The sequence below is a fragment of the Toxotes jaculatrix genome, chromosome 22 (assembly GCF_017976425.1).
Source record: "Toxotes jaculatrix isolate fToxJac2 chromosome 22, fToxJac2.pri, whole genome shotgun sequence".
Classification (NCBI taxonomy): Eukaryota; Metazoa; Chordata; class Actinopteri; family Toxotidae; genus Toxotes; species Toxotes jaculatrix.
This window is the reverse complement of record NC_054415.1, coordinates 9392557-9536735: the sequence shown is the minus strand read 5'-3', so window position 1 is coordinate 9536735 and position 144179 is coordinate 9392557. Positions and strand designations below refer to the sequence as shown.

The 144179-nt window shown below is 41.4% G+C and overlaps 6 protein-coding genes across 12 annotated transcripts; 2 read left to right on the top strand and 4 right to left on the bottom strand.

Annotated features, from left to right (window-relative positions):
* The first annotated feature begins 14239 nt into the window (after positions 1-14239).
* pdzrn4 (PDZ domain containing ring finger 4) lies at positions 14240-45047 on the top strand. The gene is made up of 9 exons (XM_041030280.1): positions 14240-14308; positions 32377-32648; positions 33740-33842; positions 38140-38238; positions 39920-39982; positions 42527-42628; positions 42819-42935; positions 43315-44373; positions 44475-45047. Exons 1-9 carry the CDS (start codon positions 14240-14242, stop codon positions 45045-45047), a joined length of 2457 nt encoding a protein of 818 aa, XP_040886214.1.
* A 21378-nt stretch (positions 45048-66425) lies between these two features.
* Positions 66426-73939, bottom strand: gxylt1b (glucoside xylosyltransferase 1b). Its single transcript, XM_041030175.1, has 7 exons — positions 73677-73939; positions 72740-72950; positions 72505-72636; positions 72146-72397; positions 71786-71909; positions 71443-71615; positions 66426-67962 (listed from the first exon to the last, which is right to left on the bottom strand). The coding sequence occupies exons 1-7, from the start codon at positions 73877-73879 to the stop codon at positions 67801-67803; spliced, it is 1257 nt and encodes a 418-aa protein (XP_040886109.1). The 5' UTR covers positions 73880-73939; the 3' UTR covers positions 66426-67800.
* A 1162-nt stretch (positions 73940-75101) lies between these two features.
* Positions 75102-87667, bottom strand: yaf2 (YY1 associated factor 2). Its single transcript, XM_041030624.1, has 4 exons — positions 87518-87667; positions 86999-87124; positions 77440-77595; positions 75102-77268 (listed from the first exon to the last, which is right to left on the bottom strand). Exons 1-4 carry the CDS (start codon positions 87541-87543, stop codon positions 77013-77015), a joined length of 564 nt encoding a protein of 187 aa, XP_040886558.1. The 5' UTR covers positions 87544-87667; the 3' UTR covers positions 75102-77012.
* Positions 87668-88608: 941 nt separating this feature from the next.
* zcrb1 (zinc finger CCHC-type and RNA binding motif 1) lies at positions 88609-90930 on the bottom strand. Its single transcript, XM_041029832.1, has 8 exons — positions 90814-90930; positions 90554-90656; positions 90422-90450; positions 90140-90251; positions 89901-90008; positions 89610-89719; positions 89448-89529; positions 88609-89218 (listed from the first exon to the last, which is right to left on the bottom strand). Exons 2-8 carry the CDS (start codon positions 90635-90637, stop codon positions 89066-89068), a joined length of 678 nt encoding a protein of 225 aa, XP_040885766.1. The 5' UTR covers positions 90638-90656; positions 90814-90930; the 3' UTR covers positions 88609-89065.
* Positions 90931-90975: 45 nt separating this feature from the next.
* Positions 90976-106871, top strand: pphln1 (periphilin 1). 6 transcript variants are annotated; one of them, XM_041029827.1, is made up of 12 exons: positions 90976-91017; positions 91588-91632; positions 91986-92050; positions 92430-92645; positions 93475-93536; positions 94589-94705; positions 95318-95490; positions 95675-95761; positions 96870-96905; positions 97766-97821; positions 101220-101357; positions 105909-106871. In XM_041029827.1, coding segments are annotated over exons 2-12 (1224 nt in total). In that variant the 5' UTR covers positions 90976-91017; positions 91588-91631; the 3' UTR covers positions 106182-106871. The 6 variants fall into 6 exon arrangements, with proteins under 6 accessions (XP_040885761.1, XP_040885760.1, XP_040885763.1 ...); XM_041029826.1 differs by having other exon boundaries at positions 95318-95496; XM_041029829.1 differs by lacking the exon at positions 96870-96905.
* A 234-nt stretch (positions 106872-107105) lies between these two features.
* On the bottom strand, positions 107106-135453 carry prickle1b (prickle homolog 1b). Of its 2 annotated transcripts, none has more exons than XM_041029825.1 (8): positions 135221-135453; positions 115870-116067; positions 114179-114292; positions 112884-113021; positions 110621-110824; positions 110318-110504; positions 109147-110145; positions 107106-109046 (listed from the first exon to the last, which is right to left on the bottom strand). In XM_041029825.1, exons 2-8 carry the CDS (start codon positions 116053-116055, stop codon positions 108082-108084), a joined length of 2793 nt encoding a protein of 930 aa, XP_040885759.1. In that variant the 5' UTR covers positions 116056-116067; positions 135221-135453; the 3' UTR covers positions 107106-108081. The 2 variants fall into 2 exon arrangements, with proteins under 2 accessions (XP_040885759.1, XP_040885758.1); XM_041029824.1 differs by lacking the exon at positions 135221-135453 and adding an exon at positions 119735-120036.
* Between the last annotated feature and the right edge of the window lie 8726 nt (positions 135454-144179).

Here is a 144179-nt window from a genome sequence, read left to right as displayed (position 1 = left end):
TAAGGTTATCTCATTCCTGTGGCGTGTCTCTGCATGTACAAGTATGTGTATATGAATGTTTATGTCTGTGTGGGTGCGTGCTGACCTGTGGAAGTTAATGGAGGTTGTTTTATTTTGTCATTGTTTGCGAGATGGAGGTGAAACTAATTCCAGATAATTGGAATCAGTAATTGAAATTTATGTTGCTACTTAAATTCCCTTCTACAAATTTTATTTGGCCAATTAGAGGAATAAATGGGTGCTCTAAGTTTGGAAGTGAAAAACATTAAATCCTATAAAGTGAAGCAGAAAAACATGTTAAATAATACAACAAATCCATTTATTACGCTCCTTTGTTCTTCATTGGGGAAAAAATTCAATATCTCATTTCTTATTCCCTGCAATGTGGCCTTTGAAGCCTATATGCCTTTTTTAAAAAATTATTATTACTGCCAGAGTTTTTCTTTATAATATCACCCATCTGTTTATTAATGCAAATAACTTGCCTTATTAGTCATAAGTGAAAACATTTTCTTTTAAGTTAACTGGGCAACTGAGTAAGGATGTTTTTCAAAAATATTCCTTAGTATTTGAATTCACTCAAACTCATGGGATATGATACGTGTAATTTGTGTAGCGTAGGTGGTTACTGCTGTGGACACAAAAAGGCACATACAGTCCAGGTAATGACCCCTAAAGATGAGTGTTTCATAGGTGGCCTCAGAGTTCATTTGACCTCTTCTGACTCTCAGCTTATGACCTGTGAAGCCACTGAAAGGACACAAAGGCTTCTGACCAGAGACATAAATCCATATTAGGCACTGTGTAGGGGATAATTGGACCAGCCCCATTGTTTATTACTGAATATTGGAGTTTAAAGACCCCAAAAACCTATTTTCTCAATTGGCTTTATACTATGAGCAATTGTGTCCTACACAATATATATATATATCATTTTTGACCAAAGTTGTAACAGTTTTTGTGTTGTAGGCACTAAGAACTGTTGACAGCTTAAGTTTTGTGCAGCAACAATGGCAGGGAGTATCATGAAGCCTTGTTTTTTTTTTTTTTTTTGTCTACACAGTCTGGAGCAGGATAATTGTCATGCATTGGAAGCAGGGGAGCATGACGGTCACAGATAGACAGGGAGACACACCATATATATACTCTACTAGATACTGACAGAGCTACTGCCATTTGTCTCACTCAGAGCGGGGCAAGCCGACCCTGTCCTTTGATCAATGGTGTTTCCATCACTCTGTCTCTCTCACCCTTTACCCCTCACTTTCTGCTGGTCTCTTTCCATCTTTCTTTCCTAACGTCTCTCTCCTTTTTTCATTTTTATACATCACTTTTTTTCTCTTCTTTCCTACCTCTCTCTCTCTCCGCCAAAATATACTTTTCTTCCATACACACCACTGACAGACACAGCATTTGTGCCAGCTATCATGTGAACCATAAGGTCCTGTGTCCATCTAAATCAGGATTTTAAATTGCCACATCATTTGTTATTAAAGTAACCCTTTCAGATATTAGTCATGTAGGGTAGCGCCATACAGAGCACAGGGTGTGATAATTGTACAGTGTTGTTGATAGGAAATGGCATAATTACTTTTCACAGATTTGGAGCCATAAGGTTTAAATACAGATATAGATCGGGCCTGGCAATTCTAAATCTTCTTACTCTTTCTTATCCTATATATGACTATAGGTGATTTGTGTTGCAAGTCACACTATGTGAATATGTTCTATCCTTGGCAAAGCCACAGTAGCAGCATTACATTACTGCATATGAGATGTGATTTGGTTACAGCTCAGGTGCTCATGTCAGAATGACAGTGAAATAATATTTAATCAAAAGCAACGATATTGTCGTCATCGTGTGTTGTGACATATGACATCTCACAGTGCACGTGATATACTGTCACTTTTCATTCACTGGTTTTCAGTTCAGTTCTATTTGTGGCCATTCTTTCTCTCTTTGCATTGTAGGTGTTATGATGCTGTAACAGTTTCCTGAAAATGGTGAGAGCAAGCAATAGCTGGATAGATGGCTGAATGGGCTGACTAACATTCAAAGAGCTAGGAAAATGAGATGTAGCGAGGAAAAAGTAATGGTGGCGGAAGCAAAGAAACTTGACCATAGAAGTGGCCTGTTGAATGCACCTAATATTCTGCCATTAAGACCTATTACATCAAGCTATGACTATGTTTGGCATGATTGGATGCTGGGACCTTTAATAGGGCTCTTCGTATTTTTATCCCTCATGCTCTAAAAGCTTTGAGTGGTCTTGGTTGCCCTTGCAGCACTTGAAGACACTCATGGATGCTGTGAGCCCAAGATGAAATTATCATAAAATCCAAACATGGCCTTGTAGGTCAGGTAACCGCACAAATAACACAGATAATTACTAATGTGGCTGGAATAAGTTTATAACCTTTAACCTAGGTGCTTCAAACTTTTTAAATCTCTTTTTTAATTGCCTGCATCATGTTGCTCATGCAGGTATTGCTATGTATAAGTTTCTCTTATCTGTGTTAAACCTCATGTAAAAAGCATGAGAATCAGAAATCAATCAAAAAGCAATTTCTCCCTGCTGTAATATGTGGTACTATCTGAAATGAAAAGGTGAGAGGGGTCAGAGCTGGTTCAAATATTCATTCACAGACACATACTGTGCTACAGCTGCATTGTGAAAATTCAATGCAATGTCATATATGCCTGGATGTGGTAGCAGCACACTTTTAGAGTTTGTGTACTGGACTGAATTGTATAGAAGGCATGAGGGAAAAGGAAAACTTGCTGCATTGCACCACTGTTCCTACATAACAGAGTTGTGTGAAATGGAAAAACACAGCAATAAAAAGCAAGACTGATGGTTGATGAGAGGTTTGAGTCTGCAGAGAGCTGTGGAACCAGACCTGTGACCAGGAGCTATTTACCATTCTGGTAGCTTTACCCAAGACTCCCATACTGTGTGTGTGTGTCTGTGTGTGTGTGTGTGTGTGTGTGTTGGGGTGAACCTCAGGGCTGAAATCTTAACTTTTTTTTTTTTGAAGCAACAGAACTCCTTTTCTTCTAAAACATTTCATCTGGTGAGATTCTTCTCACATAGTTTAGTAGAAGAAGAAAGAAAGCTGCAAAAGAAAGAATGAAAGGTTGAGTGGTGCCTTTTGAACCCTGACACTTCACTGACCTTGTGGAATTGTGGGTCCACTGAAGACGCTTCCCTCTCATGAGACTAAGCCTCTTAAACATTTTGATCTTTTTGACCGAAGAGGACCCCCACTGGGACACACGGTGACCTGAACATGCCCTTATGCTCCTCTCTGATGAATTGACCACTAAAGATCAACAAAGAAGAAAGTGCTTCTTCATGGCAAGAGAGGTCCAGATTTAACAAACAAATCTGAAAACTTTTGCCAAACACATGATCTGATGCACCTTAATGTCCTGATTTATTTTTGGAGTCATGTACTCTTGTTTTTGGTTCTTGAGTTTTTGTGCAGTATTTCTTGTTTTAGTTGAAGTCCTGTTACTTGTTTGTCTGATCCTGGTTTGGTTTAGCATTTAGTTTTTCATTTTAGTTAGTTTAGTTTTATTTTGAAGCCTCATGCCTTGTTTATTTGTTCATAGTCTTCTTCACGTCTTGTTCCCTGCCTTGCTGATTGTCTGCACTGCCCTAATTTGTTTCACCTGTCACCAATTAACCCCAGGTTACATTGCTCCCCTGTCTCTTTGTCAGTTTGTCTGTGTTGTTACCTGTGTTTGTACCAGAGTTTGTTCCTGGGGTCATGTCTGTACCTGTGAACCTGTTAGTTTAAACCCGTTGTCATACCTGAGTCTGCATCTTTGATGGTGCCTGTGTTTGCCTCTTGGTTTTGTCTCCTGTGTTTGATCCACATGTTTTCTTTTGGACTTTTCTTCTCTGCCTCATTAGCCCAATAGGAATCCCCAGATTTTCCTTTCAGTACTGTTCCTGAGTTTATCTCCTTTGTGGGTTTGGGGTTTTTTCTTTTCCTGAGCTTTTGTTCCTGGCTTCACAGACTTTATGCCAGTGACTTTGTGTTGAATGAAAGGACATTGTCAGTCATCAGTCCATCCAGTGGTGTCTGCGTGTGGGTCCTTCCCTTGTGTTCCTGGCCACAACAGCTCTAAACAGTTCTATTCGTAGTCCAAGTCTCAATAAAAAGTGGCAGTGACACCAGAGGGAATTTGGTTTAATGAATACAACGACATCAACAACATGCAGAGTTTGCCAGTATACAATGAAACTGAGTCTTCAGAAAATGAATGCGCCATGCATTGTGTTCATGTATGTGATGTTCTAACACTAAACACAACCTCCTGTTAAGGTGACTGAAAACTGAAAGAGCTTTTTAAAGATTGTCACTTTTTTAATATATATTATTGTTGCAAGATGTATTCATGCAGGTCACTTTTACTCCTGTGACCCTGACTTTCAGTCAAGTACAACCAAACAGAAAACTTATTTTGTTTCTGTCTACCATCAATACATGACACACTCTCCAAACCCACTTGACATTGCCTCTTTGTCATGTTTGTGGTGAGAGGAGGACTCCCAGGTCAAATCAGACTAAAATGATTTGGCTTTTGTGTGGACACAGCAGAATAAGGAAAAATAATTGTACATCCACGTGTGTGGTGATTCATCTGTGCACCCAGCATAGACTGGCACCCACATACACTTTCTAGTTTTATATACACACACCCACACACACACACCGGTACACACATCGTTATAGTATGGCTCCGCCATTTCAGTGACAGATCTCCGCTTAGTGCTCCTCTGTCATTAGCTCTGTCATATTGCATGGTTGCTATGACAACCGCAGCACGATGTCAAGTCGAGAGAGAGAGGTAAAATATAAGGTCTGGCCTGGCACCCACTATTTTTAAATGAGACTGATTTGATTATGACATAAGGCATGTAGCGTACACAGATGTGGCCTGTGTTAATTCATGAATGTGTGACAAGTTCAGTCATTTCTGAAACGCTACTGTTTCTTTAACAAGCTGTGAAAGTGCTGTAAAATGCTTTTGACAGCAATATGACTTCCACCATTGGTATGTACCAATAAAACCGACACTGTGACCTCCTGTGCTTTTTTCCTGTCCAGGGCGGTTGTAAAAAAATAAATAAGAAAAAATAAAAAAAATAAATAAAGGCTTGATATTGGATCATAAACAACTGACAAGGCTGCTGCTCGATTAGAAAAACAAGTGATTTTATAAGGTAAAAGAGCTGTGAACATCCAGTGGGTGGATGTTCTTGCAGCTCTATTCTTGTGTGAACCAAAGAACATTTTTAAAACATTTCACTGCAAACTCAGTTCATTACACTGAAATCTAATTGAGCATTGGACACAGTAAACCATTGCATATTTCCCATGTCAAGTTCAACTTTGGTGAGCTTTGACTTTGAATTCCCATCTTTGACGAACAGCATGCTGCCTGTCACTGCTGCTAACCTTTGAGGGGACAGAGAGCCAGAGAGTTCAAAGTAAAGATGGTCATTGTAACCATTCCACCAAAGAGCATCAGGTTTAATGTGGGATGGTGAGGGCTAGGAGTCAGGGATGAGTTAGGAGTCGATTAAAGATCCTCATGGAACCAATAATTCAGAAATGGTGTGTATGTTGCCAGACCTGGTACTTATGTAAAGTGGGTCCTTTGCAATACTACTCATTAGCATTGTAAAGAATGAGGCCATCTGATCCTCACATCCCTTTGACCTCTGGGGTCATCATAAAGCTGGTGTCAGAGCTTTGTCTGTTTACTAAATCATCTGTGTTCAGGCTGGTTTGAACCATGTACTGTAGAAGTACTATCTAGTCTAGTCTATAATCTATGAAATGACCTATACGTCAATTAACAGATGGCTGATGTTGTTGCTTAAGAACAACAGGTGTTGCTTATTTGCTGTTATGTCTTTGTGCTTGAAATTGATTTTTAAATCATGCCTCTTACTGTTTTTCTCTTATACATCAAATGAAATCTGGGGGATTTGTCCTAAAATAAAATATTTAAAACATATCACATCTGACAAAATGATCTCAAGCATGTAAATTAAAAATTTCTTTTTGCTATTTCATGTTAGTAATTTTGGATTTTAATATCTGAATGTTTTTTGTTAGAAATATATCCTGTTTACTGCAGAATGAAATGAAACCATTCAATTGGACTGTGATGGGTCATCTTCTCCTCATAAAGTCATTTTTTCTCTGTTGTACAGCTATCGAGGGGACAGTAAATTTTTATTGGTCACTTTGGGCACAGGTTGGGACCAGCAGGGCGCTAAAGGCATGCCCAGTCAATCAAGCAATCAATCACATTTATTTGTGTGTGGATCATTTTGGAGACAGAAAAAAAACATTCTCTCTCAAAATATCTGGCAGTATTTTGAGCACTAAAAGAAAGCACAGCAACAGGGAACATTTGTAGACCCAGAGGCCCTGTGGCTCTGCAGCAGATGCAACCAAATAAAATAAAATGCACTGTGGGATAGATGGGCGAATGACAACAGGTGACATGAAAGAGACTGATGCCTTCCACATTGGATGCCTCAGGAAAATCTGCTGCATCTTCTGGTCAGAGAAGATTTCAAATGAACAGCTACACAAGAGGACTAAGTGCTACAGCGTGGTGCTGGAGATGAAACGCTGTATGCTCTTACAATCTGAAGGAACAGTCGACTTCTGATGATAGTAAATTTAGGGAACACCGTATCAGAAAGGAACACATTATCATGGCATTGTAACAGTTTATAAAGTATTACACAGTGGAAATGTAAAACTGCAGTAATGAACCTACTGTATGCACGTCACTGGGGATAAGTCCCACTGTGATTAAAGAACTCAACCAACAATTAAAGGACTTAGACAGTTATGTTTGTGTAATAGAAATCCCACGCTGACCTGCTGTATAGATTTGCCCAATATAGATCTGTGCTCTGTGGTATTTGCCAAATTACTGTATGTTCTACAATCTGCACTTTATTGAGCATATTGACTGTAAGGCCAAATGTTGCCAGTTAACCAGCCACACCCTAAGCCACAGAGGGTCCCAAATCAATACTGTGTGCTTGTTCACTTCATGGGCTCAGGCCCCTGTTGTCATGGATGCAATGTAGTGCTCACAAAGCATTCATTTGTAGACTCACTATAGGCTTCTCTTGCCATGTAAAGGAATGGATGTCAGCAAAACATTTTTGTGTCTATGGATGAGCAGATGACAGATTTCGCTCCCCTTCTGGTTCATGGTTAGAATTCCTCCTCTAACCAAGAAATGTCTGGTTACAAGAAAAAAAAAAAGAAACTCAAGCTACACTTCTCTGCAGGATCGCACCTCAACATGTGTTCTTTTCGTGCTTTTTTTCTTTCCAGATGGAGCCATTGTTCCGTGCGCCTTCCTGTTCTGACCACACCTCAGGCTGGCACACTGACATGAGAAGCAATATACAGACTTAAGGAGGATCAGGGATACAATGAAAACTTCCTTATCTTCCTGACAGACAGTCGCTCGTCCTGTAGTCGGGATTAGACAGGAAAATGGGAACCAACAGCTGGAAGCAGGAAGTGAGTCGGCACGCGACATTGCGGGCTCCACTTTGGGCTCAGCGGCGTATGACTAATCCTGTGTCCTCTGACCGAACGCGATCTGTCTCTAACACCGCTTTATCACCGTGTGCGGGGCCCCAGATTAAGGCCACATTAATTCACAACGGGGAAGCCCTTTTAAACCCAGCTGGTGCGCTGATAAAAATCAAAAGGCTGTGCGCCACAGAGGGAGGATATGCAAGTGAAAGACAGAAAAGCAGACCCTATGAAATAAAAAGAATTCTATTACTTCCTGGTCATAGAAAAGAAAGAAAGAAGAGAAGGGGTTCATGCATTCATGTGAGAGGATATGACTAGAGCTCACACTGGACATTAGATCACCAATCTGAACTATGGTTTCCTTGATGTGTTCTTAAAGTTACACAAAGTTACACACCTTAACATGGTTTTTAGTGGTTTCTGTAGTCCTGACATCTCATTTCTTCCAGTATGTATATATAGTAGGCTATATATGTTGTATATATAGTCTACAGTATATTGAGCAACTCAATAGCACAGTATCTGTGTGTGTGTGTGTGTGTGTGTGTGTGTGTGTGTGTGTGTGTGTGTGTGTGTGTGTGTGTGTGTGTGTGTGTGTGTGTGTGTGTGTGTGTGTAAGAGACTGGTCCTGTGCCCCTCTGTAATCCTGTTAAGCACCTGGACAATGGAGGAACAGCTAGCTTGGCCTTCCTGAACTCTGCAGCATGCAGTGGAGGAGAGGATGATGTGCACTGCATTCAAGTGAAGAAATGAAAATAGAAAAAGGACAAATCTATTGATCTATTTTTCTATCTACTGTGTCTGTCTATCTATCGCTCCATTTATCTATCTGTCTTATCTTTCCCTGTCTGCCTTCGGTCTTTGGTGGCATTCTCTTGGCCCTGGTGATCCATCTGTCCTCATGGTTCAATACTGGCACAGATGTTATGGAAAGTTTAAGAGGCCCACTTGTGCCATTAGTCCAGCAGCAGGGCCTGGGAGCAGCAGGGGAAGACTTCTCTAATCAGTTTTATTGGAGCTATGCTATTGGGTTAACACAACAGGGTCAGGCCCAGAGCCCAGCGGCACTCCACTGTAAATGTATGTGTATGTGGACGGGGGGTGTCTGTGTATGTTTACACCCTAAGGCTATAGCACAGATAATAATGTCTCTCTACCTCTCTGTCTCTTTTATACACACATACACACACACACTGGTCCGGGGGAAACCTGAGACTCAGCTGTGTGGCAGATGAGCTCCGGTTGGTTTAGATGCTGTGATCAAATAACTGAATGAGATCACAACTCTCTGATATATTTTTTGTTGGAAATGGTGACACCAATATTATGAATGAATGAAAAGCTACAAGACCAACACTGTGTCCACACCAAAGTCAGCAGGAGTCCTGGGAACTGTGAATGTCTGTAAGAGATTCTATGGCAGTCCATCCTAAATATGTTGAGATATTTCAGTCTGCTAGTGTGGCTAAAAGCTACTGAAGGTAAAAATCTAACTTAGACTAGTTAAATTTGAGCAACTGCTTCCTCTTTCAAGACATAAATGTCTTTCAGTGGAACAAAGCTCCTCCATGTTTTCTACAATTATTTTGAGTCAGTTTTGTCAAGTGTATTCAAGCTGCTCTGTAGACAAAATAAAGCTGCTGAGGGAAATCTGAACCTGTGTCCCGGTGCCTGAGGACAAACTCCATCCTTATGGGCTACTTGACCCTGCATGGCCAACGTGGTGTGAGGTCAGCTGGTCAGACGCCAGGTTGGCTGCTGGCTTATCGAGTAAACAGGCTGTCACAGTCTCATATTCCCCCTGGTCATGCTTCTCTGTGGTGGTTAAGTTGCTGTATATATTGAATAGTGAGCTTAACCACAGAAGGGGTACCACAGCCCCTGGCCGTCTGGTCACAGTGGTTCAAAAAGGATCCTAAAATGTTGCCATTTGCTTTTCTAATTAGCCTTGTTCAATGGAGCAGTAAAAAAAAAGAGAAAGTGTTAGCGACTGATTCAACAGTGATTTGACTTGTTTTAATGGCTGCTTCAGTTTGTCCGATGCCAAGCTCTGAATGGCCTCATTAGTGCACACTTTGTCCATTTGTGTATATGTGTAAATTTGTGTGCGTATGCGTCGGCCTTGCTATGCCTGGCTGCTCAAAGGGGACATAACTAAGATTGGACATTAAAACACACTGTTTCTCCAACACTCACTGATTAATGAATGATTTTTAACCAACTGGCAGAATTATGAACAAAAGGTCCCTCTGTGTTTAGTTAAATGGATCCCAGTTTAGCTGTTCTGTCATTTCCTTACTTTTGTGGCCTGACTGCCTTTTGTTCCTCTTATAACTGTGTTCATAATTTGATAATTAAATGACTGGAATCACTCGGGCTCCTTTTTTTTACAGAGTCAGTTATTTTGCTTCAACAATCAGGATCAGGAGACAATGAGTAGAGGAGGGATAGTCATTATGAGGATTGGATCTGAACGTTGGCCTCCTGCAAAGTAATTAGACAGTAATGAATAGTTACAATCTAATTACTAGAACAAAAAACAGAAAAGGACGCCGCTTTTCAATTACCATCATGTACCATCATTTCCCCTCGGCCTTTAGCTCCACGCTGTAAGTAGCACTCTAATCGTGTTTTTACCTAGATGAATGGTTTGCAGTGTTAAATAATGTATGGGTTATGGCTATTGAGAGCCATGTGTGGGTCGCCCTCAGGCTCTTCTCACGCCGTCGGGTTTGAGCTGTCTACGCCAGCAAAAATGCAGCTGTTTGGAATTGATCTTTCCATACATGCCGTGACACCTAAACTTCACATTAAACGCAACCTTCATCACTGAAAATTAGTTAAATCTTTTGGCGAAAGCCATTTCACGTAAACAATTGAAACCAAAACAGCTGGACAAGGTAATACTGTCAGTCACGGATCATCATCTGGTGGCCCATTTTCTGACATCAGAAAATATTAATGTATTTTCTTTGGAGAAATAAATGTGCTGCAAGCGTCGCAGCTCCGCTTCCAGCTTCTCTGAAACTGAATCTGATGCTGTTTTGAACATCACAACTGTCATCCTGAAGACTCCTAAATGACATTGCTTGAAGGACACTCTCAGATCATCATAAAATCAAGATTTATGAGTCCTGGAGGTGTTTCCAGTCTGCCTGCGCTAACATTAAAGGTGTCTGTCACTCCGTCGTGTTCAGGATGTGTCTACCCTGATATGCTTCAGGGCAGCTTTGTGGGAGAAAGAGGGAGAAAAGTTTGCACTGGTAACTTATTTAACAGCAGTTTGTTAGTATTCTGCAGGGCAGGTCTTTTAGCACAGCCTGAATGCGTGATCATCGTTCCTGATTAGATCAGCTCTCTACTGGTGACGCACTGCTCCGTCTGTCGTCAAGGATACTGTGGCTTTTGAACACATCAGTGAAGGATTCACATGGCTGTAATTACTAACTACACCTACACCTGAAAGCTCTTTGTCTGAGAAGTTTCTCTGTAAAAGTTTACACTCAGATTTACTGTAGAGTCAAGACTGAAATGGCTCAAAGCTTACCTAACGTGTCTATTTTCAGAGAGGAACGTGCGAAGTGGCCCATTTTCTTTCAATCACAGCCGTACAGGACATTATGCTAATGTGGCGTTTCAGGCTTCCTTTGAAGTGCAACACTTTCCCCCTGCAGCAAGCTATTTTTGGTTAACCTTTGACTGATTTGCAGATCACAGTGACAGACTTTACCATAAAATATGAAATGACCAGTACAGCTGTTTCAACCCACCTCAGCCCTCCTCACCCTAAAGTTAACTACCTGTCTGAGGTTTTATTGAACATGCAGCCTTACAGGTATGACACCACTGTGCTGCTGTATTGCCAGTCCAGCTCTCAGACATCAAAGACGAAGAGGCACATTTTGTTTGTGCAAATCTGCAATATTCCCTATATAATTCTCATCTCTAGGTTTCAAATCCCACCTCTCTTAAAGTTATACGACTCTCTTCAGTTTTATATGAGAACATGAGCTAGACATCTGCGTCAGTGTCTGATGCACCTTGCGGGCAATAATACAAGATGATGGAACGGAGGGGGAGAGAAATTGCAGAGATGATGGAAAGTGGGTGATGTGAACAATGAAAAGTGTGGTGTTAGGCCATAAACGAACACCATGATGATGTCATCTTATGTAGAAACACTTTTCATCTCAGGTTTATTTTTTCTTTTCAGTGAAAAGTGGAGGAGTAAGATGGAAATTCCAAGCTCTCAAGAACTGTGTACAGTAAATGTGTGTGCGACTGTGTGTAAGTGTGGTCCTGACACATTTAGCTCTATATTTGTGTCCGTCAGCAAATCCGAGCTTATATACCGATCACAGTGACAGTTTAACCAGAGTCTGGTAACATTTCTAATCTCATACCCAGACTGCAAACATCAGCACTGGAAAAGAGTGAGAGGCACTGAAAGAAGAGAAAACAAGTAAGAAAAAGAACGGGAAAATAAATAAAGGGAAGAACCCTAAAGTTCATTAGTTGGTGATGTCACCTTTAGAGGTCAGCACAGACAGCGGTGACCTCATCAGAATGGGACAAAAGTGCTCGGACAAAAAGGGTTAAGTGTTATCTGGGGGGGGCTGTATCTGGATCTGCTCTGACGCCCTTGACTGAACCACGATGGTCCTTGTACCTGCATGACTGGTGATAAGGGGGATGACGCATCTGCGCTCTCTGCTCATAGTCTTAGCAGTGACGGCTATTCGTCATGCAGACGCAGTGTATCTGCCTCCTGACTGGGAGTTCTCTGTTTGCCATAAAAGATTTTATACTCTTAGCCAGTGCAAATGGTTCATTTCATTGTAGAATAAAGTGTTCTCCAGTATGAACTGTACTAGCCTTTTGTAAAGACAGAATGACCCAAAGTCATACTGACAGCACTAACACTTGAGTTCGGAAAATATACATACAATTCATACTCTGTTAATGATTGAATCACTTTCATGCTGCCTGTTGTTAAGCTGAAGGCTGTTCTTATAAAATGTATACTGCACTTCCTTCAGGAAAATGTTAGTTTATGATGTTCCTATTGTCAGCTTCACTTTGATATATGTTTGTTTCTATTGACAGAAAATGGAACACGGACATGTTAGTAGGCTTTACTGAGCTCTAGTCAGTCGCACACCAGCTCCTGTTAATGTTGTTTTGCATCTCAACTCACTGTTGTTTTTTTTATTATTAAATCAAGACCACAATCTTTCCTTAAACTTAACCAAGTGCTGTTAGTGCCTAAACAGAACCATAAAAATATTCTTTGACAACTTTTCCTCATTATGTTGATAAAAAATTAAATCTGGGCTCCATTAAATTGCTGTCAGAACATATTTGCTGTGGCAAATTAGCAGAATTTCTAGCGTGACAGGGTTATAATACCATCACTGCTTTTTCAATTTATCTTAGCAGCATCTCTGAGTCTTCCACCCACTTCTCTCCTCCTTTTTCCATCACCCTCTCTTTCTTTCACTCCCCCTTTGTCCCTCTCCCCCATAGAGTGGGGCCAGTAGGGCTGGAAGCTAATTTGAAGCCAATCAATACTTGTCTGTGTTTCTTCCTGTGTGTCAGCTCAGTCCGGTGCCCTTGTCTAACTGCCGGCAGAGCAAGGGAAGCATCTGTTTGGTGACTATCACTCTCTGACTGTATATCTATGGCAGCCACTAAACACCACTCCTCCAACCATTGTACTGAGGGCAAAAGGCTATCAGATTGAATCCAAATGAGATTGATTTCCATGCCAAATCCAGTTGTCAAATGTGCGCACTGACAAATAGCCCCTCTCAGTAACTTGATTAACTGCGTGGATGGCATTTAAACTCCTGTTAGAGTTTTGTTGTATTGAATTGTTTCGCATTGAAGTGTAGATTTCTGGTGGAATGTGTACACACAGGCAACAAACAGACACACTCATGAGCATACAAATACAGATGGAGCCACTAGTGCAATCTCTCTCTCTCTCTCACACACACAAACACACACACACACACAAAAACACACATGCAGCATGTCCTTCTCTCTCCCTGCATGCAACAACACTGATGTTCAGATACTGTATCTGCCCAAGATAAGACCAGGCCCCTCCCTCCTCTCCCAGCCCCTTCCCTTGAACAGCCAATGAGGATGCTGTCTATTCATGAGCCAGAGTAGGCGCAGGCATGTGTAGACAGCCTGCCACAGGAGGAGGTGTGTCTTCACAAGCCAAAAGTGTGTGCATGCAGGAGTGTGTGCTCACACTGAGAGAGGAGGTGGTGGAGAAAAGATAGTGAAAAGGAGTGTACGAAGGCATGCAAGTGAGAACCAAGGGAAGGAGTGACAGGCAAGAAGGAAAGAGAAGCCAGGTGCTTTTACTCATCTTACCACTGATACACTCCCCACAAACAGACACTGAAGGAACTACACCCACAACCTCTGCTAAAGCAGTGAACTGACACACATGTGCTGTGCTTGGAGCGACAGAGGGGATCTCTGAGGATACACGGATGAGAAAGAGGTGTGGGGGAGCCAAGGAAGAGGAGCCCGAGTGTGCTTCGCCCCAGGGGGAGCTCACACACACCGCAGACAGCGCACACACTCCAGCGGGGCACTCGGCACTGTTTCCCTGACAACTAGAATGGGCTGCAATTTGTGCACCTTGCAGAAACGGGAGGAACACTACAAACTGCTGTATGAGATTGCACAGGTAAGTGAGACTGGAGGGAGTGGAAAGAGGTCTGGTGTGGTTGATGAAGAGCGTAATCACTGTGATAAACTTAATGACAGCAGAAGCAGTGATGATGATAATGACAGGAGTGATTTGGTGTCTGAAAACAAGTGGATTTCCTGACAATGAGTGAGGAAGGTGAGCCTAAGCAAAGTCAGAGTAAATGCAAGAAAGAGTAAGACAGCAGACAGGTTTAGTGGGGAACCAGGAGAAAAAAAATGGGAGAGGTACATGAGAGAAATGTACAAAAATGAGTTACTTCCAAGCAGCCAGGCAGAGCGCCTGTGTGTGTGTGTGTGTATGTATTCCTCTCCATCAAAGTGAGTGGAGCTAGTTATTTCTCCTCAGTAGCAGGAGATGTGAGAACAAGTTCAGCTTTTCTTCCCGCGCTGGCTCCAGGGGAATTCATCACATCTCCTCTGCCTGTGACTGTCTGGAAGCAAAACAGTTCAAAGAACATCCAGTAAATGTGTTCCACAGTTTTTCCCTCTCTGTTGTTTGTCGGAAGTGGACTCTTTCTTTTTTTTCTTGACCAGATATGACAGTTTTCACATCGCTGCTGTCATGTAAAAAATCGCATTCTGCTACTGCGATTGTGATGCTTTCATTGAAAGTGTATATTTTTGTTGATGTGCTGAATGAGTTCATTGACCTTTGACCCTTTTAACTCACCAAATTTCCAATATACATGGACAGAAATTTAAGTATTATTTAGTCTTTAATTGACAAGAGCAGCATATATACCTCCACAAACAAGCATATTGTCACGATGAGCAGTAAAACACTGTGAATGTATAACTTGTCATCTTGTACTGGGCTTGGCTGGAATGTGTAGATTAGATACGAAGTGGCAGAAAGTGTGAATCTGCTGGAAAGAAAAACATATCTCTGAAATATGACTGTTTTAGAACCAGAAGAAAATGATGCGTTTGTTCTCTCTAACCACTTTTCGAAATCTGTCTGTAGCTTTTTAACAACTTTCAGGTGTTCATGTCAACTTTAAATTCACTTAAGGAGAAAGGTTAACATGTGGAGATGTAAAGCGCAGTCACATTGTTTTTACGGCAGCGATATGGTTATGTGTGGGGCTGATTGTGGACGCACACGTGCTCTGGGTTTTCTCTGTTGTTGAGTACAGTACAGGCGAATGGCAGGCCAGCAGCAGCAGCAGAGAGCGTTCATTCATCATTTAGTATCTTACACGGTTACAGACAGCAGGGTAACTGGATATGGCGTCATTAGAATGAGCAGGACCCCTGAATACTTCTCGTTAGTTTTTTATTATTCAAAATTTCCATCCATATCAGGAGGATACCTACCTAGCACTGATGGGAAAAAAAACTTTTATGTGTCCTATGAGCCAAAAGACTATATTGTGTGATTTGTTTCATGTCAGAATGATAGTAAGACCTCTGTTGATGACAATGACTGCTTGTTTTCTTGCTGGGCTCTGTAAAATGTTAGCACTATATTATCACTACCCAAACCTTGCATCGCTGCTTGATGCTGCTTTTATGCATGTTATTCACAGTGCTGCAGTCTTAAGCTCATTACGCTCTCAGACTAAATGCCCCCATGCTCTAATGAGATAGTGGATGTCTGTGTTGTCTGCCTGGGTGGAGCGCAAGAAAATTAGCTGTGACAATTAAAGGAAACTCTAGGAGGTCATGGCTCTGTTTGTATTGTTGAGGTGCACTGAATATACTGGCCATAACAAAGGCATGAGCACAAGATGTGAAGCTGTAACTCAGGCAGTTTTTATTTGGCATGGCAGAGCAGATGTACTGTATCGTAAAGTATGGTGTTTGCATGGAGATTGGCTGGAAGTAACAATAAAATGACCCTTAGGGTTTCATCCTATTTCTGCATCACGCTGTAGGTGTCCTGGCACTGTGGCAGACATCCAGGAATACTGCATGTGAGCGTGTGAGCGAGCACACCCGCTTACTGTTAAACGCTCTGCGGTGTGCAAGTGACAGTCGGCGGACACCTACAGTTCTCATTACCAGTGCGAAAGAAAGAGAGAAAGAAAGAGAGGGAGAAAGAAAGAGAGAGAGAGCCCACCAGGCAGTAAGTGTGTCACTGTGACTTTGTCCCGAAACTCAAAGCTGAGGGGATTCTGTAAATCCAGAGAGACTCCTCAACAATCCCTCTGTCTTTTTTTCCTTTTATCACTCCAGACTCATTTATTCTCCTTCCTTTTTCATACTTTCTCCTTCTCAATAACCTTAATTAGTCCCAATCTCCCTTTGTCTTTCTCCGTCGCGGCATTCTGTTTTTCCTCTCACTCATTTTACTTTTTCTCGCACGCACTACCCGACAGATTCTAAATGTGTTTTTGTTCTGTTGTACTTCCAACGGTGCTACACAATAGGACTCCACCTGCTCATTATACCAGTGGGAAAAAAACCAAAGGATGCTGATACTGTGCTGTAGCTAAAGCGGGGCAGAGCAGGTGCATGATGGTACTGGACTGACTCTCAAGAAGAACAGCAATTCTCTCATTTGTCCCTAAATGCTCTGGTGCTGTATTTTGCTTGTGTGTCTCTCAGTACCCTGTGTCAGTTGGTGAGTCATGACCAACACTGATTCCTGTTAGAGCAATGAGACATTTGAGAATAACAGTTTGATGCTGTTGCCTTTCTGTTAGGACAGAAGTGTGGAGGACTTTCATTTAGATTTTTTTTTTTTTTTTTGAAGGGAGAAACTCAGTAATATTAACTGTTTCCTCGTCCAGCTTGTGGACAAGTTCCAATAAGTGTTGTTTGGTTCAAACCTCGATGCTTTGACTTCCACGTTAGGCAGACGGTGGTCTGTGGTTGCTGATGTATACTTTACTGTCCAAAGTCTTTAGAGCTGCGTATTGTAAATTGTAAACTATAATTGTAAACATTAATTTCACTGTGCCACCTTCAGCTCTGACCAGGCCTTTGGGGTTCTTCTTTTTAAAGATGTTAAATGTCTTTTGTGGATGAAACAATGGAACTACTACAAAATGAATTGCAGCTATTTTGAAATTATATGGAAACGACGATGCCCCCCCGGGATAGATATATAGTTTTACAACCAGGTCTGTTCAGCACCTTTCATTTTTGAAAACGTAACAGAGGCCAGTTCCAGTTTTCAGCCGGTGTCTCCTACATCACAGTGGCTATCTCTGTTCACACAGCTGCACTGCTCTGACAGGACTGCTGGCTGCCTGACCCCAGCTGCCCAGCGGCCACTGAGAGATTTATGATACTCGTCAGACCATTTACATTGAACGTTTCATTTGTGATTTTGTGTGTGTGTGTGTGTATCTCTGTACACTCATCCACCACCTATGGTGCCCAGGGAGTGACCGCAGGCCTCCATGCAAACTGTAGCAATTGCCATTCCTTATTTTGCCTGTGGCTGTGTTAAATTGTCCCACAGCCTCTGGCCTTCAGAGCCTCATAGGACCCATGTGCTTTGTCATTTTGCTTGTATAGAAATCAGCACTTTTGTATCAAACTATACAACAGCCTATATCTATACAACAGCCACTTACTCTCCTGTGTTTTTGTCCTTCTGCTTCTTGCTAAATAATAGGAGATTGTTTTCTGTGGACCTTGTGGTTTTCATTGTTACTAGTGCAGTAAAAGTACTGACTCACCACAGAGGATGGTTAACAAGGGAAGAAAGCAGCATATGTATGTGATACTTCCATATTATTCACTACCTTCTTTTCGTACAATCAGGAGGATATTCCCATTTGCATTGTTAATATACCTTTATTTGTGCCTTTTTTTCCTGTATACATGTGTGGGTGCATACGGTTGTGCACCAGGCCAGTCCTTGGTGTGGGTCTGTCCTCCAGAGACAGATGCTGTGCCACATGTCCAGCCTGTTAGACAGCATGGAAGGGGCTAGACAGACACCCCTTCTTCCCGCCACCACCTATGGTGTCCAGAGAGTGCCACACAGAGCAGGGGAAGCTGTGGTCAGACCCACACAGCCGTCACCTCCATATGGCCACCTCAGACCTGGACCATGACTTCATCCAGATAGGGACATGAAATATTTTGATGCTATCTGTTACATCGGGCTTAGAGGCTGGGGCGTTTTCTCAGCCAGTGGAGAGATGTGTAAAACAGAAAATGAAGTGGAAATGGGAAAAAAAATCACCTTACTGGAGTTGTAATGCAACAACAGGATATTATTCCTGTGATCCAAAAGTGAGCATGAAAGAGAAGGCAGGGGTTCGGAGAGTGATGATGAAAATAATCTTCTGCGCCCAGATATCTCCTCTGAAATGATGTGTTAAGGCTGTAAAATGTGCTGCAGATGACCGACAGAGGATGAAGGGAGGTGATATCACCTGACTCATCAGCTGTCCATTTATCAGTGAAGCACTACACTGGTCCTGAGCTCACTGTTCTCTTTTCTCTGTGTTGGGATTTTGAGCTTTGCTGAAAGTATTGAATGAAGTGACCTTTCCATTTTTTCTTGCATTTTTCGGCCCAACAAGTTGTTCGCCTGTCTGTGTGGGTCAGCGAGTTTGACCTTTTCACCTGTGAGTGTAATTCCACTTGACAAGTCTCTTCCTCTGTCTCTCACACACACTCACTTGCTGTATGTAGTTTTGAATGGCAGTGTATCAAAACATTTTTACTTAAAAATTAATTCCCATTCTTTTCAGTACCAAATAAAAAGTGTTTAAGGGGTCTTAGATATCAAACCCACAACACTTTTAGTGCTTAGAGGTGTTGAATAATCAACTTAGGTAATGATTTTTTCCCCCTAAAAATGTTAATGTAGCATTATGGAGATGAACTCTGGTGTTGAACACAGATCATCTGGTGCCTTCCATCATGGTTATAGTTGCTCGTTGGAGCACAGCATGGTGATAATGCCTCATGATTTAGAGGTACATATGGCCCTGTCACTGCCGCCGTGGGTAGCACATCTTTTGGTCGCCGGCCAAAAAAATAGAAACAGGAAATGGATGATTATTCAGCGTCAGGTTAATGCCAGGTTAATGTGGGGAAACAGAATCCTAATCTTGCTCTGTGTGCGTGTGCGCTAGATATTAAAAATTGTGAAATAGTTTTTGTGTGCACGTTGTGTCCCTGTGCAGTGTGTATTTAAAGGAAGGAATGAAATGGAAAGTGATAGATGATGACAGAAAGCTTGTCAGCCTGTACACTGACGTCTGTGTCGAGCTCTGTCTTTCTTTGTGTGTCTGTCTGCTGGGCTGTAAGTAAACATACTCACCAGTTACTGGTGTGAGTGCATGTGAGGGAGGAATCACAGAGACAGGGGAAGACAGGTCCGGCATGTGGGTGGGGAGGTGGGAGGGGAGGAGAATTGCCATTTCGCTTCACCAGCCAACAATCTCCCCCTGCTTTGGCTCTGATAAGCCCAGGATGAAAGCCCTTTCTGTGGGCAAAGAGACACTCCTCACCCCCACCTCCTGTCTCCCCTGCAAACAAGGCAAAGGATGCACACATGATGCATGTACACACAACTACATGGCAATGTTAAGAGGTAGATATGCCTATTTGTACACACTGTGTACATTCATGTAACACATGGAGGCAAAATCACACAGGGTCCATCCATTCAACAGCTTTACAGCATGTTTTTCCTTTTTTACGAGTGTGTAAAAATGTCATTCAAAGTCTTAGCACCCGACAAGAGGACTTATCAGTTGTTATCAGCCTCTAGCTGATTACCATACTCACCGATTAGCCAAGTGGCCTGGTGAAGATGATAGGACACAGGAGTGGGAGAAAAAGAGGAAAGAAAAAGGTGGGGGTGGAGCTGGATGAGGAAAAATAGAAAGGTAAAGGAGGGAAAAAGAAGGTGTAAGAAAGGAAGAGGTGACAGTATATTAAGTAAAGCACAAGGAGAGGGAACCAGAGTGAGAAGAAATGACACCCAGTCTTTTAAATGCCCCCATTTTCCTGATTTTTTTTTTTTTTTTTTTTTGCCTTCTTAACCTCGCCCTCGCCAAAACACAAAGTCTCGCCCTCCTCCTCCTCCCATCACTTATCAGTCGCCAGACAGTTTAAAGTCTGTTCCGTTCCACTGCCCCTGTCTGTCTTGCTGCCTTTTTGTCACTGTCTGTGTATCCCATTCATTAATACACTTTGGCATAACCCTACCTTCTGAGGTGCCACTGATTTTCTCTATATGTTGGAAAGATCCTGGAATGAAAAAGATAGTGATGGAAGACACAGAGACAGCCCGTCATTCATGTGTGGCAGAGAGAGACACTAATTTTGTCATGTCCCAGTGTGTGTGCCGTCAGCCGGTGAATGTTATAGGGTTTGAAGCCAACCTTGTGCCAGAATAACCCAATAATACACCTTATGGCCACACGCCGCAGGCTATGTTTTGTCAGGTTAGACAGACGTTACAGCGAACCATCTGGAGCTGTTATGGATATGTTGCAGGCATTTGCTGCTACATGGCATTACAAAAATTCGCACGGGGTATGCACAAAAAAATTCCCCTGTTTATTTACGCGTTGCAGGGGGAAAATGCTAAAGCACAACTTCTCAGACATAAAAACCTCTAACACCCTTCACATTAGCATAAAATTCCTCTCAGTCAGATCTTTGGATGAGTTTGTTGGCAGCGAAAGTGCAATTCTCATCTGAGACCAAATGTCTCTGATACTATAAAAGGAAAACCTCCTCTTTTTTCCCCTATCTCTTTTTTCTCTCTGCCAAGAATTTCTCCATCATGCGTAATCATTTGAGGGAGACAGGGGTTATTTGTTACAACAATTTTCAAAGAACAGTTCTTGTAATTCAGTGATGATGTTTTTCTTCGACTGCCACCACGACGCCTGCTCTATAGCATGTTGTCAAAGCTAAATAATTCTTCATACGGTGTGGTTGTTAGCTAAATGCTTAAAAATGCAAATGGACTGTTGTGCCACTGCCAAGTGTGTTTTGAACCCATAGGGTACATCCTGGGTCCAGGTGGTCTAAACAGAGATTAGGTTGCAGCAGGGAGATGGTGTTGAATTCCCACTTAACCAACTTGGGTTTAGGAGTCATTAGGCCCACTCAGAGCCCGAAGTCGAGTCCAGTTACAGATAGAATAACACTAAACCATCTGCATAGTAGGGGGGGATGATTACATTTAGTGCGAGGTGTAACCATAAGCCTTGTGTTGATATGGGAAATGCCCTCAGGATGGAGAGTGGCCAAAACAGTGTGGATGGGTCTTTGTTGTTGTTAGTTTTAAGGAAGTGTATTTGACTGTTTTTCTGTGGTACAGTTTCATTAAATCTTGTTAGCTCTGGAGAATGCATGGATGATCACTGTAAATGCAGAAAACACGGCGTGTTCAGGCAGCTGGTCCAAAACGGTTTAATACAGTCTTGCTCAGAACAATGAACAAAATTGCTAATCAGAGTGTGAACTGCTTAAAAATTAAAATAAATTCAAGAAATACATGCCTTTATATTGTTTGAGAAAATTTAGCCAAGGGATGTCTTCTGCTCATCCTGTCATATTCCAACACCAGTCTCAGGATGGGTGGGTCATGAGTGACATGTCGAAAAATATTCAATTTAGAAATTCAGAAACCATCCAAACATAATTAGGTATTAAGAAACCCAAAAGAACAAACACGGTTTCATTTTTCTACCCAACTGACTGGAATGAGAAATGCATGCTGCATTTGCAACAGAACTAAATCTTCCAAACTTAACAATAAAATACATCTCTTATCGTTGCCTTCCACAAAAAAACAAAACAAAACATATGAGCGTTTTCCAATTTGACACCCCTATTTGCACAAAGATTGATTGTAATTGCCTTTCAAAATCGTAACAAATAACTGTTACCACAGTGGTTCATGAGAATGGCTGCATGTATTTATTTTCTGGAGCTTTCAACCATATCACTTTGTCAGCTGAAAGCCTTTTCTCATTGTCACAGAACTGTAGATGTTCAAGTCTGACATTACTCTGAACACTTTTAAGATTTCTGATCCACGTTGGCTTAAAAGTAAGTAAAAGCAATTAAGCAGAGATTAGAGACAGATTGTGATCTTGATTAGAAGCAAGGTCTCACACCGTGGTCTCTGTGTCAGAGTCAAAGACTTTGCTTGCAAAACCATCCACCTCAACTTCCCTGTGAAGAGGCTTTGTGGTTCTGTGATTTTGAGAAACAATGCTCTAATTTAAGGAGTCAGTCCATGATACAGGCTGAAAATTACCCAAACGCAGTTATTTATCATCATCCGACTGATACGTTGATGGCGGATGTGATTAGCCATTCACTCGGTCATACTGTAGGCTTATACTCGGCTGCCTGAAACCGTGAATACAGCTGCAGTCTTGATTGAGGCGAGTCGAATGATGGGTAAATTGCAGCACAGTGTGTCTCTCACTTAACTAACCAACCATGCTTCGGGATTAAGGTATTTTTCATAGGAGGAAGAGCTCTTCTCACCCGTTCACGGTTAGTAGAGTATGAAGTCGTTTTTCTTCTCCACCAAAGGGCAGACTGACGAAGCTTCATGTTATGAATAATGCTAATGGCTTAGGTGCTTCCAGTGAGCATAAACATACATCACTTTAAAATGAAAAAAGCCAAGGTTTGGTGGGAGGATGGAAAAAAATGTTAAGTTCACACTCAAGACCTAATTTTATGCAAAAAGCATCACATAAATCTTTTATTTTCCTGCTCCCCCAGCAAAATGTTTTCGCTTTCCAGGATTTAGCATGTTTTGCTAATTATGCCCCTGCATCCTGAGCCGGCTCTTTTTGCCCTTAACCAAATTTGTGCTCATGTGAATAACAGATTCTCACAGATTCACAGCAAGACGCAATCCAGTAGGGATTCCTCCTTTCTAAATTTAAGAGCTTTAATTTTAAGATCAAGAATCATTGAGGAAGTCAATCCGAAATTATTTTGAATCCAGTATCCAATCATTTTTTCTCTGTCAATCCCTGCCTTTGTTTAAAGAAAAGATTATGAATTTGGTCATGTTTTTCTGTTCCATAGTTATTAGTATACAAAGTGCTTCAAGCAGTGAGAGGCTATGCTAATTTCCTACTGATATATTCAGTCAACACCACTTGTTTATAAATCAAAATATAAATTAAACACTATTATCACTACTGCCAGATGAACCTCTAAAAATAATAATTATAAATCATAAACCATAGATTGTTCAGTGCTTACTTTATGATACTGCATGCAGTCATTTAGAAGAAGTAATTTGTTGTTTTTTGATAAATATCATAAATATAATTTTGGTTTGAAAATATATGATAATTTCAGAAAATGCTCTTTAAATAAGGCTTGTATTGTTCTATATTTTCCTCATTGTCAACAATCTCAATGAAAAGACCAAAAACAAAAAAAAAATCCATCTCCAAGTACTATTTCCACTCTCTTGGCAAACTGATTGCTATCAAAGGAAATCTTTGATAGGGGTCATATATAGTTTCGCTGTCATAAAAAGCTTAATTATGTCCTAAAACGGCAGGGCACTGCAGAGTTTGGCAAACGTGACTCAGACTAGAGAAAGTAATGCTTTTGTTGGGGACTATTTTCAGGTGGTGAATTAATACACATTTGGTGCCCAAGTGAATATTAACAGCAGCAGGACATTTCATGTGGGACTGGCTTAGAATACACTCCAGCGCTCACATTCATGGTCATGAAGGAATATGTCTGTGTAGCTCATTTGTGTGTATTTAATAGTTTTTGGACAACATTTAAGGTATTTAAGGTGTATAAAGCTTTAGATACTCAGATAACCTGTGAGTGGTATTAATCCATTGTTGATTTTAGACTATCACCAGACTTGTTCTGTGAGCTCAGTAAGTACAAGAATGTCTGACATGCTTGGATGGAGAATGTATGTTGTTCAGCTTTCCCATATACAACACATAACCTCTTTGTGAACCCAGCCGTCTGGATGAATTATGTGGGTCTAATCGGTGACCCCCAAGAGCCTAATTCAAACTCATTGCTAGTATGTGTCGAGGGGCTGGAGGAAGGGCCACTGTATTGTTCAGCCCAGCTCAGTGGCTGTTGTTTTAATGGCAGATGAGAGATTAATGGTGATCTAATGACTGCGGGGAGGACACAGCGCAACAATAGAGTCCCGGTACAGTGCAGGCCAAGTACATTAGTCAGTCAAGACAACTATCTGCATGGATGCACACACACATACACACAAAAACATTCTGCCCTAGACACACAAATACATTCATATGTACAGATGCACGCAGAGTGAAAATGAAAGTGAATTCTATTTGTCAGTAAAGAAGTTTTGCAGTCATCCAGAATCAGTGCACCCCTGTCTCATCACGAGCAAAACAAACTGTGCTAATTCTCAACCCACCAACCCCCCAATGTGACAAAAGAAGGCTAATTTATGCATTGGCGACATGTTGTGCGAGGAATAAGAGTGTGGCAGCGGGGCTGGATGCTCACTCGTGGATTGCGGTAATTGTGATTTGGTTGCTAGGATGTTGAGGGTAATGAATGTCTTGTTGATGCAGTTTGTCATAACCCGTGCCATTCGTGGCTGCTTGAGGACACAGAGCCTATTAGTTAAACACAGACACATTGGCCCTGCCATGATGTATGAGCCCACCAGGAAGAAGGCATTAGTCATTTTGTGAGAGAAAATGAAGAAAACTGCCTGGTTAGAGTAGGCACTGAATAAGATTGTGGATTAGACTAGGTAGTGTAGAGCATGCCTCTTGACTTTTGGCATGGGGTTTTTAGTCTTTCTATCTAACAGCGTACTGAGATTACAAATTGAAGGAAAGAATGTTTTAATTGGAGTTTTATCATCACTGGATTGCCTCAGTGATAATACAGTAGGAGGTTGTTTTTCCCTTGAAAATATCAGTAGCACATACGCTGCTGTTTTTGTGTAATGAAAAAAAGAAAATACTCACATACAAGAATACAAGACAAATCATGTTTCATTCCAAGGCTTTACCACTGGGAAGTATCTGTATTCATGAAGCCTAATTGAAAGGAAGCCCGCCTTGCATATAGAAGTGGTACAAAGAGCAGGAAATGAGATGGTTCTTAATGCGTTCACTGACAGATGATAACCTTTGATTTCCCCCCACTTACATCAGAAATGGCTGCTTGGAATGACAGTCACAAGTCAACAGTCTCTGATGTGTGTATGCGTGTTTCTAGCGCTGGTGGTGTTAACGCCAGGGTGGGGAAAGATAGACATGTGAAGAGCGAGAGGGGAGAAAACCCTTGAGACACGCAGAAAAACAGGTAGAAACAGAAAGTGATGTAGTGTCTGTTTTTAAAGTGCTTTGGCAATGAAGAGGGTCTTTTTTTTACCCACTGAATCGAAATGCAATAGGATGACTTACAGTGACAACGACAGACAAAAGGGGAAAGAAAAAACACCTAGACAGCAAGACAAAGAAAAGAAAACACTCCGCAGAGAAGAGAATGACAGAAATAAAAATACCAATAAGATCAGATCAAAAATAAAATGTTGAAAATAATGATACGCAGCTACAAAACATCAACAGAAAACATTTAGTTTTGTGGCTTGTTTTAACCAATGATGTCAAAAGCAGCATGATATACAGTGATGCATACGTAGTTTTCCACTTGTGATTATAATGGCAAACTGCTGGTAAATTGCACCTGACAATTAAAGCAGAAGATATCCATTATCATCTAAATTGATCGTGTTGACAGCTGCTGAGCAAATGTTGTCATTTAACAGACTGACAGGACAAGCTGCTGCCCCGCTCTGAATGTCCAGAGATCCAAATGAACGTAATTAAAATATTAACGTGATGTATTTACAGTGTAACTGAAGAGTTCCAGCTATTGTTTATCATCTCCTAGTATTAGCTGCTATCTATCTACAGCATACGAAGCTGGAAAAACAATATGTGCAATACTGCAATACTGTAGTAACATCAATACACCAAAATACACTTTACCCATAAATAGGGCATGATACTCTTACAGTTTGTGCAGACACACCCAAATGTTTGAAGATTGTCTGGAAGTGTTCTGGGAAGAGTAGAAGATTTTTTTTTGTTTCACGCAGGGAGGTAACAGCATATGATCAGCTGCAGAACAGCAGAGTCGATCATTCTGAAGGACACTTCAGCTTTTGCAGATGCTTCATTGTGAGGGGCTTGAATGCAGGATAACCAGTTGAAGGACAGTACACCAGTCTGTCGCTTTTAGCAAGTGTTATTGAACGGGGACATGTGGGAAGCACTGGCCTCTGCCATTGTTGCAAGATCATTCAAAGCTCACTACACTTTAGCTAAAAGTTCATACATTTTTAACTTTTAGCTTTCCCTCTGAAGCTTAGATCTAACAGCTTAAAGAAATCAGCACTGTGAAGAGCCATTCCTAGAGGAAACACAGTCTAATCTGCTGCACACAGATGCTGTGTGATGTAGAAGGGATTGACCTGAGCGGGCTACTTAACATCCGTCCCCGACAGCAGCTATTTAATCCACATTTCATGTTGTCATGCGGTCTTCCTCATGCAGAACTAATTGGTTGTTTTCGCCTGTTGTGCAGGAGCCCATGTCTGTGAAAAGCGGTGAAGGACACTCATTACAACTTGTACGCACACTCGCAGGCATGGACATAGATGCAATCACAGGTGCAGACGAGCACATAAACACACATAGTAAGAGCTGAACTCATTTCGGTGAATAAGGGTTCTAATAAGAGCATTGAGCGGGATCTCCTTGAATCCGTTGCACACACACACTCACACTCATAAACAGACTCATAAACACACGCATACGCACACCCTAAGCCACCACTGACACAGTGAACACAAACACACATCTCTTGCCCTCTCTCTCCCACAGTCTCCCCATCTGATTTGCATTTTGGTTAACACTCTAATTGCCTCTCATTAAATACCTTGTCACTTTGATTAATTGGTGCGATACAGAAATGTAAAACAGCAGAGCATTACAATGCATAGTGAACAGTCGCTGATTGGAAAAGACGAAGTCTGGCTAAAAATACAAGATAGAAGTGAAATCTCACCAACTCAACGTGCACTTTTAAAGTTGAGTCAGGGTTTTTCTAATTTGAGTAAAACGCCACATAGAATGATTTGCAGTTATCTGACAAATCTGGTTTCAATTCAGAATCAGTTCCAATTTTTTCCCTCCACAAACAGCTACTAAGGCGTCCATAAGGACCCAAAGGTGTCCTTGAGCTTACCCCCAGCTGCTCCACCAAAGCTGGTCACTTGCCAGCACTACAAGACTGTGGCTGCTCTGGTCAAGTACAAGAGCTCTGAAATAAATCACCAAGATAGGACTCCCATGCTCAGCAAATACTCTCAGGCTAAATATAGTTTAAAATGAATCATATCACAGCATAACAGCAGACATTTACTCCAGGCAGTCATCATACTCAAGCTTGAAATTGGCTATTATTATAGTAAATTATATATCATAGCCACTGTCAGCCACATCTTAAAGATATGGGATTCTCTTTTGAAATGGCAGATATAATTGTACAGTAAGAGAGAATTAATGTGAGAGTTGGACTTTTTTTCAGCTAACTCCAGAGCATTTGGTATTTAGAAAAGTCACAAGGAAACAAAACTTCGCCTAAGTTTCTTCAGATTTACCATTTTGAAAAAGCAGCTTGTTATCTTACAAAACCATAATGTGCATAAGTTCTCCAACTTTAAGAGAAATTTCTCCACTGTAACCTGGAGAACATAGCTGACGGTGATGCTGACATTGCACTCCACCTTTGTTGAGCAGGGTCAGGAGATGCAAACCGCAGAAAGCTTTCCAAATAAGTTTTTCTCTGAGCACAACCAAAAGTAAACAGAAATTAGCCCTTGGATTAGCGACTGTAGCAAACCACATAGAGAACTACTTGTGAGACAGCTTGCTAAGCAGACTTAGCTACATTAATTTGCCTCTAAACCATAACTGCTCAATTTCATTAAATACTATTAAATAGAACTTTAACTGATATTATTGTAAAATGTTTTGGAAACAGACTTTGAAAACAAAGAATGAAAAAAAAATGTTTATTTCAGGCCCATCCATTCAATTTGGCTAGTTTTCCCAGGTTGCTTGTCACGCATGCATCAATAGCATCATGGTATTCTTATCCCACGCAAGGCAAGGGTCAATGTGATTCAGCTGACCGAGCACGGCCCACCAGTTGCACAGCCTGCCACTCAAATTTATGAAACCATCATCTCCTTTGCCTCCGCTGCACTAGGGTGATATTGCGTGTCACAGACTTTTATTATTGAAATGAGACATTTATGACAGTAAGCCCTCGCCACATGAGAGTGGCCTCCTGAATCATCTCAATACAGCTAAAGGAGGAAGAGAAATGAGATTTGGCAGATTATTGGAGCATGCCACCTGCGCTTTCTCACTCATCACAATATGCCAATTTCCATGAATGTAAAAAACAATCATGCTTGTATTGAGCCTAAATTCAGAAAAATCATGATCTGGTTGATAGCGGAAGACAGGTTGCTGGTTGTGTTGAGAGCCATGTCTCCTCAGGGGCGGACGAGGTCGGTGTTGAATAGGAAGGGGCTCTCTTTCCATGGCAGCTTATTATTCTGTGGTATATTGTGAGCCTATTCAGTGTGAGATACTGGCATTATTCAGTCAAACATGGTTAATGGAAACAACCGCATTGTAGAGCTGTTTTAAGTCTGTGGGGAGCTGATGATGTAATGTGTAAGCTGTGTGTGAGTGTGTGTGTGTACGTGTGTGTACATATGCTTTGTGTATATATGTGTATGTGCTTCCATTTGCTCACAATGACACCATATCTGTCAGATTTAGCTCTGAGGTTGAGTGGTTTCCATCACACTCTTATCTCTGAGCAGCAAACACACCCATTCACCCCATGTACAGCCATACACACACACACACACACACACTCTCTCACACAAACACACATCGAAACAAACACTTACTCTAATCTCTGGGCTTTCCTTATCAGTCCTGTTTGTATTCAAAAGCGGAAACAACATTTAGCCATCTTAGTGGCCAACTGATAAAACCCTGCGACACATTTAAAGGTTGACATGAGGGTCCTATTGAGAATATTGAAATCCTCAGGTCTGGCACTTATTGGCTTTCACTGAGCTACTTTCATCCCCCTCTCAACACATGTAACAGCCCTTTCCACACCATGGTCCACTACTAACCCCTCATAATCAGTGATGTGTGTAATTGGTGAAGCACAGGGAGTTAAATGTTACATTAATAGCTGGTAACTGAGACTTGTTGTTTCCTATTCATGGCCTTAAAAGTTTGTGGAGAGTCATGTCAAGTGAAACATCAAGGCATATTCAACAGTCCACAGGACGTTTCTGAGCACAAGAGGTCCAAGTGGACAGAGGAGACATTTGATTAATTGAGGTTGTACTCAAGAACATTATTCTGTCATACAAAGCCAAAGTGCAGTAACTACCTATTTGGGAAAAACTGAGTCCAGAATTGGACACTTTGACATTTGTTTTACAAAAATACCAAAATAGAGATAAATACCAGTCAAAACAGAGTTATTGCACTCTGGTGTCAAACATCTAATGGCTACATAACAATGTCCCAATAACAAGCAAATGACATTTTCACAAAAGGCTGTAGATCAGTGACACACAAAGCAGAAACACACATAAAATACAGTGTTCAGTCCTCCCAAACTGTAGTACACCACTTTGAACCTTGACCTTTAGGAAGGAGCGTTTGGACAGACAAGAAGCTTTGGTTTAGGGCAACTGGGAACCATTTTTATTGGCAATGGTAACCTTTAACTTGAGAGGTATATGAAGGCTGCGCTAGATTGTTGGTTCATTACAGCTGTCCCTACAGACCGCTATGACCTCAGACTATATTTAGTGTTCTTGCGGAGTTTTCAAGGGTTATATCAGATGATCTAGAGAGTTGATATTGTCTTGCTGTCAGCTTGCTCACAGGATTGCAGCTGAGTGATGAGAAAGGGAACTAGTAATAAAAATGGAATTACTGTTAGATATTGATGGAATCTGCCCAACTAAATGGCTCTGTACCGACAGCGACACTTGCATGTATAGCTCCTGTGAATGCTTACACACACATACAGCTGGATAGGAAGACCCACGCTGTGACTAAATTAAATTGCAATCCTTATTGGGAAACAAACTTTATAAGAGTAAACAACAATATAACAAAAATGGGAAATCACAAAGAATAAAGATTATACACAGACCAAAAAAATAAGGATATTTCAATGAAATGTATGGAAACTTTGATTATGGATCACCCTGACCCTTAAGGTTTAATATAGACTGTGTGATAAAAACAGAAAATAGAATGACCAATATAACACAGAAATATGGGACATAAAGAACAGAAATACATAAATGATCATGACCCTAAATCTTCTGCACAGTCAATGTCTCAATTGTCTCAGAGCTTTAAAACCCTCCTCTAACTTGTCTGCTCCTTTTTATCTTCTCATTTGTGGTTTAATTATCCCTAATGCTTCGTAAATTCACTGTAGACGATGTACAGAATGTATGATGCACACAAACACATGAAACCTGTGCATTCTGAGCCATTATCCCCAGTCTTTCTCACATCTGCTGGCTATTAATCAGCCCCCAGTTAGCTCATCAACAGGCAGATTGAATAGAGGAACAACAGCAGGTAAACACGCTGGCAGCTGTACCCGCACAATCACTTCCTGCCTTCCAGAGCTTCCCTCTGATTGGAGATTAATGTGTCCATCTGGACCTCATTACAACTTAAAAATGTTGTCGCACTTTCTCTACACTTTTTCAAAGATGCACAAACAGGACAGCAAATGGATTTAATGTGTGCAGGAGGTGAACTGTTGTGTGGCAGAAGCGTGACAAGAAAGGTCAAGTTTGATGCAGCAATCCATTAATTTCCATCATAGCTGCAGATGGCAGTATAGGGTGGATGGGCCGCAAAAGTTTTTGCAGCACCTTCTGAATTGACACTCTCAGACACCCAAAATCAATCCAATTAATCAGTTTTGGAGTATGACAGACTGAAAATGAACTTCAGCAAATGTGTTGGCGCAGGGAGGACTTGTAATTGGGTCAAGAAAAAAGTGACAGGGTACCAGGGAATGAGCAAATGCACAGGTGTATGAGTGTGTTTTCAGGCTGCCAGCTGTCAGTATGTCATCTTACACACCTTCACTGATTCTCTTGTGGCACAACCTTTTCTAAACTTGTAAATGAAGTAGGTGCTGCTTGTAAAAACTGATGTTCCCAGCGGAGCAAGGTCCACCTCCCGCTGCTCGTCCCTACTTTGCTTCTCATTTGCCTAAATCAGTATTATTATTCTATGTCTAATGGGCTTAATGGTTAGAATGCAATGACAATAATGCATCTGGGTTAGACTGATTTGAAAAAGAATATTGGAACAAAACTGAGTAAGATTAACTGAGCCCATTAAAACATGCTTTTGGGAATTCTGCTCTCCTTCAGCAAAGGCAGTACATTATACAGCTTTCGTAAATTTGGCAGTAGCCTAAATGTTATAGAAGCACATTTGTGAATAGCTGGTCAGCAGTTAAAATGTCTGAACCTGCTGGGAAAGTGTACTGTGTAAGTTAAAAAGAAAGGGAGAATGTGTAATGTGCCCACTCAATCAAAAATTAGTGCCAAAGTTCAGTTGAGAAAAAAAAAAAGCACTTAACTTGTAGTTGCTTCACTGGAAGCTATTCAGCACCTAACTATAGTGACATGGAAAGGTACTGTGTGAATGTGAAACAGATTTTTTTCTAAAAGAAGCATGCATATCTGCCTGGATATATGACTATGATAAACCTGGTGATATACCTTTTCACTGATTTATCTCTGCTTTTAAGAGACAGTATATATTATAATTATTGCCATTGCCACAAGGAAATTCAGAAGTTGGAAAAGAGTATGATTTGCATCCCTCAACCACAGCTTACAACATCAAACAGACAGCATGGGGTCTTCTTGTGATTAGTGAGGTTATTTCCCAGTGAAGCTCAAAATTTCACAGTCAAGCGACTCTTTGCTCTCCGTTTCCCCAGGTGAACGGGCGCGACTTCTCCAAGGTCGACCATGACGAGGCAGTGGTGGAGGCCATCAGGCGAGACCCCATTGTTGTCCAGGTTCTGAGGCGAACCCCCACCAGAGCCACTGCAGCTGTCGCGAACAACCACAGCGGCACGCCACAGGATGTGTGCGTCGTCGACGTTTGCACGCAAACAGACATCACCTTTGAGCACATCATGGCACTGGCCAAGCTTCGGCCTGCTACCCCACCCGTCCCTGACATCTGTCCCTTCCTTTTGTCTGACAGGTGAGAGCAAACACTTAATGTACAATTGTAGCCACTGCACAGAGTTTTAGCCTTTCACCTACCTACTGAAAGGTAACTGGGTGTTAACGGGTACACACTGAAATGACATGGGCAGGTTGTACGTTGTAGTTGTATCACAGTGTGGAAACCCCCAGCAGAGCTAAGTACTCTGTCCTAGTGATATCATTATGCAGAGCCAAAGTCGCATGCAGTAATTGCTTCTGTGTGCTACATCCATTTTCTTTAATGGGAGCTTTTGCTGGGCGATTAAAAGCCAATGGACTGATAGAGCTGGCATTCTGGCGCTACATCCATTCTGTGGCTATTTATAGGGCTTTGCTGGGCAGCAAATGAAATCAATTTGTCCTATAAAACTACAAATCTGCCAGTGTTGGTCAGTGATTATGGAGAGGCAGTTATCATGGCGACAGTTTACAGAGGTCATGGCTTTTATGGCGGGAATGGTTGATGTCTGCATTGCTTGTGAAGAGTTTTGTTGCAGAATGAGATAAACATTATTTAGAAATAAATCACATGCATGTGTAAAACACCCATGGGGGGTCTAGGACATTTTAAATAACAACTTGGAATCTCTAAAAACAAATGCAAATTGGGGTGTCTCAAGAATTAAGCAAATAATGTTCTTTTTATGAGAACTGTAAAGCCATGAACAAGCTGTATATTGGTGATGCAGATATCTGAAAGCCTCATTTATGTCTTTCAAGTCAAATAAACAAAAACAAATCCATATGCAAAATGTCAGTCCTCGTGTATCCAATGCGAAAAGTTCTTAAAGAGGGATTATATCGCCTACACAAATAAAAGAAAGTGCAGCTACCCTTAAGTCCCAGTATATGTCGGAAGATTAAAAATAATCACACTGAACATATTCACTGTATATTCACCAGGATGTTAATTGTATGGTGTTGTTCATCTGCTCGGAACGTATGGCTGATGCAACCCTCACTCCATTTTATATTGCACTGGACCCCATGAATATTACAGGGTATTTCATACACTGGACACAGGCCTATGACAACATGCAGCAATAATCCTTAATGTAACTGACTTTTCCTCTGTTTTCTCTCTAGCTGTCATTCCATCCAGACCATGGAACATGAGTTTTATGAATGTCCAGAGTACCTGTCCAACACCCCAGCAGAGTTGGAGAGGACTGAAGAGTATGAATATGAGGTACGCTTTTGCATCAGTCTGACTTTTTGCTTCTACTGACACAGTACAATATATATTTAGGGGCCTTAAATATAAGTATAAAAATATAGGAAGATACCCATCGTGTTATTTCATAAATTGTAAAATCAATCTTCCACTGCATGGTAGCTTAATAGTGACATGCAAAACTGTTCAGTTTTCTTGTGAAGGATCAAGCTGTTACAAGGCTGGATCAAACTCATAGGAGGCCCAGGATAGACATGGCACAACAATTGACTGGCAACAGAATGCTCATTGGATTGTTTGTGGGTTTTCAAGCTTTTGTAACCAAACTGTAAAGGCTTTTTTTTTTTTTTTTATTACAGTGATGCTGTGGGATATGAGACCACCTTTGTGTCGGCAATACAAATTCCCAAAAGATAATCCAGGGCTAGGCCTGATGTATGATGCTGAAAAGTCCCATAACAATACAAGAAAAATTGCCTACCACAAAAAAAATACAAGAAAATTGGCTGCCCTTTGTCAAAGCAGCATAGTCTCTGTAGATTGTGTTGTGTAGTATAGCACAGTCCCTGGGTTTAAGGATGGAAGGTCACTCTTTATGTAATGGTTCCAAAAGAAATGCCTCTTAACAGTGTGCTTCACTCACAAGGCAGTTTGTTCCCCTTTCATCATGAACTGTCCTTCACAGATATTTGTGTTCCTTCCACAACCACTTCGAGCTGAACAAAAATTGTTTACATGTTATGTGGCAAATAACAAGTACTCACTATATGGGTGGAAAAACTAGTCACAAACAATAGATGACAGTGATTATGATTATGATTATGATGATGATGATATCAGAATGGCTTTGCTGGGAATCCTCAGCAGGTTTAGATTTGTTAAAGTCATATAAAGTTCATATAAAACAGGACAAAACTGTTCATATATATATTTGTTTATCTCTAAAATCCTGTGATCAGAAGAGTGCTTTCTGTTACGTGCCTTACAGTCAATGATGTGCAACCACAAGTGTCTCCAGTATAACAGATGCATCATGCAACTCAGACAGTGGACCTCGAGTTCGTGCTAGGTGACAATGATGGGTGACGTTTGCTACTGTCAGTGGTCGGACCTGGTTTAATAGACACTCCCTGGTTCAGTGAACTGCACTGTGGGTCATTAGGATTCCTCTGCTGCCAGCTGTGGCCTTACCTCGTCTGGAGTCTCCTGTGTGGGGGGGTGGGGGCTTGCGTACGGTAATAGCAGTAGTATCTGAACAAGGTCGGTGTTACAACATGGACACACACACACACACACACACAGTTTAAAAAAACTCCCACCCCCACCTGCCAGGCGTACACACACCAAATCAGCCGTCTTCACTTACCTCTGTTCATCCATGTGTATCTAACTGAAACATGAATGGCTTTCCTCTTGGATGAAACAGAATAGGGCTGCCATTCCCAGGAACATTACTTCTGACTGACAGGTTTAGCTTCACTTCAGACTGATTGTCCACATGGGTACTCCTGCTGTCATAATACTCCTGTTACTTCTGCCAAATCTACCGTGCTGTAATACTGCCAAGTAGCAGCCCATGTAGAAACTGAGTGTCAGAGCAGCCAGTTTTATATACGGATCCTTTGTTTGTTACAGTAAACAATGCCAAAAAATGACTAAAAATATTGTTATGAAATGGGAGTTAGAAAATATTTTCAACTGTTTCTACCCCTTTTGGATATTTACTACCCACATCTACTTTCCAGGCAAAGTAACACTGAATAATAGCAGGTTTTAATGAAAGCTCTGTTTGGTCACCAGGTTATGCTGAACAAGATAATGAAGTGGCAGCAGCCTGCCATACAGCAGCCAGTTTGCCAAATTGGTCAAAATAAACATGTCTTAATTATGGATCATCAGCGGGTGCCAGACTTCAAATGCTGGACTTTTTTTTCTGTTTTTAATCCCCAAAAGAAAAAAAAATGGTATGCAAAAGATGGTACAAGAACAAAGAGCCTTACAGAGTTATTTGTCTGTACAAGTATAAAATGAGATGAAGTAGAACTTTATCACTGATTGTAAGTGCCTCTGCCATTAAAAGGGGAACTCCCATGAGAACCTGTAACCATATGACCATAACATAACCATAGAGTTTAAAAAGTAAAAAAAAAAGAAAGAAAACAGCACAGTATCAATGGGGAAACCTCTCACTTGAAATATTTTTCAGTCTTTTTCCAACTGACTGAACTGTCATGACTGGCTATAAAATAGTGACAGATGTGAAGAGAGGATGTCGTCATCTGCAATATGGAAGCTATGAACTAATCAACATTAGGTTCAGCAATAATTTCTCGTGAATGAAACATGAAATAACAGTTAAGTGCATATTAGAGTGAAATGTTGCTAACAGATGTTTGATGCGGCTGTTAAAGACAGGAAGCCACCTACTGTCAATATGTCTATATTCCTCATATATGTTAGTAACGTGGTAAATGTGGACTTTTCAATTTAATATTGGTTAGCACCTTCTGTAAATTAAAAATTGTCACAATGAATTATAAGTCATGTGAAATTAGTGTAGACGTCACCGCTGTGTCATAATGTAAACTCCACAGTGACACAGATTATGACCCAATCATCACTAATTGAGCCTTTCCACAGTTTTAGCACCCACAGCCCCACCCATTTGGAGAGCTTTCAGTAGTTAGCTTCACACCACGATAACTGACTCCAGTAAGCCACTAAAACACAGCATACCACCCAATGTGTGCTGACATTAAGGCATTAGTGCTGTCTGATCTCACTGCTGCTGTTATTTCACTGTCGGGGTTTGTACAAATCAGCCAGTGGAGGAGTGTGGGTAGTCAAGACCAGTGCACTGTGTTACAATATTATAAACTCCTAACACACCCCAACCTTTGAAGGTCAGGGCTGTCTGCACAGGGGGTTAAATGCCACAGAAATTAATTACTTCCCCTGTCAATCTCTGCTATCGTGGTTTCCCATGACAGGGAAAAAAAGGAGGTTGGGGCTTAATTCCCCCCCCCCCCCCCCCAACATCACCCCCCCCCCCTTTTTTTTTTTTTTTTACCCCACGCTGTATCCCACACCCCACCGTTCACAACTTCACAGCGCTGAAATGAATTTGGCAGCATGGGGTTAAAAAAGATTACCCCCGGAGTTATCTTTATGTGATTACCTTTATACACAGCAGAGATCAAAAGAAGCCAGTTGCACTTTGGGGTAAATTTAAAGAAATTTCCTGTGGGAGGGGAACAGTTAATGAAATACCATCACTATAGCCATCAAAGGCCTGCCCTCTGTGTTGTCACATGCTGGGTTCAGTGTGATACTGACAGGCTTTTATTTCTTTGACGTACAGAGCACATGGTGCGGCTATGCTTTTGTGTGTGTTTGTGTGTCTATATTTTGTTTACCTTGCATTGCAGTGCACTGTTACATTGCAGGTTATAAAAGCCAATGAAGCGTACTCTCTCTACATCATTTACTTTACCTTGCGCTGTGTTGTCCTCTGTTCTGAGAGCGCGCATTCATTCTGCTCGCTTGAGTTGAAATGTGGTGAATGCTGTGGCTCAGTCTGGGTGAAGATAGAGTAGAGCAGCAGAGTGTGTGTCTGTCTGGAAGTGAATGCTTCCTCAGAGTGTAGAGCTTGTTGTGCTGCCCCTAAGTGATAAGAAAAAACAGTTAATGCTGTTTTAATGCCTTTTCTCTCACAAAAGTGTTACTAAAAGCAGCAACATGATAAAAACAATAATACTGCTCTAATTAGATTTTTAATCAACACAAAGTAGGAACGTTTATTTTGAATGTATCTGCTAAAAAGTTCTTTTCCTTTCTTCTCCAGTATCCGCTCTTAGCAAGTATAGCTCGATAAACAAACTTTTATAATTGCATTTGTTGGTCAGACATGTAGTTGTTATGTCAAGGTAAGGGTTAGGGGCTTGGGAATGCATTATGCAACAGTCCTCATAAGTATACAACTGCAAACGTGTGTGTGTGTGTACGTGTAAAAAAAAGAGGTCGTCTGCATATTGTACATCAGTAGAAAAATAACATAGATCCTCTTTGCCTAAAGCAATTTCACCCACTTATGACTCAGGGGCAACACAACACTCCCAAAGTGATTAGTAACGGTAATGTCGAGTATAAAAATTAAGGTGGACCTGGTCTCTTATGGCTCGTATCATTTCATCTGCCATACAGAAATGAACTCCATACTTCAAATGATATGGTTTTGGAATCCAACCAATCCACTGGGAAAAACGGAGGCTCATAACAGGCGTAACATTATTGGTTTGTGTGTCCGTAACAGGAGGTGGAGCTGTGTAGGCAGAACAGCCAGGAGAAGCTTGGCCTGACGCTGTGCTACAGGACCGATGATGAGGAGGACACGGGCATCTATGTCAGCCAGGTGGGCACTGAGAAAATAATTGCACCTTGTCAGCACATTTAAATGTTTTCTTTTAAGAAACCGATGTTAATTAGTTCCTCCTGTCACATAATCACCGTTCTGTAAAATAAAATGCTATGGCCTCGAGAAGCCCTGAAGTATAAACAAGCTCTCCCCGATTAAGTCTGATAGAGCTCACGATCAGTTTCCTTTGGAGCAGGAAGTTATTAAAAGATGGCATGAAATCCCATTTGAATTCCAATCTTTACAAACTGAAGTGGAGAGCAAGTCGAGCTGAATTAGGGAGGAAGGAGAGGAAAATGTTTGCCAGCCAAACATCAAATGAGAACGAGCCACGCATGGCCAAGGAGGAAGTCGGGTTTGAAATGTGATTCCCGTCCTGCCATTCTCATTCCTCCTCCTTTAACGTGTTTTAATTGAAGGTTTTAATTAGCTTTGAGTGACAACCTTCTCTCCCCACCCCCCACCCCCCCACCACAGTTTGTTAAATGACACACTCTCCCATTTAGTGTACCCCCTCTGAATACCAAACACACAGCGAACGCACTGCAGTGAGATTCTTTTTAAAATTCAAAGAATTTGTGGCTTGGAAGTACTTCCTCTTGCAAAATTTTTGATAAAGTGAAAACAATTTATTGCACTTTTTCAGACAATACTGAATGAATGGTGGAATTATGAAGGCTTAAAGCACTACAAACTGAATTAGAAAAATGTTTAGTCTGACTGCAGGTGCAGTTTCAATCCCATTACCAACACAAAGGCGAGGGCGTGAAAAGTAAGAGCTGCAATGAGGATTAGTATGCAGCCATAATGATATAAATGACTGAATTGCCCAGACCTACAGGGTATTTGGCTCCTTTTAAACCTTTATAAAAAAATGACTTGTTTATAAATCTGTGAAATCTGCAAGCGATTCCTCTGGTTTCTCACCTGTTCTTCTTGAACCATACGAAGACTCTGAATGCAAAAGCACAAACAACACCAGCACCTTCTGAACCTCAGCAGGCTGTGAAAGTAGTCTCCCTCCGAGAGAGGACTTCTATTTTTGTAGTTTACTGTTTGATAAAAGGATAAAAATGCTAATTTCCCTCATTAAAATGTATGTATGGATGGTATTGGCTGCGACTTCGGGAAGTGTGTGTTTTATTTTTTCTCCTTTTCCACTACGCCCCCCCCCCTACGTTGGTGTCTCTCTTGATCCTCAGCGAATAAACAACAAAGTTTTGGCTTGTATAGTTGTTGTGGCTTACATGCATATGCACTGGGATGCACTTTTTAACATATGAGGTGTTGATTCATTCAACTACAACCGAATCATGTCTGCATCATCAACACTTGTGCCTTTTTGTGTTTTTCACTCATGCTTCCTATATGACAAACATGCTCTTTCATATAATGTCAAGGACTTGCATGTTACCTCAGTCAGTGTCAGTCACCAGCTACTAAACTCAGGATAAATGAGGAGCATTGGTACGCGTCAGCGCCGCCAAACAAACAACCTGTATCACATGAAAAATGCGAGGTTGTCAGTGAGAAAATAAGTGTCTTCTCTTTGTAAAACAAAAAATAAAAAGACTGTTTTTTTTCAGTGAGAGAGTGGTACATCAGTGGTCTTGTTTGGAGAATGCAGAGCTACACAATGACCAGGTGCCAACATCGATTTCCATGTTCTTTTGTGCAGGTGGAGCCAAACAGTATAGCAGCGAGAGATGGGCGCATCAAGGAAGGAGATCGTATTTTACAGGTGTGTAGTTTCATCTCGGTGACCAAAGTAAATTCACACCACGTTAAATAATGAACTCACATGGATTCTAACATCTAGCAGCTAAGGCTAATGCTAACCTGGCTCTTAACCAACAGCTGGAATAAATTAACAGATAAAGACTTTCAGAACTTACTTGGCAGTCCGTTGATTTTTCTCTAAGCCCTCTCCTTCTTTATTTTGTTTGTAAATTACAGAGGGATTCCCACAGATGGTGACAATATGTTTGTCCTCTATTTCCGATTGTAACGTCAGGGGAATCTCAACACTGATCGGCTTTTGAAACACAGCGTTTCACAATGTCTTCTCTCCAGCTGAAATATTTTCAGCTCTTGCAGATGCGTATTCACGTCCACTCGTTTCTCTTTGTGACTTTGTATGTAATCACACAGTGGGAAAAATTTGCTTTGTGTTTGGTGTGAACACACCTTTAGCGTTCTCCACATCGCTGACAGAATGTTATCTTTGATATCAGCCTTTTATTACCAGAACAAACAAACCAAAAAAATAGAAAAAAGCGAGAAATTCCTGCCTTTTTTTTTCTGTGTGGAAAAAAAACGTGCCCATGTAGATCCTCCAAGCTGCTTTCTAGAGAACATTCTCTTTGAGAATATCCAAGTTAGAATAGCCTTTATTGTCATTGAACAATGTCCAATGAAATTACAGGTTGCTGCTGTCTCCAGTCCAGGCAAGCATATGTATATTTAATCACCTCGTTTTACCAGGGAAATTAAAGTTCTTAGTCGCAGTTATAGCCAGCACTACATCATCTCCAGCGGTGCTCTCTGTCTCCGTCTTGCTCTGTCTCATTATGAAACAGAGGCTGAGGTCAGAGATTATGGATAGCTCTTTTTCTAACAAACAGAACTCTTTTACATGTTTTAGCTGTAACACTGCCTACATTATAAAGATCAGAAAACTGGCTGTGCATAGAAGGTTATGGTAGAGGAGACAAGAAGGTGTGGCACCAAGAAATACTGCTTTCTTACGTACACATATTTTTAGTCTATTTTAGTATTTTTTAGTCTATTACAGATACTCCACAACATAGTTTCAGTGTCCATTGTTTTCCCACTGGAACACTGGATTAACAAAGGGTTAAAGTTTGCATGCTTGACTCCAAGCTTACCAACACACCAGGTGTGTGCAATCAAGGTGAACAGTCCCTCATTAAGACTCAGTGAAGAATTTTCTTTTCCTTGGTTTTTATATCTTCTACACAGAATCTAATATGAAAATAACTCATCTTTGTGAGAGTAGTTTTAGTAGTAGTTTAGTAGTTTTATATTATTTCATTATTTCCTATGACCAATGTTTAAGATATTCATGTTATCTAGCCCATTAAAATGTTTGTTGATTTGTTGTTTTTACAGATTGATGTGTCTATACACAGAAGGATACATACATATGTGGAAACACGTGTGCATGTATACACATCTTTGGTCTGTATTTTTATTCAGATAACCATATAAACCTGCCCTCACTCAGCTAATTAATGAGCTGACTGAAAACACCTTGTGCCTCTTACTCCCTTCATCCTGATTGGCTGAAAGCCTATTTAAGCCTCTAGAGCCACACTGTCTGTAAGCTGCACCAGAACAGTCTCTCTCAGTCCTTTGTTAACATGGAAGCATTGTTTTCCTCCCTATAACTTAACACTTCTAGCCCTAAGAATTGATTGGGAACAAATTCTAATCAAAAATGAAAATAATATAGTGTGAGCATGACATGCACACAAAAAGTTCACTTCTTACTTTTGTTAGTTCATATAAATTATATTATCTGAGATATTAACAAAATGTAAGCATGTTGGATCATAAAAAAATACACAACTGAAACATAGTTTCAAGTACTCACTAAGCGACACCTCAACTTGCTTCCAGACTGAACAACAGTGTACCAACATTACCTCTCCAACCATATATTGTATATAGCACTTTGAGAACCTCCATTCTCTCAAAGTAGTGTTTCTGTTTCCCTAGTAGTGTAAATGATTGTGGGGAGCAAGGCCTGCTGTACTCCTGGCCCTATTATCTTCCTCTGACAGCCCCATTACTCTAGTGAGGAAAAGATGAACGCCACCTGTCAAAGAACAGTTAATTGTGTGTCTGGATGTGTGGTGAGAGCAGATTCTTGTGAGGTTGGACTATACGCACACGCAATTGACTCCCCTCGCCGAGCATGCAGCCTACCTATTCCTTTCCTACGTGTGCTTAGAGTTGGAAAAAGTGATGGGAGAAAGGAGGTATGAGAGACAGAAGAGCAGACCAGGGAAGACATGGAGAGGAAAAGTGTGAAAAACAAACAAACTGAGGGAAAAATTTGTCAGAAAAAGAGAGACAGGAAAGAGAAAAGGTGCCTTGCAAAAATAGGAACAACGATTAGTTGTACTATGCTCATCTTTTCATTCATGTCAGTTACATGGATGATAAAATAACAGACTGTCCTCTCTTGAGAACGCAGTTGGGACTCTCTGCAAGTTCTTTCTTCTTAACTTGACCATCTATACTTGTCTTTGATGTGCAGATAAATGGCTGTGAGGTGCAAGACAGAGAGAAAGCTGTTGCCTTGTTGTCAAGTGAAGAGGCAAGGAGCATTATACTACTGGTGACAAGACCAGAAATCCAAGTAAGCACACAAGCACGCCTACACAGGCTATCTGCCCTCTCTTGACAACCTATGTCATGTCAAGTAACAACAGCTGCCTGCTAAGTGCCTCTTGCTTTCTTCCCAACTGTCAGTGTGATTGTCTGGAGTTGCTGCACACATTCATATACAGAGAGAGAGACAGGTTTCTGACAAAATGTTGTGATTTCAGCTGGAGGAGGAGGTATGGCTGGATGATGAGCAACAGGAGCTCGTGGAAGAGCTGAAGATGGAGATTCTGGAGGAGAGGAAAAAACAGAGGGAACATAACTTTGATAGGGGTGATGAGGTGAGCTAAAAATGTCTAAAAAGAGGCTTTGAGACAACACAAGAAACTTTCTACAATATCTTTGCAATATCACAATCTGCAACTATTGTACGGTTAAGGCTACAAAAAGATTGTAGCTTTGGCAAGTAAAATATGCTTAAGGTTTCGTTCGGGTTAGGCAACCAAAGGACTTGGTTAACGTTATGGTTATGGTAAAAATCTATGACTACATTTAATTCTTGCATTGGCCATGAATGCTGGAATTGGACATACATTTTGAGGTGCAGAACTGTCCGGCATGGACAATTTTTTATTATTTTTTTTTTTTTGCTGGTCTTTGTATGGAATAATGTATGGAATAAAGTGAATATATCTGTTTTTATCTTTCTTCATAATCCAGCATCAAGCTGAAGAAGAGATGACAACAGACACTGCTACCTGTTCCTCCAATAATCAAGACAGTGGGTTTGGACGCAGTACAGACAGTCCAGAGCACCAACCCCTACTAGCCAAACTTCACAGGAGGAGTCCAGCCCACTGCCTTAGAGACCGATGGCGGGCGGAGCATCCACACACAAGACGAGGGACCGTAGTGCCACAGGACACCCAGAGTCAAAGGACGGTGTCCAAAGGTCATGAAGGGGTGGTCAGTATTCGCAATGGTGGTGGTGGGATCCTAGGTTTAGAGAATCGCTTCCAGCAACTTCTGGAGCTCAAGTGTCAAATCCGAAATGGAGGGGAGTGTGGAGTGTACTCCATTCGACACAGCATAGAGTGTAGCCTCACTGAGCAGGGAGGAGGGGATGGAGATGGCGTGGATAGTGTAGGAGGAGGTGGAGGGGTGGAGCAAGAGTTGAGGATGCTCAATGAGGAACTGCGCAGCATTGAGCTGGAGTGTCAGAGCATCATGCAGGCCCATCAGCTCCGCCAGGCCCACCAGCTGGACCCATCACAGCCTGCACCTTGCTCACCAGGACGAAGCCCCAAAGATGGACACAAGCGGCACGGCAGGCTGGCCGACATCCACGAACACCCAGAGCGGTCGGACAGTGATAAGGTCAGAGAGAAGGACAGCTCCAGTGCCTACAACACAGCGGAGAGTGCACGGTCGACGCCACTTGGTATGGAGAGATCTCCTGACCACTCTCTGCAGAGACACATCAGCATTACCAACCAGAAAAACCTCAGACTGGCCACTTCCACACCCTCCAGTCCCATCCCTATCCCCAAACCCCAGGGTACACCCACTCGAAGTAGACCAGCAGACCCAGGTCCCGTAATTTCCAGCAGCCCAGACCAGAGCAATCCCTCCAGGTCTGAGTCAGACCCTGCCCTGCCTGCAGACGATGAGAGGTGTGAGAAGAAAGGGAGGGGCAGAGATTCCAGGAGAGGGCTTCCCTATGGTTGTTCATATCAAACAACCCCCTATCAAGGCCAGGGAGGATCCAGGCAGCTTCAGGTATGTATCATCAAGAAGAGACATCTCAACCAAACATTTTTTTGCCAATGAGTAAGGCTCTTCTGATTACAGTTGGTCTAATAGTGTTCTCCATGTTGCAGAGCTACATGCAGCTGCTACAACAGCATTCATCCCTGGAGTATTCCCAGAGTCAGCTGAGTCTGCTCAGTGTCTGTCGAGATCCCGTGCACCGGAACGGACGCCCTGGGGAACCCCGTCTAGAGTGGAAGGTCAAAGTCCGTGCTGACGGCACTCGCTACGTGGCCCGGAGGCCTGCTCGCGACCGCATCCTGAGGGAGCGGGCGCTGAGGATCCGAGAGGAGAGGAGCGGAGGCATGACCACAGATGATGATGCCATGAGCGAGATGAAGATGGGCCGCTACTGGAGCAAAGAGGAGAGGAAGCAGCACTTGGCTCGGGCCAGGGAGCAGAGGAAGAGGAGGGAGTTCATGCAAAAGAGCCGTCTCGAGTGTTTAAGGGAGGGACCAGCTAGCGGCGCTGAGGGCAGGAAGGAGATCAATATCTTAGAGCTCAGTCACAAAAAGATGATGAAGAAACGAAACAAAAAGATCCTTGACAACTGGATGACCATCCAGGAGTTGATGAGCCATGGGGCCAGAGTCCCTGAAGGCTCTAAAGTACACAACGCCTTCCTATCTGTCACAACAGTCTAACGGACACATACTGTACTGCTTATTAAGTACTGTACACTTTATTATCAGGTAGCCTGCAGTTCAGGAACTACTGCTTTGTTTAAAAAAAGAATCAGTTTGTGAACTTAAGTGAAAATGTCACTGCTGAGGATTTCTGTAGCATTCCTGAAGCAACTTTTTAACTGTATCTTGTAAGAATGTTAGAACAGACGCCAGCCATTCAAAACATGACTTTTAACTGTTTTTACACTGGCTTTTTGGTAATTCACTGGCTTCTGATAGCACATGAGTTTGGTAGCATGTTGGTTCAAAGAGATTAACACAAAAAAAGAACCAACACATTAACTTCATGTAGACTATGTATCGTGTCGTCTTACTCTCCATTCTTCTGTTTCATTGCATATGAAGCGACTTCACTTGCCTCGTTCCAGGTGGCGTTTTTTTTATAATGGGGAAAATACAATATTTTTCACACTTTGTAAACTCAGTAGCTTTTTGTAAGGAAATTTTTTTACACTGAATGTCAATGTACTGTAAACATTTTATTGTAATTCCTTATTTATGTTTGTATCTCCAAACCACCAAGGTCGGAGATGACACAATTTGATTGTACTGTAGCTCGCACTGTATGCCCGTCGAACACGGGGAGAAATGAGAAACTTTGTGAAATCTCTGAAGGACAACAAATCCTCATTGTAAAACACAGCTTTCATTGTGTTGATAATGTCACTCGGGTCAGAGTTGTTTGAAAATTTTGGAGCACTCAATTTAAAGCACTGAAAATATCAATGTCCCCTCTCAAAGGCTTCTGTTAGTCATGGGCCAGGAGGATTTTATGAAGGTTTTACCTCAACGTACAGTTAAAACTCTGATCTGACAAGTGTCTCTGAATACTTGGGTAATTGAATCACTGACTTAAGGAACCCTTGAGTCAACCTTCAGCCCTTACTATGTATGTGAATTATGTTAAAAATGTTAAATATATTCATATTTATATTGTTTAATGTTATTTGTATTTATTGTAAATTAATTTTTATGGTCCATCTGATAAATGTTTCACATTAAGTGGCTAGCCTTGAAAGGCCAACACTTTTCAAGGTGCTGTCAAGAAGCTGTATCAAGTTGCAGCCTTTCAACCCAAATCTGCTGCTTTTCACTGTAAAGTTCATTGAAGAGGCCTTGACTTCAGTATTTGTTGATGGTGATATTTGTAATAAAACAACAATAAAATGATAAAGATTTCTCCCTTAGGAATTACCCTCATATGCTTTGTGATTTGTATTACGCATCTCTCCCCCCCCACACACACACTGTCTGCTGACCTTCTAGTTAGAAAACTGAAAAACTACCAAATAAAATCTGTATCTGTATATATGCAGAAACACATTTGATCCTGAGTACTTGTGTATATGATGTCAGCAGCCAGGAAGCAGCCAGGCTGCATGGGTCAGATACATAACGTGGGAAAATCCTTGTGTAAAGTGCTGCTACCAATCAATACTGTGCAATCACCTACAGCTCCAGAAAATGATTGTTAATTGAACACATGGGAGAATTAAATGGAATCTGCAATGATTGCGGCACCTGGAAAACTACCACACCTGCCTCCTGGCTGCACCAAACCAAGCCTCCTGATCTCCATATCCACACTCACAGGAAGTCATAAAGCATTCTGATGTTTTGTGGCTTGATAGCTCACATGGTAATTTACCCTGTCGCTACAGTTTTACAGTTTTCATGTATTTACACTGGGAGTACTGAGTGACAGTGTGTGTGGGGGTGGGGTGAGGGATATGGGTGCAGCAAGGGTGTGTGTGTGGAAGGGGGTGCATGTCCATTTAGCGATAGGAGGCATCAAAGCTTAACTATACTCCCATATCAAAGCATTAAGGAGATGCTGGTGAAGTCTCCTCATCCCCTGTCAATCTGATGTGTCTGTCCACAGCCCACTGAACTGAAGAATTAATGAGAGACATCAGGCTGGCATCCCCATCGCCAGGACCTTTATGCATAATATTAAATCAGGTATGCACTGCACCCATTTTTCTCAAAGCTACCCATCTCCCTGTATAATATCCAAACAGTTCTATCTGTGTGACAGAAGTGGCACAGGAACTGAGGAATAATTTGCTGCAGTCAACCTAGTATTATAAATGATTAATCCCTGTATGCACAGCAAACATAATTTAATGTATTTTAAATGATGGTCTGTTGCACACCAGTGATACAGTAAACTCGGATTTCCATGCATGTATGAACCACAATGGCATGACCAAAATACATAGCTTAATGCTAAGGCGTTGAGACTTAAGCTGCTTTCAAGCCACAGGACATAATATAAAAAGAGAATATCATGGTAACTATTGAATATGGAATAAGCTTGTTCAAAGGAGCACTGCCTTGGCTTCAGTGTTTCATAACTATAAAGTCTCTCTCAAGAAGGAAAAGTTTAAAAAGACTTTATTTTAGATTCAGCATGGTATTATAAATTAAATGCTGTACTGATACATACTGGATGGATAGTGTCTGCTGTTAATTGACTGAGATTTGCTGCCATGTGTTAGGTGAGAAGGTTAATACATATATTATTATATAATAATATAAATAAGTTAAATCCAGGTAACATTCCTGATAAAAAGACAAGTGGGGAGAAAACCTTATAGCTGTTTATTCCATCAAATCTTGATCTATCCACACAGCAGGATGCGCCCCAAACACATAAATACAAATGTGTGAATTCCATATATTCTGACTCCTCTTCAACCATTCCTCTCATCTAGATCTGTCTCATTCAAATTCCAACAGCTGATGTGAGCAGAGCAGGCCTGGTGCTGCACTGATGAAAAAGCAAAGGTATCCTGGCTCTCTTTAATCTAATGATGCCTTTGAAGCGGCAGCAAGTGAACGGGACTAGAACAAAGTCAGGTGTTCTTTACTGAGACGCCGGTTTAGATGCTGTGATGGGAAGAGCGTGACACTTTCTGTATGTGCGGATGTTGACTGTGTGTCCTTGTGTGTGAATATACAGCATTATAAAATAAAATAACAACACATGGGGGATCCTCAGCTGAGGCTTGATTAGAAGAAGAAAACAATGTGGAAAAGCAGTGTGTATGTGGCTTAACTGATTAAACATTTTATCTTGGCCAAGAAATTGTTTTTCACTTTCTTAGTATCTCACCTTATAGTTCTTCACTTTTACTTTTTTTTTTTCTATCAGACTGTAAGAGAAAAATACAGAACTTTTCTGTACTACATAACTTTCTTAATCTTGCTTTAGGTGTCTTAAAGATTAGAGTATGGGTGGGACCCTGCATTCATTTAATTTATACGCCCTGTAGAAGTGAATGTAGCCTAAAGGTTGGTGAAGTGTGCCTCTGTGTGGAAGTCTCCCAGTTTGAATCTCTACAGCTTGTGGGAAAACCTCAGTGCTGAATGAGTAATGGTCCCTCCTACCTCAGCAGCTACCACTCAGGTGCCCTTGAGCATGGCAATTAACCTCCAATTGCTCCAGTGAAGTTGGTAAGTGGTAAACAGTGTAAGCCTGTGGTTACATTGGGTTGCTCCCAGGTATGAATTTGTCTCACCATATTAATCTGAGGAGCAGGAGGGGGGGTGGGGGACTAGGGAAAATGCAAAATAAAGTGGGTTAAAAACAGTCCCTGATGCAAACTCCCTTTCCGCCATTCCTCTGTGTGCTGTGTGTATTGTAGAATTAACGTCCTGCAGATGTAGATTTGATCAATCAGTGTTGTTTGTCATGCCAACAACAGCTAAGTCTGTCATATATTATACTATGCAGCACAATCAAGACTTGTGTCTTATTACGGAATAAATGAGTGATTAGGGTGGGGTAATGACTGATAATTTTCCGTTCATTAAACTTCTATTCATGGCCTCAATTACGTGCTAATGGCTTATTCAGACTTCTATTTAACAAAACTGATATTTTTTCACTGTCTTTTCCCCTTGAAGGACAACTAACTGAACTATTGTGGAACCTCCATCAGTTTCAAACAGAAATTTCACCATTGTTGCTACACAATTTCTTTTTTCTTTGATGGCACAATTAAATTTACTCTTCTCTTTGTATTGCTTTTTGTCATGTTGATTGTAAGATTTAGCACACAAAGCCTGTCCTGTCTGAATAACTGGTACTTATGCCTTATACAAATTGACCTTTTGTAACTTTTGTACTCTGTCTTACTCAATTGGATGATATTAAACACATAAAGCCTGCCATCACGAAATACCAAAATAAGTGATACAGTATGCAGTCACATATTCACTGAAGACAGGAAAACATGCATTCATGGAAATACTCTGCATAACTAAAAGTTATATTTCTTTCAGTGTGTGGATCAGTGGTTAGTTTGACTCCTCCTTTAGCAGTGCCTCTTAAAGTGTCTGTTAAACGCCTGCATTCAAGGACCATGCAGCATAAAGAGCTGATATTTCAGAATGAAAACTCATGCTGAGCTGAAGCAGCAACAGTAACGGTGGCTCAACTCGTGCTTAATGAGCGATATGAAATATTCAGAGCGCCAGCCCCAGTGCCGATTTAACACTGGAGATAATTGGAACAGAATACGTAGAGAAGAGGTGGGGTGGTCGGGAACAAAAAGGCTGCAACTATTCCTCTGTGGGATGGTGGAGGGAGAAGAAGATGTTAAATGAATGAGAGGTGCCAACTGCTGTCTAGGATTTTGTTGAGCGTGGCACAGTAGGTGTCTGTGTGTGGGTTTTGGACAATATTGCATGACTCATGGTTCCCTTTTTTTTTTTTTTTCACCTGAATTATTACATGTTCCTCTACTGCAGACTGATGAACCTCTAAACAGTCTTTAAAGGTTTGCCCCAAACATTCCAAGACAAGAGAAAAACTAAAAGAAACCTACAAAATGACTGATTTCACTTTTTTTTTTTGGAGCCACAGCATGTAGAGAACATGTTATATCTGCGTAGTGCTTTGAAACAGTCCTTTTCAAGCAGCTTTTTTCTGTCTCAGCAGTGACAATAGCGGTGGGTTGCAGCTGGTTTCATAATCCAGCCGATCTGACACCTGGTTTATCCTGAGAGACAAACATATTCTGTTTCAGGCTCTCCTGTGGGGTGAAGGCTTTGATTAGCCAGTGATGTGCTCAACTATTGATCTGGCTGACTGCTCCTTATCTTGCTCAGTTATTACTGGTTTAGTGCAGGCGGGCTCAGTGGTTTAGAGTGTTGTGCTGGGAATACCATCTCTGCTCTGCTCAGGGAATGGGGGGGGGGGGGGGGCATGCTGTTTCTCCACTGTCCTCTGTTTTTCCTTTAATCTGGAACCCAACTGTAACTGACTATACTTTTACATTAGCTTGACTGTAATATGTTCATATGATGCACAGCACAGTTTTTATGAGCATTCTTACAAATATTTAATCATGCAGTTGGCTGAATCTCTGAACAGTTCTTTTGAAATTGAGCGAAAATGGCTAATGTGCCTGTTGTCGCAGCTGCATTGTAGAGAATACACAAATTGGTTTTTGGAGCATAAAGGACCATGAACAAGTCAGATTAATGAATAAAAGCATAAGCAAATAAATAAATGTGCCACTTAAGTAAAAGCTATATAATTTTTACATTGCAAAGCCAGCAGAGATACAATTAGGGTGTGCTCTTCTTTTGATCCTTTTAGCAAAGTTTATTGATCATACAGATGATTGGATACTGAAGTGTTTTCGCCAAGTTACTTCATCCTCCACGAATAGATCCCTGAATGGCATCCTTGGAAATGAATCCTAACCAAGTGTCATTTGGCTTAATGAAAGCAAATTGATTTCAGTGGCAAGAGGATTTCCAGAAGAACAAGTGCCTCCATGAGATTATCTTAAACACAGAGAGGACGTATTTTCTTTTTTCTGTTCAGGCAAAGGTGCACAGATGGTGCTCCCTGTTTATACAGTCCCTGTGAAGCTGTGACAAATGAACACAGGAAATGAGACAAAAATCAGGTCCCACTCTGAGTAATTGATCGGGCTTTATGAGAAGCTGTGCTGTGCTGTTTTAGTTAAGCCACTGGGGGGGCAGTGGCACAATAATGTTAAGAATCATTAGGCTGCTTAAAACTTCACAATTCAAGTCGACATTGTACATGTGCACTTTACAATAGAGGCAAATTTACCACTTGAAATTCAAAGTAATTTTTTAAATATATGGTTTTTGGTCTTTGATTTCACACAAAAGTGAATTTTTTTGACTGAAATAACTTCTCTAAAGCTACATGAGGCTAAAGCCGAACATCTGAGGTATGAGGTTATGACTGGGCAACCCCTGGGGTGTGTCTAGCAAACGGTCAGTTTAAAAAAAAAAAAAAAAAAAAAAACCCGACACAAACTTTTTTAAGTCTAACTGAAAGAGAAAATCTAAGATGCCCCACAGAACATAGATCTTTCTCAGGAGAGAGGAAAAATCTAATTTTCCATTGTTCCTTTCCATCATTCATCCATTTAATTATTCATTTATGAAGTCATCCGAGAAGATCTTTAAAATGTTTCCCATCTCTCCTCCATTAAACTGCCCTCAGGCAATCCCATGAAAGACTTAAAGGACATGTACTGTAGAACATCTATGTCTGTGTCTTCTGAGTGTGACTTATTTAGTCATTAAGGTTGAAAGCAGCATCTAACTTTTCAGAATGAAGTACACCTCTAGACTTTCAAAGCAAAAGGAAGACGGTGTTTTGAAGGTTCGAATCAATAAAAGATTCATTTGAGCGAGAAAAGTAAGTTGGCACGAAAAAAGAAAGCAAGAAACATTGAGGGATATCAATAAAAACAGCTTCAGACCTAAGCTTCTTATTTGACAGCATGACAGAGAAGCGTATGCCTTGGGATCGATTACGCTAATTAGCTGTTTCACACAGCAAAGCTCTGTAAATATCAACTGAAAAACCAGTTAATAAAGACAAACTCAGTGCATTCTGTGTGTTGCATTTGTCTCCCCCGCTGGCTTAAACTTACGTTTGCTTCACGCACTGATCGATTGACTGGTTTTATGAGAAAATTTGTCACGCAAGTCATCACCACTCAGCCGAGTCGACACATTTCGCTTATTGCTGGAGCAGGCCCTCTCGTGAACTGATGGAGTAATAGTCACATAAGTAATTGCTGTTTGCCAAAGTGAGACGGATTGGGAAAAAGTTTAGGTCTCCGCAGCTGCACATGAGCTGCAGAAATGGGCAAGGCAGTGTAGCAAACACGGGTTGCAAATATATGTATGTATTTCCAGACAGTAAATTGCTCTTCTAGGTCTTGGAAAACCTCAGGCATTCTAAAGTCAAAAGACTTAAACTCACACTTGAGTCAAAACACTTTACTTGAGTAACTGGAAGCTTCTTGCAATATTCAGGACAGCACTTGATTTTGGGGTAACTGAAATAATTATGACGGTTCAGAGATTCTACGACCTGAGGACTTAAAATTGCATGAATGGAATTTGAGATAAGTAAAGTCCACAGTGGGGCACTGTAATATAGTGAGTATAATTACCTTAACCTGGATATTGTCCATTGGTTTATGTATAATGATATTATTAGGATAACACATGACTCTTTGCTGAGATATGGGGACACAGCTTCAGACAACTTGATAACACTGTTTTCAAAAACCACTTACTGGGAAATGAAAAATTAAAATGAGCTCATCCACAATGCCATCCATTGCTACGCAAAGCTGCAAGAACACAGAGCTGTGGTGAGAATGGCAGGCCAAAGCTGAACCAGGAAGAGGCTCTGCAGGATCTAATGCACAATGTGGTTTACTCAGAAAATTATCACTCAACTATGAATGGTCTATGAAGCATTTTAGCATCTTTCAGTTCATTGTTTTGGTTTTGCTACCCTGTTCTCATCTACCTTGTTTCCAGCCTAAACAGGCAGCTGTGAATAAAGCTGATTACGCCTCTGTACCTGCAGGAAACGACAAACAGACAAAATTTGCAATTAGCTGGAGAACACAGTGGAACATTTATTGTAAAAGCACAAATTTCATTTAACTATCCTAATACCTAGCAATAGCACCAACTCTGCCTGGAGCATAGTACCAATAACCCTTCAGTACAGTGCAATAACAGTGACTCTTACAGTATGTACCAACAGAAAGTTTCTTTTACATCACTGCTCATTCAAGGTGTCCTCCTATTTTCCCTGCTCTGCTTACTATATTTTCATGTTTGCCAGCTGGTTGCCTCTGCAAACACTGAGGCCTCCCTGCAGGGCTTTTCATAATCATGTAATCCACCCATTCACTAGATGGAACCTCTTTAAATTCCCCTTATATTTACCTCCATGTTCTCCTCAGGGTGTTGAAGCCTCCTAATAAGCAATAGGCTACAGCGCAGCTAATACTATGAATCCTGCAATCCTTCATCACTGATTGGGGAAAGACCTCAGGAAAGCCATGGGGGAGAGAGATAGACATGGCTATTAACACTGGACCACCTCAACCATGAGCACGTACAAACATCCATATGTGCAAACACACACACACACACACACACACAAACATACTAAGGACCCCCATAGACAACTTCTATCTCTGGGGCCCTTTCTGTCTGCCTCTGCTTTCCCCTTCCTATGTCTGAATCACAGGGCCATATGTCTATATTGTGTGTCAACACATAATCTAAATGCAAATGGTTAATCGTCTCTTCTGTAGCCCACAGCCTCCCAGGAATCAACACACAGCCCCAGCAGACATTCATGCCATTATTAGGTTAGTAGGGAAGCGATCACAGGTACGATCAAATAATTAAACCTGCATTTTTAAAACCCTCTATTGCTGCACCTTGCCTCTAAGTGGCCAAGGAACGCTTTCTCTGCATTTCTGAGTAAACCTCGACTCCCGCAAGGGATGCAAGTAGCATTATTTTTAAAAGCCTATCACATACTAGTGTCCAAAGACATGCTGTGTTTGTGACTATTTAGCAATTTCAGTCTCTATGACTACTTCATTATTATGTAAGAGGGAAGTGGGCTGTAGAATATTTAAAGTATATTTAAAAATGTATAAATATTTGAGCTTTTTGTATTTATTGTGCAATATCTGTATTATAGTCTGTATTAAGTCTGCACTCGCTCCCACAGAGAAGTGAGAGGAGAGAGAGTCCCTCATACTGGAGCTTACATGGTAATTATGAGGCAAGAATGCTACAGCAGAGGATGCTTTTTGTGGGGTTTTTTTTTTTATCAAGACACAACTGATATTAAAAGCAAAATTTTTCTCATCTCAATCCCAAACACCCTCTACTTCATGCTTAAATTACTTTCAATCACACCGGACTGTAGCACAATGAATCCAGCTCTAATAAATCTTTTATATCCTCAGTACTTTAGATATGTTTTTACAATGATGGATCATACATTGTGGTTTACCCTGGCCTGTGACAAGATGACTAACTGAATAATTCTGTGTGTTTTCTCTCACTGAAATCCCTTTAGAGAAGATCTGTGAATATCACAGGCATCTGCAGTACTTCTGCATGTCCTTCAGTCGACTTACCAAATAAACTTTTTTTGTTGAGTGCACATCAGGCCGATGATTTTTGGCTAGTTTAAGGGTGGCAATGTGGTTTAGTGTGCAATTATGTAGAAAAAAAATCAATTCTGTAACAATCCCTAGTGAGCACTAAACTCAAACTAAAGGCTACAGCATTCGACTTGTGGCTTGCAGCCTTTTCGTTTTGAATAATTCCTCACTTCTTGCATTCGTGCATTAATTATTTCCTTCATGGGCTTGCTAGAAAAAAAAAATCTATTGTGTGACCCCCCCGAGAAAATGTACAGATCTCAGTGCTTTGGGCGTTTGACTAGTGATGATGGGAAACTGTTTTTGACGCTGTATCAGGCCTTATCAGAAATGCAGGGCAGGACTGCTCCCTCCTGTGATAGTGTTTTCTTGCATTTTGGCATGAATCCCTAAAGACTGTGAAAAGTGCTGGCTTAGTAAACCAGCTACCAGAGGGCAAGAGAGAAGTACTGTAGAGAGAAAGAGAGAGTTTAATGTACTTTGAAGCATAAGAAAAACAAACCAGATTGCTGCTGTAAAATTGCTGAGACGCCTCACCATTAAGCTCCCCACTGCTTTGTTTAAACAACTCAACGCATCACAAAGACGACTAATTCGCCTCAAGGCGCCAAAAGCGTCTTCTACTCTAGGCCCCGCCCTTTTTAGTGTACGGTACACATTCTCATGCAGAGCATCTGTCAAAATACATATTCTCCCCGAAGCATTCCCAGACACCTCCATTCCAAGGACAAATCAATTAGCAGTGAAAGACAGGCAGATGGTTTTGAAGGACGTCGGTGCCTCCGCCTCAGGTGAGAGGCATCGGATGGCAGCGAGCAACTGTCAAGTTGGATGCTCGTCTGAGTGATTCCCGGATGTCATCCTTACACACATACATCTCCCTAAGAGCCTCTGCCAATATCAGACACATGCCTCAACAAAGAGGCAGCTCCCAGCTTTCTGTAGGATGCAAAAATCAACGCTAAGAGAGAGAGAGGGAGGGAGAGAAGTGTGAATATTTCATATACATATTATCAAACTGAATCCTAGATTAGCATTCCCTCAAAATTACCCCAGGTGATGCTAAAGAGGCTCTGTGGAAAGGGTGCCTGAATTTTTGTGCACCTAGAGAGCAAAAAATGGGAGATCAGAATGTGAATAATTCAAAAAGAAAAAGATTACAAAGATGCAGAAATCAAAAGCGTATTGTTAATCCTGTATGTCAGCAGCAAAGTAACCAAGCTAATCTTTTTGCTGATCGTATACTTACAAAGGGACAATACATCTAAGTGGCTAATTAGGTGATTTCCCAGCGTCTTTCATTTTACCATCTGACTGATGAGATAACAAGCTAACTGAATTAGCCTAGCTGCTTATCTGCAGGTAACCAGGACTACCGCTTGGTTTCTTAATAATTGAGGCATGGAGGACGCAGGTACAAAGGCAGCCATTTTGAGAACCTGTGGCGGAGAATGATAGAGAACCTGTAAGCTGAGAGAAAGGCCTATCAATTAAAAGGCCCATTGTCTCCTATTCAGCAATAATTAAGGCAGACAAAGACATGAGGATACTGTACACAGTGGCTAGCATGGACAGACAAAAGGATACGGACAATGCAGCAAAGATAGGAAATCATTCATTATAAGACAAAAAGACAAAAACAGCAGCACCAGCTAAGAAAAAAAAAACACGTCTTCAACAGAGAAAGTGAAAGCAAGGCCTGATTTAGAATAAATTCAGTCCACAGCCTATAGATCTACAGATTATTGTATAAGAAGGGGAAATCTTGCAGTTAGCAATTGCTGCTAAACATTTTGCTCAAGTGAAATTAAATGATAATGCCATGAAAATGCTACTCTTTTAAGATGTGTCAGACTCTCAGTGAAAAACTCATGGCTCATACCTTGTATTTCCCTTGCTGATTTTTCAAAAATATTTCCATCATTTCAGTAAATTAACTCTGGCTGACATGCAGGCAGCATCCAATCATGGAAATGGACTCCATGAGATCCTAATGCTTGCTAATTGTGATTCATGGCTTCAAATACCAATCAGATAAAGTGATTAAGTCTTGGTTTGTCCAGATCTTTAAATCATAGCTTCCCCTCCCAGCGCATCAATTTGTGATAGTCCATGTCTCATCATTTCATTATTAATCTTTCTTTGTTTTGTAGCAGTGTTGTTCCCTTGAGATCTCGGACTTGGCGCAATTAGAAGATGTAATTATTTCTCTGCAGAGCTGTAAATCTAAACAATCTATACCTGTCCTTGTCTTCAATTAGCTTGAAGCATCTGTGTGAGTTCCATACCATACAGTGTTTTAGGTTTGTAGATTACAATCAAAAACATGCCACTGTGCATACTCACAGTTAACCGATCAATTCTGAGTGTTATGTTTGACTATTGTCTTTTACAAATCCATTGATACAACTCAGCAAACTTAATTGCGGAGATTTGACTGACAGTCCCAGAACAGCTACCCAATGGACCTCGTGATGAGATTTTTCCAGTATCAAGAATGACAGACTAAAGACCATGAAAAAATGATGACTGCTTTGTTCAGTAAATAAGAAACTGGTTATTGAGATGAATCAGAAATAACTGTTTAGCTTCAATAAACAAGATCTATTAGAACTCTGCTCTGATGTGAGGAAGAAAAAAATAAAACTGTAATGACCTGTTCAAATCCAAAATGTACAGTTTATAATTTCAGAAGACCATTTGAAGTAGTTCGCCCTGTGGTCCAGCTGACAGCCTTTGTAAAATACCGAAATTTCTGCAAATGAAAAGCGGGCTGTATCATTCCCAGGAAGCGGAAATGACCTTGCCCTGCTGTGACAGCTTAATCACTGTTGACCGAGCCTGAATCACCAATAATCAAAATTTAAAGCTTTAATTACCATTGGCCAATATAAGGCTGAAAGTAAGCCTGTAGCTGGCCTGACAATTGAAATACTGTTCACTTCCACAAAGAGTGTGTCTTTTTACGATGACACTAAATCAAAAAGAAATTAACCACTTTGCAAACACAACATTACTGTGATGAGCATGGTGTAAATTATGACTAGAAATTGTCATCGTACTGCATACATGGATCATTTTAGTTGCCATCTGTTTTTATTACTCCCCCGTGAACAAAGAAATGGAGGGGTGTTTTTTTTTTTTAGTTAACCGTACAGTGACAGTAAGTAAGTCTTCCACCAGCTGTCAAATGTGAGTTCATATATGTGGCTCCATCAAATAAGATAATAATCTCTAAGTCAAAATCTCTGTGCTTTTTCATTTTCAATTCACTATATCCATCAATACATCTCAGACCAGCTGTGCTATTGAAGACATGACTGTCTTTTTGGCACCAAAATGTTAATTAAACCATAAATTGAATCTGGCTGTGAAAAAAGCAACAGCCCTTATCTATGATTGGTAGAGAAGAAATTGAGTTCACTGAAGAAGGGAGGGTCCATTCATCTTGACTTTGAAGAACATTAGGCCGATAGCTGAGTACAGTCCATCCCTCTTAACACACACTTACAGGGAATGTTCCATTGGACATTAAATTAATTTCAAATTTCGTGTCATTAACCTCTTAATGAATGAACCCTTAGAAATTGGAATCATTCCACCGGACAGTTAGAGTATTCATGGTGTCAGTTTCACTTGTATTTCACCATCGGAGCAGTGGCATTCCAAGACTGGGAGCTCATCACTCTGTGTATGACCTTGACTGCAGTGTGACTGTTGTATTATGTTTGAAATGCCCCAGACCTCTCCACCATGCCTCTTTAATTGAAACATTCCAGTTTCAAAACTTGCATGTGTCAGTATCTTTTCATTTTGCTTTGTTACCCCACCCCCAGTCTTTCTCCCAGCATGTCTCCATGTCTGTACACTCGAAAGCACGAGCCGTTTCTTTCTCCAAAGTGGCAGTGATCTGAGCAACAGGCTGGGTTCTGCTGCTTACATAAGCTGTCACTTCTGAGGACTCTTGTGTATTCCCCGATCAAAGTGAGGCCTGTCTGAGCCGCTGAAGTGTCCTTAATATGTTTGTCTCAGCAGGAGGATCCAGAGGCTGGTTCTGTCTGCCTCACTGCTGCCGGTTCGTGACTTGGAGGGGAAAAAAAAAAAAAAGAGATGTTTTTTAAAGTCTCAGAAGGGACAGATTAAAGTGGTGGACTGACAGACAGACGCTGCCATCCCTACATCAATGCTGTCCTGCACTTTTCTCCTTGCCTTGCACAATCATATTATACCTTGAACTTTCTTTTGGGAATCTGGGGAAGTAAGGAGGACTTTACAATTTAACAATCAATTATGCATGGTTAGTTAAATAGAAAAAATATACCTAAAATGAGAATTTGTACCACTGTGTAGGGAAATTATAATTATATAAATATAAACAATGAAATGAATATATATATGTTAAGAATACAGATGTTTTTTGAGGGGTTGAGGTTGTGTTAGAGGACTTTGGCCATGTTTAATGGGTATATAAATTTTATTTTTATGCGTATATGAGTATATATATTTAAGCTGTATTTATTTATCTATGCAAGTCACAAAAGTTCAGGTAGGATATAATTTATCTCTCAGGAGTTCACTGACAGGAGACCTAATTGCTGATGGACAAACTGCTGTAAAGCTTTAGTCTTTCACTTCATTACCTTGCACTGGTTTGGTACTGACCTTTCATTTCACTTCTCCGTTTCTCCCCCCTCTCATGTCTCCCCAGACAGTATGAATCCATCTCTGAGGTAAATAATCATGAGTTTTCCCAATTACATCCTTTTTATCTTTGTATCCTTCCGTGTTCTTTCGTTAGTACACCTCGTTAGTCCCGTGTGATGCTATCAGTGATTGATCACAATCATCAGCCTCATATCCTGCCACACATCCTCCACCCGGATCATCAAGAGCTCTAAGCTTGATAAACGTCACTGATAAATTCTGAATGCATTTGATTATGGAGACTTGGAACTCTGCCAAGATGCCGAACCATTAGTTGCTATGTGTTTTACTCACTCACATCATTTAAGATCCACAAAGCAGCCTTTTAAAGAACGTATATGACAGCGAATCGTGTGCATGCATCACTGCTTTTACATGGGGAAACAACAGAGTTGTAAACAGACTGACAGACAAGTAAACATTTAGTCTTCACTTAACAGGTCACATTAGTAAATCATGGTATACAGTATATGTTTTGTTATTTTTGTGCAAGCCCTCATGGCAATATTCACACTTTAACCTGTCCATCACATAACATAACAGGGAAGTAAAAGGGCTTTAATTAACGGAATAGATCCTCATCGTCATGGGAACAGATGTGATAGGGTGTTACTGACGTGTTTTGCCACCTTGAGAGGTTTGAGAATTATACAGTGTGAAACACTGCATGAACAAACACCCATGTACACACACACACACACACACACGCACGCACACACACACACACACACACACATACATTATGCTCTCATCAATTTGTAGCAGACATTTTGCTTTGTCTTAACAAAGCTTTGGAGCTTCACATGTGTGTCCAGGCAGATCAATAGGTGCTCACTATAACACGGACGCAGGCGTAAATTAATACAGCGGGGAGCTGCCAGAACAAGACACCGGCAAGATTCCAGGGTGTAATTTGGACAAATGCACTTTTCCTGCCTGAATGAACAACAAGTTGTTGGGGGTGCTGTTGTCTTTTCATATTAAAGACGCAAAGTGAGCCTTTTTAATGTGATGTACAAACACTGCATAATTACCAGAGTCAACCTCATAAGTGAGTGCAGCCTTTAAAAGAGCAAAAACTTTTCCTCTTTTCCTGGCACAGTTTTTCTTTGCCTTCATCTATTATACATAAAAACAGTTATTCACTGGTTGTCAAAATATTTAATACCTAGTAAATTTTCCAGGGTGCTGTAGTGCTGAGTCTCCATTCTACTGGCAAAATGTAATTATGGTAATTTAATGTGTTGTCATCTACACTTTACTTCCACTTGTTATATACTACTTTAGATAAAATCTCTAAAATCCTTTTAGTGTATATTTGAAAAAGCTCTAACTACATGGAGGTTTGTTCAAAACAAAGCTAACACAGTTAAAGTGACACATTTCACACCAGATTTGTGTTTTGTTGTACTGACGTCATCAACACAAAACCAGTAGGGTCACATTTCACAAGCTTTCATGTCTTCCAGTTAAATTAAACACAGCAGGATGTAACATACTGAAGAACATACTGACATACTTTTATAGATGCAGCCCTGCATGTTGTCAGTTTATTTTCAGTGTCATTTACAGTTTTTTTTTCTTTTAAGAATAAAACTGATTTATAAAACTTTTCAGGTTGTATCTGAGGGCAGGTGTCAACAGTGTTTTTAAATCTACCGTAAATTTCATAATACTGGCTATTTTTATTAAACCATGATCGCTGCTTATCTTCTGTGGTATACAGCTCGCCATAGTTATTTGAAGCAATTTGAAGTCTAAATTGTGCGTGATGTTGCATGAAGTTCATTAAATCTCCTTTATCCTTGTGGGCAGATATGTATGCAAATTTCAGTTGCAACTATTTCTGTGCCCCGCTCAAAGCATTCTGTAATCACTCCAACTTTTCTCTCTGCAGTTTTCCACTTACTCTCTGCTCACGCTGAGAGAAAACCAAAGCAGGCCCTAAAATGTTAACAAAGTGCTTAACAACATGGTGAACGTGCTGCTTGTAGGCGGCAGCAGCATCTGAGTTGCTACACCCTCCAGGCAAAACCATGATGCTCTGCTCCCAGTGCACGCTGCTCACATACCACTGTTGTCTCACTGGCATAACATATATACAATCACAGTGGAAAACAGGTCGGTGTTGTAATGGTAAACATGAATTCAAATAAAAATAGATTTTATGAAACTCCTTCCATCACTGTCACTGAATTTGATTAAGTGCAACCTCTTCCTCTATGATGTTCACTATGACACACACACACACACACACACAAACACATACACATACACACAATGGACTCTTTAGAGCCACAATGTGTGTGCACACAAACACACCTTCTTAGATGCACATACATTACATACACAGGCTCAGCAGACACATACAGACACAGTCACTGATTCTCTCTCTCTCTCTCACACACACACACACACACACACACACACACACACACACACACACACACACACACACACACACACACACACACACAAATATATATGCATTCAGACAATAGCCTGCAACTCCCCTCCAGCCTGGCAGGTAATTGCTGTCTGTGGGGGGACAGGTGCTTCTACAATAGAGCGCCAGTGTCCAGGCAGACTCTATTCTCTACCATTGTAATTACCTAATTGAAAAGCTCACATGGGAAAGAGTGAGTGAGTGAGAGAGTGGGGTAAAAAGAGGAGAAAGGAAAACATAAGCTCTGGGCTTTTGGAATATAATAAAGGTATACACTAAACACTAGACACACACACACTCACATATTCATACACACACACACACACACACACACACACACACACACACACACACACACACACACACACACACACACACACACGTGCTTCCATAACAGTTTTTGCATCCGTGTGCAAATATTCACACAACCATTTCTAGGACCACACACATGCACTAAGGGTTTTTTATTTTGAGAATCAGATCACTCTAGCGGCAAATATTGTTGAGCTGTGATTGAGGGATGGAGTGAAAAAGAGAGCAGTAATGGGAAATCTATTGTTGCGCGATGAGGATGCGGCACAGAAAAGATAAGGAGGGTCAGGGTATGTTAGGATATAAAAGTGGCAGGGTCACTCTCATTTCTGATGTCAGAGCCCCCTCGGCTTCATCTTCAAGTTTCACATTGGATCTATAGACGGGGGAGAGCAGATGGGGTCTATGTGTGAGTGGGATGTGTGTGTACTTATTACCTTCCTGTGTGAATCTATATTATGCACATGTGCATATAAATATGGAGCTTTGTGTTCCCATCAGGCTAACATTTCCTGAAGAAAATGAACTAGTAATATTTTTATTATAAATAATTCTGCATTTGCTGCAGCTTGTTATCGTATATCATATCTGAATAAAGAGTCAAACACATTAAAGAAACATTTTGGGCAATATGTGTACTTGCTTGAGAGTTAGATACGATTGATACCACCCTCATGTTTCAGCTAAGTTCAGCTAAATTGCTAAGCCAGCTGCCAGCAGTAGCCTCATATTTGATGAGAGAGGTATTTTCTCATCTCACTCCCAGCAAGAATATTTCCCAAAATGCTCAACTTTTCCTTTAAAACAGAAGTGACTGATACTCTGGAGATTCATGGAGCAGCCATTGCTAGCTTTTATATTTAGCAAATCCAGGTGCTCGAACCACTTCAAAACCCCACTGAACATCCCATTTTGTTGCAAGCGGGAACTCGACGACCTCACATGCTCGAAAAGACAATAACATCTACTTATTGTCCTTGGAAGCGCTCATCTTGCTGCTGCTCTAGCAGCCTTGTTTTGGCTCTTGTGTGTGCCTGTGGTCTAGTACAAAGGGAAGGAGCTCATATCCCCAAGGCTAGCATTTCTAAGTATGCGCAGGCTCACACTGGCACTCTTGAAATGTTTGGAGGTGAGAACTTCTGCAACACAATCTGTCTTTGAAAACATCCTGTTGCCATTTCTTGAACAGCAAAAAATAAATAAATAAATAAATAAATAAAATGCATGTTTGATGAGCACATTGGGTATTTTTGTATTCACAGTGTGGTTTGTCTTTGGAAGTTTGCGTGCCCTCTCATGGGTGCAGAAAAAAGAAATAAGGCATGAGAAAGTGGGTCAGACACTGAGGTGGGTTTCAAAGGTGGAGTCTTGTAGAAATAATGTGAGAAGGAGAATTTAGAGTTACAAGAAGAAGGCAGGATAGGGGATAAAAGGGTAAAATGTAAAGATGAAAAGGGAGTAAGAAAGGAAATATGCATAAAAAGCGATAAGGACAAAAACAAGGCCGGGGACCACATTGGCAGAAAGCCTAATAATGGTGGGAGATTCCTGAGAGCTGGCTCCCCGTGAGATTTCACAGAGAGCTGGACAGACTTTTTTTTTTTTTGCTATGTCGAATCTGACAAACACGCGCACACTCACAGAAAACAAGCTGTGAAGTAAATAAACCAATCTGCTAAAATATATATAACATCATCACTCTCTCTTTATATGAAGTAGCGAGTCAATCACTGAAGCAAATTCGGTATCGGTGTGAGCAAAGATGTTATATTCCATCTCACTGGGCATCAAACGTACCCTGGAGTCGCACACATGTAAATAAGAAGAGCCAAACATGACATTCTGTTTGTGGGGAACATTCAGGCTTGTATGCCTCTGTCTCTCATCTCCTACAGCAGTGATATGTAGACCCTATTACAACATGTAAATGACCTCCTGCTGTGCAATGTAGGAGTATGGTATGACATACATGCTCGAATGTGCAGAGCAGAAGTCATGTATAGTATAGGAGTGTGTGTGGGAGTGTGGGCGTGTGTGGGGTGCCATTCCACCTAATTCCTCTCCTGGCTGTAGGTTTGTGTTTGAACATGTGTACATTATGCATCCATATACTATGAGTGTGTGTGTGTGTTAGATTCAAGCTGTCAACATTAGATGCTGTCTTCTCGATCTACATTGCAAACCTTATGAATAAGAGGAACTTTAGATCAAAGTGTACTCAGTATAAATGACAAATATTCATAATCTCAGCCAAAGCTGAGTCCATGTTGAAATAGTTACCACTTTCTAATAAGCCATACTTAATAAAAAGGGATTTTTAGTTTCATTGATTTGTTATTGCTTTATAGACCAGCATTAAGCCATTAATAACAACCACATTTGGGCTCCAATGGACAGTTTGACAAGTTACAGGGCTGCGGAGCATCTGGAGGACAGTCCATTTTTTAAAGCTCCACTAATCAATATATTTATATGAACGATTGGGTAATGTGAAGGGTGTTGCTCACAGTGATGAACCCACAGAGAATTACTACCCAGCTGCAGTTTCACTCAGCTCTATGGACAGTTTTAGTGTCTCTAAGCTTATTGTTTTGGTGTTATGGCCCACAGCTTTACTGTTTAGGTTCCCCCCCATGGCTATAAAAAAGGAACTTTTAGTAAATAATTTACTTGCAAATTTTAAAACCTTGTGCCTAATTAGAAAGTGATACTGACATAGGTAGAGCATAATTCAGAATCGGGGGTATGTGGCCGTGTATAGGTAGGTATACTTGTTTTTAGTGTTCACCAATCTGTATGCCTCTGCATTTAGAGTCACAGTGTCTCAGCCTCCTTGATGAGTGGATATACACACACACACACAGTTATTACTTCCTCAAGTTCTTCTAGAGGTTCTCCCTAGTTCTCCGCAGTTTTTCTTCTATATTAGTGCTTGTTTACCTCGTTTGATTAATGAATACAGTTCATAATTAGCCCACTATTCATTCAGTGCTACAGTGTACTTCCACCAAATGGTGCACGAACCCGGAATGTTTGTTTCTTTAGAAATGTTTCTGTTTTCTTTTGGTGACACAATTCTGAGGTCCATCTCTGTTTTCAGGCAAACAATATCCAAAAGATAGCGCTCTGAAGCAGAAAAGTGCCCTAATTGCTATATTGGCTATGACAGCCTTGTTCTTTTCTTTCATCACGAACACACTCCATCAGCCTTTTCTCTGTCCTCCCACTATGCACTCATCTCTCCTCTTCAACATTTTGTCCTGTTACAATGGGGAGAAAATGGCCAACCTTACCTGGATTTTTTTTTCTTTTTAATTTATTTATTTCACCTTTTGTCCATCAAAAATACAGATGCTCATGCAGACATACGTTTAATTATTCTGTGATGTCCCCATTTTCCCTCATCTTCCATTCTGAACGCTGGAGGTCACAGATATTTCAATAGTTTCTCTTTCCAGCCGTGATGGCACAAAAGAAATAAAAATAAGAGTTATTTATTACAACATAAAACATGTAGTTTCAGGAAAATGAAACCATGGGAGGATGGACGATATTGAATTTTTCAGCATGGTGCTCAATTCAAGCCATTGTCTCTCTGCCCCTGGGGACCTGGCCTGTTACATGTTGCATTTAAGCACACAGGTCAATAAAGGTAATTGATAAGCTCTCATAACGATATATAGTGATGAATGAAAGATATTTCTGGTGCAATAAATCAAACAAGCTCCGGAACCATAAACAGATGGTTGTATCCCCCACCTAATGGGAATAAGCATAAACTCATCCCCCCAGTCAGTGCCATACACTGTCACAGACAGGCATCTATACTGCTGCGTTATTGGTCCATCACTTACACTTTATGAGCACCAAGGGCCGAAGCAGAGATGGTGATGTATCTCGGGTGGCCTGGTCATAGATTATTGGCAAGTCCATTGATCTGCCCGAGGAGGTGATAGAAACATAGCATCCATCTTCTACAAGTTAGATTCTACTACAAGATGCCTTATACTGGTAAAAAGAGAAAAATCAAATGAGATTTGTCTGATCCACAACCATGAAAGTCCTGTTACTAAGTCTCAAAAGTAAATAATGTGAAAACTGAAGACAGAAGTAGTATTAATTCCAAACTTATAATTTGCCTAGTTTTTGGTTTATCTGAATTACTTCTCCCTATAATTCTTCATTCATGATAAATTAAACTGATAAATGATAAATTCGCTTCCTCAAAACAAATACTCATATTAATTTAAAAAAAAGCAGCAGTGGACATATGAAAAAATGCTACCCTCTGGTGGTTAAATATAACACAGCCATATACAAATTCTACAAAACTGAAATGATCTTTAATGTAAAAGAAAAAAAAAGACACTGCAATTTCATCTTTAACAGTGACATATAAACAAGTAAACATAGTAATGCCACAAAGAATGTCCTTACTTTACAATCCTTTACAATCTTACCAACATACTGTAAGCACTGACAGTTATCACATTTATAACATTTCAACCCTTAGTGTCCAAAATACATTCAGTGGTGCAAAAACCGTAATCATGGTAATAAAACACTTTGGCATCAGGAAAGAACTTGTAGCTTATTCACATATTCAATAGCATTTTGTATGCAAATGTATGCCAGCTATACTGTGTATCAGGCAAATGGTACTCTGATAGGCTCCTCCCCTGTCTCTGTAGAAATAAATGAAGAACAATTCCAGAATTCTTTTGCATGATCTCTATGCACTGTTTTCATTCTCATTCTCTTAAATGACTGTCCTTCCATGTTAGTGAGTGGTATCTGAAAGCTGAAAAACGGTCCAATGCATACATCTCTCAAACGTAGGCCCTGCAGAAAGCCTTTAGTCCAGTTCTGATATGTCTCTTTTAATAAGAGTGTTTCACGTGGTTTAATAAATTCTCCAATATGGAAAGTCAAGAGCTTCTCTTCCAAACTTATATGGATCTTTCACACCTTCAGTCAGTAGTCAAACATACTCGAAGAAGAAAATTATTATGAGGAAGAGAATAGATGTTTGCTGGTTTAAAAAAACCCAGCTGTCAGTAAACATGAAAAATGTTGTCATAAAAACACCTGGGAAAAAAAATCCATGTACATGTTTCAAGGTCAGTAAGACTGCTAAATGTAGTATTTTGCTACAGCTGGCCTACATTTACAGCAGATTTCAGGCATTTACATCACACTCTTATCCAACTCACAAGAGGTGAAGAGTTACTGGTCTCAGACAATTCCAACTGTCTCATATGGTGGGTTTCCATCCACCTGTTTTTATGCACATTTTTAATTTGCACATGAAAAACGCTTCTGTGTTTTTCTGCTTGAATGAGGTGGAAAATTTGTTGTATTGCTAAAAACAAAGTCAGACAAAGTGCAATGAAAACAATCTTAGCAAATAAATCACGACATACATAAAGCTTGTGGCTTAAACGTTCAGTGAAGTTGCTGCTGCACTGAAGAGATGAAAAATGGTGGAGGACGAGAAGATCACATCTATGTGGAGCCATGAGAGGACTGTAACTTTCCTCAAGTTAAAACATGACACAAATGACTGGAGAATTAGTGCCACCAGCTGTTTATACTGACGAATCAACTCATTGCTCTCAATAGGAGAGCAATGTCTTACTGAAGACCAGCGACTATGAACGGTTAGACACAATAAGCAGTGTTCCTTGTCTTGGTTGAGGAGCTTGTAAGAATCCTTTTGGCCTCCATCCCATCTTGTATTTCACTTTTGTCACCGTCCACGTGGAGCCTTCCTGTTGATATTTGCCAGGCTGTGTGCCAGTCTCTTTGTGAAGAGCAGGTGGGATTTACCACAGTAAGTGTGTGTTGTCTTCAACAGTTCCTCTTCGAGAGGATCCAACAAAGAAGTCACTGGGTCTGCGCCAAACGAGTACTGCAACAACAAAACAATTCATTGGTTAGTCTTGATGTTATGTGCTGTTTCAAAATTGCTCAGATGGTTGCAGCTAGTCTAAAGCTAAATGATGAGAGCACACAGCATTTGTGAAATTACAACATTAAAGTCACTGTGGGTCAAACACAGCAGCTGTGTTTTGCCTCCAACAGTCTGATAATATATTGTTTTACATATGTAATATTTTTTATTTCATGAAGGAATTATGTGTATGTATTCTGATAATAAGGATATTTTGAAAGCACAGAAAATACACCTTTTTACATACTGAGTTTTACTGAATATAAGTATTCATTAAGTATGAGAGGGACTTTTGTTTATCCATCTGGTTCCACACTGCCAAATAAGATGACTTGTGCTCTCCTTCTTAGGAAAGCTGGAAAATGTGAGTAGGCCTGGAAACTTAAAATGAGCAGCTGAAATCCCAGACTAGTGTCAAAAGTCCCCTGAGGACGGCTCTCAACTCCCTATTGTTCCAGTGGAATTGATCAGATTCCCTCAGCAAGTAAGCAAAGTGGTGCTCTGGGCAGCATTTAGGATTGGAAGATATCTTTCCCTGGATAAATTAAAAACTGAATCCGCAAGGCATACTGAACTCAGATGGGGCTCAAAATCTTATCTGATCGGTCAGTCGGGAAAAACACAAAAGCCGTCCACGTTGTTGTTGGAGTCAGTTTTATGCTATAGGCTTACTGTCCAGTGATAACCAGGGATTAGAGAAGAAATTTCATGTCTCCCCAATAATGAAGGAGCCTTTACAATGCTCAGAGGAAATCAAAGGGGAATTACCATTTTTTATGCCAGCTCATTTGCTTGCAGTTGGGTCCCTGATATTGGGTCACAAAGAGAATGGTGTTTTTATGAGCACGTACTTGCACACACACACACGCACTCGCCGGTCATAAAGTTGCATTTACAGTTGGTGTATTGATTTTGTGTGGCTGATGGGGCGCTGTTGGCGTGCACACACCAACTCTAAATGTACCATTGGCTGTAAAATTTAACTGCTGCTTCCTGGGCTCAGCTTTTTGCAGTGGGAGGGAGGGAGGAGATGCTTTATGATGGACAGACTGCTGTGGTCTGTTTGAGACACAGACAGGCAGACAGACAGGGAGGAGCACTGCTGTTCCTATTCCAATTTCTTTGTGTGTGCGTGTCCAGGGCACAGATTCTGATTTACATTAGTCACCACTTTACTGAGGATACTGTCTGCTCGACATAAACTGCTTAATTTTACGGCTGCAATTTATCATTTGTTTACCACAGAATACATATTGTAAGTGTAGCACAGAAACAGTTGGTAAATTGATTACTCAAACAGAAAATTAACTGATTAATTGTCTGTAAAAATGCTTAATGACTTAAACATTTGCTACCAAAGCAGACAGTATGATCTCAAACTAACAGCCAGCAGATTAACATCAGGTGTGCAGGGATAGATGTTATTAGTAACACCTGTGCTTTTCCTGCTCTGACAAGACAAAATGTCTGCTGTGAAAAGGGCATTTTTACGACCCTGTAGTTCCTCACCTGTGCTCTAGCTGTCCTCAGAGTGTTCCCTGCCTCAAACCCCTCCCCTGACTGGTCACTTGACTGCACACCTGCTCCACATTAACCAGTCTCAGTATATAGGAACTCTCCACGCAGTAGTCTCACTTTTGCCAGATTGTCGCTGCTGCCTGAGCTTCTTGCTTCAGCATACTTTTCTCCATGACCTTTTCTTTTTGTCTGCTTTCTTTGGAAGTGTTTAGCTTATGCAAACGTTCATATTAGATTAAGAATAGTTTAAGAAAGCCAAGTAAAAGAGTACAAATAAACTCATTTGCTCTTTTTCTTCTGCCTTGTGGCTCAGCAGTGGAGTTCCCTTTGTCAGTTTTCTGAACCCTCACACTTTTACTGAGCTGCCAATGTAGTACTGCCCTGTTAGTTGCTGACTCAATAACACAGGTAGCCTGAGGTTCAGCTGCAGATGAACAAGCTGAAACAGATGAAATTGCCTGTCCACTGAGAATGAACATACACAGGATCAATCTATACGCCTCCATCCTCCTGGCAAACCAAACCTAATCAAATGTCTTTGAAAGTATCAATACAAACATAAGCTCTTAGGAAGAAATGTGTGTTTTCATGCATGCCATGGCCCATGTATTGTGGTTTTAGGCTCACTTGCGCCAGCGTATTCAGGACAGGTACATATGTGTCGACTGCCACAATTGATCCTGTCGTATAAAGCCACAGTCTTAACTGCAGGCTATAGATAGGGTATGGATCAGCCATCACCCTGATCTATGTTCAATAGTTTAATAGGAAAGCAATGAGACAGTGAGCGTTGATGGCTTCATTAAGCAAATGCCACCCCTATCGTCAATATCATTACACTGCTGGTAAACAACACATAAACATCCTCATGGGGGAAATTAGCGCTCACTCCAACCTCCTGCCAGAGGAGGAGATTTGTGTCTTTCACTGTAGACAGACTGATGTCCACCAGCACTAAAGTTCTTCAGGGTCAGAACCAATCCAAAATCTCATCTAGGAGGGTAAAGAAACAGGGCAGTGGAGGAGACCAGGTGTGTCACTGGGGTTATAAAAGGTCGTCTCCCATCAGATGTTGCCCTAAATTACAACTACAACACTTTGAAAAGGCTCAACAAACCTTATTTAACCTCCATGTACCTGACAGACATTTAGCAGGGTGCACTCACTTCTCTCGCTGCCACTGTTTTTGTGAGAAGGCAGTTACATGGAAAATATAAAGGAAACACACCAAGCTCACTTTTAAGGACAATTAAAGTGGCGTCAGAACAAGAAAGCAAAGAGTTAACATTGAAATAGTAAGCTTCCTCTGCTCTACACCTTCTACCGTCAATATCTGCTGGTGTAATTGCTGTGGGTTTTTGAAGCCTTAAATTCAGAGACACTAAAACCCGACTCCCCCGCCCTTAATATTTTAGATTATTGACGTTTTTGGTTGTTAAATTTGATTAGACACACTGCACATATCTTGATTTAATGTCTTTTCTTCATTTAGTTTCAGTAATAACAAAAATTGATCGACAAACTGCAGAGAAATGCAAGAACATCAAAAGCTTTTTTTCTTTCCAAGGGTGTGACAAAAAGTGAACTATAAAAAGTCATTAGTGGAAGTGCAGTGCAGTTTTATGCACCAAGGGAAACATTAGATAACATTAAAGCAGATAAATCTAACAGCAATATAACCTGTTTTAATGTTTTTCCCTCTTTCATGCAGTGAGTTCTGTACTTCACTGCTATATTTTCAAGTTTGAACCTAGCATTAATCACTCTGTGCCCAATCCATGTCTTGGCTGAACATGGAAGAATGTGTGGATGAGAATAAGATGAGGCCTACAGCATAGTGAATATACTAAATTCACAGGGCCTACATGCAGAATAACACAATGAAGCTTCAGTAACACAAGCACCTCATGGCATGCCCACCTTTCGTATGGCTTCGTAAACAGCTCTGAAGGCAGGCTGCTTATGGTCGTGGTAAACTCCTCTGTTTCCATGCAGTATGTAAATGCCATCCTCCTCAGCTGAAGCACAGTTACTGCCGTAGATACAATGATCTGGACGATAATTCCACTGGCAAGGAAACTCCAGCAACGTCTCTGGGAATGAAAATGCACATAACATTTATGTTGACAAATCAGTGCAACAAAGCAGGCAGCATGTAGACTTTTAAATATCTGATTTGCTGATGACTAACGTATTGAAAGACAATCAGGACTAATTAATCTTTAATTTTTCAATAATGCAGCTAAGTGTCTGTGCTCCTTACCAGGGTTGTTGTGGAAAATTATATTGAGAAGATCCTGGTCCCCCCAGGTTATGTTGAGTTTGTATTTCTGGAGAAGAGGCATCAGCAGCTCCTCCCAACGCAGCCCCACAGACGTCATGTCATTCTGTCAATGCACACAAGTATTAACAATCAAACTGGACTGTCTCTTTACAGCATGCAGGTATTTTATCATTTAAGTGTTGGGAGCATCACTTTGCAAAAGAATCTAACTGAATCCTTGGTGCACAACAACTGCAGTAGGATGAGGACATCTTGTGGTCAATCATGGTGGCACATTAATATACTAAACCAAACAACTAAACAAATTACTGAAAATGTGTCTCCACTGCTCAGCCCTACCCTAAAGAATGTGTTCCTCATCCTCGTCATGTTCATGAGCATGACCCCGGAGTTGATGCCCGTCCTGCCGTAGAAGGGGTGACGGGCAAAACGGTTGTACCATGCGATGCGGGGCTCCTCGTGCTCAGGGGCCATGGCCGCCAGCTGAGAGGAATTAAACCGGGACAGGAATGCCCACAATCGGTCTACAGGTTGCAGGAACAGGATGTCGGAGTCGACATACACAATCGAGTCGATGTCCTTTAGAATGAGCTGTGTAGATTGAAAATGACACACAGACATTTGTCACTTAGGATATGGAAAAAATAAGGACTTAATCATGTCATATGTAGTTTTGCTTTGGCCTACGTGAAACTCACAGGTAAAAAGAGCCTCTGAGAAGCGCAGGGTTTGAAGAGTTTCTTCCACTCGGCTGCGTTCTCACTGGGGAAGCTGATGGAGTAGACTGTGTAGTTGAACCTGGAGCGAATAAAGTCAGGCCACGACTCCAACTGAAGAACATGATCAACACACACAAGCTCATGGTCATTCATAGTCCACAGCAAATAATTTCAGTTTTCAGGCTTTAATACTCTACATCTGTTTCTTACTCACAGCTTCCATGAAGCTAGCATGTAGCTGATCTTCAGCGAAGATGTGCAGGTAGAGGTGTTTGATGCTGAAAAGCACAGCAGACTTGATCATGGTGAGAGTCTCCTCCAGCCTGTCCCCACAGGCCACCACAGCCAGGTGCATGGGTGGCTCAGGTCTGCTCTGGACACTGCCAGCACCAGGCTCCACCTGACCCCGCTGACGCATGATGTACCTGAGTGAGAGGTTGGAGAGTTGTACAGACAGATAAAATAAAAGAAACACCTTGAACACTTTAGATTCTAAGAATTTCTCTTTACCTTTTCATAAACCAAACAATGAATGGGGAACACGATAACCTGATTATTATATAGTAGTATACCCAATGGATTTAATCTTTTCTCACTGCAGCCAGCCTGGTCTACATCTGTGATAGCAGTGATCTGTGTCTCCTCCCACCTACTTTCATATCCTCAAATCCTTTACTCTGACATAGGCTGTAAACAGTCAGGTGTGAAAACAAACAGCTGCATCATACTTTTAACACTTATGTTCAAGTCAGCCCATGTTGAAATGTCCCATTTAACATCACGTTTTGTTTATTTTTTTGCCAAATTGTAGGAGTAGTTTGGCCCGTGGGAGACATAATGTGAAATGTGTTGTGTATGATAATTGTACACTTTAGTTACGCATTAATTACTCCCAAAACCAATAGGAGGGATGCACGTGAAGCCACACACCTGTCCAAACCTCACGTTATTAAGGTTTTCAACCATAGGAAGTTATATATAAATGAAGCGTAGTTCGTCAGTGTGGGGGTAGCTCAGTCACATTCCTATACATCACTGGTATCGTCCAAAGTGGATATTTACATCTGTACCCACGCTTATCATGTGAAATGTTAATATATTTCCAGTTGTACACAGTAAAAAGCAGTAAAGACCCATAAATCCAGTCTTACCTATTGTACCAGTGCGGGTTTTGGGGCCCAGTTTTATCCGCGGCCCCTCGGCCGGCTCCGGGCACTCTGGGTGGGATGAAAAACCTCCTCGGTCCGTTTCCTCCGCCCGATACATCCGAGTAAAACAGCTTACTGTAAACATACAGGCCCGAAAACACGGCAAACACCGTGCACAGCATTAGTGCACGAATGTAACGCCGCATTATGGAGTTTGAAAACGCAACTCGGAGCTAAAGTCATGACACAGAAACTGGTGTATAATAATAACCGTGGGGCTACAGGCAATGCTAACGCATTTCCGGTCAAAGTTTAGAAAATAAAAGTCACTCAGGATTAGTAGGCGTAGCAAGTACGCCCTCTTGTGGTCGTGTCATGGCTCTTTTTGCCAACATCCATTGCTTGAGCTTTGCTTTGGTAGCTTTATTTCCCCGTTTTCTGTTTTGTTTCTCTCTTTCTGTAGAATGCTATGCTACTGTGCTACAACAATTTAACAGTGTGGGGCGAGAAAATGTAAGAAAACACCACAGCTACACAGCTATCACTCAGATTTTCATTGTCTTTCATTTATCCACAGCCAAATTGAGGCCATTATGAAAAAATAAATAAATAATAAGATTCACCTTTGAGAATTTGCTCAGATTTCATGGAACTGTACATATTCAGTTTTGCTTTTTTTTTTTTTTTTGTAACATGTCAAGGACGTTTAACATATGTATCTGACATCTTAATTGTCTCAGCATTTTTGTGGTTGTGTTTATATACTTACTTTTATTCTGAAGGCAAGAAGAAGCTTCCGGTACATATCTCTGTTCACTTGATGCGCTTCATGCAACAGAAGCAAGGGGTCGAGACCCTTAAATGGGGGAAGGGTGGGAGCGATAAGCAGAGTTCATTCCTCCCTCTCCCTCCCCCTCCTCAGGCTCTGTCTGCTGCAACTTTGAATTGATTTCACCTCTGAAAAGACCCATTCAGCCTGGCTTTAAGCGACTAGTCGTCTTTATTGAGGTGGCTGCATTAGACAAACAGACCTGAACTCAATTGCATTCTCATTTAATGTTGGGAAAATTAGGTTACTGACTGATGTAGAGGTTAATTCATTGCTGTGTAAGTCATACGTGTGTGTATGCTGATAACTGCTGTATGCCTATATAGTTATATCAACTTAGCTAATGTGCGGCTAAACACTATTTTCAAATGCAGAGGAGGGTGTGCAGAGTTCTGCATGGTGGGCCTGATCTGTAAACTCTCTGAACCTTTTGTGCACTGTCGAGGATAAGCAGCAAGTTACTGAGTCCATCACCAGATGGAGCTAAAAGACACAATAAAATTACTCTGCTTAGGCTACAAAAAAAAAAAAATAAATAAATGGAAATGATTAATGACAAAGTAAAATCGTGTGTGTAAGAAAAGGCCTTTTTGTTTTTGGAGTTTTGTTATTTTCTTATTCAGACATGTAAATAAACATGTTCACACATTTTTAAAACAACAGAGCATGGCAAAGCAAAACAAACAAAAAAATATCAACAAATGACACAAACACATTCTAAGTGTCTTCCATTTTTGCCACAACCAAATAACAAATGTCTGTCGGAACGGTTCTCACGAGTCCACACACCTAGTCCCAGCTAGTGTGGTGAGCCTATGAGAGTACATCTCTGACACATTAAACGATACTAACAAACTAAGAGACATAGCCTGTCCCATAATATACCGAGACCGTAATATTATCATGCCATGACAGTTCAGATGTGTGCTAAAATCTCAAAGTAAAAATCTTGACAATAACACTGGTATGATGGATAATACAGCCACATCAAGACACTGTAGTACAATATTTTAGAAATAACATTTTATCTGTGTAGTTACTCTACAGGTTTTATAAGTTATTGTGTACTTAGGTTGATCTATAGTTGTTCTGCTGGGAGTTTAATATACTCTAAGCTCCTCCACTCTGCTTCGTCAAAACGGAGGAATTCAACAAACAGTTTCTGAAGTACATCACACCACAGGATATCCCTTATACAGCTTATAAATGTGTCCAAAGTCAAAACTTTTTTTCCATTGTACAAGCAACACGCTGTATCCAAACTGGGTCCACTGTGGCAGCAGAAAAGTGTCAGCGCCCTCTGGTTTTCCACTGAGACACAGAGCAGGCGAAGCCCTGTTTGTGCAGCAGAGATTAAAAGGAGAATACCGGCATCATTTACAGCTACGGCGCCTTTGTCTTCTTCTACAGTTTTCTGTCATTGTGCAATCATTTCTTTTTCCATCTCTGAAACAAACTTTACTTTGATAAACCTGACCTGCAATTAGCTCTTCCTCAAAAAATAAAAGTAAATAAAAGCAGAAATATGATGATGTGCATTTGTAAGGCTACAAGAATTGTTGTATTTGCTTAGATATATTTTTGTGGGAGGTCATGTGATTGACAATAACCACGGTGTATCATTATCATGAAACATGTCAGTGATTGGTAACAAGTTATGTCAACATCATGGATTTACAGTGTGACAGATCACGCATGACCAACTGTGATGACTTTAAAAAGCTCAGATAATTCATAAAGCTGCATTAAGATTTTTTTTTTTTCACAGCAGTTTTTGACACCGGTATTAACCTTTAAAAATCATATGCTCTGCCCTTCTGCCAGGTGATATTACACAAACGTACTATGCATACCTGACCTAAACAACCTGCTCCAAACATTATAGGAATCACCAAACAGTGCCAGAAGTACAGCCACTATGCTGTGTCAAAAAAAGTCACTCTTCAGCAGAGACAGTCCAGAAGTAAAAGCTTGGAGTATCAAGACCAAGAGCAAAGGTTCACTGTCAGACTGAAGGTTCAGCGTAGGGACACTGATAAAACTGTGTACTAGATGGTTCAGGTTTTAACAGGTAGGTAAAGAATCCAGACGGTGGCTGAGAATTCCACATGGGGCAAGAATAGGTCACTCTGTCGGCCACTGAGGATGTCATGGGTGGGGCTGCACATTTTGTTTAATAAAAATCTTGATAAGCAGGTGCATCTGAAAGGAAACCACTGAGGATTTAAAAAAAAAAAAAACTGAAAGGGTCCAGCACACAGTCCAAACATTTTTTGTAATATATTTCATATTGCTTTCTAAATGCAGAATTCCAGTGCTGTGGAGAATCTTTCAAATGATTAAACTTGCCAAATCTGATGGGTTGGCACCTCATTCTCTGACCAATAGGTCGCAATTCCAAAAACAGTTTTTTGTGCAGCTCTAGAGTAAAAGTAGGATTCCCCCTCCAGTGACCTGTGGACTTGGAGATGTGATGTGGCTGGAGGTGGATGGGAGTTTGAGGGGGTGACTCAGTGAGACTCCCCGTTGACCGAGCTCCCCTCTCCTCGGGGTGAGGAGGAGCGGGAAAGGCCCTTCTCTGTGTTTTCTGAGCTGGAGCCGTTCTGGCTGTGGTGGTCGACCACCGACGACGCGGCGCTGGAGGACGTGGCTGAGGTGGATGAGGGCTTGGCCTTCTCCTTAAAGTCTGTTATGATGACCGTCAGGTCCCCAACCGTCACCTCCAGGTGCTGGGCACTGCTCCGGTCGATGTTTTTTAATCTCGGCCTGAGGTGACAGGGGAAAAGTGATTATTATGTAAGACTCTTTGTTTGAAATCCTGCATTATCTGGCTTCAGGTGGCTCTATAAACAGCATTTATAGTTTGAAGTGTTTATTCATGCATCCCTGTAATATCTGATTCCTGTTGATCTCCCAGCCTAGTGTCAGTTTGTTTACCTCATTTTCTTGTGACTGTTCTTCTTGAGCGCCGGCTCTCTGTCGCTCTTCTCCCTCTCTACCCGCTCCTTCTTTTCCTTTTTGGGCTGTGAAGGTAACACAAACTGCTGCGTTACCTGCTGCTGCGAGACGAGCTGAGAGACGGGACGAGGCTTCCTGATCCAGGGGGAGGAATGGGGGGTAAAGAGAGACATTAAGAGGAAGGGGGAGAGGGGAGAGACAGAGTGAGGCAGATTAATGAGAGGGAAAATCACAGTGAACACATGGCTTCATGCTGGTGTACCACCATAATCAAGAGCCAATAATCACTGCCAGTGCTGGTTAGGACGGCGCTGCTGAAGTGTTCTTAACGCTGGCAGAAAGTGGCAACGCACACTGAGTGCATTCAGAATAAAACCCAGGATTCAGCCATCTGTGAGATTTGTAGAATACCTGCACAGGCTTGTTTTACCACTCACATGGACACACGTGGACAAGATGAGATCTGTTATGCTGAAACCCAAGATGTGATGTTTTGCAAGTGGGCAAAACACACTGATGTTCAGAATACATAACAAGGCCACCATCCCTCACCAGCTCCCCATCCACGATCACCGTCAGTTGTGTTAGTAGCCTCTGAGTATAATTATATTTCTACCCCCTGATATTTCTGTGGCCTTTGATTATTTCAGGACTTGGATCAACATTCACTTAGTCCCAGGCTGTGAATGATGGCATTGTTTGCCTTCACATTCACACTGCAGGAAATGCTAAACAATGATCTGATATCAAATAAACCGTGAAACATGTTTAACTAAATGTTCCTCCTCACAGGCACATTTCCATCCTCTGTGAGTGTCTGCTGTCTCAAAAATGATGCCTTATGCAATTGGTCTGGCATCGGTTTGCATGCAAGAGGACGGCAATCGTATTTCTGTGCAGGCGTGTGTGTGTGTGTGTGTGTGCACGCGTGTGTGAGCGTTTTGGGGCTGGCAAGAGCCCTAGCCGAAAGGCGAGTGTTGAAAAGGCCATCTGTTGAGAGAGTCTACACATCTAGGACCTAATTTTTCCTGCACACAAACAAACAGACACAGTCACATGTATGAATGCACCTATGCACATCACAGTACACAAATACTGAACCCAAAAGCCCAAATGTGTGTGTACTAATCAACAATGAACAGACAACACAAACACTAAGGCACATTTAGGCATATGACTGAACACATGAATGTGTGCAAACACACAGACACAGCAGTGAGCAGATGAAGCATGGGGGCATGATGGGAACAGCAGAAGACCGCAGTGTGTCAGTTCTCTGAGCCCTGTTGAGCAGTTCTACTTGTAAAAAGAGCTGTTAAAACCAATTTCATGGCACAGTTTGACTGTTTTACGAGCTTTGTTAGATATTTACCCAAATCACGTGAGATTTAAACTACTGCTCTGAAAACTTAAAATATCTACCTCAGAGTTTCCAAGTATTAATGCTCTTAAAACTCCCAAACTCCCTAAGAGCAGCTCCCCTCGAGTGTACTAACCTGTGCATGAACCCTCTGAAAAGTATGGCAATTACAAAACACACTGGCTTCCAGGTGCCTCGTGAAAAATGTCCTTTTGCACTTGCCTAATGAAATTATAGGGGTGTAACACAGCACAAGTACAGAGGGTACAAATGGACTGGACTAAACAGAATCCATCCACAGAATTAGTCTGAGCACTTGGCCGAGTGTTGCAGTGCTTCGTGCCACATTTTCGCCCAAAAAAAAAGAGCCTTTGTGGCCTATTTAGTTTAATTGAGAGGCTTCTATCTCATTCTCTGTGAGGAGATACTGTATGTAAACTGCTGGTCTGCTGTCTTGTTCTAAGGGCAAAGCTGTTGTTTAACAGTTCTAGGATGACCTAAATTGGGGCCCAGCTTCAAAGAATCTCTCCCAGAGTCAGTTTTTTCCTGAGCTATCACTGCCTTCACAGAAAATGCAGTGATGCTAGAGAGGCTAGAGTGAAATGCAAATGGGTCTCTTGGCCTACATAACTGTCTGATAGGGAGGAGATGTAGAGATCCTCTAATATGTCTGTCTTGTCAGCTCGATGCTGCAGAACTGCTGACACCTTTTAAATTAAGGCAGAGGCCACTCAAAGTCCTCTGTTCCCAGCTCAAGCAATCTGCAGCTCTCTTTGACATCCTTTATCCCAGTACTCCTCCTACAGCAACAAAGCAGTGTCTGGTTCTGAATTTACTAAAGCTCACACACAAAGCAGCGACAGTCACAACAGGATTGACCGTCCTGCCCTCAGGACAAATGTTAGCAGCTTCCAAAAATAAAAACACGACTACAGGCTGCCTCATTCATACGCTGCTTTTGGTTTGTGTTTGATTTGATTTGATGAATTCAGTTCAAGATTTGGTTTGTGTGTGATTTACTGTAGTGAACAGATGAATTACTGTGGTCTAATTAATGCAGCAAATGGGCAGTGTATGTTTAGCTGTGCAAAAAAAAAGATCAGCTGAGCCTGATCATGGTCTTTTCTGTTCAAAATGAAGACCAGCTGTGCCTGAGAGCAATGAGGGCTGACTATAAACATATTTTGTACAGCCTATCTTCTTCATGTATTACAATGAAGTAGATTCTCACTAATAGAGCCAGCTCAATAACCTGGAGGTGAAAGATGAGACAACCTAATGCTGCAGTGAGGCAAGGTAGCAGCCTAAACAGAGCTGCCTCTGTTAACCCAATCAAATGGTTATTATCTTAGCACTTAGGCCTTCGCTGCTGGCCTCAGAAGCTGAGTGTGTGCATCTGTGTGTGTGTCTATTGATTCCAACAGGAATTTCTGTGCCTAATGTAACGGCCTATTCTTTCTGACATTAATACCGCGTGTTGGAAACTGTTGTGCCAATCGATATTTGCTCCACTCATGCCATCTATTCTTCAGCAGCTAATGGAGTCCCACACTGGGAAATTAGGACGTTACGAGGAGGGCTTAAACACATCAAATTGTATTTCCTTGAAAAGGGGAGAGTAAAGACAACAATGGATATTAGTCATAATCTCTTCATTTTTGGCTTTTAATTCACAGAAAGTGATCAGGAAAACATGAGGATGAGTGAGAGACTATTCCAGCATGTTTGCTGCCATCAATTCCTCCTTCTACTGGTCTTCTTCTCAATAAGTACATTTATAAATCTCCAAAACATAAGTGCAAAACACAAAATAAGCATAATTCTCACTCTCAACCTCTCCCTCTCACAGTCTTTTACAACATTTGCTTTAAACCTTAAGCTTAAGACAAACTCGTCTTGTCTTGCAAAGCTGGAAAGGCTGGAAAGTACAAATGATCCTTCACTGCTTCATGCACAGGGGAACTCTGGCTGACCCCCTCCCAAATATGTCGCACACACACACATGCACTCACACACACACACGTAATCTATCGCTATCTCACTCCTCTACCCTTTGGCTCTCTTCTCCCTCCTTCTGATGCACCCACTGACCTCAGAGTCTCCCATCTCTGGCCTGTGCTTGAAAACAGAGGGGGAAAAAAATAAATAAAGCGTTCAATGAGCCAGCACTACTAGAAAATAACTCCTCTGGTCCGTATCGGGTCACAGCTGGAAAGTTAAATGTTTCTACGTGACAGATTCAGTTGGCGGTCAAATTATGACACTGTTATGTTTCTGCCACAGTGGACAAACAGGACAGCACCACTGCTTGATGTGACTCAGCAATTAAAACAGACGGTGTGGTTGCGAGTGATTTTTTTAAAAAATAGACAAATAAGGAAATAACTGAATTTATAATAAACAATAAACAACAATAAACTCCTGCTACATCAAATCTGACCCCAGTACAATTGACAAAAAACACCTGCCAACTTTTTTATCCAGTTTTATTATATTTCTGGCTGGACAGGCCCTAATAAAACTGAACACTGGTGCCATAATAAATCCAGTCTCCACTGCAGAGGCTTCCTCGGGAGGTGAAATGATGTCTGTACAAGGACATTAAGGTCTATAAATGAGGTGCACTGATGTAGGTTCAGTATTAGTACTAAAAATCAAGTGTCATGCTTTGACAGTCGGGGCAGTCTTTAGGGGAAGCCTTAATAGTTATGGACTATGTCTTTTTATTTTTAAACATATTAAAGATATTTAAAGCTCAAAAGTACCTCTAGTCCTGACACGGCAGCTCTGGCCCATTATTCCAGGCATTTGCTATTTAAAATGTCTAACAAGTCATGTGTTACATCCAAAAGGCAGCGGCACAGGATTCTGCAGATGTTTGAACTGCTCGCTAACATTTGTCGAGTACATTGTGTGACGAGCAAACAGCCCACAGGACAGCTGATGGACTGCAAATAAGCACTGGAGTGTGTGCTGCTATAAACAAATTTCATCTCACTGTTCTGTGATGATTGTAAGATCATTGTGAAATAGCTTATTTTATGCCCCGATGAACACCCTCAATTCAGGTGTAGGTGTGCCTGTGTGTGTCAGGTTTTCTATCAGCAGCTTGTAGGCTGCTCCTGGGAGTTCCTCCAACCCGATGATTAATGTTTCTCCCTGCCTGTACATGCTACCACAGTGTGTGTGTGTGTAAGAGAGAGAGAGACAGATGGCTCTCCACGTCCTGTGGTTTATGACACCTTCTACGGCCCGCTAGCCACACTCCACCACATTCTCCTCTCACACAAATGCCCGCCCGTACACACATACTCACCCAGAGCAGTATGTCATGCATCAGTGTCACTGTAGTAATTACAGCCTTATCATGTAGCCATAATCTTGAGCCACAGTGACGTGATAACAGCCAGCTTCATTGTCCCTGGTGGACACTCAGTGTTTGTATGCTGTGTGGGAGCTAACACCAGTAACCCACACTACTGAGCACACTGTGTGACTTATTAGAGGATGTAATAATTTAGATGGGATTATAAAACACTGACTGGCTTGTTTTACATGCACCATTCCTGCTTATGGATGCAGTTTGTCAGTCAGTCAGTTTTTTCTCTGCTGCAGATTCGATCCAGCTCACAAAACCTGTTTGTCAGTATCTGCTGTTGCCTGCTCTTATGATCCCCATTTGACATAATCACTCATGACCCAGGTGCTATTTCAAAATCAAAGAACGCGCACAACCGCGAAGGGCTGAAAATACCTGGCTGTGTTTCGTAATATTTTCCCAAGGAGACATGACTCAATGTTAAGCACCAGAGCTGTTCCAGAACAATAAAAACAAACCCATCATTTTCATTATTGCAGCTTAAATGGGAATGAAAACACATTGACTCTGAGGTGAGAGTTAAATGTGTTGCTCTCTGCTAGTAACATGTTCTGTGTAATCACAGAGGGAAATTAACACCAGCATTAACACAGCAGCTAACGGGGGTATGTTTCGGTTGTGTCTGTAAAAGGCTGCGCAATGAGTGGAGGAGAGCAATCCTTACTAAGAAGCCAGTAATACGCCTGATAGAGGTGTAAGGATAGATGGACTGATTTTATTACCAAAGGAACGTCTTCATTCTCGTATTCATGTCTTGTACGTATGAATGTGTACTCAGGCAGTGGAATAATATGAAAATACAGCTAATTCATGCTTTACACTATGAATATCAATGATACATTTTTCCTCCAGGCAGGATTTACATATACAGCCTTATATTGTATGTTTCTGTTCCACAGCAGATGCATTTATTTTTTACCGATGCAGCTATTTTGAGAGAACAGGGGGAAAAAGAGATAATTAATCTTGTCCTTTTTGCATTTGAAGTGAATCTAACCATGTATTTTAGAATCAGCTCTCTACCATGGCTCCCAATTCTCCATCTCACATAATCAGACAGCTCCAGCAGGCTGATCATTATCTCATATTTATAATGGATATCTGCTGAAACCAATCACTTGCTGGCTTCATGCAAACGCTTTGAAATGGCAACCATTTTATCGTCAATATCTGCAACAGAACTTTTTTTCCCCCACTGTACTCCTTGTTATTTCACTTTTCTTGTTTTGTTTGATCATCGTCTCCTTTTGGTAATGCTTCTGGATTCCTGCACCAGATAATTCAAACTGCATCGTATTGAAAGCTGCATTTTTATAGCGAGCAAACTAAGTGCAATTGAGCCAAATGCACAGTTACAGTTCAATTTGGAGTGTGTGTGCACTGCAAATGAACTGTGGGGCCAAGCTTGTGCAGAGGATGATAAAACAACATCTAAACAGCCAAACGCTGACAGGTTCTTAGCCAGCCAGAAAGGCTTATGCTTGTTTAGGAGGAGCCGATGAAACCTGCACATCAGTCAATCTGTCACCGAGAGACGCCCGAGGTTAAGTTCAACTCCTGGAGAGAGGGAGAGGAGAGGACATAAAGATAGCTGAGACAGATAAAGGTAGGGAGAGAGCGAACGCATAACAAGCAGGAGAACTAATAGGAACATGATCAGGCTCACTGTCCTGACCTGTAGAAATATAATGCTGCCAAACAAGCTCTTGAATGCAGAGCATGCACACACTGAGTGTTTCCCTGGTGGGACCGACTTGTCAGAGCTCAGCTCAGTGAACAGATGCCGATAGTGGAGGCGAGACACCAGAGAAGGTCACACACACACATGCACACACTGCTCTATTACACCCAGCAGTATTTGCCTAAGGACGGTGTTTAGGTTTGGGTTTAACAGCTGTCTGTTAGCAACACTTCACTTGACATTTTCAGCTTTTATTCCAGACATCAGACAGAGGCATTAACTCTGAAACATGTCTCACCCTTCATCTTATTTTTGAAACACTGGGATGATCCAGGACAAATTTTAATGGGTATACTGGAAGGCCTTTGGCGTCTTGCTCAAGGATGCTCTGCAGGGGTATTTCAGCTGATGGAGGAATCAAACCTGTGACCTTGCACTTATCAAACAGCCTCTTTTAAGTACTACACCACTGTACTGTGACTTTCATCTATCACGCTAGTTTTCAAAGGCTGGGACTGAGGCCAAGGAGTCACAGGAAGATAAAATGTCCACTTTTCCTCAGGAAAGTCTTAAGGTAATGAGGCTGTGTTGTGATCCCAAAGCTCCTCTAAGACAACTTTAATTAAATAGTCTAAGCTAGCAGTTTGCTGTAGAACAGCAACACGTTTTTCCATATTAATCTGCGCAAATGACGAAATGTAGAGAGAATATTTAAACACTCATTGCTGTTTTATGCCTTGCTCCACAAAATTTGACTTCCTCGTCGGCCAGAGTTCCCCCTTCGTCAGTCTGTCTCTCTCTTCCATTTCACTCCACCTCCGCTGATAAGCGAGTCCAATCCTGCTGATGTATCCCTGTCTTCAGTCAAACTCCCAGCCTCAACCGCGTGCTCTCAATCAGCCCGCCGGCTTTGGGCCCCTGCAGTAGATCATCTCTCCACATCAGACAGATCTAGGCGGCAAGATCTGCCAAGCCTCAACTTCATAAAACATTCATCTTCATCTCCTGTCGGCTATCTACACGCAAACTCTTTCTCCTAAAATATTTCTCTACTCTGTCCTAAAATGTTCCCTTTTTTAGCATTCATCACCTGTAGCACTTGCTGAAAAGACACAGATCCTTTCAAGAAAAGTGACATTTCATGCGTTAAATTAGTGCTCTGGACCTGTGATAAGTGATTCCACAGAACCCACCGTGAACCCTGGCCGTCAAACCTGTGACCTTCAGGCTATGGGACACTTCCTTTAACCAAGGGACACTCCATGCCTTCCTGTGCCAAGCATGAATTCATTACTTCACAGTAATAGCTCAGTCATGCTTGTTTAGTAACCAGCCAGGGAATTTGCCGTGTCCTGCATTTATATTCTGCATGTTGTTTGCCCTTTAGCACCTTTGGTTTGCTCGCTGAGAAACCCACTTGTCTGTTGTGTTCGGTCGTTAACAGCTGCGACCACCTGTGTGGCCATTTTGCTGCAGTATTAGCCTGAGTTTGAGTGTTTCTGTGTGGTCTTGTGCAAGAGCATGACAACACCACTACTACAACACTTCTGCAGCACTGCAGTTCGGAAGACAGGGGGTTATTAACATTAGATAAGACCTTCTCACAGACGTTTTCTAAATTTGTCGCTGGGTGTCATGATGGGAGCGAGGAATTCTGGGCCCTTGTGTCCTTGCCACTCCCCCCCCACCCCAAAAAAAATGCCCAGATGGGGATGACAGAGTGTCAAAGCTTTGGGTGAAGACTCAGGCAGGTTCTTGGCAAAGCTGCAGGCTGCCTGTTTGTTACAGAAGCACATCAGAGTCACTGAAGTGTCCTCAACAATCAACGCTCAACTGCAATAAGCTGGACCCTATGACAACAGCATGTCTGCTGCTCAACCTCTTTGTTTGTATGAGCAGCAACTGTGCTTGAGTGTACGTTTAAGAGTGTGCGCGTCAGGAACATGCATTTGTGCGGGAATATGTATGCAGTCATGTGTAAAATTTGCATGTTGAGTGCATCTGTACATCTGTTTGTGTGTGTGTGTCTCTGATGACAGCAGGCTGATTAAGCTGTTGCATAGTAATGAGCTACGGCTGTCTGTCTGGCAGCTGCTCTCACAACCTCTTTCCACAACTAGCCCTCCCACACACACACACATACACAAGTGTGCACACAGGAAAAAAAAAAAACCACACAGGCATATATTGTCTAATTGCATGCACCAGCAAAAGAAAAACCACAATTCTGAAAAGGCCTCAGAACTGACAACTGCACTGACGTGTTGTTGTTGTTGTTCATTCTGCTGTAGTTAAATCACTGGGAAAGTTGTGCTAATGCGGAAGAGGATAATTAGTGATGCATTAAAGAGGGAGATCATGTAACAACACACTGTTTCTTGTAGCCTGAGCAAACAGCTAGACTTCCTCTCCTTCACCCTTTTCGTAGTGTTTTCGTCCTCATAATGACTGCCACTCAGGAATAAGTCATTTCCTGCTTCAAAATCACTGATGTCAGGAGAAATATCATCCACAGGCACAAAGGGCACAGTGTGTGTGTGAACCTATATGCTATGTATTTGTATGCTTGAGTACCTGTGTACCCGCCCCCCAGTCTGTTACAAATATCTCCGGGGCAACAAGATTGATGTGTGTGCTTAAAGAGAGCGCCATGCCTGTCCCTCATTTCACTGAGGTCAGTGTCAGCACCCGAGATAGAACATAGAGACTAATGCGCTGCTTAGAGGAGATGTGAAAAGACAAAACCAAAAAATAAACGTGTGGAGTTCGAGGAAGACACTAAGAAGAGAATAGAGTGAGAGAGAATAAATTCTATTATCCCCAGAAAACTACAGGAAAGGAACCACCGTGTTTATGTTTACTGTCTGAACTGTATAGAGGAAGTACAACGGTGGAAAGGATTAAATATCTGACAAATACACAATTACAAAAAATGTTTAGAGGTAGGGGATCTAACTGGTCCTCATTTTCCGGGGAGGGGGGCAGTCCCTCAGTCCCCAAGGACCCCCCCCCCCCCCCCCAACACACACACACACACACACACACACACACACACACACACGCACACTCACCAGCTAATGCAAAAGGCACCAAAGGTAACGTAGATCCATCGCCTTACCTTGTTGATGTCCCCTTCCTCACATCACACATCATGCACTTAAAAGCCTCGGCCGTGTTCTTGTACGTGCACACGCTGCAGTCCCAAAACCCCTCGTCGGAGGAGGGCTTCGGTTGACGCTTCGGCCTATAAAACAATAAATGTAAAAAAGAAAAATCAAAAAAATATATATGGAGAATGGTAGGAGAGAGAAGGAGAGGGGGCGATAGGAGACACGAGGGGAGAGTTCAGCTCGCATCCACGAAGGCTATCGATAGCAAACATCTGGGTAAGCCTATAGGATTTAGGAAATCATCTGCGAGCGCGCTGTGATCCGACACTGTAATTGGCGATGAGGTTTTAACACCCGCGCGCGCCCACCTCGCACACACGCGCACACACACACACACATTCAGCGCGAGAGAGAGAGAGCGAGAGAGGGAGACCATGTAGAAAACCCATTTTTTTTCCGTGCGCTCGCCGATGTCCGCTCCCCTCTCCTAGCTTGAACATCTAGGACCCAGCGCCTCGGTCGTTTACCTTGTGGGACTCCTCTTGTCGCCCATGCCAGACCAGGGTTTATGTGGAGGTGCTGAGACGAGCAGAAGTCTTGTTATTTCCACCAATTTTAGCAAAAGAAGCGATGCGCCTGTGCCGCTCGGCTTCCAGCTGTCGTGGAAACTCCGCTTGGGAAATGGTCACGTGATTTTCCTGGGCCAATCAGAGGCTGTGTGACTTCCCGAGGCTGACATACCTCTTGATGAATCTATGGCGCATTCACGTACCCGCTGTAAGCTCGTACGTCTGTTCATTGAAGGTGATAATTATATTAATTGGTTATTATGACAAACTTGGTCCAGTAACACACTGTTATTAGCCTAAATATAATATACAGTGGTACGCAGGCATGTTTGTCGCCGATTTCACATTTGTACACATTAAAACGGAAAAAATACTGGGAAAAATCACCCTCTCGTACAGTATTTGAGTTAATCCTTGTCATTTGATTGGTTCACTTTGGGGACAAATACAAATCCGTTCACATACAAAACTGTTGAAAAACTGAAAAGATTGGATTGCAAAACAGAGTGTGTAGTGCACAAAACACATCCTACATTAAGGATTGGTTTAATTGCATATAATTTCTACATGAACAATTAATAAATACTACTACTAGTAGTCGCATCTAGTATTTAGTATTTATCTTTCTCCTTGTCAAGAGCTATAAAGTTCATTCATTTCCAACGGCACCCAAATGCAACAAAAACTCTAATATTGCGTCGACAGCGATGTGTTAACATGGTCCCACTCATATCCGCTCCCTGCATTTTCCTAACCCTCCATCTTCGCATTTCCCTCTCAGACTGCAGACATGCCGCAGCAGTTTAACCCACAGACGCGTAAAACATCGGGGAATCCCTCCCTTTGTTTGCGTGCTGACGCAAGGGAGCTCCAAAGACCACAATCCCGAGCGAATAGGCTGAAGCAGGCAGAAGTTCCCCAGCCTGTTCATATCAAGGAGAACCGTAGATCTCCATTACCTTCATCCATTATTTTCCCGCAGAGAAACCTAAATTGCAGCAATTTAGCTGTTGCAATATTAAGAATTTTAAATAGATTTCATGTGGTTTAGAAGTGCTTATTCCAGTTTTGATAATTATTTTTGGCCGCTGGTTATTCAAAACACAACCATATGCTCACCTGACATACATTTCTCACCACTGATCAGAGATTGACAAATACATTTTTTTAAACAGCAGCTGTCTTTTAACTACCCTGTCATCATTTACTTCGACAAACTAAAAGTATCACTCTTTATTGGATGTTGCAGTTAATGTTGGAATAACGAACATTTGGTTTGTCAATATTAAAAAAAAAATAATTAAAAAAAAGATACAATTATCAGTCAAACCCAATAACAATTACACAGTATTTCGAGAAACATAAAATGTCTCGCCTCCTGTAGCTACATGAAGAAAAAAATGAAATCATGTTTTTAACACCCTCATTGTAACACAAACCTTACAAAACTAAATCCATATTTACCAAACAATTTGGTGGTTAAGTCCAAAATGTGTATTATTATCATTAGTCACTGAGCTCCTCCTCATCACTAAAGTATGCACTTTTTTTGATCCTTGGTTTCTTAGAATTTGAAGATGTCGAAGCGCATGCATCATCTTCTTGAGACAAAAGGGCCTGCTTCTTCTGTTTCTCCTCTTCTTCCTCAATACGGGCTTGCTGGGGGCACAAAAGAAAGAAGAATCATGATGCCAGTAAAAGTCAAATCGGAAAATTTTGGTGGTACACATGCAGTTTTTTTTTTTTTTTTTTGAGGCAACATGATTAACTTAAGTAGAAATGTTACAAGTGGTTTTTAAGTAACAAACACACACAAAACAGTATAAACTTCTAATTCAGAGAATCATATGTCTACACTGTTTTTTTAACAGTATATCTGCACACTTACTTGAAAAGCTATGGCTTGGCTCAGACTATCTAAGGCAGGGTCCTCTCCCTCTTCTTCACTTTCTTCTTCTTCTTCTTCTTCACTATAAGGGAAAAGATTTAGGAATTACAAAAACAGAATTATATTATACAATATCTCACAAAATCATCTATAATTACTTACATGTGCTCAGGTTGCTGAGCCTTTTTCTTCTTTTTCTTTTCTTTCTTCTTCGGAGGTTCCCTCTCTCCCAGCATGTTTTTGGGGCATGCATAGCTCAGATGACCTGTATCCTGCGATTTTCATTCAAAAACAGAAATAAAATGACATTCCGACATCAGACAACTTTCTGGAATAATTTTCTATACATCAAAATATTCACCCATTCAGAATAAAGAGAAAACAGATTATACTTATAATTCAATAAAAGTTGATCTCATGGGACAAAAGAAAATCCACTTAATTTTCACTGACCCCACATTCATAACACCTAGACTTGTCTGTGTAGTTCCGCCTCCTGATAAACTCAGCTGCTCTTCCATTGTCGACTGCAATGCTTGCTTTCACCGTTCTGCCAAACAGCTGGGAGACAAACATATTTGTAACTCTGACAAGTGGCTATCCATTAAAGAACCATCACTGACTAGGAGGCTGCAAGCTTATGCTCAGTGACACACAAATGAAAACTAATGGCCTTGATGTGAAATACTCACCTGTTTGTTGTTTATTGCTCTTGCACAGTTATGAGCTGATTCTCTGTCCAGGAAGAGAACAAATGCCACCCCTTTACTCTGGCGAGTGTCTTTATCCTTTACGATTGTAACCCTGAAATAGGTTTTAATAACTATCAATTCTTATTTTAAAACAGCAGAGAGAAGTATTCAGAGCCTCTAACCGATTGTTGTGGGTTCTGTGCTCAAACTACTGTTTGGTTTAGACATTACTGTGAAAATACAAATAATAAAAAAATTAATTATGACAGAGCCATCACTTACTTTACAACTTTTCCGTATTTGGTGAATAGCTGAAATGAGACAAGGTGATCCATTTCAGTCAGGAAGCTGAGTCTTGTTTATTTTTGTGTTAAACAGAAACATGGTTAACATTGTTTCATAATAACATATTACCTTGTGCAGGTCATTGTTGGTCAGAGAGAAAGGCAGGTTAGACACATACACAGTGCTTTTGCTTGGTGCCAAACCCCCACTCATACTGGACGCATATGACACACTATAAAACAAACAAGACAGTCAAATGATTATAAAAACAAACAACTACTTATCAAACTTGATCAGTTCATCATTAATTAAATGTGGCGTTAAATATTTTAACGCTTCAACCAGCTGAGTACCAATTTTAGATTATTTATATTAACCAAATTACCTACCAACACAGACTCCACCATTAGAATGTTTAATTTTGATTCAAAATCGCAGTATTGTGTGTTTTTCCATGGAGCTAGCTAACGTTTATCAAACAGAAACAAACGCCATTTCTGTACGGCGCAATTTGATGACGTGAACGAATCTTTGTCCAATAAAAGAGCTGTTGTCCAACCAGGGAGGCTAGGCTAACTAACTCATAGAGGAAGGTGAGATTGTTTTTGCTATTTAGCGTGAAATAAATTACCTTTTAGTGTAGGTAATTTAACCTGTGTTTATCTAAAAGGGCCACTATTTCGTCGTAAATATTTATTTGTGATTTTCTTTGTTGCAGTAAGGTTAGGCTAACTTGCCCCCCCTCCTCAAATGAAATAAAACGTGCGGATGTTTGCAGCATATATGGAGGCTAGCTAATTAGCAATGCTAGCTCCCCGTTCTAGATGGAGCCACAGTAGTTACCGGTTAAGTCAGCAACCCAGAAAAAGCTGTGGTGGTTTTCGCAATTAGTTGGTATGGTGGTCATCGGTTGGGTGCCATTCTGCTGGTCAAATGGATATTCATCCCTAGATCAGTGTTGTCAGCAGAAAGTAACCTCAGCCGGCTCGGTTGCTGGATCACATCTCATAGTCAAACACTGCTCCCTATCTTCATTGCATGCACTTGTGGCAAAATAGAATAGTTTTCCACCTGAGTTTAATTGTGAAGACTTTTCGGCAAAATATAGGAATTAAAGCTTATACCAAATGTACAGTCTTAATATCTTTTGAACCGTTTTACAGACTGTGCTGAAGATCTTATACCTACACAAGTCCTTGAGTCAAAAAGTAAGTTCTTACACAACTTTTTTTTTTTTTTTTTTTTTTTTAAGAATCCATCAGTTCAACAATGGTTTAGTAACAAACCTCTACATTCAGAGATTTTCATGCATTGTAAAAAGTATCTTAGCTAGAATGGCTTTACTGTTGCCAAAACCAAAGGAATCAAATAAGATACAAACAACTATGTTCTTGCATTCTTAACAATACTTTGTTTTCCTGGAATAAATTCTGCCCAAAGATGTTACCTGAACATCGCTTGAAAAAGGCCAAAAAGACAGTTTTATTTATTTTTGTGGCCCTACCTTTGCGTGATGAAATGTACAGTGCAAACAGCATCTCTCACTCTTTGCCCTTTGCAGTGACATACAGGAGAGACAGGAGTATAAGAGAGGTGTATGATGAACGCTTTTTAACAGAGAGACCGGTGAGTGTGAACCAAGTAGCATCAGGATCTGTTCCCCCTCAATATCACTTTTGACCTTTCTTTCAAATACAAGTAAGAATACTATCTAATCATGGATAGAAGGACGGTTAAATATGCCAAACCACCAGAATAATTCTTTCAGTGGCATAGTTTTGTTGTTGTCACGGTTATTGAACAGTGTAGAGGGAGAAAAACCCATATTTCTAAACTGAGAAACACCTCTTCAGAAATTTTTCTATGTTGACTGAAGAAGTCTTTAGCCAGCAGGTTACCATAAGCTGTAACAAAGCTTAACAAAATAAAAGTCACTCAATGACAATTTTTAAAAACCATGGTTTACAGTATATGTCAAATCCATTAAATGTACTCATCCTCGTAGGGTCCATACCCACGAGCAGGTGGAGCAGTGGAGAGGAGGGGCCCCTTTGGCAGGCCAGAGGATGACTATGGCCGGGGCGGGTACGATTACGAAGGAGGTCCCCGCTTTTTCCCAAATGGAGGTGGCCCCCGAAATTACCATGATGATCAGAGGGGCTATCACGGGGACAGCCTTCATTTCCCTGCTGAACGCAGAGCTGGTCCGCCTTCAAGGAGGGTGAGAGCTGATGTCTGACATTACTGAACAGCTCAATGTATGCATAAAAACTAATTAGGTACAATGTATGGGATTCAAAGTTTGCAAAGACTAGATCAAAGAGCTCAAGAACTGCCAAAGGCTGCCTCAACTATCATTCAACAAACTAAATCAGAAAGAAAGTAAAGCACAATTTCAGCCGCAGAAAAGTTTCTTCATAACTGAATATGGGAGCCAGACAGTGGGTTTTAAAAGTCAGAAATTACAGGCCATCTGTATTCATACTAACTGAAATTCAGGTTATTTCAAGTTATTTTAAGAATTCTATGAGTGTTAGACAACTATCACAGTCCACTTCTGCTATTTTGTATAATTGCAGACAAGTTGCATATCCTGTGATATTGTTGGTTAAACATGCACACACGTAACTGGCCAGCTGAGGGTGCTACAGGTTCAAGTTGAGATATTTTAAACCCCTTTCTTACACACAGTGTGGGCTACATTGTGGCAATTAACTGTTGCAGCCATTTGCTTATTGGACTGGGAATTTCCATTATGATGGCTTTTTTTAAAAACTCTAATTACCTACTGTTGTTGGTGTAATTTTTTTAATCCATGGGTTTATCTTTATAGCTGATGAATTAACTCTGTAGCACTTTATCAATACTAAGCATGTTCTGAAATTCATGCAACCGTGTGAGTGCAGTGTGGAATGAGTGAAAGTAAATGCACGTTTTAAAATATAAAAACATCTGAACTTTTGACACAACCAAATAATCCAGGAAAAAGTGGAATTCAAGGGTCACTTTCGCTCATTTTACTTTTATATTTTCTCTACTGTGTGTCACAGGAGGACTATCCTTACAGAGTACCCAGGGAGGACCCTCACGCAGGACGGCCTTTGGAGTTTGGGTAAACCCCTCCTCCTCTCAGGCTTGCCACAAATCCTCTGTGTTTAATTCTCACCACTACAGCTAAAGCAGGATCGCTGCAGGCCTCAGTTTTCAATATCCCCATTTTTAAAATGTGTGTTTACATAGCAGCAATCATAAATCATGGTCTGCCCTGACCCATGTTGGCCTGTCTCACCTTATTCACATTTTGTGCAGCCACACTGTTAGACAACTGTTCAGATTAGCAATGTTAGCTGAACAGTGTCAGCACTTAGGCTACAGATTTTACTTGACAGGTTTACAGTATTCACTCAGTCTTTTAAGTAAAAGTATGTTAAAGTTCGTGGGCAAAGCCACAGTGAACTGACCACAGATGACATTAATAAGCACAGTCATATTACTTCATCAAATGATGACATTTCACTGTGACATGAGCTGGAAAAAAAGAGAAAGGCGAGATAAGGTTATCATGACACTGAATCCCTGTCTGTCAATGCTAGATTTGCCACTTATCAGGCACACAAAGATACAAAGGCTTTCACTCCAAGCAACAGTGTCAAGTTGTGAAAGGGCACTAGGGTCAGTTCTGGCCTGTTGATTGGCGATTTTTGTGTGAGCAGAGGTCAGGGGTCATTTGAGAGGTGGTGGGGAGTTAAGCAAAGGGGCACAGAGATATGGTGTCTGGGGAGTTTTAAGTTATTTATAAAAGCAGTGGAAAAGGATTTTGCTCATTGCATGTGTTTTCATTTTTTACATTTTGCTGTTTGTTATTGTTAACCATAATCTAAACCTGTATATGGCAACAGTTTACATTATCACATTATACTGTGAACAGTCAGTGCACAAATTGAAAACTGGAGCATATATCGTAGTAATACATCCTACTTCTTATACATATTTCAACCACACAGTTGACAGTAAAGCATACAGGCAGAATCCAAGAGTACTGTTTGTACACTGAAATGATTTTGTAATGGTTGAATGAAATCATGGACCCGATGATATTTGTTTTCATGGTATTGAACATTTACTTGTAACTCAGCCACACTTTTTTTTTTTTTATCCCCTTAGTGCTCGAGCTCCACCTCTTCATAGCGTCCGAAACCAGGGCATTTACCCAGCGCCCAGGTCCCTCCCAGAGAGCGGGGAAGACACACTAGTACAGGCCATCCTCAACCTGGACAGAGGGTGCGACTGAATACACACTTAATCACTGCTTAGGGCATCCATGTGCCATCATTGTATTTGTGTAATCAGCTTATTCGTTGTCCAATGTGTGTAATTAGTGAAAATGACCAGTATATTCTTTGGACAGAATGAAAATCTGCCTTTGTTTGGGTATCATTAGTTACATTGTTTGAGCACATACAATGGGAGAAACAGTGCAGTTCAAGTGTGTCTGGTAAAATAAGATGAGCTGCTCTTCTTGTTTAGTCTTTTGCTTGTTTGTTGCTCTAATTTTTTTCTTTTTCTTGCACTCCACATCTTTTAATGGTGATTAGGGCTGACTGTCACTATAGCTGTGACATACTATAGATTTTTAGAGCAGCTGTCATTGACAAGCATGTGTTCTGTGCAGTTACTTTAAAAAGCTAGAGGGCAGCATTGTGCTTTGTCAGCACAGAAAAAGTTAAGGAAGGAGGGCTTATGTTTAGACACCAGTTGTGGTGGATATTGGTTTAAAGCTGGAGATATCTTTGTCAAATGACTACAAGGAGCTAATTTGTCATTCAGTGCAACAGTTTTTGCGTTTTCACCGTTCAAATTATGACAGCCCACACATTCCCTGTTCTTTTCCAGGGAGGACAGAGACCACTACAGGAGAAAGGCAGCCCCGTTCCCTCCCCTTAGAGAGCGTTCTCCTGTACGCCGTGAGGTGGCCCGTTCCCCCCACAGTCGCTCTGGCTCCAGCGTCAGCAGCAGAGGCTACTCACCAGAGAGAGCCAAGAGCCTGCCATTTCCCTCACAGCAAGGCAAGAGTATGTAGAATTCTTAGTTTTCCCTCCCCTGCCACAGCGTGGAGCTCTTTCGGTTCAGGACAACCACCCACAAAAGTGTCTCTTCACTGTGTAGGAACAGAACTCTTTATTTTCCCACCTCTATTTAAATTTTTCACTGTCTGTCCATAACTGATAATCTGGCCGGCTGGCTTTTCAGGTGTGGACGGTCCAGAGGGTCACGCGGGTGTTTCTGAGCACCTTTGGGGGTCGCTCTATCCTCAGCAGAGTGGACATGACACTTTGGGTCTGTACTTGTAGCCAGGCACACAAGCTTGGATCTGGGTGACGATAAGATCATCTGTCATGCCTCACACGTCTCTTTGCATCCTTGTCATGTCAGAAAAATGCTGGCTTCCCACACCCCAAAGATATCTGCCACTAAGTCTATGAGAAGGATGCAAGGATGGAGGAACACAGTGGATTAAAGACCTAGATGTACTTAAAATGATGAACTAAATTTAAGTTTAACCCTACAGAATATAATAAAGCATATATGATATAACTTGTAGAATACAATTTAAAAACAGAATGTGTTTTTTACACTGAAATTCTTTCACCCAGGTCCAAAGTAAGTTGTATCATGAATTTATTTTCTTAATTAGTACCTGTTAGTGACATTTGCTGTAATGGGTTCCTTTATACAAACCATTTCTGCTCCCTGTTGTGGAGGTACATTTGCACTCTCCACCATTCCTACACTGATCTGATGAAATGAAGGATAATGGTTAGGAACAGTGGATTTTACAGTCCATATCAAATCTGTATGACCTTGTACTTTCATGCAAGCATTTGGACAAATAGCTAAATTGCTATCTAGCAATTTTAATTCATGTCAGATTAATGTTATATATATATATTATTGACTGGACAGGCACTGCATGGGTTTACAAAACTACATTCCCAGCAGGCTCACAATAAAGTGTGAATCAAGTGGACTTTGAAATACATGAGTGCCAAAGTACCTCCCTGTTCACTGCATGTCTTTTGTAGTCTTTGTACCTCTAATCTTCCAACATCCCTGTTCCCACAAATAGTTTCATTTATATCTGCTCCCATCTTTAGTCTTGGCCATTTCTCTTTTTTAAGTTTACATTTTATTGGTTGTTTTTCATTTGTGAAACAAGCTTAGAAGACCACAGAACATCACCGTGCTAATATGGAAAAATTACAAATAGCTTCTAGGTGGTGGTTAAAGTTTTGAAAAGGTTGAAATGCATGAGTGCCACCTCTTGAAAGTGGAGTGTAACACCATATTTTTAGTGAAGCATCAGGGCAGTTAGTGTGCTTGCTACTTTGCTGTAAGATAAGAAAGTGTACACAGCCAGTGACCTTACGGTTTGGTCTTCCTACAGGGTATGAAGAGACTTATTCTCAGAGCAAGATGACTGGTAAGTAGAGTTCAGTATAGTTGTTATGTATAGGCCAGAAAAGTTACATCAAATGCAGTCTGGCAGGGCTTTTCTACCTTTTTAAATCTTGTTAAATGAGAAAACAGACCTGGTATATTCTCTGTACCACCTCTGTCGTCCAATGTTTTTCAGTAGAAATTAATGAAAACAAGCTGAGATGACATGCGGAGGATTTGTTTCGGAAATATACAAAGGTTACAATCGTTAAACCTAACCTATTCCCAGTCTGTGTAACCTGAGTGAGACAGCAAGCGTTTCTAATGTGTGCAGCAGCCAGCCCACCTCCCCGCTCTGTCTGCCACTTTGTCAGGCCTCATAAAGATGCCACCAAGTCGTGTGTGGATGAAGAGGGAAAGGGTATAGGATGTCTGATGGATATTCCTTAAGTGGACATTACCACTCTGGGGTGTTTTTGTTTCATTGCTAGGTGCTTAGAGTTCATGTTTGTTGGTGGGATTTGACTATAAAGATGATGGGTTTCTATTGGTAGAAGAACAAATGGAAAGTGAGTGACTTGAGAGGAGGGGGGCTTCCACAGTTAATGTGTTGCAGTGAATCCACCCACTGGAGTTTGGAGCATGATAGCAAACCCTCTGTTTCTTGATTGTTCCAGATTTTCTAGCCTAGGTACCTGTCTGGATCCTGAAACCAAACTTCAGCACCTTTACAGAGCCCTGATTTCATACCTACATACTTACTCACTTTCCAGACGCACAAATTGTCCACTGAATTCCTGCTTCCTGCTGTTATTCTCCCTCTCTAGTATCTTTTTCTCTGCACAGTAGTCTGTCCCACTGTCTCACTATCATTTTTTTTTTATCTTGTTCTCGTTTCTCCAGACAAAATTCCTGGCCTTTCAAGAGAAGGCTCTCCACACAGTGCGACGTCAAACAAGGTGAGCTTGAGCAGATGAAAAGAGCAAATTATTTATTTATTTATTTTTTAAAAAATTAAGCATTGGTGTTTTTGCTGGAAGTTTACTTGAACGAGCAAGAACACAACACAAACCTTTGCTTCTTTTTTTTAGAATATAAACCTTTGGTTTTAAAATTATAAATACAGCAATTCAGTTCCTAATGTCCTACGGACTGTTCCATTCATTGGACACCATGGACTCTGCCTTTGTCACCGTACAGCAGGATACACCTGGACCTTCTTAAATTCCATCCTTCTAATAAGCATTTAGTCCCACTGAAGTGTGTTAATGGGTTTTAAAGTGGCACTCACACAGAGCATGAAAGCCATCGGGCCCAGGCTTTGTTTACCTGTGGTGTAAGCAGACCTCAATCACAAGAACATGTACTGGTGTAGGGCGCAGGGGCTCGTGTGTCAACGAAAGTATGAGTCATTCCTCTTGTTCTAAAAAGAAAATACTTTTAGTGTTTTGAGCAAGTGCTGAATGCAGATATCTCCTGCCTGTTTTGAAAATAATAGCTTGTTTTGCTGATAACTATGCAGGGGAGTGTAAATAGAATCAGATGTGATTAGGCGCAGTGCGTCTGGCTGTGGCCACCCAGAAGTGAAGAGGCTAACTCAGTAGCCCGAGTCCTAACTTTATCACAGCATCTGAGCTTCAAATCCAGGAGAAGTCCCTGTGGAACTCATTAGGATTTGTTTAGACCATTTTACAATGAACAATCGTTTCCTTTTTCTGTTGAAGAGTATGACTGAATATGTTTGGTAGCTGTGAGTGTCTGGTGGATGTAGCAGGCCTTGTGCCTGTGAGAAATCAATGTGTAACATGGAGCTCGCACAAAAGTCGTGTCTTGTGCCACATTCACGTCATACGGGATGGATGGCAAAGAAGAGAAAGGCTCAGTGTTAACGTCATGTGAGTGTTCACTCAAAATGTGTCTCAACCAGATTAAATGCATCAGCTAATTTTGCACAAAGAAAAAAAGAACCCAAAAATGTAGAAACTACATGTCTGGTCAAAACCGAGACCAGACCACAATCTGACTTTTTAGAGCTTTTAATGCTTAGTGCGCTCACACTGGCTGAGAAACTGCTTACAATTAGTGAAACAAGAGCACTATATCAAGTGAAAGGTAATACAAGCAGGTGAACATGATGTGACTTACTTGTAAAAATGTTACAAGTTGGGCATAAAATCCGCTTTGATCAAAAAGCCCATAAAACTGTATCTTTAAATGTTGCTTTCATGTCCACGAAGTCTCGTTATTTATCTCATTAGCTTCCCTTAGATCTTTTTTTTTTTTTTTTTTTTTGTAAATTCTGGTTGTCATTTGAATGTTACCATTTTTTGTTTTCAATGAATCATCCTTTTAATTGGCATAATGGGCTCTTGGATATCTTTGTAAACCCATGCATGTGCTTTATACATCAGAAATTACAAGACACAACATAGAAACTCTTTCCCTCTCCTTCTAATGTTCATTTTTGTTAGAACCACCCACCGCCACCCCATCAACTGCTGTGATGAAAGTTTTTTTTTTTTTTTATTTACTAAGTGCTCCACCCCTCCACACACATACACACTGCTGCTTCTGCTTCTGTGTTTGATCTAGCCTGTGGTGCATTGTTGTTCTCTGTTCTGGGGGCACAAACCCATAACCTTGGCCAAGATGAAAGGCCTGTCCTGTGCCCCCAGTAAAGCTCGCACTAATGGCCCTGGCCACTGCCTGCTGTGGGGATTCAACAAACACACACGCAGGCTTTCTGGAGCCACCCCAGACAGAACAGACTAAAGAGGCGACCTAAAGAGCAGCTCTGGCCCTGGCTCTGAGTCAGGGTGGTCTGGTGGGTGGAGAGCTTGTCCTGGAAGTGAAAAGGTCACCAGAAGGTTTCGTCCCAATACAAAGCAACAAATTCCTGCCAGTTAAAGTTAAAGGAACATTTTACCAACCAGGACTTTTCCTCAGTGCCACCAACAAGTCTTTTTCTTGTCCTGATGAAATTCTTTATATGAAGACCAAGCAGGCAGCAGTAGCAGTCTTTTAAGTCTGATTCAGTCTTATTTTTACATTAAAAATAAATTACCCATACCTCCCAATTGATGATATTTCCTTTCTGCCTAGTTTTGCACAGAATATTGTGTGTCTGCCAAGCTTTGTGTTCGAACTGAAACATCCCTTCCAGGTTGGGCTGTGCCCAGCCAGCTGCAGTGAGAGAAACAGACAGAAATATTTTCTTCACTGAGGTTAAGGAGGCTGAAGACTGACAAACACAATTTTACATACATGTGCAAGCGTACACACTGGACTTCTCCCAAGCATAGCTGCAGGGAGGGAACTGGAAGGAGGAATAATTGGATGATGTTTTATGAGTTGTGCTTTTTATTTTAGCCCACACTCGGCTTTGTGATGTACCATCTCCTGTAATTTCTTTCCTCAGTCATCTTAGAGATTTAAGATTTAATAAGTCCGTGGCCTGTTTCCCTTTATGTATGAGTGGACTTTAGTCATGGCTGGGCAGTTCTGCTCCCTGGCCTTCAAATAGTATCAGGAAATGAGCAAAAGAAATTGAGCGGTGATCCAAGTTGGCCTCATTTCTGCCCTTTACTCTTTCTTTTGGCTTTCACAGTAATACTTATGGGTACTAGGGTTTCCAGTCTACCCATTTGAAGGCTCATCATGGCTTGTCTGCCGAGACCTCCTATTTTCTTAAGATATAAAAATGGCCGAAATGTCGATTTCTACCTTTTATGCTGAAAAATAAGCTTGATGTAAAGTCAGGTTCTCCTTATAATTTGTAATGAAATTGTAATAAAAAGTAATGGCAATGGTACATAATATGAATGCCATGTCATATGACATGTAGCTTATATTTTAGTCCTATCTCCTATCTCAGTGCTGTAATTCCTATGAGTTCCTAATTCTTTTCCACTGCACCCAACTTCCACAGAGTGAATTGTGACTATAGCTATAGCTGCTGCTTCAGTATATCTGGGCTTTATCCTTAGATACGCCTCATCAACCTCGTCTTTCCTCTAAAGTTAGTCAGTAGGTCAGGTCATAGTATTGCACTATCTATGACTGGACTATAGGTTGCTGACCTACTTTCTTTGACATTTCCCGCTCTCTGCATTCTGTCATTGTTATTTCTGTCATCTTGGTGTATTGATTTTGTTCAGTAATTGGTTCTGAGTTGGCTTTAATCAGCAGCAGAAACAGAAGCCAATGGAGTCAGTCTCAGTCTTTTTCTCTTTTCTTAACATTTGCCAGTGTTTTTTCACTTCACAGCTTTTTTTTCTCCATTTAAAAACACACTCACCCACTTTTGTTTGTGCTCCTCAGAACAGTAACTTATTCTTTCCTCTCCTATACCTGTTAGGAGGAGAACCATCCTCCAGAAGCAGAAAAAGAGGAACCACTGGCAGCTCCTGTCGTAGACGAGAGCCAAAAGTCTACAGACAACTTTCAAGAGCGACGAGCCCTGGCCATCGCAGCTAAAGCCCAAGAGATAGAGAAGGTACTTTTCCAACACGTGACATGTTAAATTTACTTTTATCTGACCCTCTATCTGGAAAAATAGTTCATGTGCATCATTAAACTGACCATGAACTGAAAGAAAAATGCACTGATAACTGTTTTGGATTTATATAATATCTAGGCATCTATACTAGTACTAATGTAGCATAAAAGAAAATATAGAAATCTATATTTTATGTCTGTTTTCCCTTTATAAAATCGCTGCATTTACAATCCTCTCATTACAAGTTGGTAATTTGTAAAGACTTTTCTATAAATGTCAACATCACAGTGCATGCATGGGACACACTGTACCTCTGGCATATGTTCCTAAACATATGGTGGCCTTGGGTTTTCTGACTCACACAGGGGCTGTTTTACAGGATAAGCATTACTGAAACAGTCACCTATTATGTCCCTAACAAGGCAGGAAATTAACTTTTCTGTCCACCAGTCACACTGGTGGGTACATCTTAAAATTCACCAGCCACTTTCACCGTTACCAGCCAGATATTAGTTTTAGCATAATCTTTAAGTGATGGGCAATTATGTTGCTGCTTGCCAAATTTGCCAGCATATTCCTTGTTGCTCTTGTTAATCTCCCATCCAGACTGCAAGACCTGCTCATTATACTCATTATACAAATGCACACACACACATAGGCCCGCACACAGGGACGTGGAAACATATACATGAACATATAAATGAAAGCAGAAACACAAGCACAGCTTAGTCAGTGTATAGGGTTGTGCATACTCTAAATTGAGAGGTCGACCATTTCACAGAGCTAAAACCACCCGAGGCTTGAGGTTCCAGCTCTGCTCAGTTATCTAATGAAGGCCATTCCTGCACCAGTGCGCGCTACCGCTGCTTTACTGGGACCATTAAACCTGAGCCAGCTCTGCCCTGGAGCAGAGCAACACTGTGCTCTCACACTGAGCTGTGCCACAGAGCCTACAGGCTGTTATAACACTGTTGCTGACGCTGCAGCTTCTTGCCTGTTTTATGGCCTGTCTATTTCTCCCCCATCTGTGTCTCCTCTCATTCCTTTTATAAGACAAACTTTATAACGTTTAAGCTCTGTTGTGTGAGCTTTAGTTCATATTTTCAGGTATCATGAAAAGTTTGAATGTTGTCATTGCACTTTAAGTATTTTAAAATGGGCTTATCAATGATGTGGTCATGCAACTCCTATTTCCCTGCTATAACCTTTATGTCTGGAAAGAGAATAATAGTTTAAAATGATAAACGAGTAGGAACAGTGTATTCCATTTTCACAGGGATATAAAGTCTCAGGTTTTCTTTCCAGGATTTCTGATTCTTAGATAACCATTCACTTCTGCTGACAATCCCAGCGTTTTTCCACCTCCTTTTGTCCCTTTCTTTGGCTTTTGTGGCATTCAGGAAATTTGCATGAAGGTCGTTTGTGACTTGGCAGTCCTCACTCTGTCTGTCATGAAAGGCCAGATTGTTTAGTCATCAGTGTGAGGGAGAAATCAGGCACAATCGGATCAAAAAAAGAAGTAATCAGATATAAAATTTTGCGCAGCATCTTCTTATTCTCTGTAAAACTCTGGGGGAAAAATGCTTGTTTGTTGGTCAATGTTTAAACATTTTGTGAACACTAATCAAACCTGTGAGATTTGCTTTCATATCTTGGTTGGTTTCACAAGAAAGACCCTGAAAAACTTATACACACTTGTCAGGTGGCTCGTATTAATTCCACACACAGCTGATCACTGACTCTTTTTTGCTCTGAAACAACACTTTCTCTACAAAGTCACAGCAGCGTTTGTGTTGCAGTAGGCGCTCATGTTTAGCCGCTTGACAGCCAGATGTTTGGCTTTCTGCACCCAATCTGGTCTAGCCATCTCTTCCACCCACACGGGCACAAACACACCTAAGTCCAGTAGCTCCTCAAAAGCCCCCGAACTGTCTCTAAAATTTTTCACAGATCCCAGGCTGAACTTTCCATCGTCAGCCAGACATCGTGCTGGGCCGTGTTATACCAGTGCTTCAGTCTGTGTGTGTGTGTGTGTGTGTATGTGTGTGTGTTTGTGTAGCTAAGTGAAGCTGGTCCACTGAAATTCAACCTGAACCCGTTCTCATTGTCAAAGCTGACTTTGGCTGTGGTACAAACTAACTGGGTAAAGCGAGTGACAAGGCATGACAGGCAACAAAGGGTGTTATGTTTTACTCTTCATTGCCCAGGTTGTGACACAAAGGGAATTTTATTTCATTTGTTGTGGAATCTAATCATATTTGGCTGCAAGACAGACAAGTTGGACAGTTCCAGCCTCAATCAGGTTTTTTTTTTTCTTAAGGTACAAGGATGGCAGAATTGAACTCTTTCATTCTTCTGTTTCTCTCATTTCTACAGCCAGGCATTCTCACACGCTCCCTCCTCATCTTCCACCATAAGGTGATACTTGTCAGCCACTATCACCATGCAGTTTTAGGAGCTTGTAGCAAATAAAAGTTTAAAGAAGAATACGTTTGTAGAAATGGACAGTTCTCAACCAGCCCCACCCTAAAGTCAAGAACCAGTCCTTTCCTTCCTGATTGGATAACAAGGGAGGGATTTCAGGAAGTGTGTTTGAATACAGGATATACATTTTCAGCACATTGTTATCTAGGAACAACTTTCCCTGTATTCATAGAAGTTGTTGTCAGCACACTTGATTGGATACTTCCCTAGAATAGCTGATAGATAAAATCACAGTCATCAGCTGGTGAATGAGACCAAAGGACAGTAATAGAAGATTAAAAGGACAAAACTTTGTTGCTACATCCAACACAGTGTTGAGATTGGCTATCACAAGTACATGATGTTTGTATTGATTGGTTGGTCTGTTGTGTAACATCTTCCCCTTTGCTCGTTTATTGTACATGAGGAATGTATAGAAACGCCCAGAGGACATGCCGTCAGCATTGTTTCCTGAAATTGTAATGTTCACACAGGTCACTTGTTACAGAATACTAATAGTGTTTGCTGTAGGTCAAGAAGGAGGCAATTGAGAAACCTTAAAATGCTTACACAAGGATAGAAACGTTGGTCTCATTCCTTCACCAGGAATCCTCTTCAGTAAAGTCTCATGTTTTGCAATATTAGGAGGAAATTGAATATTTTTTTTTAGTTCAATGCAGATTTTGGAAAGCTGCCATCCGTTCTGTTGTCACAAGTACATTAACTCTGTTTGACAGCAGATCTTTATTGGAGATCTCTCCTCCGCTCCGACCATGCTTTCCGTTCTAGGAACATTGTGAAAAGCTATAAATAAGCCAGCGAGTTAGAAAGCCCTGCAGCGCAGAAGCCACTATTGGTATCCGGTGAATGACTGAAACTCACCCTTGCCTGGCCTAATTTTACACACACACAAGCGCATGCATAAACACACACATCCGTGCACGGCCCTTGTCATTGGAAGTGCCCTTGCCTGTGCGCCTGCAGCACCTAGACTTGATGCTCAACGTAATAAGCAGCAGTGTCGGTCAGTTAACTCACTTCCACTTACTCAGGGAAGAGAGTTGACTAAAAGATGAATGTCAGGGCAGTGTGAGGTAAAGAGAGACTGACTAGGAGAAAATGTGTCATAAAATACTGGAGGGACAGATGGAGAACATTGGAGTAGCATCCCTTAGAGCAACAGAGGTGTGACTGACGTCTGTTGGTCACTGCTCAGGGGTAGATTTTACTCCTGATAATCCCCCATGAAGTGCTGCTCTATTATGACTTTACTACTACTATTACTACTATTACCACTATTTAAAGCCCTGAGGGGAGAAGAATATTCAACAGGGATTTAGATACAGGATTTGTTTTAGTGTCTTGTGTGTAAGAGTCTGTCCACACAATGTCTGAAGCTATGACATATAAATGGACACACAAGAGTTACCGTCCATTGCTGTTTTCCCCCTCTGAAACTTCAGCTCATGTGTAGGATCATGAGTTTCTAACAAACCCGTTTTGCTATTTTGCAAATCAAACCACTTTGTGAGGAAGCAGCGGGCTCCCTCCATTGTTTTATGAGACATTTGAGGCTCGGTGTGAAATAGCAGTTCCCTGACAAGACTCCAGCACCTTTTCCTCATTGTCCCTCCAACACCTATTATATGCCTCTGAGCTTCTACTAAAGTGGGGTTTTATTGCATCTTGGGCTACCCTGTTCTATATAAAGTGCCCTCATTAAACTTGAGAGGATAAGTGTTTATCTTTTGACGCTACATGATGTGTGTTAACACCAGAGTGATCAGCTCAGGCTCAGTGACACTGGAGTATTTACACCTAGGCGACAGGCAGAACAGGAAGGAAGTAACTTTTCATCTCCTCAGTTAAGGTCTTTTCTTTCTTACGTCATAACCCTCTGCCTGTCGACACTTTTTAGACCTAAATCTACATACAAATGGGTGTAAATGTGTCTCTGAGCGTGTCACTTCACACTGTGTTTTTTTTGTTTTGTTTTGTTTTGTTTTTTTTGTTTTTTTTTTGTTTTGTTTTGTTTTGTTTTGTTTTGTTTTTTGTTTTGTTTTCTAAATCCCTGTCTACGCCCAGGTGTACCGTCAGGACTGCGAGACGTTTGGCATGGTGGTGAAGATGCTGGTGGCTAAAGACCCCAGCCTGGAGAAGCAGCTGCAGGTTCCCCTCAGGGAGAACCTTGGGGAGATCCGCGAACGTTGCCTAGAGGACCTCAAACACTTCATACATGAGCTGGACGAAGCCATACGGCAGCCAGAACCCTCAGTATGTGACTCGACCACTCCGTCTACGTCCGTGGCGGGCAATAAACTTTCAAAGACAGCAGTGAATCACAGCTCATCTTACTGACACCTTGGCCTGATCAGTTTCTTTAATGTGGGACTGAGTATGGCAGGATTGACTGCTGGAGGTAATGGATATCTTGGACACATGGTGGATTGTTGAACTGAAGCTATTCTGCAGCACAGCAACATGAAGAATAAGTGAGCATGGAGAGAAGATGCAGTGTTGCACTTGTGTATGGGAGAATGAACAGTGTTAGTTTTGAACGTGAGCATTTTTACCCTCAAGTTCTCTGTTGAAAGTTGTTAATTATGAAATATTCTTGAAAGTTTTTTTTTTTGGGTCAGATGTTGGCAAAAAAATATGTTTGTCTATTTAAAAAGCTACTACACACAACATTGAAAATGGTTAACGTAGGTTTCATTGTTTAACCTCCTCTGATTAAAGATATGTTGACAGTTCTTTGGCATGTTCACATTTTTCTAAAAGAAAAGCCAGAATGACGGTGATTTGTTTTGTAAGGTTTTCAGCTATGTAAATTTTTATTTTGTAGCAGTCAGATATATGACTTGGTGCTGCTAAATTTGTAACAGTTCAATGTTATTATATAAATCTGTACTGTCGAGAAATGTCAGTTCGATTTCTTTTCATGGTGTTGTCTCATTTTGCTTTTTGAACTTTATATCCGTCATAAAAACCTGCACAAAGCTTGGTTATTTTGATAACACGGAGACAAAGCTTTGCACAAACAGAGATGTCTCTGAAAGTTGTAATAAATGTGATTTCTGTTAACTTTCTGTTTAACGTTTGAGATTTATTAATACTGGTTACAGAGTTAACCCTCCTGTTGACCCACAGACAACAGGAGGGTTAAATATCCTGTGGGTATCATAGACCTAATTTAAAAAAAGAAAACAACACCTACAATCTGAGGATAACAAAAAATGTAATTGAAAATGAAGTCAAGTCAAAACTAGGACAAACCAAACAATCGTTCTTGAAGCTTTGGAGAAAAATATTTATTACAAGCACCTTTACATCACAAAGCATTTAGCTGGTTATGTCTGAGCAAGGATAGTGAACAGTTTGGGCTGAATATGGAAGCGTTACTGTCATTCTTTTTATATTTTTACACCAATTGTGAGCATTGTGAAATATATGTTAAAATAGACATTGTTACCAAGTAACATGGCACTTTACTGTGAAGAACGCAGTTTATGAAGTGGCACGTTCTTTGTTTCTCATAAAATATTAACGAGGTCTGTTCGTTCACCATTACAACTGCTTTTTTTTGTCATACACTTCAAAAGAAACAATTCTTTAAACAGTGGATATAAAAATACCAGTATTAAAATCTTAACTTAGTATATACATTATCATTTTGTACTATTATGTATTAAATAATTATTTGGTTAGTTTCTATTTTCTACTTTATCAACCTCTGTGTACAATAGTGTTGCCATTTTAATGCACACAAAGATAAAACTGCAAAACGTTTACGTGAACAAAAAAAAACGTAATGGCAAATGCTGAAATGAAAGAAAAAGTTCAATGTCTCCACTGTCAAACTGCACAATTTCGGTCTGCACTGTCTAAAGAAAGGTTTCCACATTTACCAGTCCATGCATCATATTAGTGCTAAAATTCAAATAGACCCAGTATCTAGGCCAAATTCGCACACACAAAAACTGATTTTCTGAATCTATGTTGCACAGATCTGTTCTTTTCTTTGCTGCCTTATCAGTTACAATTAAATATTTCTTCTTTCAGTAGATTTTGACCTAGAGTGATATGCATCTTGACATGTGGCCATGCACCTTCTATTAGCGCATAACACACATTTTGTGCACATGCATTTTTTTGAAACTGCCTTTCTAAACCCAGATTTGATCTGTGTAAACCATCAGAAAATCTGATTCTGTTGCTAAGTGTAGTGCAGATTATAATGTAAATACACTCTGAATTGTTAAGAGATGATGCAGTTTTTGGAGCGGTGGCTCTTTCTGCGACCAGTCTGTGAGCCATGAATTTGGGAAGAGAGGGCTGTAACCCTTGTTGGGTAGTCCTCAGCATAGTAGCGCCCAGCTGCTCGCGGTTTGGGGATTGGCTGACCCAGGAAATAGCCCTCCTCCTCGGAGTCCGATGATGAGGAAGAGCAAGTAGAGCACCAGTCATCCTCATCTCTGTAGAGACCCATGAACTGCTCAACCCGTGGGTCTCCTTGCATTGAGCCCTGAATCATATAGTCAGATCGAGTTTGGGAGTAGGCCAGGGGCAGCCTGTGTGAGGGATGCTGTAAGAGCATGGCACCACATGGAGGGTTTACCAGACACTGCTGCTGGGGCTCATATGGCCTCTGTGCTTTCTCCAAGGGCACCATGTGAAGGGCGTTGTCTGAGCGGGTTTTGCGACTCCTGTGGTGTCGGCCCTGCCGGTGGTGGTGCGGCCTACTGTGCCCATGGTGGCTTGTTGGGCGGCTTTTTTCTCGGCCCATCTCATCTGGGTAGTATACCCTCCGCTGTGGCTTCTCACTCATGGGATGCTTTCTAATACTGACCTCAAACCCATCATTATATCCATTGTCCACAGTGTCGTCTGAGAACGTCACCATCTGAGGAGGCCTGGATTGAGACTTGCTTCTCCTCAAAGCTGGGGCATGGACAAAGGAGGGAGGGAGGCCTTCAGAATGTGGTGACAATGAGAGAAGTCCTCCTGGAGGGCCTCCCCTCATTGCCAATGCTACCTCCTCCTCTACCTCCTTGTCTCCCTTCTCCATGTTGAGGTTCAGAGAGTTGGTACTATGGTGAAGATGAGATGAATTAAAAGTTCCCATGTTGCTTGTCTTCTCGCAGTCATCTGCCACTGAGGGATCTTGCATGGCAAGGGTGTAGACTATAGGTCTGTCCCTTCCATCTCCATCCACTGATGCACCTAAAAGAGAAGGAAAGACACATTTTGTTTTATTGAACAGATGTTCAATATAAAAAGAAACAGTTTTTGGCTGAGTCCATCTAAACAGTAGTTTCCTTACCGGTGATGTTTGAGAGTGCTAGGGAGTCCATGGAGTCTCCAACACCCTGCTCACCCTTCCTCAGCTTATCAGCAATACACTCAAGGGAGTCTTCATACCATTGCCTGTTGTCTGGCCAGAAGGCCTGTCTTCCTGTGCCAGATTGATCCTGGTCATGATCCAGTTCCAGCTCTTGGATCTTTCTGGCACTGGCAGGACCTGGATGACTCCCATAGGCAGAGTCTCCCAACCCATCCTGAGACTGGGCCCAGTACATTTCAGGCAGGTGCTTCTTGCTCATCAGTCCAGGGCTAAGGCTGTTAGCTCGTGACTGATTGGAAGTCTGGCTCTGGGTGGGACTGGCAGGGGTGGGAGAGGATGTGGTAACCCCCATGGATGTAGTATCAGGCTTTAGCCAGGGATCAGAGACACCTATGAGCCCATTTCTGTCACTGCTGGTGCTGGGAGATTTTAGGGATGGCTGCTGAAGTTGGTTCAACATCCCGTGGTCACCAAACTTTAGCAGGAGCTGAGTCATATAGTCCTCATGTTGGGCCCACTCCTCTGGATCCTCATCTCCACAGGCATCTTGTTCCTCCCGCTCCCTCCAGAACCTCTCCTCCTCCAGGCCGAGACAGGCCAGCTTACGCCCTATGATATCAATGTCGCCATCAGCATCTCCGTCACCTTCGCCATCCCCAAACTTGTACTCCGATGAGGGGACAGTGGCAGGGGGATTAAACAGCTGTGACTGTCTCCACTGTTCGGCAGGCCTGCTGCTCTTCCCCATGCGGACGCTGCGCCGCGATTCTCGTGAGCGGGCGGACTGGAAGGCAGAATCAGATGAGTCGGAGGCATGAATATCCTCTCCCTGGCTGCAGGCCTTTGAGCAATAGATGCGGCCCTGCTTTGGGAGGAAGGGACAGCCCAGCAAGGATGTCTTGCATTGGGCACAACAGAAACACTGGTCTGTGGCATGCCAGTGGACACCTTCGTAGGTCATCTGGGCATGGTCAACACCTAAAAGATCATGAGATGAAGAGAAAAGGAGAATACCATTAGGCATAGCACTTTTACACACCATCAGCAGAACCCTGTGTTTAGTTGTAGATGTAAAAATTTTAGTTCTTTATTCTGATCCCAAAAAATAAGCAAGGCAAGATCTTTCTTGCACCCCACAAATATAACTCACCGATGTTTTCACCACATGCCTCACAGTACTCTGCATACAGTGACTCAAAGCAGCCACAGCAGTAGGGCCGACCATCCTTCATGATGTAGCGCTGCCCACCTAGCATTATCTCGCACTCGAAACAGGCAAAGTGCTTCATATGCCAGTGACGACCCTCTGCTTCAGTGCACTCATCCGCAAAGATGATCTGAGAGGAAACACATTCTTCTGTTAGTTCTATTAAGCGCTGAACGCTTTGCCATTCCTACGGTTCATTGTAAAACACAAAAGGGTAGTGAGTAGACTACCGTCACTGCCACTTACCTCGTCACAAGAAGAGCATCGTGGTTTAAGAAGCTCCGCGTGGTGTCTTCCACAGAAGATTTTGCCATTTTGGTAGAAGTATATCAGATCTACCAGCAGTTCTTGACACGTGGCACACACGAAGCATGCTGGGTGCCAGCAGGGGCTCGGCCCTGCTCTGGAGGCAAATATTGCCATCTCCCCTCCGTTGATGCCACCGCCACACTGACAATCAAACACAAACAACAGATGATCCATGAGATTTATATTTCAGGCATCTTGTTGCACTAGCTGCAGTGGCCTATAATAAAGACTGGGGATTTAAATGGGCAGAGCACATTCATCGTTGAGAGTATAATTTTGCTAATGCCATTATTAATAAATGTGGTGATAAGTATGCTACCTTGAGACAAACATGTATGGGAATGACATTTCAAAATAGATGTGTTACACACTTGATGCCTGTGACACATGAGGAATGCAACATAAACAAAAGAAAGATTATGGAGATAACTATTCAAAATATACCACATATCTGCTGATGTTGCATTTGCAGTGAAACTAAAACAATGAAGGCCAAACAACAGGTGATCATATTTTAAGTGCCAAAGGAACACGATCCATTCAAAACACATCAGTGGGCTCCACAGTGGTGACAGTCACGGAAACACAACAACAGTTGATGACACAGGCGAAATGCAATTTAATCTTTTCAAGGCAACAAAAATACAGACTGCTATTAAAAACTGATTGATTGCACCTGTGTTGTCCCATCCTACCCATTTCCAAGCATAACTACACTACCAACAAAGGTTATGGGACAAATGCTAGCCAAAAATTTGAAATACTTAATGTTCTTTCTGTTTCTCTGTGGTATAAAAGTTACTCATGGGGTGTTGCTGAGGAATTGGATGGCATATTTGTCCACTAGCCTTGGTCCTGAGTCGAAAGATCGTATGACTCCACAGAGACTGTGCGATCAAAGCACGTCTGAACATGCAATCACAACTCTTTATATAACCCAGTGCAGCTATGGGATAGCATGCCCAGCTGTTAACCATTATTACTGGGGTGGACAGATGGGGGCTTTGGATACAGGGGTGTTCTGTGACCCTGGGAGTTACAGCAACAGGAAACTAGAGTCTGACAAAGTGTGTGTGAACGTGTGCAAATGTGTGTGTACACTCACTTCTTCATGATATACAGTATCTCTCTGACAACATGAATGTGGAGAATGTTTGCACAAGTGTACTGATGTGCACGTATGTAGGTGTGCCTGTATGAATGAGTGAGTGCTTTTAGAATGTGGGTGTGCATCCATTAGTGTTGCTATGTGTCAGTCCAGTGTGTGTGACCTTGCTGTGTTAGCATCTGTGTTTGAGTGGTGACAGGCTTCATCTGCCTGTCTAGGGGAATTAACGCGGCTGGCCCATTCTTGCTGGATGCCCGGCAGAGGATGTGGTTTACTCACTGGTCAGAGGTGAATGTGCCAGAAGCCACGGAACACTAATGTTTATTCTTGTTGCATTGAAAGAAACTTTCAGAAATGTGATCAAGGACAGCTTGAATGGCACTGCATGTTTTATTTAAAACATCACTGTCAAATGAAAAGTAGGACACAGGGGTCACTTAAAGCAGAATGTCAAAATGGAGCTCAGGTGTCTCTCTTTTCCAAGAAGTCCAAAATCCCAGAATATTTCAAGACCAGCGTGCATCTCAAAAAACACATAGCCCCGACCACAGAAACTTGCCAACTCCTTTCCAGAAAAAGTCTTCAAACCAGCTGCATGTTCTGGGCTGAGCTGCATGTAATTGTACTAGTAGATGAGGAATTATCTGCCACACACTGTGACTTGTTTGGAAAAAGTAGGATTTTTAAGACTCTACGCAAGAATTACTTATTAACCTGCTCATTTTTTTGTACTCTGTCATGCTGAGGTATAGATTGGGGGCAGGAAATTGGCCGAATTCCTCATGAGGAACTGGCTTCTCTGCTCGGCTTGAGCATGAGCCTCCCAATTTCCCTGCTTCCTCTCTCGCCCTAATGAGGACGTTTATGTCCATGATTAAAACCATTGCATTAGCCAATCAGGATTGTGCCTCGGGCTGGCATGCGCTGGGATGGGACAGTGGGTGTTAGCTGCTTGTGATATAAATAACTTCAGACCCACCAGTTAGTTTCCCAGCTTACCTTATGGCTATATGAGATCTAAATGACGCAAGTGGTCTTCATCAGTGCATACGTGTGTGTGTGTGCTCCTGGGTATCCATGTGTGGCACTTACATTTTCGCAGCGGGTGTGTTGCAGAGCTCGGGGCAGGATCTTGGGTGTTCCTCTCCCCAGTGCCTCCCTCTTCCTCTGGGCACTGAACATGTGGAGCTCCCTCTTTTCCTCCTCAGTCAGAGTGTGGCAATAACGCACCTGATAAAAAAAAAAAAAAGAAAAGAACAGAGAGGTCGATTTATGGCTAAAAGGGTAAGCCAGTAAAGAGGAGAAAGCAAAATAGCACTTAAAAGCATCCAGCCATTACTGCTGATGGTTTGGCTTTCATCTTTTGCATGCAACGCTGGGAAAGTGTATCACACAAAGTCCATATATGGCTGGAAAAGGGTTTAATTAAAGCTAATTCCCCTCAAGGCTGCGTTGAAAGGATGGCGTGAGCGATACACAAGCCCTTCCTCTGTGTTTAGAGATGGTGATGAAGGCACCAGATAAAAGACCAAGACTGTCCTAACAACCAGCTCAGTTGTTCTCAAAACAACAGTAAAAGATGCCGGTGTGTAAGCGCTCTCTCTCTCTCTCACACACACACACACACACGTGTACACAGTCACTGTCTCTCCTTTTCTCACACACACAGTGCTTATCCCTCCTAACCACTGTTACGCAAAGAATCCTCCGGCAGTTTGCTTCCTCAACCACCAGGTCTGCCGACAAACATCATAAAACCGCTCATTCAACCACTGTGTGTTTATGTGTGAGTGTGTGTGTGTGTGGAGTGTATCTATTGTGTATCTCCATGTGTGCATACAGAGACCACCTCCGTCAGACAGTAGCCCCCCCCGTTCCCTCTCTGTGGTGATAACCCCTTCACCATATCTCTTAATGTAAACTCTATTAACACAGATGTGAAAGGAGTGCTGGTTTACACACCATAAAGCTATTATACAGAGGAGGGTGGCATGTGCTTTATTGTCACAGGAGAGTTTTTTTGTCGGTTGAGAGAATGTGGCCATTGTTTTAGTTTTACTAGAGAAGGCTGGCAGGATTGTCTCGGCTTTACTCAGCTGCTGGCTTAAGTTTAGTTAGGGCTGGGTCTCATAAAAAAAGGTTTTTCTCACCATTAAAATCCAGTACTGACACCAAAATTATACTTATTTTTCCAAAACTTTATTTTGATTTAACAAAAATGTTACATGTTGACTATTTGCTTTTAAATACTCTTTTTGTGCTTATATAAATAATAAAAGTTGCAAATATTGTTGGTTTTGACTTTTTTTTTTTAATATCTGGATAAAAAGCAGCAACTCCTGGTTCACTCTTTGCCACAGACGATATCTCAGTCTCATTATCTCTACCTCGTTGTCATGTGGTGGCAGCTGGTAGAGGAGCTGTCGAATCCTGTTCTTCTCTCCGGGACTGTTGACGTACGGCACCTTATCCTCTGGTAGACAAGAGAAATACATCTGGACCTGCAGATGGAGACGGGATGAGTGAATGAACTTCAGCAGACGGAAAATAGTGAAATCTTACCAAACCTCAAGCACGTCACTTGTTTCAAGCACAACGTGAATTTAAAGCTTAACGGGACATTTCTTACGGCCAAGATGGAGAAATGTCTTGACTCTAATAATGTAGCATTTTATAACTAAGTTTAATATCCCAGCCAGCATGACAGTGTGGGCCCCACATGGCGAGCCAATGTGGGCTGACTACGCGGGCCTCATAGGGCATATATATGGGCTAAATGGGCATGGGGTGTACAGTGCTTTGCAAAAGTATTCATACCACTTTTCCATATTTTGTCACGTTACAACCACAAACTTAAATGTATTTTATTGGAATTTTATGTGATAGACCAACACAAAGTGGCACATAATTGTTTAGTGGAAGAAAATTTATACTTTGTGTTCAAGCTTTTATACAAATAAAAATCTGAAAAGTGTGGCATGCATATGTATTTAGTCCACTTTACTCTGATACCCCTAAATAAAATCCAATGCAACCTACTGCCTTCAGAAGTCGCCTAATTAGTAAATAGAGTCCACCTGTGTGTACGTCAATCTCAGTATAAAGACAGCTGCTCTGTGAGGGCATAATTGTGAAGTGGAAGAAAAATTATACTTTGTGTTCAAGATTTTATACAAATAAAAATCTGAAACATGTGGCGTGCACATGTATTTAGTCCACTTTACTCTGATACCCCTAAATAAAATCCAATGCAGCCTACTGCCTTCAGAAGTCACCTAATTAGTAAATAGAGTCCACCTGTGTGTACGTCAATCAGTATAAAGACAGCTGCTCTGTGAGGGCGTCAGAGGTTTGTCAGACAGAGAGTGTGAATGAGGGGAAGTGAGAAGGGGAGGAAGGTGAAAGTCTAGAGACAAGAGCAGAGAAAGCAGGGGTATTTATGGACAAGGGCGGCCGCTACATGTGTCCTTTTTTGTGACACTGTGAGGCAAACATGTCAATCTCCATCCAATCACAGGCACCTGACGGTGAAATCTCTCCATGCACAAGAGACAGCAAGGGACTGGAAATGTTAATGTTTGCCCAGGCTAATTCCCCCTGACTCCCCCCTGGCTAATGGAGACATGGATGAAATTGAGTTTGCCGGAGTGCAGTTCCCTGTCAAGAATGTGGGAAAATATGGGAGACCTCAGACAGCCATCGCTATCTGAGATGAGCTGAACATGTGCATCTTAAATACACACATAAAAAAAAAAAAAAAAAAAAAAAAATCCATAGCCAGATGTCGGGCTTCCGCATGTGGCTCGACTAATCCGCTAGTATGGCAGAGACAACAGAATGTCTGCACTTATGACCTCATTTGAACTAAAATCCCATGCTGTCAGCACACAGGTTCAAACCCTCATACTGTGAGGGAAGATTGCACCTTCAGATACCTAACCCTAACACCAAACTCTAATGTGAAATAAATGTTTAGTTTATTTTGTGCTGGGTCTTTTTTTTTCATTTTGGATGTGTCTACAACTTTAAATTTCCTACTTACACAAAAAATGAAAAGCGTAACACCCCAAGGTCCTACCTGCTCAGGCCTGAGTCCCGGTGGCACCCACGCATACTCCTCCAGTGCACATCCAGAGTCATCGTCTGAGGTGGAGCTCCTCTGGAAGCCCACAGATATCTTCCCCATCTTTCCCCCAGTACGAACTTCCATGTCTGGGCCTCGAGGAGAAGGACGCTCCCCTCTCTCACTACGCTCCAGATTCATCACACACGGGTGCTGTAAACAAAAAGGGAGGATTTAGGAATCACATTTCCCGAACCTGTCTTTCTTTTTTCTTTTTTTTTTTTTTTGATTTCTATTTCTGTCCCTCATCTGTTTGTTTAATACACTTTCTTAATTATACCCAAAGCTCCAGTTTTTTACCTTTTACACTTCTTGTCACTGATTGGCTAGGATACTGCTGATCTAGGATTTTGGGCACTTATTGTAAATTCCTCTCCATTTAGTTTTAATCTCTATGTTTCTCAACAAGATAATTGTTTTGATCCAAGCAATGACTTTGCAGTTTAACATATCAGCTCAAACGAAAACAGAGGAGCAGAACAGACTGTTCCTTTAAAAACAGGAAAAAAGGGGGGAAGAAAAAGCCAGCCTCATCACACCACTGCCATCCTTTCACAATTCAAACCTCTTGAGTCACATTCAAGAATAACTAATATGTTATTTTCCATCCCATTAGTACTCTATGTCATACTTCCTTTGTTTATCCATCACAAAATCGTGCTTGAAAAAGAGCCCAAATAGTATTTGTCCACCTTCAAAGGGGACTTCACACAAACGTAGGATGATATACGATGGAAAATCATACAAGTCTTTTTCCAGTATGTTTCACTAATTCAACACGCAACCAGACTCTTGCCTACATTGCTGCAGTTATTTCACATTTTATGAATGGCACATGAACATTGTTGGAACACTGAAAGGTTAGCATATTTGTATTTAGATCCTTTTATATGGCGTAGGATACAAACTCGTGTATATAGCCTACTTGAAATGCCTCATATGAACCAAAGGCATATTGAGTACATTCAGACAGTTCTTTCAAACTAGGACTGAAACGCTTTTACATAACAAGATGCAACAGAAATATCCAGCTGTTATCCACCAAACATCTGTTGCTCTTAGCCACTGTACTACAAAGTGCAGAAGGTTGTGAAACACATGCGACACAGTGCTGGGACAGTGATTTGCAGCAAAGTGCAGCAGGTGACCACTACATGAGTGTTCTACTATGATCAAGAAAGCAGTGGTAACAGACCTGGCACAAGTCTTAGAAGTGATTTAGTGCATTCATCCCCTCAGAGTGAATCTATTTTCAGCAGCATTTCAAGCTTTTTTTTTTTATTCCTCTTTACAAGCTGAGAACATTTGGACTGTTACATGAACTGGGATTAATCAGTTCCGTTGTCGTGTGTCTCCTGCCTTCAGCAGTAGCCCTCTTATCTCAGAAGCCATGTTCTTCAGAGCCCTCTCAGCCTGATAACAGCGCTTTGGTCTCAAGGTGTTGAAAAAGCCACTTGTGATTTGCCCCACTCAGCTCTGCCTCTTTGACATGTAAATTTGGTGTGCATAATAGTTGTTTGGGTGAAAACAGTCAGAAACTTCACACAGGCCCTTTCAAACTGTATGCAGGTCTGAAATGCAGAACTATCGGGGACATTAAGATCTTGATGGCTTTTATTGACCAATCATTGTGCCTGTTACCTTTGACTCTGGAGCAGTTGGTTACATTCATTTCAAATAATGCTTGTGCCAGGAGGTAGCCAGTTACATAGGGTCTATACGAAAATGACCGAGGAAGGGAAGGGAGCTGAACTTCATGTTTGATTTTTCTTTTCTTTTTTTTTTTTTCATCAAGACTTTATCTTGCAACATCCTTCCATATGATTTTCTTGTTTGTGCCCCCTTAAGAGGACAAAGGTCAGCTCCAACTGAACTCACAATCCAAACGCTGTAGGAGTTCAGCCCCATCCTTGTAGAAATGTCAACTCTGTGTGTCCAGCTCGCCCTCTGGGCTTCCCACACCTCACCATGTAGTCAAACCCCAGTAACAAGAAAGGGGAAATATTTGCATTCTGATTAGCATACAGTTGAATAAAGCCCAGGGCTTCAAAACACAGAATTTACAGATTAGAAATGCTGTTAAAAGTCAAACCAAAGCTTTTATCACAGGACAAAAGGGTATTTGACTGTTGCTTTGTTCTTCAGTGACTAATCTATCAGGTTTTATGGTAGGATAGATAATGTTATCACTCAGAAGCTTTTCTTTACCTGTTCTGTTTTATCTCACCAGTAAGTGGTGCAATTAGATGAAGTCCTCTTTTTCCTCCAAGATTAGTTTTGTGCATTTGTCTGTTTCAAAGTGGTTGTTTATAAGACATTTTTGCGCAGCTTGGTGTTTTTAAGTAAGGGGCCATTAATGCTTGTGTTTTTGCTGACGGCGTGGGTGTAGGTTAAGTTTACAGCTAAATTTATGCATGACATCTGTTATTAGACACGTGTTGCAAAAGTTCCAACATGTGACATCCAAAGCTTCGGGCCACAAAGCATCTGAAAGGCGATGTGCCTAAAACATCACGCCTAACTTCTCTAAGAGCCCAAGATGATTTTCTAATGACGTGTTCTGTCCAACAAACAATCCAAAACCACAAAGATATTCAGTTTACTATTTGACAAAATAGAACAACAAATCCTCTCTCTATTTTTTTGTATTTCTGCTTGAAAACTGACTGAAACGATTAGTTAATTATCCAAATACTTCCATCCAGCTAACTGATCGATTGACTAATCAATTCAGCTCTTGTTTGGAATCCTTTAATTCACCATGCTTAGGATTTCTGTCTGTTTTCCGCTGCCCTTCAGCTCGCCTGTCTCTCATCCCACAAAATTATGGGGAAAAGGTGACTGCAGATTCCTGAGCCAACACACACAGCAACTCACATTTCACCATGTCACCTCTTGGCAATAACACAATGGTTTTCTTTGTGAAAAACAAAAACAGAATGTCCAGCTATTCCTCCTCTATGCTTGAGCCACAGTGACAGGTTGAGGCTGAAGGGGTTAAAAGCAGGCATGTTATTCTGAAAAACACATTTAAAGAGTCTGTGTAAAGACAGGCCGGATGTAGCCAGCTAACAGTTTACCGTGTGCGCCTTTCCCGCTTAACTGGTAGTTTTAAAGGGGCTCTCCTTCACAGAGGAATTAGTTAGTCACACACGCGTTATTTTTAAATGAATACAACCCCAGCCAAACTAAAGTAATACCTCCTAATTTACTGAGAGGTGCAACTTTTTACAGAAGTGTATCATATTCTGTCAGTGAGCATATATATATTAAAAACTGGTATATCCGTTACAGCCTTAGTTACCTGGAGACTGAGTACTAGTTGGAACCAAACAGAGTTTAAAAAAAAGTATTTTTCCTAAACATCATGGGATTTACTTTAGAAAAAACATTAAATTCTGGAGTTCAAAGGCCGAGGTCATTGCTCTTTGACTGCTGAAGAGTGTTATTTTAAGGCCAAATGGGTGTCAGGGGGTGCACAGGAGACTTAACACAGCTGGCACAAGACCACCTGCACTCACATACACACAAATACAATCACTTCACTGCTGTCTATGCGCACGAACACGCGATGCAAGACTCAGACACACACTCATACACATTTCACAAATAGAACAATACACACAACACTTTAACCTTGAGCTAAGCTCAGCCATTCATTCTCTCCAGCTCTTTTTCAACACTTCCAACCAAGAAAACCTTGGTTCCAGAATCCAGTGCAAGCATTTTCCAGAGTAGAGCTGCAAAAGTGCTCTTCATTCAACAAACTCTGTTTGCATTTATGAGTTTCAGGAAGTATACTCATCTATGTTCCCCTTACCTCCAGGAAAAGCATCTCTGTTTCCACCTCCACATAAAGCTCTCATTCACTTCAACAATCCCCCAGTCACGCAGCGCTCCAGCTACATGTCTGCAGCATGGAGCTCAACAGATCCACGCTCTAATCAGATCCAGATCCCACTCAGTCAGGAAGTATTCCCCCAAAGTCTCAGCCTTTTGAAAGTCAGCTGTGGTGAGGGCAGTCTGAAAGACGCGACTCTCGTTCACTCCACAGCTGGGGAACAACTCATTTAGCAATCCAAAATTTTCAAGGTCCAAAGAGCAAGCAGGGAGGGCAGAGAGGTGATGTCTCTATCTGGAGTGTCTCTGATCCCTGTGAGTGTGTGGGAGTGAGTGGATCTGTGTGTGTGTGCTCTTGGGGCAGCCAAGCCTTGTCGGCCCCTCCCTCATTCCTCCCCTCCAGAGCAAATCGCCCTGCACTTCAATCACACACACACATATCAGAGTCCGCCCCCCCACCTCTATCTTACTCCTTCCTCCACCAGACTGACACCAAGCCCTCCACCCCACCCCCCAACTTGGCTGCAGGATTCCTGAGAGCCAGATGACATGTCCACTCCATTCTCACACTCTTTGTCTTTCTTTCATCACATTTTATTCTTTCTTCCTCAAGATTTTGTCAGATCAGACAATAAAAGAGCTTTAAAAGAGAAAGACATTCTTTCGTTTTTGAGAACGAAAGAATGTAAAAAAAAAAAAAAAAAAAAAAAAGTTTTTTTTTCTCCTGATTTTCAAATATTGGAAGTTATTTGCAGTTCAATTCTGATCAATTCAACTCCTCTGTACCCCCCTCCGAGACCAACATTCTATTTATAACCCAGCTGACTGCGCACTCCCACTCTCTGTCATTAAATGGTTCCTGAGGTCATCCAGTCTGATGCAGCTCATGTCATTTGCTCCACTAATGTCACGTTCATTTGTACTCAGCTGATAATTAGATCACGTGGTAGTTAACCCAAATGCTCTTGGGCCAGCTGCTTCATTATCTCAACAACAAGACTGATCCTTTGTGCACAGCTTTGAGAAAAACGAGAGCATTTAAGGGTTTGATCAAAAACATTGTGTGATGAAAATGAAACCTCATTTTACAAGAATGACTGATGCTCATTACTGAACAACCAGAGTCACGTCTCACCTTATATGGTACCTTTAAAAGAACATTAGTTTACTTAAACTTGTAATAACTTGCAATTTATTTTGGCCACAAGGGGGCAGCAGCAAGAAGCAGTAAACACAACACGATATCACCCTTTAAGTTGATATTTCAAAACTATTTGTCCATCAGATACAGAGCAACATTAGATTTCAATCATGTTTTTTCATCTGAGGATTGTGAGTCTAATCTTTACTTTCTTTTTGTCTCTGTTTTGCTCTCCACCAGCTCCTAAGAAAATATCCGTTTAGTTGTAACATGCTCCAATATGTTCACCATCATAGCCTACTACTGGTTTTCAGAGCTTTTTCTCTGAAAACAGCTGCATGATGTGGGTGAAAATTACATTACTGAGAGAAGCAGGAGTGAACCAAAACAACAGTTGCAGGTCAGAAAACAAAAATGACAAGTTGAAAGATGCTACAAAGCTCTGTAAAGATCTGTATTCATGTGATCTTTTTAAATACAAAGTTAAGTCTTTGTTTGCTAACATATTAAAACTTTAACAAACTGGATCCTCTGTGTTGGAAGCATCAAATCATTTAAAAGCAGTTGATGATTTTTCCTTCCAAAATTAAACTCATGTCTTGTTGGTGTTTTTCTGGTTAAATATTGACTGAGCTTCCTCTTGAGTCAACCTCATCCATCTCAGGAAATTCTCACGCAGGGGACCTGTTTGCTCACCCTGTCACTGATGCCGCCACCCCCTTCCTATTTTGGAGATCTGAATGAGTGAGAGGAGAGGGGTCCCCTGCCCTCATCTCTCACTTCAGCCAACAACAATGACGTTATTGTCATGCGTGTATTGTGAGCACTTCACTTCAGGAAACTCTGGACAATCCAGCAGAACTAAAAATGAAGAGTTTTGTTCCAAAGTGAGACATCTACTATGTAAAAAAGCTGACACCTGCATTATTAATTACAAAATGTGAAAGGTGGCACTTAGAAAAAAAAAAGTGCACAAACCCATGTAGAAAAACAATCTGTGTGCAAAACAGTGGATGAAATACTAAAAATTCACTTGATATTTCAGGGGAAGTGATTTATTTGGATAAGTTGTGCATCATCCGTCATTGTGAACGGTTGAAAAGCAGCAATGGCTTCATTTAAAGAGTCTAAAATGACAAATGAGTTTGCTCAATTGTCCAGCAGACAAAGACGGCCTCTCTCCTGACAACCCCACAAAGTGACGTGCAGAGAAGGCAGCAGAGCTGTTTGTCACATGCCAAATTACCTGTTACAAATGAGAAATGGCTCCGATAGCTAACTAGCACTGAAGAGTGAGATAGAGTGAGAGATCCTCTGTGTGCATAGAGATGAGATAGTCTATGTGCTTTGCCAACACAGGCTTCTTTCCTGGCATCCCAACGCATATTTGAAATCGAGAGAGAGGAGAGAGAGAGAGGAGCTTGGCAGTCCAGTCAGAGGGTAAACTTTTCAGAAAAGCTCTCAAGTTTTCCAGGGGTCTTGGCATCGCTCCGCAAAAGCCACTTTGTGTTTAACACTCCAAAAGATGTGCATTGAGTTTCCTGAGATATTAATCTGGATATACATGTCGAAAGCTCTGGAAATCTTATTTTCCTAAGACGGATTTTTGTGACAGACAAGTACTTAATTCAAACAGCAAAAACAGACAATGAGTGGGCGAGGAATGCTCTTGTGTGAACAGAGGAAAGGTCCGGCGATGAGTGGCTTTACCCCTGACAATAGGCAGATATCGGCCCTTCAGACTGGCCCTGGGCTTGTGGCCAAAGACCCATGGTTCTTTCGAAAACACAAGGGGACAGCTGACCTTGCTGTCTCCTCTGCTTCCTCTCAGAAAAATGGAGAGGTTGCAACAGAGCAAAAAACCTCTGAAATTCTTTTTGGGGTCTCATCACTGGTGTGAAGGAACCACCATATTGCCTTCTACCTAACATCAGGATTTGATGTGATTACTCTGCAGCTTCCTCCTTTCACAACATAAGCAGGGGTTTTAATGGATCATAGCCATTATAAGGCAATGACGATATATATCAGCACCCTGCCAAGCCATTGGACATGTGCTGAATGGATGATGCTCTGGACTCATTCACATGTCTGAGGCTGATGAGCAGGAACGAACTAATGGAGGGTTTATGCAGTGACTTTTAACCCTAGTCCTTACAAATACAAACACATGATGAACGCATGAGCAAATGCAGTTTCCCCAACAGCTAGAACTGCTTGAAAGCTGACATTTTTCATGTTGGAAAATGTAATTCCACATTCCGTCACTTCACCAGCAGCTTTACATTTTGCAGCAGCTTTATGAGACTCACTGATCCACCCACTACTGTTCCAGGGCAGGGAAACATAGTGACTTAAAATAAAAATAAAAAATGAATCAGATTCCATGGATCCAGTATTAAATAAAATGACCATAATGGCCAAAAAAATATCGGTCTATCCCTAAACTCAGTAAAGTCAGAAGTAATTTGGACTGAAACCTTTTGATCAAGTCTCTCAAAGGACTTTCTAAGAGTTTTCTTTCCATGGTAAAAGCTTTGGACTGGGGTTCAGACAAGATCTAGTGGCCTTTTCTATACTTGAAATCCAAGACCAAGTCTAGACTACACGCTGCCTGCACACACACACACACACATACTCTCTTACACATACCTGGCACACTTACTCACTTCTTTTGGCTGCACATTTCATCTATCTTTTTTTTATCTTTTGGAACAGAACTCAACTGGTAATTTGGCCTTTTCTTAACCTTTATTGTGCTGAGCAGACGTGCTCTTTTCCAGCAGTGCTGTGCTTCATTTTCATTTCTAACAGTCATTCACACCTGGACTCGACGACCAGCACTGTGTTTCATCCCCAGGAGGCAAGAAGGGGTTTAACTGATCCCTTAGAATGCAAATATCAGGGGAGACGTCCCTCTGGTTGTTCAAAACAGAAATCAACAAGGACATTGACATGTCTCAACTTGTTGCAAGACAGACAAACAGAGAACAGAAGCCATTCCTTATGTTAAACTAGCATAAAGTGAAAATTAATGAGGAAACATACAAGGTTTCGCAAATAACTCTCTTTCTATATATGATTAAATGATTATTACGTTCAATGACAACTTTTCAGTGCTGATCCAAGTTCATATAATTCTGTAAAAAGAGGTTATTGTTATGCAACTTATCAGCACTCAAACATAATTTGCAGGAAACATGGTTGCAGACTGAAATTATTACAAATGAGGTGACACAGTCACAGAAGATGTCATCTTGTAATACGACCAACAACAACAATTGTAGAGAAGGAAGAGACACAATAAATTGTACAAATAGCGGCATTCACGATGTTGCACACAGTTGTAAACAAGATGTGACGGAAGAAGTTGAATGAAGAATAAAAAACACCTGGGCAATCGCTGGACGAAGTGGCTGCACTTGTCGGGTTGTTGCTTTCTGAAAGCCACAAAATTTGTAGGATGCAGACCGCCAACCCCAATTCTGACACCTAAAAGGTGTGATGAGGGGGAGAGGTCAGACACCGTTTGACGATCTGCAGAGCACTTTGAAGTATACTGATGCCCTGAGCAAGACATTCAACCACGTTCTACTAACCAATTGGAAAGAGGGATAGTTCAAAGAAAAATCTTGAAAAAGATCTTCTACATCATATAACACTGCTGAACCATAGCTGACAAGCTCAGACAAATAAATCACCATGGATGGATTTAAAAGTCTGGAAGTGAAACTGGATTTTCTAACAAAGAATTTCCTCTGTGACTGTATTTGATCTAAGATTTTTTTAAATTTTAGTCTTCTCTATGGCCCTGTGTCATGTGGACTAATTTGTTGTTAATGTATCTACACCTACACATTCCTCTACATTAAGTAGTCTTGGCAAATAAAAAAAACATCAGTATCATTGACTGCATCAATTTCTGATTTTAATCAGCAATGTCCCACTTACATAGGCCATATGCACAAAGGCTGACAAACCAGCTTTCACACATATCTGCTTCACAAAAAGCCCTCAGATCCACGTCTCAATTCACATCCATTATGATTCCGCCATTCAGCCCCTTTCAGGCCCATTCACACTGACAGACGCCTCTCAGCAGCCTTTCACACCAGGAAATGGATCTTTAGCCATCGCCAACAAGGCCCACCAGTTTGACATGCTGCCGCATATCAGATCCGTGGAAGTCCTGGTCTGTGGTCTCACCAGTTCTGTGCTAATATTCCCTGACACTCCCAGGCCAAGAGTGATTTAAGTTTGTGGTCATAAAACCCTCTGCTGAGATTTGTTAACCACCACGGGGTGTTACCTACACACCTCTGGGACAATAGCAGCAGCAATAAAAGTGCTATAAAATGCAGGAAGTTGTCAAGTAACTGGGATGGGAGCTTTGGTAGGGATCAGGTTGAGAAACTTGGGTTTAGATTCCTCTTGTTTAGAGCCCTGCTTACACCATCCATTTTCAAGTAAAATACAGAGTGGGCAGTCAATTTGTGACAGGAAACCTGTGCGCTTCTAGCTTGTATCCGCAATTAATGTTTGTGCTTTCTCATAAGATCAATAAAACAATCTGGACTTGCCTTGAATTTGGCAACTGGAGCTCAACTCCAGCCACCTGCATAGATCCAACAGTTGCTAATAAATATTCTATTCACTCTCTTCCAAAAAACTAGGTAGATCATTGCGAAATGAAAATAATTGCCGCTTCAATGAAGCTACTGTTCAGTCTTACATGTGTATCTGTCAATCTTTATCATGCTTTTTGTCCTGCTTATACCCCTGCATATGTAGCCTATTATTCTGAAGTTCAAGTGGATTTTCTGTAAATCCTTTCACCACTCACGGGCTGATTAGAGTCTGTTGAGGACTTATGTTGTTTCAGGGGTAAATAGCTTGTCAGAAATAGTACAGAACCGTCTCTCCTACATGTCTAGAGATATTCATTACTATTGTGATCATTTTTCATGATTTGGCAGAGTCTACCTCATTTAAACTGCTTAATACATGTCATTACCTGAACCTGACTGCACACAAGTCCTGGGTGTCCCCGTAGGCTAAAATGCCTTCCCAAGCCAAAGTATCCTCTTGGATACAAACTGTTTCATCATGGGGTTATATTGCCTCTATGGAAAAACAACTGATAGTAGATGAAATGATGAAATATTTTACTCTCCATTTCTCTCTTAATGTTCTTCTGTTATGCTGGAGACATGTATCTTTGCATTACTACATTATTTGTTGATGTGTATCTACAACCAAAAGACAGACTACTGTAATTCTTAATTATCCTCAGCCTGTGTCACCAAAATTAATTATTTTTGGTCGGATTAGAGCCTGTGCTTCTCCTAGGGTGTAGGTTTTTCATTTATCTATTATTAATACTGCAACAGGTGACATTTCAAATCACACACTCTTATTCAGTAGCACTGATATTTTTGTCCAGCACATTTTAGGACTGGGGATGCAAATTAGTTCTTGATTTTTTGTTTTTTTTTTTGGTTATATTTTGCCAAGCAACGTAGGTGAGCCTCCATAGTCTTGCTCTAGAGGGACTAAAATAGTCAGCTACAATAAACTGGCTCACTCTCAACCTGCCACAGTGTGACAGTGCATTATTATACCAGGAATTTGAATGAGATAAGACTGTACTTTCACATATTCTTACCACTTCAGTGAGGAACTGGAGTATAAGTGAGAAACACCACCACAAAACTGTAATTGCTATTAGGAAACAATAGATTCCTATCGTCATTACAGTTCTGTGTGTGTGCTAGCGTCTCTGTGTGTGAGAGAGAGAAGGGAGAGAAAAAAAGAAAGTCTTGTGCATCTCATCCGACACTAATTTGATATTGTTAAGTGATGCATTCCTTCTTTAATAAAAGCCAGAGGTCACTGTAACCACCACTGTGAAAGGAGTGTGTGTGCTTGAAGCATCTTAATAAAAACCCAGGCTGATGCGATCACATTGCCTCTCATACAAAATATATATTTGAAAATATATATTTCTTCTACAGAAGAGAAAGAACAGGCAGATATTTATAACTAGAACACTGGGAGAGAGGTGAGGGAGCAACTGATGGGAAAAAGAAAACAGAAAAATGTCTCGAACCAGATTGTCTCGTTCTTGTTGACAGGAAGAAAGTAATCACAGCAGTTTTGCTTCACTTGAATGGTAATATAAGCACAGGGGTCATGATTGGGCCACTGATGTCAGGCCTATAAACTGTAATAACAGAAATAAAAGACAAATAGAGAAATATGCTAGCTGCTTTTTTAAGAGACAGTCACAAATAAACTGTTATTTGGCCACACATGTAAGACCAGAAGACAACAATAAAAGATAAGAAACCAGTTTCTCTTGTTCTCGTTAACAGGAAAATAAAAGTGACAAGCTCCAGCTGCAGCTTCAGTTAGAAATAAAACAGTTTTTTATTTATACTGGCCTCCATGACGCGTTGACTGATCTAAGAGTGACCTCATGTAATGGCATCATTCTATCAATCTAGGCATCCATGTGACTGATTTACAATGCGTCACATGTTTCAGCCAAAAGAAACAGAGAAGCTCAGATTTATAATGAGCTGTGCCACTCAAACTAGACGTGAGCATCGCCCATGAAAAACATATCTATGCAAACGAAAACAAAAAAGAGAGAGAGGCAAATGTAAAAACAGCTAAATATGATGACATATCATGCAAGACAAGCAGGAGTGTTGCATCACATTTAAAATGGGAAAGCTGTTTGTGGTTATTTGTATGTGTGTGTGTGTGTGTGCGTGTGTGTGTGCGTGTGTGAATCCCCCATGAATTCTGTATAAGAGATAGATGTAGGCCAGGGATTGGAGTTGTGTACATAGAGGCTTAATGACAGGACCCTGGAGGGATGGCACATCAGTCAAGCGGAACAGACAAAACACATGCTTATGAGTACACACACATACACAAAACCGGCTGTGTATTACACAACCAGCACCCTCACTTTCCCATAATTCAGCACTGGAAATGCAACAAGAGCTGGGAACGGCGGGTCTGACCAAGTTCGCAGCCTCAGGCACTTTGTCACACTCTGGCCGCAGTTTGGCCTACATGGGCTGGCACAGTTCTCAAAGCAGCATAGTGTCGGAGATGGGTGTGTGTGTGAAACCATATAGCCTTTAGTTCTATGGCACATTCCCAAGGTGCTTTTTTTGTTTCGTTTTATATGGGTTACTGAGCCGGCGATTGAGAGAGAGAGGCATTTCCAAAAGAGACCGATAACAAAACAGCTGAGTGATATCAGCTTAGCTCAGCACGGCAATGGTAACATTTTGGTGGCGGGTTTGGATGCCACGAGGGCGACAGATATCGAGGCTATGTGTTATATGAAAGTCGCTTTGAGCTCCGTGCTTAAATAAACTCACTATCACAGGGAAAGTGGCGTGACTGGCCATTTTGCGGGGTGTTTGTCTCCCTCCTCTCCCAAGGACTGTGGTCGAATTTGGCCAGGCAGCCGCTGTTGGCATTCCACACTGACCCTCGAGTAGCGGGCCTGAGGTTCATGGGTAAACAGACAAACCGTTTGGAGGGCTGACTGTGTAATTTTGGAGCCTGTCTTACTCTCTTGCCGCCTGTCTCCCGCCTTGTCTTTCTTCTCAGCCAGCCATATCCTCACTTGGCCTCTCTGTTAATTCAGACCTACCTGACAGTTCTGACTAAAACCTTCTGGGTTTACTATCAGTCCTGCTCGGCGACAGGCTCAGCTCTCTAAACACACACTGGAGACTAATCTGCAACAGATGGGAGACGGACCGGGCAGGAAGTAGTATAAAAGGATATACAGCATATTTGTACCCCTCTGAACCAAACGATAGGGTTTCAGTGAAGTTCCAAGCAAAGCCAGAGGAGGGTTGTAATGATGTGCACAGCGGTGGCTCCCAGGGGCTTAACTGGACATATTACTCGAAGATATAAGCTGTCCATCCGCAACCAGATGTCTGAAAGTCCCGGAGGGGGATTCCTGAGAGTCTTCTCCGAAGGGAACACATACTCATTCACACACTCCAACAGACATATGTTAAGTATTGAACAAATAAAAACATGTGCAAATGTACGCGGATACATACATGTGCACACACATAAACGAGCCCGCACATGTTGGATTTCACGGGTGGCTGGTTGGAGATAATGAATGCCTTAGCCCCCAGTTTACTGTCTGGCTTTCGAGGTCATTAGTATAAACACAAAAGACATGTATTTACTACCTCATTAATGCAAGTGGCAATTTAAGCTCCCTTTCACAGGCAAAAAAAAGGAATGGATGGATCTCACAGAGCGCTGAAACCCAGACAACAGTTAAATCACTGTTTGTATTGGTTTTACAAAGAGCACTTGGGAAGCCCCGAGCTTTCATCAGCTAACCACTACGGGTACATATCTGTTACATTCTCCCTCTCTTGGAGATGAAATTGTCCTAGCTGAAGGATACGTTGCTGCTTGATTACTTGCCACAGAGTACAAAGGCAGTCGCAGGCTTGTTTAAGGAGGGAGGGGTTATATAAGATGACTGTAGATGTCTTGTAAGAAAGTGCAGTTTTCACTTTGAGGAGCAATTGTCATCCAGAAATGTCTGGTACGGTTTGTGCATGAACAAATTTCGTTTACACCTGCCGTAACAGATTTTAGTGAATGGCTGTCCAACCAAAACAACAAGCTAAAAGAAGCTAAAACTTTTCATAGAGCTGAGAGGAACTGGTGATAATTCTCTGTGGATGTTTCAAAAAGATCAGCCCCTTTCAAATTATACAGTCATTTGATCCATTGATTATCTGAAGATATTGATTATAACAGCTTCTATAAGCATTTTGTACTGAAAGCAGGACTCCTGTAAGTGTTCAGACAAAAACAAATGTGCAACTTTTGGTGAATTTTGGTGAGAATCCGGTAATTTTCCCCACCCTCACTTATACAGTATTTATCACAACAGGCCATTTCCTGACTCCGGGTGGCATCAGATTGGATGAAGCCATTTCCCCTCTTGATGTATTAAGAGACTGGTATTCCTCTGGGATGGTGTGAGGCTACACAGAGATAAAGAGACAGATAGGGCATGTCCCCAGAGACCTCTACAGAGACAGACGACCACCCAACAGCCAATGGTTTATGGAAATAAATATAAATATGTATTCCATCTTAGAGATTAAATACAAAAATGATTCAACTTATGCTTGCCACAAAGCTCAAAAATTCATCTCTGCCTCATCTACTATTTTTGTTTCCCTGTTTGAAGCAGACTGACAGTGATTAGTCTGTGGAAAAACCAGAAAAACATATTCATGAGAACATCCTGTGCCATCTGAGGCTTCATGCATATTGAAAGAGAGGTGAAATGGTAAACGAGAGGGGAGGCGAGCAAAGGAGAGAGAGAGAAGAGGAAAGGGGCAGACTGTCCCTGATTAGGCCCGAGTTGAGACATTCAGCTCAGGAGCTCGTCGTAGCCTCAGGAACACAATGTCCAACACATGAGACCACATGAGAGCAATTTAAGAAGGGGAGGCTCAAGCTAAGCCATGTTTTCCTGATGCACGCACTAAGACACTGACCCCAGAATCATAATCCCTATATACTGACTTTGGAAATTTATTAACAATTATAACTATGTTGTTTTTGACATCCTTTAAATATAGCTATTTTCACTTAATGATGGCTCAATAACCACTTTCTGCAATTATTATAATATACTTTATATTCTTGCCAAAAAGACATTTTTCAAGTTATTCTTGACATGATGATGCAAACTTTAACTGTTGTCGACCTTAAGTGTCAGCTTTTCACTAACAACAGAGAGATTGTTTTTGGTCCCGTAGTGATGCATTTTTCACTTTATCTGATCGATTTAAAAAGGCTGGTCGTTAAACTGAAGTGAAAATATCAAACCAGCGAACATCAAACTGTGAAACACCATAACTGGAATTAGGAGGTTTTCGCATCACAACAGCAATATTGTATGAGTGGTGTCGCACCCAACAAACCAGAATCTGTTATGGAGACCTTTTATGTTCTTCCCAATCAAAAACAAAACTGAAAGGTATCATTTGTGTTCTGCCTCAGGGTGGTCATTTGACTGGGAATAATTACGTGGTTGTTGCGCAGCGATCTTGTCTTCCTATACGAGACTGTGCTTCTATCTATACTGTTTACCTTTACTTGAGCTTTAAAGCCTTTTAATTATTATCATCTAATAATCATCACCTTTAGTGTCTCCATAACTACTGTGGCTGGCGACTGGCAGCGTCTGGGCAGGTGTGTGTGTGCATCTCCGTGTGTGAGTGGCTTTAATCATCATCAAATAGAGCTGTGTGTATAGGTAATTAAGTTGGTGCCAAATCGACTCTCACTCGCAGGCACGAGTCAGGAACTCTCAACAACACCTCAGTTTTGCATCGTTTAGCAAGTGCTGCGGGCAACTTTATTTCAGCTGCAAGTTTTAACACAGAAAAGAGTGCAACTCCCTCTCAGAGTCCATTACTCAGTGTCTGATATTCTTCTAAGCCCTGGATTACTTTTCCTCCCCACAAGCTGACCATAATACCAGGCTTGTGGAGCCAATGCGGCCTGCAGGGTTTGGTCTGAAACCACTCAATGAGCACAAGGATCACGATTAGTGTTCGTAGATCAAGGACTGCCGACCCAACCCCCCTACACACACACATTTACACACTGCACCCTTCACCTCCTCGGCACAGCAATGGTTTGTGGCTACTGTAAGCCAACACACATACACGACATTAGCTTCTACTTCACCATTTTTAGTGCAATATTTCCTTCAAACAGGAATGACACGACAAAGAACTCACTTTTCTGTGACATTTAGTGAAAAGTTTCTTAGTCTTTAAAATTAAAACTGAAATTATTTTTTTTTTAAAACTGCTCAGAACCACAGCCGATATCTTTAGTTTAGACATAATTTTTTTTAGCCAAACTACAGTCCGCCCCCCCAAAATAAGAAAAGACAATAAGAAAAACAACAATTCCTCACACATGAGAAGCTGCAATCTCCCACTGCAGAAGTGATAATGCAGCTGATACTTGGTATAACTGGGTGGTTCCTGAGTAAAACTCAGACCATTGCCTTTAGACTTCTGTTATTTCTGTTCATCCAAGTAATGTCTGTTTTTCATTGTTCTCTGTTCTGTTTCTCCTGTTCAGTGATTGGCCCTTCACACACAACTACAGGGGATAGCTGCTTGGCAAGCAAATGTGTGTGTACATATGTGTGTGTGTGTGTGTGTGTGTGAGGGTGTGTTTTCTGAGGTTTGGAATGATTTACACAACCCCACACTCGATTAATTCCAGTATGACAGCTCAAACTTGCCTGTGTGTACACATGTTGGTCTGAGGTATCAGGCTGACAGAGGCGCACAGACAGAACAGTGTTGACTTACTAATAGATGGAGGTTTCTCTCTCTGTTTTTTTTCTTTGCAGACGCGTGCACACACAAACTTTACATTCATGTTTATGTTTCTTATTGGTTCCATTTATTTAATCTAATGCCAATCTGTACTCCAACTCAAACACTGGGACACGAGAAATCTGTGAATACTGCACAACCCCCCTGTACCAAAGTCAGTCAGCAGCAAACCAGCCTTAATGTATACACCATTAATTTGTGTTTATAATGTTATGTTTGTCTTCATGTTATTTCAAATACTGTTAATCTCCATTTTGGATTTAATTTTCAAACGAAAAGAGGTGAAACACGACACGCTTTTGAGGTCTTCAAACTGTTTCACTGCTGTGATCAGATGAGGTGTTCAAGCTGAGAAGCTAACAGCTCTAAATCCAGAACACCCTTGGTCGCTGAGCAAAAAGGTTTTCCAGGAGAGCGTCCAACAATATCAAAATAATCTCCAAGCTGGATTTCCTCTCTGGCACTTAAACCCCACTGGAGAATGAGAATCTGGGTTGCATATGAGAAAACGAAGAACTGTAGGATGAAGCCTCATGTTTCTAATCTAAAGATACTGAAAAACAAGTCATTTTAGAAACTGTCCATAAACAAAAAGTCGGCATAGCCAAAGTCAAGGATGCATTCATGATCCATCCACTTCTCCTGCCAAAACTAGACTCATAAATATATGACGTTACATGTCCAGTCACTCTCTGTCTTTCGCTGAAATGTGAAAGGTCATCTCTTCAAGATCTGCTTCACATCCTCCCCTCTGATTCACATCCTCCTCGGCTAAAACATTTTTCTCCTCCTCGCTTTGACATGTTTAAACAAAAATCAACCTTTTCACCCTGGCTCGTCTGTGTTAAGCTAGCAAAAGCCTTCTCTCAAGATTGATTTTCGCCCTGATTCCAGTTCTTAAGCTGAGCTGAGAAGTGGCAGCTAACGCAAGCTTCGTTGTTAACATACAGACAGAAGAGTGGCATCAATCTTCTCGCTATTTTTCACAAAAAGGTTTAACAAAATCTTTAAATGAATTCAGATGTTGCACCCAAGTTACTGTGGATGATAGAATTAATTATATAAAACATACACATTCAAAAGACACTGTTCAGCATCCAATAAAAGCACAGACTCACTGTTATGTTCCCTAGAAGTCAAACATACCGATCATTTCAGCTACTGCCTGACTTGCCTCTCCCATGTGGTCCAAATGGCTGACCAATTAACAGCAGCTTAACTCCTGAGCCCAAACACCTCTCTCTCTCTCTCTCTCTCTCTCTCTCTCTCTCTCACTCACACACACACACACACACACACACACACACACATGAGCACATAAGCATCAGAAATTTAGTTGCACAGAAAAACACACATGCACTGCACACACAGCTAAGTAACAGGCATGCAGATCCATGAGCACTTGGACCCAGTACCACACACAGACAAGGACACACACACACACACACACACACACACACACACACACACACACACACACACAGATACATACTCATTAACAAAGGCTTAGCATTGCAGTGTGTATACCCCCAGCAAAGTGTAGCATAGTCTGGCTGACTGGCCTCCCACAGAGGGGAAATACACCTCAGTCACCTGATCCTCGACTGCCCTGACCCTGGATCGGAAAACTACACCGCAGTCATTTGCAGTGACCAAGCCTGCATTGCATAGTTTCCTCAAAACATCCCTAATATTAAGATTATAAATTTAAGCTACAGATCAGATTAAAAAACATGTTGTAAACGAGCCTTATTCAAATGTTAAGGCTTAGTTAAATCTAAATAACACTCATCCAGGATGCTCTTAAATCACAGCATTTGAGTATTTGCAATACAACATGAAATGGAGCTTAGAGATGAGAAGGAGAAACCACAGCATAGCATTTACACAAATGCAAAAACACAACAACATCCAAAAGCCTGCAGCTCTCACTGCAGCATCTTCACCAATCTCCCCAACCACTAGGTGCCACCACTGGCTTCAATACAGATCACACTGCACTGTAAAAGTCCATCTAAACACCTCATTATAGGGCTCATAATCAGTGTTTAAACATTTTCCTTCAGGCTTTTATTCATGTTCAAACTGTAGAAACAGAAACCAGAACAATGTTATACAATATTACTGAACTCACATGAAGAAAAACACTGCTAAAAAACAAAAACACTTTGCTTTTATTTGATTGTACACTCGAAAACTTTTTTTACACCTGTTTTAAAAGTAGATTTAAGTCTAAAATATGTTTGTGGATGCGAAAATGTCTTCCTTGGTCAACTGTTCTGTGTGGCTGAAGTGATGTGGCTTCACTTTGTAATGTTTCCGCGGATCTGGGCTGTGGTCTGTCAACACCGATGTGATTCTGAAGAGTTCAAGAAAAGCCGAATGAGCTCGTAAAGAGAGGAAAACTGGGAGACAGTGAGAGCGAGAGAAAGACCACCTGAGTGACAAGCAACAGCTGAGTCCACACATCTGGAAGCCAAAATGCAACCCTCCATTAAGTGCGTCTTTACGCACACACACTCACACACTTTCCAAGCTAAACCCCCCCACCCCAGACTCAGCCACAGATTCATTTTTTTCTCAGTCCTCCTTCAGGGAAAATGTGTCAAAGAGCGTCAGCTGACTCTTTTCTTCTCTTTTTGTTTGGTCATGAAGTAATGGAGAAACAAATAATTTCCATGTTTACTGATGCGCGACTATTTCTAAAAGTTGGACAGACAGACAAACAAGCTCCAGACTTGATCTACAATTTTTTTCGTGATCACAAATCTATTGCAAACTCCTGTTTTAACTCGTAGCTTTGTGCAAGGGAAGAGCAAAGCTGTAATATTTAAAAAAACAAAATTAATAGCTCTGAGCCAAAGCCCTTCGCACTCACCTCTCAGAGGCAACAACTTGGTCCGGAGTCGGGTTGAATATTCCGTTTATCAAAATATAATCACGACTGTGGAGGCATCCGGGCTGACTGCAACCAGCAAACACAACTCTGAGCCGTTCTGAGTCCTGAATCAGCTGAATGGATGTAGTCTTTCAATGCATGATCATGGATAGAAAGAGAGAGAGAGAGAGAGACAGAGAGAGAGAGAGGGAAGGACGCTCACCAGGGCTGAGCGCTGCGCAGCTCTGGCACCAAGTTAAAGCGTCGAGAAATGACATTAGCTGTGCTCAGCGCCTATTGGCTTAAACATAAAGCCCCCCCCCCTCTCCACTCTACCTCCTCCACACACACACATACACAGGCCTCCCTTTCCTTCTCACTTACAGGCGGACATTATACTCTGTACATCCACGCCATGACTTTATGGATATGTGTTGGAAAAATGACCAAGTAGGGCCTATACATGGTCTATTTTTAATAGGATCTCATCAGAATCTACAGTTTAAGCTCATCAGTGACTACCACAGAAACACCCACAGGAATACAACAGCAAACATGTTCCTTGGGTTCACCTCTTCTTCATAAATTATACACCAAGAGTTTTACAAGGGCCGTTTCATCTGATTTATGAAGGCTGTGAAGGTGGTTGGTGAGCATATCGGTTTCCCTTCCCATCGATGTATGACATACTGTATACTCATGCTCCATGCATGGGCCAAATAGTAGTTGTTACAATCAGCCTCTCAGTGGCTGTTTTTGAACTCCTTGGAGTCTGTTTGAACTCTGTTTTGGACTTCTGATAAACTTGTTATGGAGTGTCTTGGTCTGTTGAGGAACTTGTTATGGACTGTATTGGACCTTTTGGATTGTTTTGTTAGAGTCTTTGGTCTGTGCAGCCCTTGATGAGTCTATGAAGTCTTTTGGATTTTTGTTGAAATCCTTATTACCTGTTTTATTTTGGTTTCTTTTTTGGTTTTGTTCAGTAATTCCTGTTTTATTTTAAAATGATGTTACTCTTGTTTTGGTTCTTGAGTTTTTGTTCAGTATTTCATGTTTTAGTTTGATATCCTTCTTCCTGTCTTTGTTTCCCGCCTTGTTGATTGTCTGCCCCGCCCCAATGTGAATCACCTGTGGCTGATTACGCTCTGTGTATATAAACCAGGTGGTTCCTTGTAGAATCTCTTTGGCAGTTTGTCTGCTGACTGTTCAAGTGTGTTGTCTTACCTTTTGGTTGTCTTGTTTTTTTCCCTGTCTCTGGTTGTACCTATTACCCTATCCTATCTGCCTTTGTACCTATCATCCTGTGTTTGCCTCCTGCTTTTGTCTCCTGTGTGTGATCTTTGTGATTCTCTATGGACTTACCTCCATTGCCTGGTTTACCCAGGAAGAACCCCTGAGTTTGCTTTTGAGTTTGTGTTCCAGAGTTTTTCTCCCTTGTGGAGGATTTTTGGTTTTCTCCTGAGTTTTGTTCCCTGGCTACCTGAACTTTATGCCATTGATTTTGTTTTAGTAAAAGACATCACTATCACTATCCCTCCATTTTGTGTGTCTGCATTTGGGTCCTTCCCTCATGTTCCTGGCCACAGCTGCCACTATAACAGTAGCCTCCTGAAACGCAAAACAGACACTTGGTCACAATCTGTGGAGTATGTTGTCATAAGCCCAGCCTGATATATGAAACCATGCGTGTCCAATTTTTCAATAATCCAAAGTGCCTTCCTTTTCCTGCAGACTCAGTGGGTCATTAATCAGTGTACAAGTGAGCAAGTGTCAGATGTTCAACTCCTGCTTTCTTGGAAAGTGAGAGACAGAGTTTTATCTTCATTGACAGCTACTGATATTCACCCCCCAGTGATTAACTGAAGCAGAAAAAGATTCTGCTAGCTTTAGACCCAGACTTACTAAAACACTGACATGACAGGAAGAGGCTGAGAACCACTGATTTAAATCTTCAGCAAATCCATCATAGTCACATCAGTCGGTGTATTAACTAACTCATCTTGGACTTAATGTTTAGAGCATGTTCACAGTGCTCTGGATAAAAATGTGACTTCGGTCATGGGAGGACTCAGTCAGAAACAAACCCATGACCTACTACAATGCTAGTGTCACAGTTTGATGAAAAAGTAGACCCCCGGCAGCACAAGAGGAACAAAACTCTAACTCATGTCATTATTTAGTTCATGGCTGTCGCAAATGTAATTCTTTCTCAAAAAATATATGGTTTCAAAATGCAGCAGAGCCCTGGTTGTGGAGCAGAGTGTTCTGGTTTGAGCTTTCAGTCTCAGCTGTGGAGTCAGGGGAGGGAAGAGAGCTGTTTGAATGTCCGTGAACCTGGCAGTGGGACAGAGAGAGCAGGTCAAACAGTATGGCTTATTGTCCCTGCCAGCGAGTCAGTCAGCCCACACAGCGAGGGACCCATGGACCCGTTCACCCTGCTGGCTGCTGCTCTGACAGCATCTGACAGCTTGATTTACAACTTATATTTCACATTTCAGTCTTTTAGCTACGCTCTTATCCGGAGGCACTTACACTGTAAGTCAGAAGTAGAATAAGCCTCAATTCACAGGATAAATTAGCTGTGGTATGGCTGCTAGAGCCATGGCAACAGATGTAAACAAATATTTCATTTGTGCCAAACTCTCAGCTCTGTGTATGCCTGTTTGACTGAGCTGCTATTCTCTCTGCTCAATTCACCTGTTGTGTGCCACATCACACGCACACAAATATACATCTACGCACCTGAAAAACACACATACTGTAGCTGCTGAACTTTTCTAATGGGAAATCTGATCATCTACTGTGTCCTGATTGCTCTCTTTCCACCTGTTCCCTTCGCCTCGGCGCAGAATAGAGCCGGTCTCTGTGCTTCGCTTCGGCTCTTTGTGCTCGCACACAGACATCTGTAACATTAAGCCTATTTACAGCAGACACAGAGAGAGGGAGAGGGGTATAAAAGGTAAGCCTATAGGCCTACACATGCAGCCAGAGAGGAAGCGAGGATCAGTGCAGCGTGGAGAGCACAAAAGGGGCCTCTGGGTCAGTAAATCCTGCCCCTGTCACCTTCTGATGTGTGGAAACACAGCATGGTTGATGAAAGTGACAGAGCCAGGCGCAGCACGTTGTACATCTCTGATCCTGACTTTTATCTCCGTCCTTTCTCCTCCTCTTCTCTTTTCTCTATGGAACACTGCTTTGAAAACAATCCAGATTGATGTGGGACTGCGCGCTTTGTGACGGCAGCTTGGATGTCATGAGCAATGAATGGCAAACCGCTGCATGGACAGGTTATCTTCCTATCAGTGTATCTGGTTGTTGGAAAGGCATCTCATCTGAGCTATAACAGGCTCATCTGTCCTGCAGTGGCCTGGTTAGTTGTCCCAGATATTTTGTCATAGTTATTGGATTGTGAAAATAAAGTTATGCTTCTCTGCTCATGTTTGGTGATTAATTTTAATGTGGAAATGTTAACTGGGTCCAGCGTGGTATATCTGACAGCAGGGAGAGTGAAACTAAAAACATGTGGCACATGAATTCAGGACTGGTCTGAAAGGTGATAGCCTGTCATTAAAATCACTGGATAACCTCACACCGTGTCGTTAACGTGACTAATGAATTTCTGCATTTAGGTGACATTTAACCCTGTGAAACTGTGTCAAACAGAAGAGATAAGTTGTACCTGGGCCTCAACCAGTTGGGAAACCTACAAATAGCCAGAAGCCATGTGCTGTGAATCCAGATATTTGGCACTAGAAGCCTGGGATACCAGCTATGATTTAGCTAGCTAGTAAAATAGTTTGGTATCATTAAGCAATATGCACACAAAATTTGCTTCCTTTCCTGGTCATGACCCCCCGGGCCCCTTCTCGCTTTGACCCTGTATAACCCAGCTCCAAAACCTCCAACCCCCTCTGTAAGAATGAGGTAAATGGTTCCAGATTTGGCCTGAAGGAAAACTGTCAATCAAGCGGTGGGAGTCTGGGCTGCGTTTCGTAATGGTCCGGTTGTCCACAAAACATCATCTGGAGGAGACAGTGAACAGGAATGTCGTCTGAATCGTCCTCTCCCTTCTGGCTGTCTCACTAAAAATATACTGAGGGTAGAGCTTCTGTTTCCCTAAGATAAAACTGAATAATAATAATCTATCTTTATTTTTTTTTTTACTGGATAACCAATAGAGGATTTCACAATAGTATTACATGCATGTGCAGTCAGTCACTGTCACTCACCACATTTATCTACCTGTAATCTCTGTTGTCTTTCTCCCCCTGTCATTTGTCTATCTAGCTGTGTCATCTCTGTCGTTACCACAGGCAGAATGAGGGGGGAGGGGGGCAACGCTGTTATCACTGCGCTGTCATCAGGTGCATCAGTTCACTCGAGCCGGAGAAGGTTTGGTTACACTTACTGGAAGGATCTCCGGTAGCTCCGGAGGACAGTTGTCCATTTTTCTAATTCTGTTGTGAGCATATATACATTCATAACTGTATTGTTTTTGTTGGGAAGAAGACTGTTTTTTTCTGGAATGAAAAAATGATTTTTGTATTTTTAAGTCACATTATTTCCTATTGTACAAACAACACACTTTTGGGGAGGCATTTAACCATTACCTGCAACCACAGTATAAGTCATTTTAAAGAGGAATACATAACTAAGAAAGACAAGTGGACCTTCCAGGGTTAGATGAGGTTTGACACAAGAGAGGCTTAGCCAACTAATTAAACTAATTCAGGTATTTTTATGAGAGGAAAGGCTCTGAGTGAATGGACTGGAACACAGTCTTTCCTCATTTCTGGAATTCCTGCCACCTCTGAGTGCTAATTGTTGAATGAAGTAAATCAACAGTCGGTGCCCCCCTACAGGGACACTCTCACACATACACTCACACTCTCACACACACACTCACACACACAGACACTCATACACACAGACACACACACACATAGGGATATATACAGCTTCCTGACTCACTGGTGTGGTGTTTTTTTTAGACAAGTAGCGAGTGAGTGCACTGGTTAAATGTTAATCCGACTAAGTAGATGTGCTGTTCAATGCTCAAGGCACACCTAGTCCCTCCACACACACACACACACACACACACACACACACACACACACACACACACACACACACACACACACACACACACACATGCACACACATGCACGCACACACATACACACACACACACACACAGAACAACGTCTGTGGTGATACCTCTCAAAATGCCCTAATTAGGCCACAGAGACACATCACATCCGGTGTGTTACCTCCAACCTGTGCTGGACCTCCAGCAGCTAAGCTGCCATAGCTTGGCATACCTGAGCACTTTGTCAGGCACTTGAACCCCTGAGAGCCTGGCTGTTTAACTCCTGAGTGTTTGACCATATTAGGTCGGGTGGTCGTTGAGCTCAACTCAAATAGATGGAAGACGCCACGTCACTGCCTGCGGCTTCCTGCTGCGCCCCCACTCCTGAACACAATTACTGGACACGTCAATCACTGACCAACCAAGAGACCCACACTTGACTTACATAAAGCATTTTATGGCAGCCTTTAAGAAAGTCTGTGAATGGGGCATGCATGTTAAATTTGTCCAGCATTTTAATGTGAATAAATAATACTTGTGAGTTTGGTAAAAAAAAAAAAAAAAAAAAAAAACATATGGTTTTGATCTTTCCTTGGACAAATCATCTGATGCAAAAGAAAAAGAACTGGATCGTTAACATTTATAACTGATGAGCTGGAAGCGTTCTGTCGTGCACATAATTAATTTCATATTTTAGACATCTGGATGATGCTTTTATTCTTAGTGAATTGCTTCCTTTTGTCCTTTTTCTCCTTTGTTAAAAGTTTTTTTGTTGTTTAGACACTTTGAGGAAAACTTATGATTTGTGATTTTGGGCAACATGAATAATATTGAAGTTCAACAGTGGGGATCAAGCCTTTCCATGAAAGATGTTGGTTATACCACTATGGTCCACGTTTCTTCCCCTTCCACTGATGTAATGTACCATTAGTACCACAATCCAGAGCCTTAACTCAAATGTCTTTGTAAATCCAAAGAGGATAAACAACTAATGTTTGGCAAGAATAACCTCATCCTCATCTGCAATGTAACACCTGACTGTGTCTCTGGAGTGGAGTTTCCCCCTCAGGGCTGTACTGTAAGACAGTGAAATCCCAAACTCAGCATCAGTGGTGGTCATCCTGTTATACATGATTCAGTGTTTGGACCCTGTGTGTGAAGTATCATACGTACTAATTATTGTCATTATTAAATAACGTCTGAATGCTAAGGGTCAATAAATGCACTTAACTTTAAATATTAGAGAATAACTTTACAGTAAGTTAGACTAAGTTTCCAAAGTGATTCTATTAGGTTGTACCAAAGATGCATTTAATCAAACAAGAATCCATAGTTGGCTCTCCGATGTCAACTGTGTCAGCTCCTTCAGATTACATTACGCATACATCACTGTCCCTCCATCTTTATTATGTTATAGTTTACAGTTTTGTCAGTGTAGTCTTGGTACTGACTGAACCGTTTTTACATTTCTGTTTGTTTCTGCCTGGATCAAATCTTTGACCATATATAGGACTGCTCATCTACTTCTCTGTGTATAGATCTTAAAGTCAGTACCTCACTCTTTGAGTTAATGCTAAACCTTTCCTATATGACACTGTCTAATCTTTAAGCTTTTACTGACCCAAAGACCACCACACATGATCAAGCCTCCAAAGCAGTAAAACTAAGGAGTGCATTTTGAACAGATGCAACATTGGGTGTATTTTAAAGCTGCAACCTGCAACTTTAATGATGATAAGTGATTCACCTTGTGCTGCACTTACCCTCCAGCCATGCAGTGTGATAGTATTTACTGAAATGATGAACAGTAGATCCATTTGAATTTAATAAAAATATATTTATTCAAATTATCATGGATTTCAGCTAAACTTTAAGTCAAGCACAGGAAGAGGAGCAAGTGAATGATTTTATATGCAAACTGTCTCCTGTGACAGTTATGTCATTTATTTGTTTCGACACGGTGTGTGTGTGTGTGTCTGAGAGTGTATTGGTGGTGGTGGGGGGGGGTTAAACAAATGAGCCTTTTGGCTTAGCGCTTACTGAGGCGAGCTAAAAAGCAAACATCAGGCTTTTAGGCAAGATGAAAACACACACACACACATGCACATAGATAGAACACATGGAGATTGAATGACATGGGTGGTGGGGTCCTTACTGGTATCTTTCGGTCTAATAAAGGAAGCAGTCTGTCATCCGTGCTTGATATCACATGACTGATCTTTAACATTCATCAACTATATGAGCTCACTGGAGGTTCTTGATTAATTTTATATGTGTTTTCTATGTGGACCAACAAAGGTTTTACCTACCTGTGAGCCTTTTGTGCATTTTTTTTTAAAGTATTTCAAGTAGCAAGCCAAAGTCCCTCCTCCTTCCCCAGCTCAGGGTTCAGGGCCTCAGGGAGGAAGTGTGTGACAGCACGTAGCTCCTGGACCATACTGAGGAATTTCTCTCTCTCTCTCTCTCTCACACACACACACACACATAAGCACATACACATAAAATCCAGGGGATACGTCAGCCAAGGGCAAGACTTGAGATCGGAGGGAGGGTGAAAGTGAGGAAGGAGAGGTGGATGAGGGAGCAGAGAGAGGAAAGGAAAGGAAAAGAGAGGAGAAGAAAGACCTCGGGTTGCACTGTCGCCTTGGGAGGCCAGATACAACAAATGTCTTTGACAGTCCAGAAATGAATTTTCCTGCCGTTGTAACAACTGCAGCCAAATACGTCAAACCCTCCCTACAGTCCCCAGACCACAGCATGTCAAAGACAGATAAAATATTAGGAAAATACTTTATTTGAAAACTCTTTGAAGGTTCCCTAACTGAGATGTCCCAGAGGACTGTGTCTTTCCCTTGCAGATGAAGCGTTCAATTCTAAACTGCTGTATAAAACAATCTGGTGTCCATTTGGAATCAGCACTCATCTTTGCTTTATTTGTTTTAATATGTGATGTTGATCATTGATCAAGAGAAGCCGTCTTTTGGAAGGGCCCACCTGAACTGAATGAAGTAGTTTGACATTTTTGGAAGTGTGATTCTTTGGACAAAGAAGATTTAACTTTTTAATTTGTGGGCTTTAGATGTGCTGGAAGGCAGATTTTATTTTACCTTCAGATACAGCTAGGAAAGCTGTTTTGCTGCTTGAAGACTTTGAGCTAATCTAACCTTTATATTTACTTTAATTTTAAAGTTTAGTGTATTTACCAACATGTTCAGCTCTTCCTCTAAGTCAAGAGGACTACAGTGGGTGGCCAAAAAGTGTCGGGTACTCCTCCAACACCCCTGTTCACTGTCATTCATTCAGTTATACATGTGGTCAGAAGCATTACGGATCTCGTCTTTGCATCGACCAGGTCCTGTAACACTAGAAGAATCTATTTTTCAAACTTGTCTCATATCTCCCTTTGCACATATACCCAGAGGCTTTAGAGGTGAGAACCTGGCTCAGATAGGCAAATGAAACTCAATGAAACCCAATGAGAAACACATGTTACGCACACAGAGAGTCTCTCTAATATACGTATGAGTGCTCTTACCCACACACACTCCCAGGAACTCGTAGCTGTGTTTTGTTTCGGATGATATATGCACAGAATGTATATACACGGGGTGTAATCAGTGATCCAGCCCTCATAACATATAGGGTATGATAAATACAGTGATGATGCAATGTAGTGTTTTATGCCTTCCTATCAAGCTACACCCAAGGAAATGTGCACTGTATGCCCTTAACTAATGCTCACAGCCTTGTTCAGCAGAAAACCAGGCTCCCACAAGCTCAAGAGAGAAAACAAGTGTAGATTTTGGCCAGATAATGAGGTCATTATTTTCTTTGAGAAGAAACAAAATACTTTCTGGCAACGAAAATGTG

Excerpts from the sequence above, each read along its gene's own strand:
- pphln1 (XM_041029826.1), top strand. Across the intron at positions 92,051-92,429 it reads GCTTTTTAACAGAGAGACCG|GGTCCATACCCACGAGCAGG; the intron begins GTGAGTGTGAAC and ends TCATCCTCGTAG. Across the intron at positions 95,762-96,869 it reads GAGTGGACATGACACTTTGG|GGTATGAAGAGACTTATTCT; the intron begins GTCTGTACTTGT and ends GTCTTCCTACAG.
- pdzrn4 (XM_041030280.1), top strand. The coding sequence starts at position 14,240 with ATGGGCTGCAATTTGTGCACCTTGCAGAAACGGGAGGAACACTACAAA. Across the intron at positions 32,649-33,739 it reads CCCTTCCTTTTGTCTGACAG|CTGTCATTCCATCCAGACCA; the intron begins GTGAGAGCAAAC and ends TTTTCTCTCTAG. Across the intron at positions 42,629-42,818 it reads TGACAAGACCAGAAATCCAA|CTGGAGGAGGAGGTATGGCT; the intron begins GTAAGCACACAA and ends TTGTGATTTCAG.
- yaf2 (XM_041030624.1), bottom strand. The coding sequence starts at position 87,543 with ATGGGCGACAAGAGGAGTCCCACAAG. Across the intron at positions 87,125-87,517 it reads GACAAGAGGAGTCCCACAAG|GCCGAAGCGTCAACCGAAGC; the intron begins GTAAACGACCGA and ends ATTGTTTTATAG. Across the intron at positions 77,269-77,439 it reads AACAGTCACAAGAAAATGAG|GCCGAGATTAAAAAACATCG; the intron begins GTAAACAAACTG and ends CTGTCACCTCAG.
- prickle1b (XM_041029824.1), bottom strand. Across the intron at positions 113,022-114,178 it reads TGCCACCACATGACAACGAG|GTGCGTTATTGCCACACTCT; the intron begins GTAGAGATAATG and ends TTTTTTTATCAG. Across the intron at positions 109,047-109,146 it reads AGCACTCTCAAACATCACCG|GTGCATCAGTGGATGGAGAT; the intron begins GTAAGGAAACTA and ends CTTCTCTTTTAG.
- zcrb1 (XM_041029832.1), bottom strand. The coding sequence starts at position 90,637 with ATGAGTGGGGGTTTGGCACCAAGCAAAAGCACTGTGTATGTGTCTAAC. Across the intron at positions 90,009-90,139 it reads GAGCAATAAACAACAAACAG|CTGTTTGGCAGAACGGTGAA; the intron begins GTGAGTATTTCA and ends TTTGTCTCCCAG. Across the intron at positions 89,720-89,900 it reads CTAGGTGTTATGAATGTGGG|GATACAGGTCATCTGAGCTA; the intron begins GTCAGTGAAAAT and ends TGAAAATCGCAG.
- gxylt1b (XM_041030175.1), bottom strand. The coding sequence starts at position 73,879 with ATGCGGCGTTACATTCGTGCACTAATGCTGTGCACGGTGTTTGCCGTG. Across the intron at positions 72,637-72,739 it reads ATGCTAGCTTCATGGAAGCT|TTGGAGTCGTGGCCTGACTT; the intron begins GTGAGTAAGAAA and ends CATGTTCTTCAG. Across the intron at positions 72,398-72,504 it reads CTCAGAGGCTCTTTTTACCT|CTCATTCTAAAGGACATCGA; the intron begins GTGAGTTTCACG and ends CAATCTACACAG.